The sequence below is a fragment of the Sminthopsis crassicaudata genome, chromosome 3 (genome assembly GCF_048593235.1).
Source record: "Sminthopsis crassicaudata isolate SCR6 chromosome 3, ASM4859323v1, whole genome shotgun sequence".
NCBI classification, from domain to species: domain Eukaryota; kingdom Metazoa; phylum Chordata; class Mammalia; order Dasyuromorphia; family Dasyuridae; genus Sminthopsis; species Sminthopsis crassicaudata.
Genome location: NC_133619.1, coordinates 619,011,050 through 619,155,228, shown reverse-complemented (window position 1 = coordinate 619,155,228; position 144,179 = coordinate 619,011,050). Strand labels below are relative to the sequence as shown.

The following is a 144,179-nucleotide window of genomic DNA, read 5'->3' as shown; positions in this document are numbered from 1 at the left end:
TTTTCAGATGATGAAATTGAAACTATTTCTAGTCCTATGAAAAGGTGCTCCAAATCATTATTGATCAGAGAAATGCCAATTAAGACAACTCTGAGGTACCACTACACACCTATCAGATTAGCTAAGATGACAGGAAAAGATAATGACAAATGTTGGAGGGGATGCAGGAAAACTAGGACACTGATACATTGTTGGTGGAGTTGTGAGTGATTCCAACCATTTTGGAGAGCAATTTGGAACTATGCTCAAAAAGTTATCAAACTGTCCATACCCTTTGATCCAGCAGTGCTACTACTGGGCTTATATCCCAAAGAGATTTTAAAGAAGGGAAAGGGACCTGCAAAATGTTTGTGGCAGTCCTCTTTGTAGTGGCCAGAAACTGGAAACTGAGTGGATGCCCATCAATTGGAGAATGGCTGAGTAAATTATGGCATATGAATGTTATTCTGTAAGAAATAACCAACAGGATGAATACAGAAAGGTCAGGAGAGACTTACGTGAACTGCTGCTGAGTGAAATGAGCAGGACCAGGAGATCATTATATACTTCAATAACAATGCTATATGATGATCAATTCTGATGAACGTGGCTCTCTTTGGCAATGACAGGATCCAATTCAGTTCCAATTGAGCAGTGATGAACAGAACCAGCTACATCTAGCGAAAGAACTCTGGAAAATGAGTGTGGACTGCTTGCATTTTTGTTTTTCTTTCCAGGTTATTTTTACCTTCCTAAATCTAAAATCCTTACTTAAAACTTAAATCTAAATCTTACCTTGTGCAACAAGAAAACTGTATAGATATGTACACATATATTGTATTTAAGATTTTATTGTATTTAAGATTTTAGCATGTTTAACATATAGGAGATTGCCTGCCATTTAGGGGAGGGGATAGAGGGAAGGAAGGGAAAAATTGGAACAGAAGTGTTTGCAAGGGTCAGTGCTGAAAAATTACCCATGCATATGTTCTGTCAATAAAAAGCTATAATAAAAATGTTAAATTAAAAATAAAATAAAAAAGAGAGATTTATATTATTATTAGTAATAACTATAACATTTCTGTAGAAGTATAATTTTTACAGAGTGTTTTACATATGTCATGCCATGTGAACTTCACAATGGTCTTGTGAGGCAGGTACTACAAGTTTTGCTGCTATTTTATAGATAAACAAACTGAGCCTCAGAAAAGTTAAGGTATTTTCCTATGGTTACACAGCTGTTCAGAGGCAGAGCCAGAGATGTGGAATTTCTCTCTTCCTTTAAGAATTAGTTCAGGTACTTTCTACATCCTGATCTCTTCAGCTTCTAGAGCCCTCTCTCTCAAACTGTCTTGCCTCAGTTTTCTCATCTGTAAAACAGTCACCTATCTCACGGGTTATTGTGAGGACCAGATTGAAATAATAATTATAAAGTGCTTAGCATAGTGCTGGCACATAACAAACACAATAAATGCTTGTTTCCTTTCCTTCCCCCTTGTGGTCTCTTCCATTAGAATACAAACTTCTTATAAGCAGGGATTTATTTTTGTTGAATTTATACGCCCAGTTCCTAATGTTGTGTTTGAAATTATTAAATGTTTAATAAGTGCTTGTTGATTGACTGGATGATGGCTCTCATGATCACAGGCCTCAATGCAGCTGCAGATATCTGTCTGCACATTTGTCCTGATGTCCTGTTCCCTAAAGGGCTTAAAAGAAAGAGTCCAGAATCAGAGGACTTGGGCTCCTGAGAGTTTGTCTCAATGTTTACCAACTGTTGAAACAGTGGCAAACACTCAAACTCTCTGAGCTTCAGTTTCATCTACAAAATGGGATAATATTGTTTACACGATTACAGGATTGGAGTGTTACTGTTATTGCAGAGGGCAACACTATCCTCCCAATCCTCAGGCTCCCAATATGGGAGTTCCTGGACTCCTCACTCTGAGCCTTCATATCCAAGCTGTGGCCAAGACCTGTCTATTTCACTTCCCAGTATGTCTTGTCCATTTCACCTCTGCAACATTTCTAACCAATTTCACTTTACATCATCTCTTGTCTATTTCACCTCCCATCATCTCTTGTCCTGTTTCACTTCAGCAGCATCTTTTGTCTATTTCACCTCTGACATCTCTCCAATATGCCTTCCTCCTTTCCTCTGATACCATCATACTCTCTTTTGCCTCCACCCTGGTGCAGACCCTTATCTCCTCATGCCCTGATTATTACAATAGTCTGCTGTAGGGGGGTTCTGCCATCTCTCCCCCATTCCAATCCATCCTCCATTCAACTGCCAAAGTGACTTTCCTAAAGAATAGGTATAATTATATCACCTTCTCACTCCATTTCCAAACTCCAGTGGTTCCCTATTACCTCCAGGATCAAATCCACAACGCTTTGTCTGTCATTCAAAGACCTTCATACATGGCCCCTCCTCTCTTTCCAAAATATTCACATCTTACTCTCAACAGGTATTCTTTTTTTTTTTTAATTATAGCTTTTTATTTACCAGATATACGCATGGGTAATTTTTCAGCATTGACAATTGCAAAACCTTCTGTTCCAACTTTTCCCCTCCTCCCCCCCCCAGATGGCAGGTTGACCAATACATGTTTAAATATGTTAAAGTATAAATTAAATACAATATATGTATATATGTACAAACAGTTGTTTTGCTTTTCAAAAAGAATCTGACTTTGAAACAGTTACAATTAGCCTGTGAAGGAAATCCAAAATGAAGGCAGACAAAAATAGAGGGATTGGGAATTTTATGTAGTGGTTCACACTCATTTCCCAGAGTTCTTTCGCTGGGTGTAGCTGTCAACAGATATTCTTAAATCCAGTAACAATGGCCTCTTGATGGATCCACAAACAAGACACTTCTCTCAGCTCCTCAGTTTCTCTGACTTTTCCCCCAGACCATTTTTCTTCTTCACCCAGACTGCTGACCTCTCCGGCTTCCTTTAAGTCCTTTAAGACTCAGAGAGTCTGCTCAATATTAGGGGACTTCCTCTGCTTCTCTAGGCACTATGAGTGTACCAGTGCATCACATGGTTAGCCATCTCTCAGGAAGACTCATCTTCCTGAGTTCAAATCTGTGGGATCCTGAGTAAGTCACTTAATCTTGCTTGCTAGAGCTTCCTCATGTGTAAAATGAGCTGGACAAAGAAATGGCAAACTGCTCCATTATCTTTTCCAACAAAATTACAAATGGGGTCATAAAGATGGGACATGATTGAAAAATGACTGATTGAACATTTATGATGTGCCTGACACTATGCTAAGCTCTAGAGATTCAAGACAGTCCTGGCCTTCAAGGAGTTCACAATTTAATGGGAGAGACTATTTAAACAGCAATATAGAAACAAGTTATATACAGGAAAAATTGGAAATAATAGAGGGAAGGCACTAGAATTAAAAAGGATAGGGAAAGGCTTCTTTTGGAATAGTGGCACTGAATTCAAATAGAAACCAGGCTACTAAGCCATATATATGAATCTCTGAAGGTCACATGTTGACTTAGAAAATCACATATTAACATTATCTATGCTTTGTTGTATTTTTATTTATTAAATATTTTCTAGTTATGTTTTAATCTGGTTTGGACTGCACTTGGGAGTTGGACCATATCTCTGTTTGATACCTCTGCCGAAGAAGGTAGGATCTTAGCTGGTTCTTGAAGAAAGCCAGGGAAGCCAGGAGTCAGAAATGAGGAGGGAGGACATTCCAGTCATCCAGAGAAAATATCCAGAGGGGAAGATATAGTGGGTCTTATGTGAAGTTGGTATCATTTAAGACAATTATTAAAGAGTTCATGTTGGAGGTGTAAGGTGTAAGAAGACTGGAAAGGGGGTGGGCCAGTTTATGAAAAGCTTTGAATGCTAATTAGAGGCTTTTATATTTGATTTTAAAGTCATATGGAACCATTGGTGTTTGTTATGTGGACGGAAGATATGGTCACACCTGTGCTTTAGGAAGATCCCTTTGACATCTCACAGATGTCGCAGAGATCTTTTTTCTCTCTTTCTTTCTTTCCTTCCTTCCTTCCCCTCCTCTACTTTCCCCCTCTCTTCTTCTCTCCTTCTTTCTTTCTTTCTTTCTTTCTTTCTTTCTTTCTTTCTTTCTTTCTTTCTTTCTTTCTTTCTTTCTTTCTTTCTTTCTTTCTTTCTTTCTTTCTTTCTTTCTTTCTTTCTTTCTTTCTTTCTTTCTTTCTTTCTTTCTTTCTTTCTTTCTTTCTTTCTTTCTTTCTTTCTTTCTTTCTTTCTTTCTTTCTTTCTTTCTTTCTTTCTTTCTTTCTTTCTTTCTTTCTTTCTTTCTTTCTTTCTTTCTTTCTTTCTTTCTTTCTTTCTTTCTTTCTTTCTTTCTTTCTTTCTTTCTTTCTTTCTTTCTTTCTTTCTTTCTTTCTTTCTTCCTTTCTTTCTTCTCCCTCCCTCCTTGTCTCTCTCTCTCTCTCTCTCTCTCTCTCTCTCTCTCTCTCTCTCTCTCTCTCTCTCTCTCTCTCTCTCTCCCTTTTCTTTCTCTCCTTTCAGTGAGGCAAAGGGGGTTAAGTGACTTTCCAATGATCACATAGCTAGTAAGTGTCAAGTGTCTGATTCAGATTTGAACTTAGATCCTCTTGACTCCAGGGCTGGTACTCCATTCATTGCACCACCTACATGCCCCTAGAGCTTTTTTTCAAAAAAAGTTTTAGTCCAGAGGTTTTATCAGCTTTGGGTCATGGACCCCTTTGTCCAGTCAGTCTGGAGATGTTTATGGAACTCTTCTCAGAAGAATGTTAAACCTGGGTTAAGAACTCCTGGTTTCATTCTTACTTTCCATTTTACATATGAGAAAATGGATCATTAGAGAGATAATTTGCACTAAGTCACACAGATCATTAATTGAGCTCAGAACCGGTCTTTACTATAGTGGAAGAGAGAAGAGAGTGGAGATAGGGGTGAGAGTGCTGAAAACAAGTGGCTTTTAGTTCTCTGCCTTCACTACCCAATATAATTCTGGCATATTAGAGAGGATATGCAAGTACTTTTTCAGATACAGCCTTTGCAAGTTAGTTTATCCTAGATCCCTTTGTTTATTCTGGGCCTCAGAGAGAAAGAGAGAGTAACAGAATGGCCTGGTCCAGCTCCAGGAATAAGGAGCTTCTAACGTGTGCCCCCATCATGAGCTTCGAGAATGGCTGCTTGCAGACTTCTCTCCTCACCAGTAGAAAGGGAGATAAGATCAGTGGGGCCTCTCCCCACAGTAGTTTGAACTGAGTCAGCCTGGCCAAGGGGCGCTTTGAAAATGTGGCAGGTTGTCAAATAAGCTGGGTATCACTTTCAGCTGGCCGCTTTTAGTGGGAAAGATAGCTCAGAGCCTGGTGAGCTGGCCCCACAGGTCTCTGCTGAGCTGGCAGCTGTGGCAGGTCTCAAGAGGCTGGGCCTGGGACAGGGACAGACTTCTTCCAATACCCTTACACGCTCCCATTTTCTCCGGCTGTCCCTGACCTGTGCAGGAGATAACCAAAAATGGAACAAACCACGAAGTCCCTAAAGACCCAGAAAGGAATCAGAGGCTAACATGAGGCCCTGGGGAAAGGAAAAAATGACACGTTCCCCCTCTCTTTTGATGTTGCCTACGGGCCTTGTGACAAAAAATTAATTCCTTTGTCTTGTGCGGGGTGTTTTGGGGATATTTGGGTAACCAGATACTGGGGAAGTACCTAAATTTCCCAAAATCGAGTCAGGACCTACAGTCCCTCATAATATTTCTTCAGTGAGACTAGTTATTTTGTCCTATTTATAAGCAGACCCTAGACCTCTCCTCTCTTGCTTTGTATCAACAACTCTTCTTTTAGAGCCTTCCAATGGATTTGTAAATATTAATAGAGAAAGTACTGTGCAGATCAATACTGATCCTTCCATTCTTCCATCTATCCACTTATTGTCCATCCATCCATCTAGCCATTCATCTGTCCATCCATTCAACCATCCATCCACTCACAAGTAAATTAAACATCTATCATGTTCTTGGAATTGAGTTAAAATCTGAAGGTACAAAGAAAGATAAAAATTGTTCTCATCCTCAAGGGGTTTATACCAATGTGTGAGACAAAACCTGTGTATCTAGAAACAAAACAGATACCAGCTAATGTGACAGAAAACGTATTAGTAAAGGGTTCTTATCTTGGGATCTTTGAACTTAAAATTGTTTGATATAGTTGGTTTCTGTCATAACCTTATGTATTTTTTGTCAGTAAAAACAGCTTTTTAAGAAGGGCTCTCTAGCTTCACCAGACCATAGAGGGGATCCATGGCACACAAAAATGGTGAATGACCCCTGAAACTAAGAGATTATTGGCAAAGGTGATGCTTTAGCTGGGTTTTAAGGGAAAACTTGGATTTCAGTTCAAAAGGCAGAGAGATGAGATGAAGTGTCAGGTGTATGGAATTCTTGACTATCTGGACTGCATCTGGAACAAGCAAAAGCAGTGAAACAATATCTACAATGACTATAACAAAGCAAAGAGAAAGAAACAGCACAAAACAAAAACCAAATGTTGAGAAATGATCATGACCAAGCTTGATCCAAGAGAAGAAGTATGAGAAGGCATCCCACCCCAGGATGATCACCTTATTTCTAAAAGCTGGCCTAAGATCTACTAAGATTAACTTTTTTGGTAGTCAAATCACAATGTTTATATATATTAAACTATTTTCCCAGATCTTTTGCCTACAAAGGTCTGTCTAACCATGTTTTCTCTTTTCTGTACTTTTGAAGTGGACTTTTGGAACTTAAGTATAAGATTATATACTTTCCCTATTAAAGATTCAATCTAATGCTCTAAACTGTCAAGATCTTTCAGGATCCTGTTATGATTCTTACAAGGTACTAAGACAGTGGAATTGATAGAGACAATAGTTATCTTGGTTCAGTATGATTGATCTGACCCTACAAGGAGATGTTATGGGCCAGAACTTGAAACAAGGTACGCAGTGGAATTGAGTGGTTAAATTTAGTTTAGCATTGATTTAATCCTACAACAAATAATGGCTTCCTAGTGATTTAATGATTGGAGTATACTCAGTGCACAGCATGTAAGCAAGAAGCTCTCAGGGCCAGACCCACAAGCCCACTCTAGGAGGCGGAGTCAGATTCATTCCAACTTCCACCTTTGTGCTGGCTGGAGGCTTTGAATTCAGAGGGAGCTAGAGGCAGAAGCTGGCAGAGGCAGAAGCTGGCAGAGACAAAGGACTAGCGGCAAGAGCTCTTGGAACCAAAGAGAGAGATGGATCTCTAAGAAAGCTAACTGGGCTATTTTGAAGGAGACAATAAAGGATCTGAACTTTTAGCTCTTGGCTGCATTTGGGGTGATTATTGAACTGAACTGAAATGAAGGCTGCTCCCAGAAGCCCCCCCCCCCAAAACCTGCTCTCAGAGAAGATTATGTTTTAGAGAAGGACATTATAGGATCCAACAGTCAGGTCACAATGCCGCTAGAGAGAGTATAAGCCAGTGGATATCATTTCTGCCTAAGAGCTAAATTTTTAGAGATTACAGAAAGGATCAGTCTGTCCCACTGGTCATCCTACCAAAAACTTTCTCAGTGGATGGTTATGGAGTGAAGTAGAATCACTACTGTTGCTGTTGCTCAGTCCTTTCATTTCTGACTCTTTGTGACCCATTGGGTCACAAATTTTCTTGGCAAATGTGCTAGAGTAGTTTGCCATTTTCTTTTCTAACTCATCTTACAGATGAAGAAGCTGAGGTAAATAAGATTAAGTGACTTGCCCAGGGTCACCCAGCTAGGAAATATCCAAATCTGTATTTGAACTTTCTAACTCTAGGCCTGGTACTCTCTTTATTACTGTATCACCTAGCTGTCCCTGAGTCACCACTAGGGAAGTACAAGAAAATCCCAGCATTCATCTTAGGTACTCAAAGAAATTTACTGAGAGATGGATCAGACCACACTCCAAGATGATAGAGAAGGTAGCTGAAACGTAACTGATTCTGCTGTTCCTCCTTGGCTTCTAATGACATTTAAAAAACTCTACAACAATGTTCTGACCCTGGAAGACAGGCTTCATACATAACCCAGGACATCTGGTTTTGGGAGTCCCTCCAAATTGCATATTAACCATAAAGAAACCAGGGTTTGAGGCTTCTTGTGCTACTGAGAGCCTTGGGCCCGATTTGTTTCTACAGTTGCATGCCTTGCAAAATGATTCATTCTAGTCTGGATGATACTTGGTGTTTCTATTTCACTGTAACAGTACGGGTGAGCTTGTACCGGGGTGGGGGTGAGGGGAGGATGATGCAAACAGCTGTGAGATAGCTAAACCTTCACTGCAGAAAATCCCTAAGACATTCATGGGAGATTTTATACTAAGGGTTTTTCTCTGTGAAGGAAGAAACACTGGTTCTTGAACTTCTATGTTCCCCTCTCTATTCACATCCAGATGTGGCGAGTGCCTGAATAAGGATATCATGGGATTTGGTTCTAGTAAGGTGACTGACACTCCCTTAGGAAAGTTTTTATTGGCCTGAGAACAAGGAAACTCATTCAGAAGGAAAGGACTAAAAATAGAGCTCTCAAATGATTTAAAGATTGGTCTAAAATATACAATATAAATATAATATAAAATATATAATATAATATAATATAATCCAGATGGATCCCTAATCTGACCCAAAGAAGGGACCTTTGATTATTATAAATCAAAAGCATTCTGCCTTCTTCTCAAGAAAAGGCAAAAGGAATTTTGGTTTTGCTGGCTGTGCTCTCCCACAGAGTCTGTCTCCCCAAATCTCTCTTGCCTATAGATCTTGTTACTGCACTTCCATTCTCTCATTACCCCATCCCATTGCTAACACACCTTTGGCTCCTGACCCCCCCTTAGATGTCTTTTTTTTCCTTTGGTAAGAATGACTTATTCCAAATCCACTGGGGGGAGAGAGGGCCAAATCAGCCTCCATGAATTCAGACTCCATGAATTAAAGTTGTTTATAAGGGATATGGAAAAGCTAATAAATTCAAACCCACTGTAGAGGTGCCTGCTATTTGCAAGGACACTCAGGAATCAGGAAGGGAAATGGGGAATGCTTTTACTATAGAAAGAAAGTGGGATTTGAAGCAGAAGGCTGAATAGTCTCAAAGAACATAATGGTGAGAGGCAAATGGGGAAGGGATTTTTTGAACCTGACCACCTAGCCCATCCTTCTGTTTTTGCATACACCCCACACCTGAACCCCACAACATCATTGTGGTAGGAGAAGAATATAATGATTGCTCAGATGATACTTGAAACTGGTTGATACTCTACCTCTGTCCTGAACATCCATCACACAAATGTGAAAATTCAGGGCACTTTGGATATAATTGGGCTAAGTAGGAAGCCCTCAAATGTTCCCAAATTATGTCCTCAATCTATTATTATAAGACCCCTGTCCTTGGAACGTTTTTTAATCTTAGTCTCTCATCTCTCTGGGTAGAGATTTACTATGAAATCTTAAGGCCACTATTAAGTCTTCCTCAAATGGATCCCTAAGTTTGAAAATTCCTGATTTATACTTCTTCTCTCTTGGAACACTCCTCAGAGTTAGCCCAGAAAACCAAGGGATCATAATTCATGCTTTCTCGCGGGATTCCTGACAATCTGTGGGGTGAAAGTTCCTCTGAGGTGGGACTTTAAAGGAGGTCATGCCCTTTTCAGCTGAATGTCTTCTGGTGGCAGATTTGTACTCAGCTTTCTTTAATATTCTGGTGTACCCCAATTCCCAATATCTGTTTGTCATCTGATGGAATCAGCAGAAAACCCAAATTGCCCCAAAATTATATAAAGAGCCCTATCTATTTTCTCAGATCCTTAAAGTTGACTTAGGTTCTGTTATTTTGCCTGCTGAATCCACTTTTATCCAAGCTGTAGGTGATTTATTGCTTTTCCCCTCTCACAAAGTTCCATTCAGTCTAATAGTCTCTCCAAGTCTTAAAGTAATCTGCAGAAAGAGGCTTCTAAAGACAAATCAACATTGGTGCCAGGTGGAGTGCCTAGGCTTTCTATTAAGTCACAAGTCCCAGCAGATATCTACAAAAAGATCGTAGTCCTACCAAACCTTGGCCTTCCAAAAACCAAGCACCAGTTACTTGCCACTTGAGAAGCTGCAGGCTCTCTCAGACAGCAAACACCCCTTTTATAGGGAGATCACTAAACCCTCAGTTGAGCTGATTAATTTTCTCTGACCAGAGACTGGCATAGAACAAGATAGCTCTCCTTGTAACTGACAATGCTACTTTCTATGTATCTGTCTTGCCATTTATTTGTGTTCCGTGTCTTGGAATTTGTTTTAAGGGGTAAAAAAGTAGAGGGAAGATTAATTCCACAGATAATCTGGGATATGATTGGGGGAAAAAAGACTAGAGAAATTAAGCAAGTTGAAAGTATGAGAAGTGTTGGATTTCAACATAAAAAGGAAACAAGAAAGATGAAGCTTTGAAAGATTTTTAATCAAAGTCCACTGGATGTTGTTTTTCCAGTTGTGTTGGACTCTTCCTAACCCCTTTTGGTTTTTTCTTGGAAAAGGATAATGGAGTGGTTTATAATTTTTCTTCTCCAGCTCATTTTACAGATGAAAAAACTGAAAGAAGCAGGAATAAGTGACTTTCTCAGGGTCACACTCAATTCTTCCTGACTCCAGGCCTGGAGCTCTATCTACTGCACCTCTTAGGAAGAAAGGTAGTTTAAGCAAGGAGAAAATGAGAAAAAGTTGGAGTCTCTTTGTATTGACACAATTTAAATGGAAGGTTGGAAAGTAAAGGGTTTTGGAGTTTTGGAAAGAGGTTTGAGGGAGGTTTTGATCTCTTTGAAATAAGAAGGGTGTGAGAAACTTCATGTGGTTATTCTTTATGATTAAAAATCCAGATTTGATTTGGCCAAAATCTGTTTTGAAACTAAATCATAGTGTGATATCATTTATAGTGAGATGTGTTCTTCTGTGGCGTATTTGTGGCAAATCAGAACTTAATAAAAAAAACATATTTGCTATTTTAAGGCAGTAATGCTGGAAAAATGCATGTATCAGGGAGACCCAGTTAAAAATCTGGTCTCACTAAAGAAATCAAAGCTATCAATAGTCATAAAAAAAGTGCTCTAAATCACTATTGATTAGAAAAATGCAAATTAAAACAGTTCTAAAGTACCACCTCCCATCTATCAGATTGGCTACCATGACAGAAAAGGAAAATGATAGATGTTGGAGAAGATGTGGGGAAATTGAGACATTAATGCATTATTGGTGGAATTGTGAACTAATCCAACCATTTTGGAGAGCATTTTGGAAATGCCCAAAGGGCATAGCCTTTGATCCAGTAATAGGTCTGTATCCCAAAGAGATTTTTTAAAAAAGAGAAATGGACCTTTTTGGTTTTTCCTCCATAACACAATACAATAAAAAAGATGATTGCATATGAAATTGAAAATCTATTATACACAATTTTCTATTCCTTTTAAATATTCCTTTCAAATAAAAATAAATACAAACATTACATAAAATAATAAAATTACATTGTAAATTTCTTTTTTCCCTTTTGTTCTTTCCTATTGGACAAAATATTTAGACAAAAATGTTTTTAGCAGCTTTTTATGGAGGCTAAGAATTAGAAATTGAGGGGATGCCTATGAATTGGGGAATGGCAGAACAAATATATGATAGTAATGGAATATTATTGTGCTATAAGAAATAATGACCAGGATAATTAAAAAAAAAAAACAGACTTAAATGAACAGATGAAAGTGAAATGAGCAGAACCAAGAGAACACTGTAAATAGTTAAGGCAATATTATACAATGAAAAACTGAATGATTCAAGACAATCCCAAAGGACTTATGATGAAAAATGCTATCTTGCCTCTAAAGGAAGACTTGATGTTATCTAAATACAGACAAGCATACTATTTTCTTTAAAAAATAATAATCTTGCTGGGCTTAGAAAATATATATTCTGTATAGAGATGAAATAAATCAGAGGTAGAGGTAAAAGGTCAAGAGACCCTCAATGCAATTGCCTCTCAGTCTTATTGTATCATTATCATCCTCCCATCTGACACAATCTATTCTGCTGGACAGAATTAGATCCCAGCAATCATTAGTAGGTGGCTCCCAAGACAAATGGCTCCCAAACTTGGGACAGGAGTCACAAGAAACAGGAAATAAGGCAAACAGCAGCCCTCGAGAGCTGTTTCTGACAGGATCCTTCACACAAGTAGCCCTTTGGTAACCCTTCTTGGGGAAGGAGAACAAAGAAGACCTGGTAAGACATTTTTAAGTTAGGGTAATTAAAATGGGCCAAAGTTGCATCAAAGGACCGAGCCAGGAGACTTATAAAATATGCTTCATAAAATTGATAGACGAACAAGAGGCTGTTAAGTTTCCTTTAATTTGTCCACTTTTATCTAAGGAAAAGGTATATGCCTTATCCAGTAATACAAATTATGAGTATAAAGAAATGTGGTCTTCACTGTCACCAGAGGCTTTTATGTGTCAACAGCAGGAAGAATTAATGTCACCACTAAAAAGGGAATCATGAAAGCTAGAAAGAAGGGTGACATGTGTTATGATTTAGGAACTATCACCTGTCTGATCATAGAAAGAGCTGATCCCAATAATCCAGGACAAGAGAAGAACATATGAATTTTTTGATGTGTGCATCCTTAAAAAATTAAAAACATCCTGCTCTGACTACAGTCTTATTTCTCCATTTGCCAGAATGACATTAGAGCAAATTGCATATGAGATACTCACTCCTAATGATTGGAAAAGATTGGCAATGGCTTGTTTGGAGCTGGGGAATTATATGATGTGGTCCATGGAATGCAACGATAAATGCAAAGATCAATTGAGAATTAATATTAGAAACCTACAAGGATAACAATGTACCACTCTAATGCGGAGCAGATAAGATATCTTATCAACGGATTTAGGTTTATCAGCAGATAGCTTCTTGTGCTTAAAGGCTTGGATAAAATTCCAGGAAGGAAAGATCAAGGAGTTTCATTCACCAAAATCACACAAGAATTATTTTCTGATTTTTTTCCCATGCCTTAATGAAGCCCTAGATAATAAAAGCACTCCTGAAACAGCTGGCTCGAGAAAATTATAAAAAAAGCCTTACCTGGTTTAAAAAAGGATGCCTCTGTAGAGGATACTTTAAGGCTTAGTGCTGCCCAAGAGATAAGAATAACAAGCCTCAAACTTTGTGTTCATAAGGAAGCTTTTATCTTATAGCAAACTTTATAAGAAGTCATGACAGCCAATGACTATAGCAATCTAGTATTTGACAAACCTAAAGGCCCCAGCTTTTGGGATAAGAATTCACTATTTGACAAAAACTGCTGGGAAAATTGGAAACTAGTATGGCAGAAAGTAGGCATAGACCTACACTTAACACCGTATACCAAGATAAGGGTGAAATGGGTTCATGATCTAGACATAAAGAATGAAATTACAAATAAATTAGAAGAACATAGGATAGTTTGCCTCTCAGATTTGTGGAAGAGGAAGGAATTTATGACCAAAGAAGAACTAGAGATCATTATTGATCACAAAATAGATAATTTTGAATATATTAAGTTTAAAAGTTGTACAAACAAAACTAATGCAGATAAGATTAGAAGGGAAGCAATAAACTGGGAAAACATTTTTACATCCAAAGGATCTGATAAAGGCCTTATTCTATTTTAAAATATATAGAGAATTGACTCAAATTTATGATAGTTAAAGTCATTCTCCAATTGATAAATGATCAAAGAATATGAACAGACAATTTTCAGATGAATAAATTGAAACTATAGTCACATGAAAAGATTCTCCAAATCACTATTGATCAGAGAAATGCAAATTAAGACAACTCTGAGATACCACTACACACCTCTCAGATTGGCTAAGATGACAGGAAAAGATAATGACAGATGTTGGAGGGGATGTGGGAAAACTGGGACACTGATACATTGTTGGTGGAGTTGTGAACAAATCCAATCATTCTGAAGAGCAATTTGGAACTATGCCCAAAGGGCTATGAAACTCTGCATGCCCTTTGCAGCAGTGTTACTACTGGGCTTGTATCCCAAAAAGATCTTACAGAAGAGAAAGGGACCTGTATGTGCCAAAGTGTTTGTGGCAGTCCTCTTTGTAGTGGCAAAAGACTGGCAAGAGGCTGGAAACTTAATGGATGCCCATCAATTGAAGAATGGCTGAATAAGTTATGGTATATGAATGCTATGGAATACTATTGTTCTGTAAGAAACGACCAGCAGGATAATTTCAGAGATGCCTGGAGAGATTTACAGGAACTGATGCTGAGTGAAATGAGCAGAACCAAGAGATCATTATATTCGGCAACAACAAAACTATTTGACAGTCAATTCTGATGTGCTTCTCTTCAACAACGAGAGGATTCAAACCAGTTCCACTTGTGCAGTGATGAAGAGAGCCATCTACACACAGAAAGCCATGGGAATAGAATGTGGAACACAACATCACATTCTCACTCACTCTGTTGCTATTTTCTTGCATTTTATTTTCTTTCTCAGTTTTTCTTTTCTTCCTTCTTGATCTGATTTTTCTTGTGCAGCAAGATAACTGTATAAATATTATACATTTATTGGATTTAACATGTATTTCAACATATTTAACATGTATTGGACTACCTGCCAACAAGGGAAGAGGATGGGGGGGAAGGAGGGGAAAATTTGGAACAAAAGATTTTGCAAGGGTCAATGTTGGAAAAATTACCTATGCATAAGCTTTGTAAATAAAAAAAATTAACTAATTAAAAAAAGAAGTCACGACAGCAAAAATTGCATAGTTGGAAAGTAGCCCCAGAAAAAGTACAAAAATACCTTCTTTTTTTCAGTTCTTAGTTTTTCAGATTATAACAGATATTATAAGACCACAAAAATTGCAGAGCAGAAAAAATAGATTAAAAACTTTAAATGATTTTCAAAAGCTTATGGGTAGCATACGATGACTTTGCCCAAAACTAGGATTGTTTAATGCACAACTGGCTCCTTTATATGATATTTTGAGAAGAGATTCAGTTTTAAACTCTCCATGTCGACTTAGTCAGTTATGAAAACACCACAAATAGTTGAACAAAGCATCAAAAGACTCAAACAAGTCTCATTGACCCAGATAAAGGGTTAAGTATTACTATGTTGGATACTCCTGAATATCCTACTTTGATATTACATCAAAAAAAAGCTACTGTAGAATGAATGGATGACACCTCCAATTCAGTTTAGCTCTTCATTAACTACACATGTTACTATGATAGACAGATTATTATTCAAGGCTGTCAAAAGGATAATTATTTAGACTGGATGTTCTGTAATTTATATATATATATATCCCTTTATCTCCAGGACTCCTAAATGATTTCTTTCAATCATCACTAGGATGGCAATTATTATTACAATTTCCCTCATTTACATGGCTCTCCTTTACCTAATGCAAAATTGTTTTCTACATGAGCTTGGGTGATATCCAGGATAATTACTGACTATTCTACAGGGTCTTAATGTTTTTACTGATGCTACTAAACATAATAAAGCAGGTTGTTTTGCCCTTCTCTCAATCAAATATATGTGTGTGATACTCCTTTTGAGTATATACAACAGAATGAATTATTTGTTATTTTCCAGGCCTTAAAGATTTGGCCTATGGACATTAATTGACTTTCTGACAGTGCTTATGCTATTTTTTGCTTTAAAGCATTTAGAGACAGCACATATTAAATTTCTTTTTTCCCCCGAGGCAATTGGGGTTAAGTGACTTGCCCAGGGTCACACAGCCAGGAAGTGTTATGTGTCTGATATCAGATTTGAACTCAGGTCCTTCTAAATTCAGGGCTGGTACTATATCCACTGTACCACATATTAAATTTCAATCAACTCTTATATTACAATGATTTGTTGAAGTTCAGACACAATTAAGAGCACTACATGGCAAGATATTTTCTTATCACATACCATCTTTGAGACCCAGAAGTATGTGTGTGTATCAGTGGACATATACTTATGCTAACACAAGCAAATCTGAGGGAATTCAGGCTGTCATAAATCATCTGGGCTTTCCAGTAATGTTAAACCCGATAATGTTTCCACTTATACTTCAACCCCATTCAAAGCTTTTTGCATGGAGATGCATAGTTCACATGTTACTGCCATTCCTTACAATCCACAAGGTCAAGGAATTATGAATCGCCATCATAGAGAAATTAAAACGCTTCACAGAAACAAAAAAAGAGTAACACAGGATGGGACTCACCATCTCAACAGCTGTCTTGTGTTATTTTTACCATTCATTTTCTGACATTTGATGACAGTGGCTTAAACCTGGCAGACAAGTTTTATTCTCTCCTTTCAGGGTTTCCTTAGGCACTATTTCCATTATCCCCTGCCACAAAATCTATTAGGATGATATGGTGAGACCCTCGCGCCAATACACGCCATGGACAGACACACAGCATGACTAACACACATACTAACTCAGGGAAGAAAGTTTGTTTTTATTTCAACAGGTGATGGAGAAGAAAAATGGATTCCAACCAGACACATCCACATTGTCGGGGAGAAAGCAAACATCCCACCAGATTCAACAGCTATCACAATGTCTCACCCTTAAGTTCTGTTGGGACTCTGATAATGCTGTTTATGTTCCTTAACATGTTCCTGTAACAGCCACTGTACAATATTGGATTGTGAACTGTGACTTGGGAGGATGAACTTACTGATTTAACTACAAATAATACCATGCTGTTAAGTGGGAAAATAAATCCTATGGAAAACTTAGATACTATAGCTTTTTTTTTTTTTAATTAAAGCTTTTTATTTACAAAGCATATGCGTGGGTAATTTTTCCAACATTGACTCTTGCATAATCTTTTGTTGCAAATTTTCCTCTCCTTCCTCTTCCCCCCTCCCCTAGCTATCTGGTAGTCCAATACAGATATTACAGTTTTTAACTTTACAGGCAAGGCTAATCATGTTCCTATATGCTTTGGTAATAATGTAATTGACATCTGGTGTCTTAAGTTAGTATCACATGAAGAATATTGCGAAAAAAATATTATCTGTCATGCAACAATTGAATTCTTTAAGCACTATAATTTCTGTTATGTTACACTTTGGACCAACTCTTATTGTGCTTGTGTTACTATTTCTCTGCTTATATGGGTTATTGAGAATGTCCCTTCCGCTTGTCAGTCAAATTAGCACCCAACTTCATTTAGGCTCTCTAAAACAAAAATGGGGATTTATCAAGGACTACACTAAGTGTGGAAACCCAGAGAGCCTGTAAAAAGGTCAGAGATGACTGCACCAATGGGGCGGGTTGGTCTCCAAAGCTCCCCTACCACAGTTGTGAATCCCAGCCCCACAACAGTGAATCATAGCACATTAGAGAGACTAAAGGAATGTTTTATTATTAACATCTTTATCTTACTCTCTGAAGTAGAGCCAACAGGCCCAAAGAAAGACCGACATAACCCAAAGGATCAGAAATATTAGTCTGAAGCTCATAAAACACATTTACTGACGCAGATGTTGCTTGAGAAAGCAACATTTCTTTAAACAATAATAATCTTGCTGTACTTAGAAAATATATATTCTGTATAGAGATGAAATAAATCAGATAGAGGTAAGAAGTCAAGAGACCTTCACTGCAATTGCCTCTCAGTCTCCTTGTATCATTATCGTCCTTTCAGATGACGCGATCTATTCTGCTGGTCAGAATTAGATCCCAGCAGTCACTAGCAGGTGGCTCCTGTGACACATATAATTGGTGAAAAATAGGTTATTATTTTTAAAAATCTGGTCTTCAAAACTTGTTAACTATGTGACCATAAGGAAGTTACTTTACCTCTGTTTATCTCAGTTTCCTAATCTGTAAAGGAGACCAATAAAATATAGCATCCACCTGCCATGATGAGGTTATTTTTTTTAATATGGCTTTTTATTTACCAGATATATGCATGAGTAATTTTACACCTTGACATTGCCAAGCCTTTTGTTCCAATTTTTTCCTTCCTTCCCCCCACCCATTTCCCCAGATGGCAGGTTGACCAGTACATGTTAAATATGTTAAAGTATAAATTAAATACAATATATGTACAAAAAGAATCAGACTTTGAAATAGTGTACAATTAGCCTGTGAAGGAAATAAAAAATACAGACAGACAAAAATAGAGGGATTGGGAATTCTATGTGTGGTTCATTAGTCGTCTCCCAGAGTACTGTCACTGGGTGTAGCTGGTTCAATTCATTATTGCTCTATTGGAACTGATTTGGTTCATCTCATTGTTGAAAATGGCCACGTCCATAAAAATTGATCATCATATGGTATTGTTGTTGAAGTATATAATGATCTCCTGGTCCTGCTCATTTCACTCAGCATCAGTTCATGTAAGTCTCTTCAGGCCTTTTTGAGATCATCCTGTTGGTCATTTCTTACAGAACAATAATATTCTGTAACATTTATCTACCACAGTTTATTCAGCCAATCTCCAATTGATGGGCATCCACTCAGTTTCCAGTTTCTGACCACTACAAAAAGGGCTGCCACAAACATTCTTGCACACGTGGGTCCCTTTCCTTTCTTAAAAAATCTCTTTGGGATATAAACCCAGTAGTAACACTGCTGGATCAAAGGGTCTGCACAGTTTGATAACTTTTTGAGCATAGTTCCAAATTGCTCTCCAGAATGGCTGGATGTATTCACAATTCCACCAACAATGTATCAGTGACCCTGTTTTCCCACATCTCCTCCACCATTGCATATTATCTTTCCCTGTCATTCTAGCCAATCTGACAAGTGTGTAGTGGTAGAGTTGTCTTCACGATCATGTTATTGTAAAGTACCTGACACATGACAAATTGGTCTTGAATGTAATCAATATAAAATGACAAAAGGGATAAAATGATTGAATTTCTACTTAGGATAATTGGAAGATGCATTCTACTGGTACTAAGTTTTGTTTCATATTTTAAATACACGGTGTTACATATGTTGGTATTGTGTTTCTAAAAATTTTCTTACATTGTGAAATTTGGGAAAACATTGTATCAGAAACACTATTGGAAAAGTAACTTCTCTTTTCATCTGGATGCTGTTAGAATGTGAATTGAGCTGTTAAAAGTGTGGTAAAAATGTTTAAAAACTTAAAAAATTTAATAAAATATATTTTTCTTTAAAGTGGATAATAATAATAACTTATTGTTAAGGGGAAAAAAGTACTACAGACCCCTTAAGTTAGCCTTTTCTGGGAGGTTTTTTGGGACTTTCTGTTTGGGCATGGTCATACAAGCTTATCAATCCTGCAGAAAGCATGTGATGAAATTCTCAAGTACTGAAATTTGAGAAACTAGGACCTCTCCAGCCAAAGTGGGGAAATTTATAAGTAAAGAGTGAGTTTAATCTGATAAATTGACTATCACTTATGAAAATTATGAAATTGGACCAGCTAATAAGTAATCTGTATTGAAATTATATCTTTGAGCCAATTCAGCAACAATAGACAGATTCAAAGATTTCAGTCTTGCCTTAGGGGTGAATAGGCAATATAGATTGGAGGCTTCCAGTAGTCAGAATTTCCTTGTGGTTTTGAGTCAATTATTCATTGTATGGGTATAAACTTCAGAATGTGGTTATTATTAATTTATAAGTAAAGAATAAATAGAATGTCATTTAAATTCTCATTTTAAACTGTTGCTGCAATTTGAAGAAAGTAATAACTTCGTCCTGAGCTGTAATTAGTGAAATTTTGTTATTTGAGGTAAAATCTCTTGAGAGAATAATTTGTTATCATTCTTGGTTTTAATTTAAAGTACGATTTTGTCTGAATTGTCACAAGGCCAATAGTCCACCATTCAAGGGGAATGCCATATGCTGCCCAAAAGGAGGGCAGTAGGAGAGAACTCTTACTGATGGAAGTTTGTATCTGGTAAAAGTTGAGAGGACAATCTTGGCATTGACTAAAGTAGGAGTCTCTTGACTTAGTTTCCCCATTGGGGATTTTTTTTCCTTTGAACAGTTGAACCTGGCTTTTGATATCCTGTGGGGAAACAATGTGGAACTTTGCTTTATGATTGTTATGTCTTTTGTTTTGAATTAAATAAAGCTAAAGGAGTTTTTCCCCTTGTTATAGCTTATGTCAGGTTAATCTGTTACATTAAAAGACTAGTCTTGATATTGTCTTAACCACGTCCCTCCTTTTCCTTTCATACCAATTCTCTATAATCAAGAGAGGTGAGTAGTGGAAGTTTTCATTGCTGCAATACTGAATCAATGAATAGATTAACACTAAACCTCTGAGTTGTTATAATAGGTATAAATATGAAAGACCTTGCTGTTGTTATTCTATATTTAAGGTCAATTCAATATTCTAAGCAACTAAATAAATGAGATTTTTGGATGCCACTTGCACATATATATTCATATATAAAATTAGGTCTTTGAACCTGACTAAAAATAATACGGAATAATAGCCTCAGAAAGGGAGAATAAGTCTCAAATGTAAAGATTTTCTATTTAAATGGAGAAGTAAATCTTGAGAGAGCAAAGAATCAGAATTTTCCCCCCTAAGAGCTAGAATCTTATACATATGAATAAATGTGTGTGTGTGTATCTGTGTGTGTGTGTGTGTGTGTGTGTGTGTGTGTGTGTGTGTGTGTGTGTTGTATTTGCTTCCAAATATTTCTAATGGAATATGCAGGCCTTGAGTATGTTTTAGTAATCAACTCTCAAAAATTATATTAAGAATCTTACGTAAAATTATGTTGCTAATTATAAAGAAAGTGAAAATTTTTTCACATTTTTAAGTTTCAGTCTGATCATTTTAAGAGAGGGCTCATTTTCCAAGTTAGATTTTTAAAAAAAGATTCTTAATTCAGTCTGGCTGTGTCTATTTCAAGTACCTTAGGTAAAGGTATAAATAGCAAGTGCTATGTAAAAACTGAAAGTCTTTGAAGTTTCAAATGAATTATGTGTTCCTAATTTGATGTTCTTATGTAGCCAGTTGTTTCAGAAGCATAACTGGTTTTCACCACATGAGTTAATTATTAGAATATCAAAATTAGGATGTATTACTGGCAGATTCTAACAGAATTACCAAGGAATCTCTATAAGTGACTTGGAACTAGAGAAACAGATCTACTAAAGAAGCCTTTCGGTGCTGCTCTGAAAATGAGACCTTTTCTAGAATGTCCAAGGAAGAGTGTTTCCAGGGACCAGAAAACTGCCTGGGAAATCTAGGACTCAAAATGAAATGTGCTGATTAAATAGACCAGAACACTGCCTGGGACATCTAGAACTCAAGATAAAAAGTGCTGATTAAATAGACATTGGGAGTTGGTTACCAGATTACAAGGAGACTTGATGTTATTTAATGTAATGATCTTTATAGTTATTCTTTCCATATCACAATTTTCCCCACTGAGCTTTTGCTATATGATAATTTGGCATAAGAAATTAAGTGGGAATTTTTGGGGACTTGAGTGGAAAGGACACATAAAGGCTAGCAAATGACACATAAAAAGTTTAGAAACTCAGAACTGCATAAAACATATGTAGTATTGTATAATATAATCTGTGACCAAATAATTCAAAATTTACAATTTGGATTTTACCTCATTAAAAAAAAGAATTCAGGCTTTGCTGGTATGAGGGGCCCCCCAAAATTTTATGCAAACTTTCTGGACTGCAGATGGCTATACCCCTAATCCCTGTGGTTTGGAAGGGATTACTGTATTGTATTACTCTTTTTGTTTCATGGTATTTATGTTTTCTGGGTTTTCTTGGTTATCTTGATAACCATGTAAATCTCTCTGCTCAAACTAGTCCATGGTAAGTGGATTGATTTGCAATCTAACTTATTTTTCTATTTAAATATTCTATTTAACAAGGTTTGTCTCTTTAGGGAATATATGACTCTGCTTGTACTCTTTGTGCTTCTCATCTATTACTTTGATTCTTTAGACTATCATTCCATCCAGAAATCCTTAATAGATAAAAGTTTAAATAAGTGATCCTGAGGGTTGAGGACCCCAGAATCAAAGAGGAAAATGTTACATTAAAAATAATAATTCCATTTTACCTTTGTTCACCATGTTGTGAAGTTTAGTTTCAATTCATTTGAGTCATCTAATTTTGGTGATTTCCCAAGACTACCTCCCACCTCCTCAACATCACCCTACTACAAGACTGCCCCTCTCCCTCTCACCTGAGTGTCTCCTAATCACCTTTTCCAATAAGAAACCAGGTTAGTTTAACCCTTAAATCCTGTTTATCATTCTCTCTATATTGTATATTAATTGTATAGAAATCAAGATTCAAGGCATCTTGTGCTACTGAGAATCTTGGGCCCAACTTGTTTCTGCAACTACATGCCTTGCAAAACAAATCTCTTGTCTGGATGATATTCAGATTCTTTATTTCATTGTTAATAAGCAGCTGTGTGGAAGATTGATTGGAGAAGGGGAGTAACTTAATGAAGGCAGAGAGAGTGATCTTTTCTGTTACCAGTGACTCCTGCTTTCTGTACATTTTCAAAAAATCTTCAATTTGACATATACCAACAAACATGAACACTTCCATATCCAAAGAGAAATAGAAAGAGGGGATTATGTGAAGCCTTGAATCTCTATGATGTTCACTTTGTATTTTTAAAAAGTGAATAATAAATTTGATATATTAATTTCAAAGCGGTGTTGCTTATCTGTAGCTCCCTCTGAGCTCCTTTCTGTTTTCTGCTATTCCTTTTATTTAAAATAATGTATCATTAATTTTCTTATCTCCTCTTCTTCCTCCTCTTCCTCTTCTTTCTCCTCCTCCTCCTCTTCCCCCTCCCTCTCCTTGTCTTTCTTTCTGTCTATCACGTGACATAAATTATATTTTCACCTTCCTTCCTGATTCTAATAGGACAAGGTCACCTTACTTTCTGATTCTAATAGGTCTAGGAAATTTTCATTTACAGTCTCTGGGTTTTCATGTAGTTTAGTGGTTCTTAAGTTATCTCTTTTTGACTCACTCTCCAGGTTAGTTGTAATTGATAGTACACCCCTAATGTGTTCTTCTATTTTTCTGGTCTTTTCATTTTGTTCTATTGTTTCTTTTTATTTCATGGAGTTATTGGGTTCTATTTGTTCCATTCTCATTTTCAGGTTATTTAGGTAAGATTTTCACCTACTGTTTTAAGTCATTTATTTCCCTTTCAGTTCTTTCTGCCTTACAGCCATGCTATTTTTTCCTCTGAAATTCTATTTGCAGTTGTTGTGGAGTTATTCTCTTCTTTTCAGTATAGTCTTTGAAATCTCATGACTCCTCTTAATATATCATCATAGCGGTTTCAATTTAGTCATATTTCAAGTATTAAATCTTAATTTGCGATTTTTTTTGTCTGGGCTAGGTTCTGTCCCTTTGGGCACTCTTGGGTGAGATGGTCAGGTCACCTTTGGTTCCCTCCTCTCTCATTTTTGTGACTTTGCCTCTCAGATCAAATACAAACTCTTTTGTTTAGCATTTATAGCCTTTCATGATCTGGTTCCAAATCACTTTTCTGGGCTCATTATGCATCAATTTCTAAGTGTTCTAATATTTTCTTGTTCCTTACACATAAGACTCCATCTCATATTTCTGTGTCTTTGTACTGGCTGACCCTAAGTCTGGGATGGACTCTGTCCTCATTTCCACCTTGTATAATCCCATTTCCTTAAAAATTCAGCTCATGTGTCACTTTTTTCTTTCTACTTCTTTTAAAAATTGTGTCTCCTTATCTTACCAGAGCTGGAATGCAATGGTTATTTATGGCTCGATTCCCATACTGACTGATGCGGAAGTTTTGGCCTATGGTTCTTTCCATTGCCTGTTAGGTCCTCAAAATCTTGAAATCAAGGTGTTTCATGGTATACACCCATCTAGAATAACTTGGAATCATTGAAGCATCTGTTCCATTTCTGATCTAGGCCTATTTACTGCTTTTTAGGCAACCTGGTATCTTTCCTCCATTCCTGGGGTGGGGTGTCACCAATGATACTGAATTTAGCTTAGACATCTATAGACTATAGTTTCCCTACAGCACTCAGAATAACTGAACTCAAACTATCTACCAGCTTTGGTCTCCTCAGCCACAGGGACTACAGGTATGTACCATCATCCCTGGTTTCAGATGCCACCTTCTTTTTTTATTAAATATTTTTGTTTTCAAAACATATGCATGGATAATTTTTTAACATTTATACTTGCAAAACCTTGTGATCCAATTCCCCCCTTCCTCCCACCCTTTCCCCTAGATGGCAAATAATTCAACATATGTTAAACATGGTAAAAATATATGTTAAATCCAATATATGCGTACATATTTATACAATTATCTTGCTGCACAAGAAAAATCAGATCAAAAAGGAAAAAAAATTGAGAAAGAAAATGAAATGCAAGTGAACAACAACAAAAAGAGTGAAAATGCTATGTTGTGATCCACATTCAGTTCCCATTGTCCTCACTCTGGGTGTAGATGGCTGTCTTCATCACAAGATCATTGAAACTGGCCTGGATCATCTCATTGTTGAAGAGAGCTCCATGCATCAAAATTTATCATCCTATAACCTTGTTGTTGCCATGTACAATGATCTCCTGGTTCTGCTCATTTCATGTAGCATCAGTTCATGTAAGCCTCTCCAGAACTTTCTAAAATCATCCTGCTGCTTGTTTCTTGTAGAGCAACATTATTCCATAACATTCATATACCATAACTTATTCAGCCATTCTCCAATTGATGGACATCCACTAAGTTTCCAGTTTCTTGCCACTACAAAGAGGGCTGTCACAAACATTTTTGCACATGTGGGTCCCTTTCCCTCCTTTAAGATATCTTTGGGATATAAGCTCAGTAGAAACATTGCCGGATTAGTTTTAGAGCCCATTGAGCATAGTTCCAAATTGCTCTCCAGAATGGTTGGATCAGTTCACAACTCTGCCAGCAATGTATTAGTGTCCCAGTTTTCCCATATCCCCTCCAACATTCGTCATTATCTTTTTTTGTCATCTTAGCCATTCTGAGAGGTGTCTCTGATCAATAGTGATTTAGAGCACCTTACTTAATATATGACTAGAAATGGTTTCAATTTCTTCATCTGAACATTGTCTGTTCATATGTTTTGACCATTTATCAATTGGAGAATGGCTTGAATTCTTATAAATTTGAATTAATTCTCTATATATTTTAGAAATGAGGCCTTTATCAGAACCTTTGAATGTAAAACTATCTTCCCAATTTATTATAATCTTGTCTGCATTAGTTTTGTTTGTACAAAAGCTTTTAAACTTAATATAATCAAAATTATCTATTTTGTGTTTAATAATGAGCTCTTCTTTGGCCACAAATTCCTTCCTCCTCCAGAGATCTGTGAGGTAAACTATCCTTTGTTCTTCTAATTTTCTTATAATATCATTCTTTATGTCTAAATCATGAACCCATTTCGATCTTATCTTGGTAAATATATGGTGTTAGGTGTGTGTCAATGCCTAGTTTCTACCACACTAGGTTCTAATTTTCCCAGCAGTTTTTGTCAAATAGTGAATTCTTATCCCAAAAGCTGAGGCCTTTGGATTTGTCAACACTAGTCATTGACAATTTTGTCTTATGAACCTAAGCTATTCCACTCATCCACTACTCTTATTTCTTAGACAGTACCAAATGGTTTTGATGACTATTGCTCTATAATATAGTTTTAGGTCTGGCACAGCTAGGCCACCTTCATTTGCATTTTTCATTAATTCCCTTGAAACTCTTGACCTTTTGTTCTTCCAAATAAATTTTGTCATTATTTTTCTAGGTCTGTAAAACAATATCTTGAGAGTTTGATTGGTATGGCACAGATGCCACCTTCTACATGAAGCCTTTTTAATCCCCCAACTGTCAATATCCTGCCCTCAAAAAGTTAACCTTATTATTATTTTAGACTTAAGGAAGATAGGTGATATTATGATGCTAATTTTACAGATGAGGAAACTAAGGCAAACTGAGATTAAATGACATACCCAGAGTCATACAGCTAGTATTTATCTGAGGCTGGATTTCAACTTGTCTTCTTAATTCTAAGACTAGAACTCTATTCACTGTGTTATCTAGCTTCTTCTGCCTTGTCACCTAATTTATGCTTAATAAATGTTTATTCATTCATTCTGTAGATAGTTATAAATGTATGTGATTCTGAAGTAGAATGTAAACTTCCTGAGGGCAAGGATTATGTAATTTTCTCCTCTGTGGCCATAACACCTAGCACATAGTAACTACTTAATAAATGCTTGTTGATTGTTAATTGATCATAATATGACTCACTACCCTGCTTTTCACATTTCTCATTTCCTTGATAACATCTTCAAAGTCACCTCTTGCTCACAGGTCTTCTTGGGTAAAAATACTAGTCTGGGTAACTTCTGTCATGTTTCTCTTCCTTATTGCCTTTTGGGTTCTCAAAATCTTGAGATTAGTATGTTCCATGTTGTGCTGCCATTCAAAGTCACCTGGAAAATATTAGTCTCAAAAAGATAGCTTTGGGAGTAGGGTTGTAGTCATGTGATTTCCCCAATGCATGTCACTCTCATCTCTTCTTCCTATTCAATTCTGCACTCTACTTGACATCACACTTTGGTACCCATCCCTGATAAAATGGTATCTCCTTGAGACTGTGGGAAGTCAAAGATTCAGATCACATTTTTGAAGTTTAACAGCTATGTGACCTCTATGGGACATTATCTGTAAATTGAAGGGATTAATTTTTCCCCTCATCCGGAGTTTTGTCTTCAGTTCTGGGTACCATGGTAAACTAGAGTAGGGCAACCAAGATGGTAGCGGGTTTCAAGTCATCATATAATGCACTGCTGAAGGAACTGGACCTATTTGGCCTGGAGAAAAAAAAGACTCAGTAAGTACATGATAGTAGTTTTAAAGTATTTGAAGGGCTGTTCTAGGAAGGAGGAACTAGATTTGGCCCCATGGAGCAAAGGTGAAAATTGTAGAGAGGCCAGTAGAGAAGACTTGATGGAAGGAAAAAATTTCCAAGTAAAATGAGGGACTTCCTAAGGTTAATGGGTTCTCTCTCCTTGGAGATCTTTAAACAGGGGTTAGACAACTGCTGGTCAGGCATATTAGAGTGGGGATCCCTTTCATGTATGGATTGGACTGGATATTTGATGAAGTCCCTTTCAATTCTCTAATTCTGTAGTTCCTGTGATTCTGGGGTACCACTAATCTAGAATCATTATCTTAAGATAAGGAATATTTTGCTTTCAGGGGTTGTTATTTCCTTAGCACAATATTTGGAACATAGTGTACATTTAAAAATTGAATTGAACTGATGCGTTAACTTAATGGACTGCCTATTCTATTGCATGTCATGATGTGGGGAGTATGAATTGTCCATCCGCTTGATTTTTTGCTATATAGAAGGTTATTCACTTTTTTTGAGATTATTAAAATATGAGAAGATATTTAGGCATCCCTTGACAAGCCAGTCTTATTTCTTCAACTAGAGGATAAGCTCCTTCCCTCCTAACTTCTTATTTCCCATGAAATCTCATCTCTGGGTCCATATTTTCCTACTCTACTCAATATCAGTTGCTCCCAGAAAGCTCTGATTCCCCTTCTCCTGAGACGAGATGAGTGATCTCCATAAGTATCCCATTTTAAGATAGCCATTTCCATAGCATTGTTTTTGTGTGTAGTTCCCCCCTTCCCCGAAATGATCTGTGGATTCACTCAATTGGCACTTTGTTTTTTGTATTCAATTCTTTCAGTTTTCTTGTATTATCTTGAATTATTGAGTTCAGTTTTTTTTTAACTAATCATATTTTTCTGAGACGCTTATAATCTTTAAGTTGTGTCTATGAGTTCTATCCTTTAAAACAATTGTCTTGCTTGTATAAATATTATTTCCTTTTAACAGTCTTGCATTCTGCTTCTCTTCTTTCCATAATGCTTTACTTCTGTGGATTTGAATATCCAATTCCTATTTTGTTCTTTGGTGAGGTTTGGCACTCAATTTTTCCCATTCTGCCAAATTTTCTATTTCTGATGAACAGGCCATAAATTCAGCTTTCACAATTCTCATTTCTTCCTTAAATTATTTGGGAGTATTCTATCATAGTCCCATGCTCTCATGGGAATCCACAGAGTCCTCTGCCCCATCAGATGTTAACTTATTTTTCTTTGTCCTGAAATATGATGTCTGGATTTATTTAGATAATATAGAGGCCATATTCATTTCTCTCATTAATATTTTTTTTCCTATATGTAGCTGCATGTGCTCAAGGTCTTTAATTGAATTTCTTTCCTTAGTTTTCTTGGCAATTTAAATCTTTTTTTCTTATATTCATTATAGCTCACTTTCTGACTCCTTCTCCTTTGAAGGTGGTTTCTCCAGGGACTGGGACAGCAAAGCTGTCTCAGCTTTCTTTCATATTGGGGAATTCATAGTTCACTGGCTTCTAAGTCACCTTTAGGGGAGTAGAATTGATCACATCTGGAGACCAGTCTCCCCTTTTTTTCGATCCTTGTGGAGCCACATATATAAGCAACTTGCTCTAGATCCATTTTCTTCAATTTTTTGGATGATCATTGATTGCTATGTTGCCATTCCAGTCAAAGCAGATTTCTGGCTTTGACTTCCCAGAGAGAAAAGGAGCAGAGCTGAGTTTTGTTTCAAGCTTGTGGGTCAACTTGTGCTTCCTTGCCAGAGTATGGTGACCAGTGGGGGAACAAGAGCTAGATAAGCCTACTAGGAATTAGGTTTTGTCTTCTGAGAGTTCATTGAGTTGTCAGTTTATTCAGTTTCTTGGTTTCTTAGACTATGGAAATCATTGAAATTGCTTTCTCTTTTGCACATAACTCCTATCTTGGAGAGGCTGAAGGGGGTTATGAGGTAATGAGGATTACAGAAAGTATCTATTTCATCTCTTTGGCTTACTTAAGGTTAAGCTCCTTAAGGGAAGAATTTCCTTATATTCTTCTGCTTTGCATAGGACTAAACACTATCAAGTAGTATGTGAATTCTATGTATCAAAATAAATAAATACATATAATTTATTGACTTATGCAATAAATTTTATAATTTTTACACTCAGTAAAACTTTTAATATCAAATACATTCTCATGTTGCTTTAATTACTTGTTTTACTGGATTTTGAATTGAGTTCACCAAAGATTGACATGAATTCTTTATCTCTTTTTCATGAAATCACACATCCCACTGAATGTTATATTATTTTTGATGAGCATTTTGCCAAGTCTAGCTTTGGTTATATCATGTTCCCAAATCATTGATTCATTAGATTGATTTCTTAAACTTTTGCCATATGTGTGATATGGTATAAAGTGGCAGTATTCCATATACATTTGAAAATTTTTATAATTCCAGAACAACTCTACTTCTCTATATATTAACATATTGATCAAAGTTGATTATTCCTTCACTGGGGAAAAGACTTCTGAGCTCACTGGAAGTCAAAAAAAATTTTCCAAAACATTTTTAGTGTTTTATAGTGCAATAAAAATGCCCAGATTTTATGGACTTGCTTGAAAATTGCTTTTGTGTAGCCTTAAATGAAAACAGGAATTTTATCAGTAAATTTTTTTTCACTTTTCGATATTCTAGTTTGTGTATTATTTTTGCTCATAAAATTATTTTTCATAGCAATTGTTAGTATCTATGTTTTTTCCTTTTATTTATTTGCTGTTCTCTTTACTCTTTCAATTCTGAGTAGTCTAGACTGCATTAGGGTTCTTAACCTGGAGTCCATGAATTTGTTTTGTTAATATTTTGATACTATATATAATTGGTTTCTTTTGTAATACCATGTATTTATTTTATTTTCTTTTTCCATTTCACTAAATGGATTTTTGTGAAACAATTGGGGTTATGTGTCTGAGGTCATATTTGAACTCAAGTCCTCCTCTCAAAGGCTAGTGCTTCATCCCACTGCACAATCTAGCTGTTCCCTACCAAATGTATTTATTTTTTATTTTTTGCTTTTTTGCTGAGGCAATTGGGGTTAAGTGACTTGCCCAGGTCACACAGCTAGGAAGTATTTTTTTTTATTTTTTATTTTATTTTATATATATATATATTTTTTATAATATTATCCCTTGTATTCATTTTTCCAAATTAACCCCCCTCCCTCTATTCCCTCCCCCCGACGACAGGCAATACCATACATTTTACATGTGTTACAATATAGTCTAAGTACAATACATGTGTGTGAATATCATTTTCTTGTTGCACAATAAACATTAGAATCCAAAGGTACATGCAACCTGGGCAGACAGATATTAGTGCTAACAATTTACATTCCCCTCCCAGTGTTTCTTCTCTGGGTGTATCTACCTCTGTCCATCATTGATCAACTGGAAGTGAGTTGGATCTTCTTTATGTTGAAGATTTCCACTTCCATCAGAATACATCCTCATACAGTATTGTTGTTGAAGTATACAGTGATCTTCTGGTTCTGCTCATTTCACTCAGCATCAGTTGATTTAAGTCTCTCCAACCCTCTCTGTATTCCTCCTGCTGGTCATTTCTTACCGAGCAATAATATTCCATAACCTTCATATACCACAATTTACCCAACCATTCTCCAACTGATGGACATCCATTCATCTTCCAGTTTCTACAGCTAGGAAGTATTAAGTGTCTGAGGCCAGATTTTAACTCAGGTCCTTGTCTCTAGAGCTAGCGCTCTATCCACTGCATTATCTAGCTGTTCCCTACCAAATGCATTTTTTAAGGAGTTTTTTTTTTCAGTTAATTTCTATTTCCTTTTCCAAACTCTCCTGCAAAGCTCTCATTTCCTTTTCCTATTTTTCTTCTCTTTTAAGATCCTTTTTGAATTTTCCCAAGAAACTCTTTTGAGTTGGAAATCAGTTCATATTCCCCTTTGAGGCTTCATCTGGAGGGGTTTTAGTTCTGTCTTCCCTGTCTCCATAATAGTTATCTATGGTCAGAGCTCTTTTTGCTTTTTTTACTCACTTTTAAAGGTTGAATCCTTCTCCTAAGGCACAAGGGAGATTGTCCTGAGCTTCCTGTTCAGGATGACAAGGGCTTCAAGCTGCCCTGGGGCGGTGGTGCTGTGGCTTCCCTTCTATGCTATGCGGGCATGGACAAGTTCTGCCAGTTATATTGGAATTCAGGGGCTCACTATTTGCCTTCTGTAGTTGAGTTGGAGGTCTCACAGCTAGTCTGCTGACCCACTGGTCTTCTGAACCAGAACAGAGTAGCCAACACTGATGTATTTTGGCTAAGAACCTCCCACTAGATTCCCTGACTAGGGCCTTCCTGTACCACATCTGCGCTGGACTGCTCCCTCCCTGCTAGACTGAGGCAGACCTTTCCTGAAGTCTTTCCAAATATTTGTGGGTTTTGTCACTCTTAAATCTGCTCAGATGCTTGATCTAGTATTGATTCTGAGGGAAGCCAGAAGGAACGAACTCAGGCAAAGTTCTATCTACTCTCTGCTACCTTGGCTCCACCTCCCAATTTTATTTTATATATTTAAAAACGTTATTCTGAGAAGCGACCATAGCCTTCACCAAAGGGCCAAAGGGCTATTACATAGAAAAAAGCCCCTACTTTAGAGGAATCAATAACTACTCCTTTTGGTTTCAGCTTCCTCAGAAGACATTTGCTTCTTTTACATCATTTTTGGCTGTTGACATTAGTTTTTCTGTTCTTGGAAATGCTTTTCCTTTTTAATCATATTTTCCTTTATATTTTAGTGGGACTGATCCCATTACATTTTGGTTTTGAACATTTCTCCAAATGTTTGACTTCTACATAACCCCAGTTCCTGTAAGAAGTGGCCATCACCAGTCATCTTGATGTTATCTTGCCACTGGATTATGATGATTTAGGAAGAAGAGAGAGAGGTTGATGACTTTGCACAGCCCTGTTTCACTTAAATCCAATTCACCTGCAAGTCAAAACAGCAGCCTCCTTATTTCATTGGTCCTCTTTGAGAAAGAAGGATGAACAACAATCTGTGAATCTGTGAGTTGTGAGTAATAATAGCTCCCCCACTGCTTCAGGGACCCAAAAGGTCAGTTCCAGCTAGACAATACTACTATTTCCTTTTCTTCCCCTCTCTTTTTTAAAAATTAATTTTATAATTATAACTTTTTTTTGACAGTACATATGCATGGGTAATTTTTTACAACATTATCCCTTGCACTCTCACTTATGTTCCGAATTTTCTCCTCCTTCCCTCCACCCTCTCCCCTAGATGGCAGATAGTCCCATACATGTTAAATATGTTATAGTATATACTAGATACAATATGTGTGTGCAGAACCAATTTTTTTTGTTGCACAGGAAGAATTGGATTCATAAAGTAAAAATAACCTGGGAAGAAAAACAAAAGTGCAAACAGTTTACACTCATTTCCCAGTGTTCCTTCTCTGGGTATAGCCGATTCTGTCCATCATCGATCAATTGGGACTGAATCAGATCTTCTCTTTGTTGAAGATTTCCATTTCCATCCTCATACATCCTCATACAGTATCATTGTTGCTGTGTATAATGATTTCCTAGTTCTGCTTATTCCACTTAGCATCAGTTCATGTAAGTCTCTCCAAGCCTCTCTGTATTCATCTTCCCCTCTCTTTCTTTCCTCCCGTCTCCTCTTTTCCCTCTGTCCATGTAGGGAGTCATACTTTTACATGTGGGCTCTCTGTCCAAAGTAATATAAATGTTGATCACTTAGATTTCAAAAGAAATCTTGGGGTTTGGGGGATATTATTTCTTCACTATTTATTCTATCATTGTCCTCCCTCTCCCTCCAAAAAAAAAAAAAAAACTGGGATAATTAGCTCTTTTGTCTCATATAGTTTTAATTTGTGATTTCTTGAAATATAGCCCTAGTAAACCAGACTTTGATAAAGCCCATTGCGATTCAAATAGAGCTACCTCACTATTCCTTTCCACTTAAATCACTCTGACTCTTACTGGTGGCTGATAAAAGGTCCTAGACCATGCCTCCCTTGCTCACTCCTTTTGATGGCTCAGAGTGAGTGTAAATAGCAATTGTTTCTGTTTTGGCCAGACTTGGAGTATCTTCCCCTCCCAGACTAATTCTTTTGCAAAGGCAAACTAGGTCATTTTTTTGCCTCAATTCTTACCTAGCCATTATTTATTGAATGGGTGTTGAGACAATTTGGGACCTGGGAAAGAGCTTAGCTTGCAAAGGCCAGGATCTCCTACTGCATCTGGGGTCACTGTCAATCTCTTGCCCTATTGTAGAGGGCCAGAATTCTGGAGTATACAATACAAGGTTTTAAATCAGAGGAGTTGATGAGACAATGATTCTCTAGTTTACATATACGTCGTACTTACCATGATGATATAATGGTTCTCTAGTTCACACAATCAATATGCTGTAATGATGTTAACTGTACTTAGGTACATAAGGTCTGAGAAGGACTAGAAATGGGACATTCTATCCTTGACCATCCTCGTGGTGGCTGCCCTGCCTCCTTCACTTCTCCACTAAGACCAAGGACTCGGCTGATCTGGAGGTCCTCCAGAGAGTTAGTTCACACATTACACCCACTGGACTCTGATGACTCTGGAGGAAAAAGTGAGGCTGATGGCTTTGCGCACTGTCTCATTTAAATCTAATTCATTTGCAAGTCAAGATATCACTCTCCTGATGTCTTTAGTCTTCTTTGCAAATGGAGGCTGAACAACCACAGCAACAACTACAATACTACTAACCTTTATTGAAGTGCTCTCTTTTAGAGCTACATTTCCTTGAAGTAATATCTATTCTTAAAAACCAGGGAAGGAAAACAACAAAAGTGAGCAATGAAATACATGTGCTTGGCACAGAAATAGCTTAAGATGGAAAAATCATTCAATCTAGTTTTACCCAAGTTGGTCAACAGAAGTACACCTGTGTGACCTCTCTGGCACAAAATGAAACCATCTCAAGATTCTTGCTGATCCTAAGTAATTAACACCCAACGGCAAGTAGATGCTGTTTGATTGATTGGTTATTAAATAATTTGTCACTTTCAGCCCCAGACCTCCAAATGACTAAGTACCATCACCACCTTCACCACCATCACCATCTTTACCATCATCATTATCACCTTTGCTACTACTATCATCACCATTCCCACCCTCACCACTAGCATTACTATCATGATCACCACTACCACCTTCACCACTACTATAACAACCAGCACTATCACTATGTCACTATTACCACCACCACGATCACCTTCACCAGTGCTATAACCACCATTACCACCACCACCATCACCTTCACTACACTATAACAACCATCATTACCACTATCATCATTATCACTGTCATTATTATCATCACCACCACCATCATCTCTACCTTCCACCACCACTAATACTATATTACAAGCTATATTCATATAGTACTTTTATTGAATACATGAATTTGGAGTTGGAAGGGACCAGTTTCCTTCTAACACATCTAACACAGTTCCCTTATTTTGGAGATTGAGGTACAAGGGAATTAGGAGCCTCATCCAAGCTCATAAATCTAATAAGTTTTTTTTGTTTGTTTGGTTTTTTTGTTTTTTTGTTTTTTTGCTGAGGCAATTGGGGTTAAGTGACTTACCTAGGGTCACAAAGCTAAGAAGTGTTAAGTTTTTGAACTCAGGTCCTCCTGACTTCAGGGCTGGTGCTCTATCCACTGCGTCATCTAGCTGCCTCAATCTAATAAGTTTTAGAGACAGATTTAGAAAAAAGTCCTCTGATGCCAGAGTCATTTTAACAAATACGAGGTATTATCTGAGCTCAACAACAACTATGTTAAGTAGATAGCTATTTTTTTCCATTTTATAAATGAAGAAACTGAGGCTCACAGAAGTTAAATAATTTTCCTCTGGCCATACAACTTGGAGATATTCACTAAATCCAGATTTTTTCTTGTTATCCACTTGACTACACTATGTTGACCCTCCAGACTTTGAGTTATAGGCTCATGGGGTTAGAAGCAGAAGGGACTTTACAAACCATTTAGTCACTTATCATTTTGTAAATGAAAAGACTGAGGTCCAGAGAAATTAAATGATTTGTGTAAGATAACACAGTAAATGGCAGAGCGAAGATTTACATATGGTTCTCTGCATCCACACATAATTGTTTCCACTGCAAATTTTTTTTCTAAGGAGCCAGGAGAGCCAAATTCAAATCCATACTCTATCACTCATTATATGAATATAAGAGTTGTTTCGCATATCTGAGCCTCAGTTTCTTCATCTGTAATACATACATACATATATATATATGTATATAGGATCATAATACCAATAATAACCTACCTTTTAAGACTGGCATGGGGAATGTCACTATAAGTGCTAGTAATAATCCTTGTACACCACTTTAATGTTGTTGATGGAAAGCTCTTATATTACTTGTGTGTGACTGATTTTCTATGTCTTAGCCATTTTCATGTATCTTGGGAGCAGAGACAGCAAATATTTTGCTTCTTTGTTCAGATCCTGCCTGGTCAATCATCTGGGTTCCACTGAGCTCTCCCAACCCTCTTTGTCTTCCCAACTGATGCTTGGACTTATTTCCTTTGTGGATTGATCATTCTTCTTTCCCCCCCAATAGTATTTTACTTTTCTAAATACATGTAAAGATAATTTTCAACATCAATTTTTATAAAACTTTGTGTTCTAAAGTTTTCTCCCTCGATGCAAATTAAGACAACTCTGAGATACCACCACATACCTGTCAGATTGGCTAAGATGACAGGAACAAATAATGATGAATGTTGGAGGGGATGTGGGAAAACTGGGACACTGATGCATTGTTGGTGGAGTTGTGAAAGAATCCAACCATTCTGGAGAGCAATCTGGAATTATGCCCAAAAAGTTATCAAACTGTGCATACCCTTTGATCCAGCATTGTTGCTATTGGGCTTATATCCCAAAGAAATACTGAGGAGGGGAAAGGGACCTGTATGTGCCAAAATGTTTGTGGCAGCTCTTTTCATAGTGGCTAGAAACTGGAAAATGAATGGATGTCCATCAATTGGAGAATGGTTGGGTAAATTATGGTATATGAAGGTTATGGAATATTATTGCTCTGTAAGAAATGACCAGCAGGAGGAATACAGAGAGGGTTGGAGAGACTTACGTGAACTGATGCTGAGTGAAATGAATAGAACCAGAAGATCGCTGTACACTTCAATGTTGTATGAAGATGTATTCTGATGGAAGTGGATATCTTCAACATAAAGAAGATCCAACTCACTTCCAGTTGATCAATGATGGACAGAAACAACTACACCTGGAGAAGGAACACTGGGAAGTGAATGTAAATTGCTAGCACTACTGTCTATCTATGCAGGTTACTTATACCTTCGGAATCTAATACTTAACGTGCAACAAGAAAATGGGATTTACCCACATATATTGTATCTAGGTTATACTGTAACACATGTAAAATGTATGAGATTGCCTGTCATCTAGGGGAGGGAGGGGAAAATCTGGAAAAATGAATACAAGGGATAATGTTATTTTTTAAATTACTCATGCATATATACTGTCAAAAAATTTAAAAAATAATAAAAAAATAAAAAAAAATTAAGTTTTCTCCCTCTCTCCTTTACCTCCCTGCTCCCCAAGAAAACAAGCAATTTGATATAGATTAAATATGTGCAACTCTTTTAAACATATTTCCACATTCACCCTGCTGCACAGGAAAATAAAAGACTGAGAAAGAAAACAAACAAAAAGGTGAAAATGCTTGATCCACAGTTAGTCTCCATAATTCTCTCTCAGAATGCAGATGGCATTTCCATCCCTTTCCATCCTACTGGAATTGCCTTGAATCCCTTCATTGTTGAAAAGAGCCACATCCATCACAGTTGGTCATCACGTAATTTTCTTGTTACTGTGTACAATGTTCTCTTGGTTCTGCTCACTTCACTCAGCATCAGTTTATTTAAGCCTTTTCAGGCGCTTCTGAAATCATTCTACTGATTATTTTTTATAGAACAATATTACATAACCTTCATTTATCATAACTTATTCAGCCATTCCCCAACTGATGGGCATCCACTCAGTCTCCAGTTCCTTGCCACTACAAAAAGGGCTGCCACAAACATTTTTGCACACGTGGGTCTTTCCTTCCTTTTAATGATCTTCCTGAGATACAGACCCAGAAGTGAGCTGGTCACTCTCTAACATTTACTCAGATCTCTGATCCCAGAAAAACCTGTGGCTGCCTCAGAGTTCACTTCAGAAAAAGCAGCTTTGGCTGTTGTGACTCTAGATCAGTGCTCCTCAAACTTTTTAAATAGGGGGCCAGTTCACTGTCCCTCAGACTGTTGGAGGGCTGAACTATAATAAAAAACAAAAGCTCACACTCTGTCTCTGCCCCTCAGCCCGTTTGCCATAACCCGGCTGGTTACATAAACGTCCTCAGCGGGCTGGCCCGTGGGCTGTAGTTTGAGAACCCCTGCTCTAGATTGCCAAATGTGCCAGGCACTGTGCTAAGGACTGAGGCTACAAAGGAAGGGAAGAACAGTCCCAGCTATTGTAGAATTGGAAAACCTGAGTTTGCATTTGGGCTTTGAACTTAATATGCCAAAGGATCATAGATTTCAGGCTAACCATGGACCTCATAGGTCAACTAGTCCACTTTCTTTCATTCTTGGCGGCAAGACGGCTTGCCCAAGCTAACAATGGGGAATGGCATGGACAGGATTTGAATCCAGATCAGTTAAACTGGTCCTGGTATCCTCACTATAAAATGAGGGACTTTGACTAGGTTATCTCTAAGGTCTTTCCCAGAAATAAAGCTTGGAGAAACTGGGAATTGATGATCCCTGAGTTAGAAGAGGTGTGCTTGGGCACTTCCCAGCAGACAGACTATTATCATAACGTGATTATTCATTATAGCAGGGCACGTCGTTTCCAGCTCTAACCCCACGATTCTGTGATCCTCTTAATCAGACTGAAAGCAGCCCCGAGGCTCACGTCGCTCCGAATTGAACTCAATTACATAAAATATAGAGGCTCTTGCTTGCCGGCTTGCTTCTCTCCAAGTCTCCCCGTTCCTGGAAACCCGACCAAGCCTTATCCTTCCCCAATCTCTTGTGGTCCCAAAGGTGCGAAGGACGGGGGAAGAGGGTGGCGGTTGGGGGAGAGCGGAGGGGAGGGCCAGTCTGCGCCCCGCCGAGGGGAGGGCGCTTTCGAAGTTACTGCACAGCCCGGCGCTGGGCCCCACGCAGTGCCGGGAAACCTAGGTTCAGTTTGCACGTCTGGGGCTGTGCACGTCCCTGCGGGCGGTTGCCTGGCCCTGAGCTGGGTTCGGGGACTAGGCTGCGGCTCGGCTGGCCGGCAGGCAGAGAGTAGCGTGCAGGAGCCGCGAGCGGACGCCCCCCGAGGGGCGGAGCGGAGCCACCGCGCGCACTGCACCTGGACGTGGGCTGCGCCTATGCGCCGCTCCGCTTGCCCGTTACCTTCTATCGGCTCCGGGGGCCCGGGGCGCGCGGCTGGAAGGGCTCCCCGCGAGCTCGCTCCGGGACGCGCGAAGCTTCCAGGGAGTCCAGGGGGGGCCAGCTCGGCAGTCCCGACTTCTCTCTTTTCTCCTCCTCCTCCTCCTCCTCCTCCTCCTCCTCCTCTTCCTCCTCTTCCTCCTCCTCCTCCTTCTCCGTGGCGCTCCAGCCTGGCACTCCATGGCCACCGCGCGCGCTGCGCTGGGGCTGCTGCTCCTCGGAGCGGTCGGGGCCCTCCCGCAGGTAAGTCCGGCGCTGGGGACTCTGGGACACACGGGACGGAACGGGTTGGACTGAGCTGCTTGGGCCACGCTTTTTTCGCGGCCCTCCATCCCCACCCCCGGCTCCAGGGCGCTCCTTGGAGGGAGACAACGTGGTGTGGTGGAAGGTGTGCTTCCTGGGGGGCGGGAGACCAGGATTCCAATCCCCGAACGTGTGCGTAAAGTTGGGCATCTCACAGCACGTCCGTTTTCTCCTGCCCTGTGAGTGAATAGAAACTGGAGAACTGGAGAACACGAGACAGCCTGACTTTTCACCCCGGGCTCCCAAGGTTACTTATTGGACTCTGCTCAGTGGCCACAGAACTTTGGACTCCAGTTCTACGGCTCCCTCCTCAGTTTCCTGATCCATAAAATGGGATTAAAATTAAAGCTGCCCTTTTCACAGGGCTGCTGAGAAGAGTGGGGTTAGTGAAAAGAGATTCAGAACCCGAGTTCGAATTCTGATTCTGTTTTAACTCTAACTTTGACCAGATCATTGCATCTCTGTGAGCTTGGCCAGCTCTGAATTCTCAGACAAGTCCCTTAAACTCTCTCTAAGCCTCAGTTTCCTGATCTGAAAAATGGGGAAGGGATGATTGAACCAAATAACCTTCCAGCTCCGAATCTGTGATCTTTTGGCCGTGGTTACCCTTTTCTATAAAAGAGGGATAATATTACTTGGCACTGCCTCCCTAATAAGTTGTAAAGACACGTGGCAAATCTTAAGGAATTATTTGTGGCTAAAAGCACTGGATTTAGTGGACCTGAGTTCAAATCTCTCCCCTGTGTATTAGCCATGTGACCATAGGTAAGCTACTTAGTATTTCTTGGCTTCTGTTTCCTTTCTAGAATTTTGATAATACTTAGTAAAGTATTCTCCCTTCAAAGTACAAAATACCCAGAATCTTCCAAGCCAGAAGCTTGACTCCTGTTCCTATTCCTCACCCCTATCTCTCTGCACCGAGAGAGAGCCTTGAGAGAGACATGTGGCCGAAAGATTGTCTTGTTCCTGAATCAGATGCACAAGAACCTGATGTCATCCGTATATGCGCAAACACGTGTGTGACTGGGAGCTGAGAACTTAGCGCTCCAGCTTCATGAATTAGGATCAAAGGATTTTACAAATCATCCCATTTTACAGATGAGGAAACTGAGACCTAGACAGATTTAGTGACTTATTCAAAGTGGCATAGACAGTATTTGAACCCAAGCCCCAAATTGAAAGCTTTGGCTAATGTATTAGCCAGGATTAGAAGAGTGATCTCCAAGGGCATTCTTTCCGATCAGATCTGTCCTTAAGATTGTTTTCAGTGAAACTTATGTTTTCAACCAGAAGCTCAGTTGAGGGCATTTCATCTCTGTCCTCTCCCTTTCCTTTCACTTGCTTCATTTCTTAATTTCCTAGGATAATCCTAGATCTCAAAGTAGAAGCTCCAGAGAATTTTGGGGTGGTTCTTGAGTAGAGAAGTAGGTGAGATGGAAGAGCAAGGTGAAAAAGATATAGATGTATATTTTAAGATAAACTCTAAGGATGACCATGAATGAACCCAGCAGATGAAACCACGTGGTGCTGAGTTCTTCTAGAGCTGGGACCCTTTGCCTTCCTGTAAGTAATCACTTAGCCCATCCCATTACCCTTTATGGCTTTTCACAGTACCCCATGTCCCCCCTTCTCCACCACCTAGTTCTGAACTAGAGTATGAGCAAGCCATAAGCATACAGAATTGGAGTTTGCTGAACTGTGACCTCATGTTATGACCCAGATAGAGAAACACAGCTCTGTGTTTATCCATAGCCAAGAACAGCAGGTTGATTTTTAGCAACTGTCTATATAAAGCATGGGGGGGGGGGAAATGATGGGGGGAAATTAATGATCTCTTCTCTCAAGAAATTTACAATCTTCTAGAGGTGGATCAAAATTGATGACCAAAAAAAAAAAAAAAAAAAAAAAAGCTATTGTAATCTTGGATTACGTTGAGAAAGGTGTAGCTTCCAGGAATTGGGCCACATGGATCCCACCAAGGTCATTTTCTTGAATGTTATATTCAGTTCTGACACAGTTTAGGAGGGACCTTGATAAATTGGGGAGTGTCCAAAAAAAGGCAATCCAGATAAAGCAAAGGGCATCCAGTCCACAACCTGTGGGGATTGGTTAAAAGAACTGGGGAGTGTTAGACTGAAGAAGAAAGAACTCCAGAAGGCTACAGCATTTGTTTCATGTGCTTGCAAGACTGACTGATTATGTGGAAGAAAAGTTGAACTTATTTTGTTTGAACCTATTAGGCAGATCTAGTGGGGTAATAGATGAAGTTACTAAGCCCAGATTTGGGCTTCACATCAGGAAGAGCTTAAAGTGGAATGGGCTATTTTGAGATGAGAGTGTGGGGTCCTCCACTCTGATATTTGAACCAAAGCTAGAGGACTTGTATCTGAGTGTGCTAAAGAGGGGGTTCTTTTTTGGGTATGGCTTGTATTTGAAGGCCTTCGCTCTGAAATTCTATGATTCTGGAATTTCCCCTGAGGTACCCAGATCAACACACTAGGCTTTAAGATTTAGAACTAGAAGGAGACTCATCCCTTTACTCCTCAGATGAGGAGACTGAAGTCCAGGAGTAAACATAGATATTTTAATATGTGGCTTTCTAAGTCAATATTGAAATATTGAGCAACTTCACATGGGTAATGAGTGGCAGAAAGAGGATTAGATTCTAGGTCCATTCTACTGTTCTGTCTTCTTTACAATATGACCCAGATAATAGCCCTGTCTTCTCTAGAAGGATTCCAGGTCAAAGAAAAGACCCAGAGAAAGAGTGGAAGGGGGAGAAAGAGGTTGCACTTTCACCTGAGGAAGGTCAGGAAGGGTTTCATGGGGCCTTAATCACCTCTGGCCTGGAGTATTATAGATGGTAAGGAGGGGGCGCTCTGAGGTTCTTCAGAATTTCTGGTCCCATGATGAGGAAAAGCACTAAATTTCTTCTGTTCCTGAGATTCTGTGATCTTTTGTCTTCCTTTCCCATCACCTGAATTTTCATCGCTGTGAATTTTCAAATCAGGCTTTCCCCTCATATTCCCTATGTGATGTTGGCCAATTCACTTAACCCGTCTGGATTTTCTCATCTGCAGTTCGTTGGCCTCTTGGGTCCCTTCCAGTTTAGCGTCTAGGATCTTATGATTTGGTTTGAGTCACCCTTCATCTGAGAGGCTTCTGCTCTCAGCCAACTTGTTGTAAGAGAAATGGAACACGGACAGTGTGGTAACAGTTGAAAGAACACTAGTTTTAGACTTTGAGCACTTGGATTCAAATCCTGGCTCCACCATTTACTACCAGAATGACCTGGGGCAAGTACATTATCCACTGGACCTGTTTTCCCATCTGTAAAATGAAGACGTTGGAAGAGGTGGTCTCTTAAATCCCTTACAATTCTAGATTGAAGATCCTCCTATGACTAGATAGTCTATAAAGAGTCTTTCAAGATCTAAATCTGTGAGCCCATGAGTTTCAAGCACTAGGGTTTTTGAGGGCAGAACGGAAACCTGGGACTAAGAGATCCCAAGGTACATTGAATGAATGATGAATAAAGTTACTCAGCTTGCACTGTCTTAAGATGTTAGGTTCTTACTACTGCTAAGTTGGTACTTAACAATTCTCTAGCTCAGAGTTCACACCTTTAGTTCAAACCTTTAAGGGAGTCTACACCTTGGAAGGAATACTTTAAAGGAGCTTGCTTATTGGTCATTAAGAAGTTCCCACAAGCCCCTAGAAGTACCCACAAGCCCATTCTCTGGGAGGATATAAGGAGCCACCAAGGCTGCCTCCCGGGAGATTGAGTTTGGAAGTCAGTCTGGAAGGAGACAGTCTAGATTGGGAGAACAAGACTTCCAGGGAGAACTTCAGAGAAGCTCGAGGAAATTCAGAGCCAGGATTCAAGAAGAAGAGGATTCGAGATTCTACCTTCACTCTGGCTAGAGGCTCCAGAAGCCTCCCAAGAAACCTGCCCACAGAGGAAAAGGTTATACAGAAAAGAAATCTCCTCCCAGAGAAGGATTACAACTGAGAGACAACAGGACATTACAATTTGGCGCCCACAACGTGGGGCAAAGACTTTTGCTTATCCTGACTAGGACTTATTCTGAGCCCTTCAGAGGAGCTAGCCTGGACTTTGACAGATTCCTGATTTTAAGATTCTAATAGGGGGAAATAATACATATGAGGAAGGTCAACAGGTGTCAAGGCCCATAGGGGCCTTTAGATTTCATTAGGCCAGGAGTGATTGGGGGGAGAAAAATCAGGTGGCTCAGAGATAACAGGGATAGGAATAGCAGATATTCATATCTTCCCTTAAAGCTTGGAAAGTACTTTCTGTATATTATTTGAGCCTCATAACCTACCCTGTGAGTTAAGTGCTATCCTTGTCTTACAGGTAGATCTACTGAAGCTCATAGCTACTTAGTGCCAGAGACTGAATTTGAATTCAGAGCTTCCTGATTCCCAGATCTGGTGCTCAAAGGTGTCAAACTCGAAATGCCAGCCACTAAACTGTATCTAAGGATGCCCGTAGGCTACATATTATTGTATTTTTGGTTAAATATTTTCCAATTACATTTGAATCTGGTCAGTCCAAACTTAGAAGTGTTGTGAGCTATATGTGGCCCATTAATGAGGTGTTTTTCACCTCTAAGCTAGACATACAGCTTTCTAAGTTATATTAAGTTGTAGAGAGATGGATTTGAGCCCAATATCAATCAATTAATCAATCAGTCAGTCAAGAATTAATCATGTGCCTTCTAAATCCTAGGTTTTGTCTCAGGCCTGAGACTATAAATTCTCAGATAATGAGTTGCCTTGGAGGCAGTAGGTTTTCCTCCATTGGAGGAGTCTTTGAAGGAGATGATGTATCTGGAACAAGTTTGATGAAATGCTCTCTGAGATCTCTTCCAGCTCTAAATATCCCTGTTCTGACAAACAAACTCTACACTGATTTCTGACCACGTCCGAGTGTGCCATCTGAGTCCAGCAGGTAGGGCTGTCTTCCTTTCATTGCCTGCTGACAGGGCGAGAGGAGGGAGAAAAGGGAAGGAAGTAGGGACCTGTTTGGATGGGCCCTCAAGTGACAGCCTTTTGTTGCCTGTCATATACTTTACCTTTATATTATTTACTTTATTTTGATGATAGTTATTTTACAGTCTTCTTGGGTACAGACACATATATTCTCATCTCCTCTTTCCTTTTCCCCACTTTGTCTTTGAATGTCAAGGCATTGAAGTGGTTTGAACAAGTATTGAGTTGAGTTTGAGGGAGTTGAGTTGAGTTGAGGTTATTCAGGTCAAACCACAGATGGCCTGATTTGTGTGGACTGCAGAGAGTGGGAGACAAGATGGCGGAAAGGTCATTTTCTTAGACTGGTCAGAGAAGGAGCCAGATCTGCTGGCTCTTTTTACCTCCTCCTCTAGGATCCTGAGTTGGGACTGCATAGGCTTGGTGCCTGTGGGAGGGGATAACTGTTCTTTCTTAGTAATAAATGATGATTTAATTTCCTAGCACTGTCCCAGAAATGGTGTGACAACATTGTCTTAGGGGATACCAAACCCTGTCAAAATTCCCCCTAGCTTGGGCAGGCCCTCCCAGAGAGAAGGTGGGGACCTCACTCTACTAGGTTAATGTCTCATATCATTACTAGACCTTAAGTTACTTGAGAGCGGGAACCATCTGTCTTGTTTTCCTTGAATTTAGTAATCGTCTAGTGTTGTGCATACATTGGTACTTAATAAATGTTTGTGGTTCCATTTATTGACAAGAGGGGAAACTAGGGAACAGAAAGGCAGTGTGGTGTAGTAGAAAGCATCCTGTGTTTGGAATCAAGAAGACCTGGTCTTAAATCTTGCTCTGTCCCTTACTAGTTGTAGACTAGTACAGATATGCAAATCCTATGATCTCTCTGGGTATTGAGTTCCCTCAATTGTTAAATGAGGAGGTTGGACTAAATGGCCTTGAAAGTCCCTTCTAGCCAGGGGTGTGCTTTAACAACCAGCTTCCCCCTCTCAAAATGTATGTAGGACAATCTTTTAAGTTGAATCTGAATGATTAATATCTTCTAAATTCATCACTTTCTTAAGCGTAGACAATCAGCTGAACAACAAATCAAGCTCTGGTTTGTAGTATTTGTTGATTTCTCTTCCTCTATTTCTTTTTTTTTCTTTTTTCTTTTTTTTTGTTTTTGTTTTTGTTTTTGTTTTTGTTTTTGTTGGTCATTTATTGACTTGCCCTAGTGTCTGAGCCCAGATTTGAACTTGGTCCTCCTAACTCCAGGACTTTGCTGATTTCTGAGACATAACTACTCACACTGAAAATTCAGCAATCAATTCTTCAATTAGCTCTTCAATATGATCTGACTCCATGATAATATGACAATCATATGATAATATGATTCAATATTATGTGATAATAATCAAATAACTCTTCAATATGTGCTAATTCTAGTAGTCTTGGCTTCTAGCCCTGTATCCCATAATCTAAAAATCTCCCCAAAGTGACAGCCAGTTGTAGGTGAAATTGAGGATGGGACCCTGATCTTTTTTCCCCCCAACATGGTTCTATGGTCCATCCCCTTCCTATATCTGAGAGAGTGAGATTTTTCTTGTATACAAGGAAAGGAATATTGGATTTGGGGTCACAAAAGCTGAGGTCCTGTTCCTGCTTTGCCGAGCAATTCCCTGCCCCTCTTTGGGCAAACAGAGACCAGCTAGCTCAACCCATGCTTGCCTGAATTCCTTGACAAATGGTATCCAGCCCCTGCTTGAGGATCTGCCATTTGCTGGGACTCCATCACCTCCCAAGTTGGCTCTTTCTCCTTTTAGAACAGGGAGGAACAGTTTCCTTAGCTGTCAGCAAATCAAATCAAGTTGCTGAACTCAGAGATCTCTCAGACTTAGCGCACATATTTGGACAGTCTTGGTAGTGGCTGGCACCCTTTGGAGGGATGATCTGCAGCTTATTTGCCCTGCATTTGGTCTCAAAAGCACTCATTGAAAAATAATACGAGGAAAACCCTTTACAAAAGTCCATTTCCTTAAATAGGGGATGGATGTCAGAGAAATTCACCACCTTCGTTCCTTGGCTAGAAGAAAGGCAGATGGCAGGGGTTGTTTGCAGGATGGCTTTAGGATTCACCAATGAGAAGAAAGATGGTGCAGCAATTTGAGAGCTGGAGTCCAGAATCACTTGGGTCTGATTCCCGTTGGCTGGGTGATCCAAGGCCAATCACCCTCTTGGAGGTCCAGGAACAAACTAAATTGTGGATCTACTTTAATAGAGGGAGTTTCCTTATTGAGAATTGTCTACAATAATGAAACCAAAGGTCCATTCCCATCCCCAAGCATCTCCCTGTGCTGATTGACAGTCCCTGAATCCATGAATTGGGTAAACTGGCCAATCCAAAAGATTGATCTTTTGGAGACTATCTGCAGGAAGCTGAGCTTAGTCCCCCCCCCCCCCAACCTCCCTTCTTAAATAAGAGGGGGTATGTATGGGAAGTTGTCCAGGAAAAAATTGCTGGTCCAGCATTTTCTCAGCCATGGGAAGATGGCCACAGGGAATGATGACTGAGTCACAGCACAGAGGTTAAGGGAGCTGGGGGAATTTTCAACTTATTAAACCCCTGAAATTCAATTCTGTAAATTAAGTAGAAGAACCTGATCTGGTTGCAATTTCTAAGTGTCTAGAGACACATTCTTGAACTCCTTTGTGTCTCCCACCCACACTAGAGATCTGTATTTGCTAGTGGGTTGACTGCCCCAGGGAGTAATATGATGCTTTCTGTCTGTTTCTCTCTCTCTCTCTCTCTCTCTCTCTCTTCTGTCTCTCTGTCTCTCTGTCTGTCTCTCTGTCTCTCTCTCTCTGTCTCTCTCTGTCTCTGTCTCTATCTCTGTCTCTCTCTCTCTCTGTCTCTGTCTCTCTCTTCTCTCTCTCTCTCTTTCTCTCTCTCTCTCTCTCTCTCACACACACACACACACACACACACACACACACTATACAAGTAGACACACATTTGAATGCAGACATATACACACAAGAGTTCAGAAACCACTTTAGCAAGTATAATCAACAGCTATCAGTCAACAAGCATTTATTAAGCACCTACTAGGTGCCAGGCATTATGCTAGGCATTGGGGATACAAAAACAAAATGAAGGAAGTTTACATTCCATTAAGGAAAAACAAGAAGTATGGCTATGGAAACCCAAAATCTATCCAAAATAATTTCAACATTATTATTTTTATTATTATTATATTATTCAATATACAAGAAAATAATAACAAACCAATTTAAAGAGGGAAAATATTAACAAATAGGGAAATTAAGGAAAAATCATGTAGAAGAAAGACCTTTTTGCCATTCTTTGAAGGAAGCTAGGGATTCCAAGAGGCAAAGCTGAGGAAGAAGAACATTTTGTGCAGTTTTGCAAAGGATGGGATGCTGTGGGCAAAAAGGATAGCTAGCAGATCCAACTTAACTGGAAAAGAGAGAGCATGAAAACAAAATAAGGCTAGAGATGTAGATGGGAGTGCCGATATTAAATTATGCCTGGGATTCCTAAAAGCTAGGAGGGTAACTCTAGGGATACTTCCAATCCCCCTAAATAAAAGTCAAATCTTTTGGGGGTAAGAGAAGTGTTCTTTCTTAAGGCTTTGAGGATTGCCCAGGGGAACTGTCCAAGCTCAGGCTCCTGAAAATAGCCTGCCAATGAAGGAAGCCCAAGAGCCTCAGAATTCTGGGATCTCACTCCATGAATACATCCACATGCTTCAACAATTCACAACTCAGCAAGTTTTGTTTTTTCTGGGGTTAAGTGACTTGCCTAGGGTCACGCAGCCAGGAAGTATTAAATGCCAGATTTTAACTCAGATCCTCCTGATTTCAGGGGCCGTGCTCTATCCACTGTACTAACTAGCTGCCCCTCTCAGCAAGTTTTATTAAGCACCCCCTATGAATATTTGTGCTGATAATCACATTCTTATGGTGATATCATATGGCATAAATTATAGAATATTCTGAAAAATTAAAGTGAGGAATCATCTTCAGAGCAATTGAGGGGAATGGTAGACAAGTGAGCCTGAACCACAGCAAATTACCTAGGAAGGATTGTGCAGAAGTGGATATAAAGATAGCTTCAAAGGTGTGGATGATCAGATAAAGAGGGGGTGGGACAGGAGAGCAAGAGCTAATCATTGGCCCGCCAGGACCAGTTCCATTGGTATCCAAATAATTTCAATAGCTCTCAAAGCAAGTCAGGTGACCAGAGGAAGTGTTGTATGGTGGGTAGAGCACTGGACTTGGCTTCAGGAAGTCCCTGGGCCCATTTCAGATTCTTTCTAGCAATACGACTCTGAGAAAATCGTTTAACCCTTCTGAGTCTCAGTATTCTGCAAATGAGAAGGTTGGACTCAATAACTTCTAAGATTTCTTCTAGCCCTAATAGATATTTGTTGAAATGGAAAGTTAATCCCGAGAATCACAGAGATAGAGGCTGTCGTGCTCATATCCACTCATGCAGCAGCCATTTATTAGCTGCTTAGTTTAAAAGGCTGTGCTAGATACCATAACTACAAAGGTAAAAAATCAACAAAGTGATTGCCCTCAGAGAGCTTATAGTCTACTACTGGGAGGAGCATGGAATCTATGACATGTCCGTACTGTCTCCGTACTGGTTTCTTAAATAAGTAAGTATAATACAGATGGAACCAAAGGAGAAATCCAAACAAAGAAAAAATTGGTGCCGTAAATAAGAAGGCTGGAGTGAAGGAGATTTGGGTTCAAATGCTGCCCCTGACATTTACTAGCGAGCAGACCTTGGAAGAGTCATTTAACTCTACCTCAGTTTCCTCATTTGTAAAACTGGGAGAAGGTCCCTTTGGGCTCCTGATCAATGATGTTAGGTATGGACAAGAGGCAAGTCAGATTAGGAGGTATGGATGAATTGTGATCTGGGCCATTGGAAGGAGGGTATTAGTATCCACATCTTTAGGTCCATTGAATTATAAGGCCAGTCATAGTGTTGATCACTGGAATTTCAAAGCTAGAAATGTTACTGTTCTGCTTACAAGGAGTTTCCATTCAATGATGGCGTGGGGGGGGGAGTGAAGGAGGAATATACAGTTGGGATACAAGGCAGCTTTCAGTTGAGGTTTAAAAGATTTGATTCTATGGCAGAGGCTTTAAAGAAATCAATGAGTAGAAATTTAAGTGTCTACTGTATCGCAGTCCCTGGGTTCGATTCTGGGCACCCAGAGCTTAAAATGAGAATAATCCCTACCCTCTAGCCTACATAAATGAGGATGGACAAAATGCTGGAAAGGAACTAGATCTATGATTTCATTGATATTGAAAACTCCCAGATGAGGGAACTCCCTTCACCAATGCAGGTTGGCAGTTTTTTTTTTTTTTTTTGATAATGTATAGTGTTGGAACACTGCCTAATGCAATGACTTTAAGTGATTCTTGTCCAATATGTGTCAGAGACAGGACTTGAACTCAGAGCTTCTTGACTTTGACACTGATTTTTAATCCACTATGACTTACTGCTTCTCATACAGAATAAATTCAAGGGGATTTTGAAGGAGAAGCATTAAGTGCTGGGAGATTGAGAAATGATTCAGGGATTCTAGAACCATGGGATGTAAAGAGGAAGACAGGTCGGAGGGAGGGCAGGCCGAATGGGGGCTTTTTTTCAGGATTTAGCTTCTCTGAGAGCTTTCCTTTCCCTCCTTATGGCTGGAGGTTCAGCTTCTTCTCAATAAGTAGGTGTGTGTGTGTGTGTGTGTGTGTGTGTGTTGAATTGAATTATTGAAGGAGCTATTCCTCCCCTCTCCACATCAGAGATCTGAGTGGACAGACAGAGCTGTCCCAGCTGGGGAAGGAAGTGGGTGAACTGTGGCCTGGGGAATCTTGCCTGGTGGAAACTGGGGTTGGGTTAGCCGCAGAATTCTAGAGGCTGGAAAAGGGGAAGGAGCAATGGGACAAGGGATTCAGAAGGATGTGAATCCTGAGCCTGCTACTAATTTGCTGTGTGGCCTTGGACAAGTAACTTTCCTTCTCTGGGCCAGTTTTCTCTTCTGTAAATCAGGAAGGTTTGACCAGATGATCTAATCTCAGTTCTAAATCTACCAACCTATGGAGATCCTCTTTCACTCTGAATTCGGGGTCATCAGGTCCTCCTCCAAGGGTCTTTTACTAATCTAAAATTGTAGGGCTGAAAGTTGGCAGATGAGCGCCCTCTAGTGGGCTGCAGTGTGTTTGCTGGTTTTCCCTTAAGCATCCTTAGCTGTGGGATATGGATGCATTCATATAGTATCAGGTAACTAATTGTACATGCCTGCTTCCTTCCCACCTTCCCTCTCTCCCTCCCTTCCTCCCTTCCCTTCCTCCCTTCCTGTTTCCTCCCATTCTCTTTCCTCCCTCTTACCTTCCTTCCTCCTTCCCTTCCTTCCTCTCTTTTTTCCCCTCCTTCCCTTCTTTTCCCTTCCTTTCCCTTCCCTTCCCTTCCCTTCCTTCTTCCCTTCCCTTCTTCCCTTCCCTTCCTTCTTCCCTTCCCTTCCTTCTTCCCTTCCTTCTTCTCTTCCTTCTTCTCTTCCCTTCCTTCTTCCCTCCCTCCTTCCCTCCTTCCTTTCTTCCCTCCTTCCTTCCTTCCTTCCTTCCTTCCTTCCTTCCTTCCTTCCTTCCTTCCTTCCTTCCTTTCTTCCCTCCTTCCCTCCTTCCTTCCTTCCTTCCTTCCTTCCTTCCTTCCTTCCTTCCTTCCTTCCTTCCTTCCTTCCTTCCTTCCTTCCTTCCTTCCTTCCTTCCTTCCTTCCCTCCTCTTTCTTGATTTCTTTCTTGATTTCTTTCTTGATTTCTTTCTTGATTTCTTTCTTTCCTTCTTTCTTTCCTTCTTTCTTTCTTTCTTTCTTTCTTTCTTTCTTTCTTTCTTTCTTTCTTTCTTTCTTTCTTTCTTTCTTTCTTTCTTTCCTTCTTTCTTTCTTTCTTTCCTTCTTTCTTTCTTTCTTTCCTTCTTTCTTTCTTTCCTTCTTTCTTTCTTTCTTTCTTTCTTTCTTTCTTTCTTTCTTTCTTTCTTTCTTTCTTTCTTTCTTTCTTTCTTTCTTTCTTTCTTTCTTTCTTTCTTTCTTTCTTTCTTTCTTTCTTCTTTCTTTCTTTCTTTCCTTCTTTCTTTCCTTCTTTCTTTCTTTCTTTCTTTCTTTCTTTCCTTCTTTCTTTCTTTCTTTCTTTCTTTCTTTCTTTCTTTCTTTCTTTCTTTTCTTTCTTTCTTTCTTTCTTTCTTTCTTTCTTTCTTTCTTTCTTTCTTTCTTTCTTTCTTTCTTTCTTTCTTTCTTTCTTTCTTTCTTTCTTTCTTTCTTTCTTTCTTTCTTTCTTTCTTTCTTTCTTTCTTTCCTTTCTTTCTTCTTCTCTCTCCTTTCTCTCTCTCTTTTATTTACTACCAGTCTCTCCTGTACCTCTGACAATACCTTGACAATGCCATTCTATACATCACATTTTAGGAAAGACACTGAGAAGCAGGAGAGTACCCTTATACCCTTAACCTTTCCATGCCCAAGACAGCTTTCAGGGTCATGCCATATGAGAATCATTTGAAGAATGTTTAGCTTGAGGGAGAGATGAGAACTATGACTTAGAAGAAAAATTAACTTTGTTCTGCTTGGTCATGGAAGGCAGAGCTAAAAGCAATGAGTAGAAGTTTCCCAGAGGTAATTTGAAGCCTGATGTCAGGAAAAGCTTCCTAACCATCTCTAAATAGAATGGATTGTCTAGAGATGTGGTGAATTTACCCCAGGAATGTGGATTTTGAGTTGTAAGGGACTTCAGAGACAGTGTGCCAACATAGAAAGAGCATTGACTTGCTTCCCTCACAGACTAGTTAGCTATGTGACTCTGAACACATCAAACTACTTCCTGAAATATCTGTAAAATGAAGGGGCATGGTCAGGGTAGAATCACAAATTGAGAAGTGGAAGTGACCTTGGATAGTATTCATTTCACCCCTTTTCTTTTACATGCAGAAACAGAGACTTAGAGAGGTTATACCCAGTGCTACAGAGTTCCTGTCTGAGGCAGGATCCAAACCCAGACTCTTTGACCCCAAATCTAGTGCAATCCCTTCCCCCAACCTCAAATGGCAGTATCTTGTACATGGTAGGCAATATATATGTGTTTATGTATATATGTGTATTGAATTGAATTGTTGGAAAAGATATCCATCCCTTTTCCTAGAAGGAGAAGCAGATAGAGTAGGGAGGGGAAGCTAGCAGTGTGCAGAACCTGGCCTTTGGAGGGATGGGACTTGATGAGAAATTTGGGGGGAGTAGTTATCTACAGTTTGTGAGATAGCCCACTGGGTTAGTCCTTTTGCTGTCCTTCTTCTTGGGAGATTTTGCTGAGTGAGATAAGACTAATGTAGATGTAAGCAGATAGTCTAGGTGGGGAAACCCAGGGCTGGATGTTCTAGGGAGGGTGAATTTTCCCCATATTCATTTCAGGCTTCATATATCAAGGCAGCGGGGCTGCCTGGGGCTGAGGTCATGTTCATTGGTCCTCTCTTCAAACTGGCCTGAGTTCTCAAGAGTGTAGACTCTTTGTTAAATTTTGTATTGGGGTGGAAAGTCCCAATGGAGAGTGGGTAAAGTCCAGGGTACATGGGGTCTTTTTTTGTGATGTGTTAGTTTAAGACAGTTTCCCCATGTATACACTAGCTGAAAAGTAAACCAGAACCCATTTGGACAGTGATTGTGGCTGCTCCAAGGAGATGAAGCATCAGCCTTGAGCTCCAGGTTTTCTGCCTTTCAGATACCTTAGACCAGTGGTCCTCAAACTTTTTAATAGGGGGCCAGTTCACTGTCCCTCAGACTGTTGGAGGACCGGACTATAGTAAAAACAAAAACTCACACTCTGTCTCCTTCCCTCAGCCCATTTGCCATAACCCAGCGGGCCACATAAACATCCTCAGAGGGCCACATCTGGCCCGCCGGCCAAGGTTTGAGAACCCCTGCCTTAGACTCATTTCTTATCCTCAGCAGGGGAGATGTTTCTTCCTCAGTTGGATGAGTTGTACTTATGGAAGATGGCCAGTCTCCTCCTCAACACATTCTGCGCCATCCCCTGAACTCCACTCCCTCATCATGGGGCCAAGTAGATTGAATCCTGGACTGGGAGTCTGGAAGACCTACATGCAGATTCTGCCCCAGACATTCACCAGTTCTGTGACTCCGGGCAATTCAGTTAACCTCTGTGAATTTCCATGTGTAGAATGAAGGCAATCACAGGATTGTAGTGAACTCTTACTTGCCAAACCCAATGGCCTTTTCCCAGTCCCCATCCTTTTTGACCTCTCTGCAGCCTTTACCACTGTTGGCCACTTTTCCTCCCAGATGCTTTCTTCTCTCTGAGTTTTTACAGTCTGCTTCCTCCTAGTTCATCTCCTACTCAACTGACCTTTCAGTCTCCATTCCTGGCTAAACATCCTGTTGGGTAACTGTGGGTGTTCCCCAAAGTTTTGCCCTATTCACTTCTCCTTTTATTCTTTTTCTGTATCTGTCTGTCTCCTCTCTATTTCTCTCTCTCCTTCTTTCTGTCTTTGTCTGACTCCCTCTCTCTATCTCTCCATCACTGTCTATCCTTTTCCCGTCTCTCTGTCTTTGTCTCTCCCTCTCTTTGTCTCTGTATCTTTCTGTCTGTTTCCCTCTCCCTCTCTCCCTTTCTGTAGCCTAACTTCCCTGGATTTAATTATCATCTCTATGGAATAGCTTGCCAGATTTATAGATTTAGTCCAGTCTCTTTCCATCTTCTGTTTCATATTACTAATTGTCTCCTGGATTTTTCAAAGTCCCTGGAGAAATCTCAAACCTGACATGGCAAAAACTATATCCGTCATCTGCCTCCCCAAACCCTCCCTTCCTCTACACTTCCCAATTTCTATTGAAGGCAATGTTAGTCTTCCAATCATCTTGGTTCATAAACTTGACATTATTTCATGCCATATCATACTCTAAGGAAGAGGCAGCTTGGTGGCTCAATGGCTAGAGCATTGGGTCTGGATTTAGGAAGACCTGAGTGGTCTCAGGCATTTTCTAACTTTGTGATCTCAGACAAGTCACAAATGATGGTTGCTTCCATTTCCTCATCTGTCAAATTAGAATAATAATGATAACTACTACTGAAGATTATTGTGAGGATAAACTGAAATAACACATATAACACCTTAAAATGTTATGGAATTGCTGGTTATTAGGTAGATTTCAGAAAAACCTGGAAAGACTTACATGAATTGATGGCAAGTGAAATGAGCAGAACCAGGAGAATATTGTACACAGTAACAGCAACATTGTTTAATTGATTTAGCTCTGTTTCCACTATGTGTAAATATGTTTAACATGATTGCAGATGTATAACCTATAATTTGATATAGGTTTTATATATATATATAAAAATATATAAATATATATATATATATATATATATATATATATATATATATATATATATATCAAATTTGATATGTATCAAATTACTGCTAAACATTTTGGGGAGAGAGAAAAATTTGAAACTCAAAATCGTATAAAAATGAATGTTGAAAATAGTCTTTACAAGTAATTGGAAAAAATAAAATACTATTTTAAAAAAGGAAATGCTGTCTATTGCTATTATTAGATATTTCTCTGTGTGTATGTAAACACCTGTTTCCCTATTTGAATGTAAACTAGTAGAGAGCATTTCCTTCTTTGTCTAAATCCCCAGACTTTAGCTCAGTATCTGATGCATAATAGGTACTTAATAACTGCTTGAAGATTAATTGAATCCCCATTTCTTTTAAAGTAATAACTCCAAAGAAATGTGTTAAATGCCCTTGATTGTAGATATGGTACAAGAATGCATCCCATTTGTCTTGTTTGTTATAAATTACAAAGAGAATTTTATAATTTCTAGAGGCTGTTGTGCTTTATTGTTTGTCCTTCATTCTTGAAGAGAGCTGGGGAGGAGATGTCATGACATGCAAGTGAATTGGAATTCAGTGAGGGAAGGCTGGGCAGGGTCACCTGCCTCACTTTCCCCCAAACAGCCATCTGGGTCCAGTGGCTAGATATAGATCAGGATGACTGGAGATGGCCTTGGATGAAGCGGGAGACCTCGGCCTTCGTGAACTCAAGTCTCAGTTTGACTCTTTCCAAAGTGTTTTCATAGCTAAGAATGAGAAACAATGAATATGATGTGGTAGAGAGGACTTTGGACTTGTCAAGGAGAGATATGGTCTATAATGTTTCTTATCTGTGTATCCTGATGAAATCATTTCAACTCTTTCTCAAGACAGTTTTTCTGTCTGTAAAATGAGGACAATAGTTCCCCCAGGATAGGTGGAGGGCTCAAATAATCTACATCAAACTCTTTCAAGCGCAAAATGTTTGGATAATATCAGCGATTACTGCTATTTAATCTTTACAACTGTGCTATGAAATTGAGATATTGTTGTCTCCGTTTTACAGGTCAGGTCATTTGAAGGGAGCTCATAGACCACCCTTGGCCCAAAGCTCATTTGCGTTAGATTATCCTGATTGGTGGAGATTGATTATCAAGGCTTCTTCCTCACCCTACTGAGGTGTGGGCTAGAGTGGGATGTCCCATGGCAAATTGCGGTGGGGAGAGAAATGATTCACAAGAGACCCTGAAAATAGTGGTAACAATAATAATAATCAGAGTATTGAGCTCTGACAAGTAATTAAATTCATCTAATCCAGAAACATCTGATTTTTTTTTGTATGTGTCACAGACTTTTTGGGCAATCATGACCTGAGGATCTTCTCAAAATAATGTTCTCAAATACATAAAATAAAATATATAGGATTACAGGGAAAACAAAAAAAAGAATGATGCAATTTTTTTTTCCTTATCCTAGTTCATGAAATCTGAAATCTATCTTTTGATGCCCAGGAGATCCATGGATTATAGAATAGGAAGCCCTGATTTAACTTAATTCCTTCATTTTAAAGAAGGTAAAGTTGAGGCCCATAGAGATTAGTGACTTCAAGGGATCTAGGTATCTCAGAAGATAGACTGGACTTGGAGTTTGGAAGGCTTAAGTGCAAATATGAACCCAGGAACTTCTGGGTGACCTTAATGGCTGTCCGCCTCAGTTTCCTCATCTGCAAAACAGGGATTGGAGAAGGAAATGGCAAACTACTCCAGCTTATTTAGCAAGAAATCCTCAGATAGGTCTATAAGAGTGGGACACAACTGTTAGGACTGAATAACAACAAAATAGGGATTATAACAACACCTACCTTCCAGGGTTGTTATACATGTCACATGAAATGATATTTGTAAAGTTCTTTGCAGTTATATAAACATTATATATATATATATATATATATATATATATATATATATATATATATATATATATATATATATATATATAAAACATTAGCTAGTTATTAGTTATTACAGCAAGGCTGATGTTTAATTACAAATCTCCTTTGTTTTCCACTAAATTAATTATGAGTTAGGGGAATGTCAGGGAATATCTGTGATTTCACTGGTATGAGAAACTATTGATGTGGAAACATCCCCTATCAGGGCTTACCTGTAGCTCACTGTAACTTAAAGCCTTAGAAAGGGGACTAGAACAGTAATGGGTGAAGTGGCTTATCCAGTCACATAGCCCTAGTCAAAGACAGAACTTATATCCAGGTTTTTCCTGGTTGCAAGGTTAGTCCTCTGTTTACTACTAAGTCACACACACTCTCCCTACTTTCCTAAAGTCTGTTAAAAATCTAATGCTTCTGTAGTACAAAAAGGTTTTTCTCACAAAGGAGATAGGATTCAGAGGAATTTTTACAGAAAAAGGACACTTTTCTACAAAAAAAAGAAACTGAGGCATGCCATAGTCATAAAGAGTGTAGAAGGATGAATCAGATTAAAATATAATCAGGAAATATTTAACAAAATGAATACAAATACAAAGCAACAAAGCTTAATTTGTGGTTTTCTAAGTCAATGAGTACTTGTAGGGATCCATTTCTATTTTAGTAGGACATCATGGCCAGGAAAATGATTTTAAACTATTAAGGCAAGGTTTTCTATGTGTAGTCTATGGACCCCTCTGAGTCCCCGAGGTTCTTTCAGGGAGTCTGGAAAATAAAAGCTATTTTTATAATAATGTTGTTAAATCATTTTTCCAGTTGTGTCCAACTCTTCATAACCCCATTTGGGGTTTTCTTGGCAGAAGTACTGGAGTGGTTGGCCACTTTTTCCAGCTCACTTTACAGATTAGGAAAATGAGGCAAATGGAATTAAGTGATTTACCCAGAGTCACACAGCTAGTTATCTGAGGTCAGATTTGAACTCATGAAGGTAAGCCTATCCACTTTGCTACCTAACTAAGGTATTATTTGCTGGTCACCTGATTCTAGCCTTTCCTAACTACCTGTGTGTGTGAGTTTTATCTTGACTTTACATGGACAAACTTTAAAAGTATTTCTTTATTAATTCATTTTTCCTATAACCCCTACACTCCAGTTCTTTCTCTTTGAGTTTATTTTCCAGTCTCACTAGATATATCTTTTCATACATAGTTGTTTGCATGGTGTCTCCCTCATCTGACTATGGGTACTTTAAGGGCAAGGAATGGGCCTTTGTATTAATCTTGAATAAGACATTTTATTTTATTTATTTGTTTTTAATACATATTGCTTTATGAATCATGTTGGGAGAGAAAAATCAGAGCAAAAGGGAAAATCATGGGAGAAATAAATAAAACAGAAAAAAGAAGTGAACATAGCGTGTCTTGAGTTATATTCAGTCTTCATAGTTCTTTTTCTGGATGCAGATGGCATTTTCTGTCCAAAGTCTATTGAAATTGCTTTAAATCACTGAACCACTGAGAAGAATCAAGTCTTTCATAGTTGATCATCACACATTCTTGCTGTTATTGTGTACAATGTATTCCAGGTTCTGCTCGTTTCATTCAGCATCAGTTCATATAAATCTTTCCAGGCCTTTCTGAATTCAGCTTGTTCATCATTTTTTAAAGAACAATAATATTCCATTACTTTCATGTATCACAACTTGTTCAGCCATTCCCCAATTGATGGGCATCCACTCATATTGTTTTCCAGTTTTCCCAGCAATTTTTGCCAAATAGTAAGTTCTTATTCCAGAAGCTGGAGTTTGGGGATTTATCAAATATTAGATTACTATAAGCTCTCAATTATTGTGTTGTGTATATCAAATTTATTCCACTGATCCACCACTCTATTTTTGAGCCAGTACTAAATGATTTTGATGACTACTGCTTTATAATTTACTTTTAGGTTTGGTACTGCTAGGCCATATTCTCTCTCTCTCTCTCTCTCTCTCTCTCTCTCTCTCTCTCTCTCTCTCTCTCTCTCTCTCTCTCTCTTTTTTTTTTTCCTGAGGCTGGAGTTAAGTGACTTGCCCAGGGTTACACAGTTAGGAATTGTTAAGTGTTTTGTTTTTTTTTTCATTAATTCCCTTGATATTCTTGACCTTTTGTTCTTCCAGATGAATTTTGTTATTATTTTTTCTAATCTATATAATCTAATTTTTTTCTAATTCTATAAAATATTTTTGGCAGTTTGATTGATATGGTTCTGAACAAGTAGACCAATTTAAGCAAAAAAAAAAATCATTTTTATTATATTACTTTGGTCTATCCATGAACAATTGATATTTTTCCAATTGTTTAAATCTGACTTTATTTGTATAAGAAGTGTTTTGTAATTGTGTTCATAAATTCTTGCATTGTCTTCGCAGGTAAACACAGAACTATTTTATTTTGTCTACAGTTATTTTAAATGGGATTACTCTTTCTATCTATTGCTGATGGGCTTTGTCGGATAAGACATTTTATACTAATGACCTCAATGTCCTTCTGAAAGAGGAGGGGCTAGAATCAGGTGACCTCTTAGGTTCTTTCTGGTTCCAAATTGTGTGATACTTGGAATGAAGGTTTGAGTTAGTTTGGTGTCCATTAACAATGTGAAGTTAGAGAAGGATTTTTTTGTGGATAGAATCAGTGGTTGGTTTGGTCATCCTTTGTTCTCAAAGAGGACTAAAATAATATCACTGTGTTAGAATTGAGTTACAATGTGTCTAACTGTGGCTGATCAGAATGCTGAGCCACAAGTCAGACACAAATAGTCCTTATGAGCATTTGAGGTGCTTCTCTAACTTTGCACATCTCAGGTTTCTTCTGAGCTACTTCAATCCTGCTTTGCTCATAGAGCACAGCACTCATTGACATTATTAGCACAATGCCTGCCACAAAGTAAATACTTAATACATGCACTTTGATTTAATTTGATTTGGCAGCGCTCAACCTCCATTGGCTTTCCCTCCCTAACTCTCTCTCTCTCCCTGTGTCTTTTCCCCCAGAAACAAGAATTGTATGCACCCAACTTCTGTCACAATGAGTCTAATGGGCGATGCTGCTACCACTGTCCCCCAGGTAAGGAAGACCACATAGGTGGGAACAGCCAGGAAGATGCATTCCTTGGGGAGTCCTGGTTCCCCTAGACCCTGAGTGTTTATGAGATGCAAGATGCAGAGAAGATCTTACCAGGTGGGCGGGGGCATCCTGATCTCCAGAAGAAAGCTTTAGAATGTCCTTACTCAAAATGTTTTCCCCAATTTTGGGGCATCTCTAACCATTGGGTAGATTTTTGGAGCTGGTACGCTTTCCAAACAACATGGGGGAAGGAGAGAAACTTGAAACTGAGCACTGCTTCAAGAGGGGAGTGATGCTGAGGATCTTAACAGGCTGGAATCACTTCCACAGATGGCGGAGAGATCACACAACTGCATGAGTTAGGATAAGCTGCTAAGAATGCTGAGCAGTCTAGATTATTTCATGTAGAAGTAATGATACAAATAAATCTGGATGATTGGTTGTCAAGGGACATAGATTGATGAAGAAAACTACAAGTTGATATTACATATGTTGCATTATATTTTTATTTCTTTTGTTAAACATATCCCCATTGTGGCTTCGTGGTGTTTTCTGGGATGAGGTAGTGATAGAGTAGTGATCATTTAGACCAGGGGTTCTCAAACTACAGCCCTTGGGCCAGATGCAGCTGCTGAGGACGTTTATGTGGCTCGAAGGGTTATGGCAAATGGGCTGAGGGGTGGAGACAGAGTGTGAGTTTTTGTTTTTACTATAGTCTTTTACTATAGCCCTCCAACAGTCTGAGGGACAGTGAGCTGGCCCCTATTTAAAAAGTTTGAGGACCACTGATTTAGACTTATGCTTTAGGAGGATCATTTTTTTTCCCATTTGAATTGTCTTTTTTTTAAATTTTATTTAGAATTTTTTCCCACAGTATATATGCATGAGTAATTTTTTTTATAACATTATCCCTTGTATTCATTTTTCCAAATTATCCCCCCCTCCCTCCACTCCCTCCTCCTGATGACAGGCAATCCCACACATTTTACATGTGTTACAGTATAACCTAGATACAATATATGTGTGTAAATACCATTTTCTTGTTGCACATTAAGTATTAGATTCCGAAGGTAGAAGTAACCTGGGTAGATAGACAGTAGTGCTAACAATTTACATTCACTTCCCAGTGTTCCTTCTCTGGGTGTAGTAATTTCTGTCCATCATTGATCAGCTGGAAGTGAGTTGGATCTTCTTTATGTTGAAGATATCCACTTCCATCAGAACACATCCTCATACAGCACTGAGGTGTACAGTGATCTTCTGGTTCTATTCATTTCACTCAGCATCAGTTAATGTAAGTCTCTCCAAGCCTCTCTGTATTCCTAGGAGGATCATTTTGACAGCAGTGGGAGAGATAGATTGGAGACACCACAAGCAAGGGGTCGTTACAAGGCCAGGTGAGAGGTACCTGGATAATACCAGATCAAGGTCAGATTAGAGTTTGAATGCTGGATTTGCTATCCTACTCCCGTGGCCGTAGATATGACATTTTGTCCCTAATGACTTCAGTGTCTTTATCTGAAAGAGAAGATTTAGAACCAAGTGATGTCTTAGGTTCCTTCTTATTACAAATCATGTAATACTTGTGATGAAAGCATGAGTTGTTTTGGTGTCCAATAAAACTAGAAAATTAGGGAAGCTTTTTTTTGGTAGGTGGAACTGACAAGACTTGGCAACTCTTAGAATCACAGAATCTCAGTGTTGGAAGGCATTTTGTGAGGGTTTTGGTCTGGTCTATCCAGAAAAGAATGTCCACTACTACAATCAAGGGTATAATAATAAATCATTAACAACTAGCCCTCTGAAAAAGCGTCCTATTCTTGCAAGAATTTTCAAGGTCTAAATAAATGGTTAACAAATAGCCCTCTGAAAATACAAGATACTGTTGCAAGAATTTTCAAGGTTTAAGTAAATATTTAATAACCAGCTCTCTAAAAATGTCTCAAACTGTTACAAGAGTTGTCAAACTCTAAACAAATGTTTAATAGTCAGCTCTCTGAAAGCACATGACATTGTTGCAAGAATTTTCAAGGTCCTTGCTAGCTGCTACATGAATAAACTAGCAGAGGATATACAGAGACAGGTAAATTGCAATATATTTATCCACTCAAATGTTTGACCCATACCATCAGTAGGTGATCAACACATCTTCACATCTTCACAGATGGCATTTGTACATGGATATACAAAGGTATATCTCCATATCTATGTCTATAGCTTTTCTCCTTCTAAGCTTTGTGATACCAAGAGAGTACAAAGCTCTTTTGGGGAAGATAAGATGGGGAACTTAGGAAAAAGATACAGAAAAGGAACTTTTTTTTTTTTTTTTTTAAAGAGGATGATTGAATCATTACAAAGGAAAAAAATGTATTCTTTAGCACAACCATTTATACTGGACCAAAGGAAACAGTATCTTCTTTATTGGTTAATTAGTTAATCCACATTTGTTTAGCTCCTACAGCTTTATAAGATAGGGTAAAAAGGAAATGGGTTCCTGAAACTTCACAATTTATGAATTTTATTTTGTAACTGTAAATTTATGGAAAACGGAGCCATTTGATATATGTCATGCAGGGTGTAAATATCTACATTTATAGTTAAATAAAATATATTTATATATAGCATAAGGGCAACTAAGTGACTCAGGAGATAAAGCACTGGGACTGGAGTCAGAAAGACTCATCTTCCTAAGTTCAAATGTGGCTTAAACACTAACTGTGTGATGCTGGTAAATTACTTTAGCCTGTTTGCTTCAGTTTCCTTACTTATAAAATAAGCTGGAGAAGGAAATGGCAAATTACTTCAGTATCTCTACCACAAAAAAAAACAAAAACAAACCCAAATGGAACCACATAGAACTAAACATAACTGAAAAATGACTAAACTGAATAACATAATAATTACATATTATTTATATTTAAAAATATATAGTTATCAATATATTTACAGATACATAAAGTATACTATAATTTACATTTTAATAACAACAAATATAGGATGAAATAGAGTTGATTACATTTTTTTAAAAATCCATTTTTGATGATACACTTTTAAGTTTATTACTAACATTTTTTTAATCTAGGCAATCAACAGAGCAATAAATTAAATCCTAATCTGTAGTGTTTACCAATTTCCAAGATGTAAATGTTCACACCTAAAATTTACCAATTGGCTCTCACAAGCTGGAATGAACTAGTTCCACCACAGCACTGATTATGACAAAACTGACAAGTGGTCATTCAGATTCTGCTCAAAAATCAGTGACAGGGAACTCACTACCTTTGGAGGCAGTACTTTGACATAGCTCTAATGATTAGGAACTTTTCCCTGACACCAAACTTAATTGCTTTCTCTCCTTTCCTCTATCTGAAGCCAAGAAGAAGAAGTTTAATCCCTATGGGAGAGCCCTTCAAATACTTGAAGCCAGCTCTCATGTTTTGGACTTTCTCTTCTTCCTGTCCCCACTAAACATTTCCATTTTCTTCATTTGGATAGGTCACTTAGGAGGAGAGGCAGGTTTGCTTGATGCGACAAGGAGAGGTAATGAGTTCTGTACTTCTATAAAAGAAGCTGGGAATGCAATGGATAGAATATTGAATCTGGAGTTAGAAAGACCTGAATTCAAACATGACCTTGGGCAGATGATAATAATAATCCCTATCTCTTAGGGATGTTGTGTATTTCCTAGATATGTGACCTTAAGCAATTTATTTAAAAGCTGTCTGCCTCAGTTTCCTCATTTGTAAAATGGGAATGATAATAACCCCTAGCTCTTAGGTTGTTGTGCACTTCTTAGCTATGTGATTTTGGGTAATTCATTTAAAAGCTGTCTGCTTCAGTTTCCTCATCTATAAAATGGGAATAATTACAATCCTTAGTTCTTATACTTGTTGTGTACTTCCTAGCTATGTGACCTTCAGTAATTCATTTAAAAGCTGTCTGCCTCAGTTTCCTCATTTGTAAAATAGGAATAATAGTAATACTTACCTCCTAGGACTGTTGTGAGATAAAAAGTGTGAGTACTCTAAAGTGTGTTAAAGTATTTGTAAAGTGCTTTGTGAATCCTAAAGAGCTATGTAATTGCTGTCAGTTCTCAGGTTCCACACTCCTGTCCTCCTACCTAGTACTGTGGACACAGCAACCATTCAGTGACAGGCAATGCAGCAGAGTAGAAAGAATACCTATGAAAGACCTTGGGTTCAAATCCCCGCTCTAATTCTTGCTAACTATTTAAGTCTGGGCATATCACTTCCCCTTTTTGGGGCTAAGCTGCAGCTTCCTCTGCAAAATGGGGAACTTGGACTTGATCAATGTCTTAATAGTCAAAATCCCATCATAACATCAATGCTGATTTACTGAATGTACATTGGTGGCGAAATGGCCCATTTTCCAGATGGTAAGGCAGCGGGCATAAAGTATATCGTAACTGCTCACCCTGTATTTTAGTAGACAAGCATTTTTTGGATGCTTTAGATACTTAGGGTTGTCATCTGGGGAGTACAGAAAAAAGCCCCTCCAACCAACCCTCAGCTGCTCTCTGCCCCATAAGGACAGACAGTGTGATCCTAGAGACAAGGCAGATCATATCAGCACACAAGTCAGTATTTCAAAAGATCTCTGGTTTTGTGTCATGGGCTTTCCCTCCAGTGACGCAGATTACAGGTCAGCAGAGTACACTGTGTCTTAGTCAATGGTCTTCCTAAATTGCCAAGGTCTCAGACTTGTGCTTGCTCCTGGCCACTCCAGTTTAAGAATGACTGAGAAACTGGAGAACGTCTGAAGGAGGGTTTGTAAGATGGCGCAAGGCCTTGAGTTCATGCCATTTAAGAGACAGCTAAAAAAGAAACCTTTCTTGGTTTAGCCTGGAGAAGAAAAGACTGGGCAGTGGAATAGGGCAGAGGGACATGTCTATTATCCTGAAGTCTTTAAAAGGCTGGGAGAGGAGGTTAAATTTCTCTTTGGCCTCAGAGGGCTGAACTTGGGCAGTGAAAGGAAGAGACCCATTTAGGCCAGATGTCAGGAAAATAAGTCACTCACCATGTAGGTTCCCCCCCAGTAGAAAGGATGTCTGGAGGGATGACGGGTTCTGTCTCACCTCCTCTAGATGTGGGTTCCAAGTGGAGGTGGAATAACCACATTAAACAATGGTGTAAATTCTGAAGGTGGTGTTGTGTCTGGGACGCTTACCGGAGAGAGTCTATGAGCATTAAGTGTGTGCTGTGTGCCAGGCATTGTGCTAAGCTCGGGAGATTCAAAGAAAAGCAAAAGATAATTTTTGATTTCAAGGAGGCCAGAGAGGAGAAAACAGGCAAACTTCTCTGAAACTCGGTTTCCTTATTTGCGAAATGCAGGATAATAATAGCACTTACCTCCTAGAATTGTTATGAGGACAATATGAGAGGATATAGGTAAAGCTCTTTGCAAATCTTAGCTAGAGATCCTAATTATCATTGTTTAATAAAATAATAATATTATTAATATCATTAAATATTAATTTTTTGGGGGGGGAGGCAATTAGGGTTAAGTGACTTGTCACATAGCCAGGAAGTGTTAAGTGTCTGAGGCCAGATTTGAACTCAGGACCTCCTGACTTCAGGGCTGGTGCTCTTATCTACTGGGTCACTTAGCCCAATATCATTAATTATTAATAATAATAGCTCACTCTAACTCCTGCCTTCTTTGCCATGGCTATGGAAAGAGTGTGTAGTCAGCTCTCCAGGGGCTCTCCTCCATCATTCCAGAACTTCCCTGACCAAAACACTCCTCCCTTCCAGCCTATCCCACCTATTATATATGCCATTCCCCCACTAAAGTTTAAGCTTCTTGGGGATAGGAACTGGGTTTATTTATTTGGTCTTTGTGTCCTCAGCACTTAGCACAGTGCTGGAACACAGGAGAATTTAATGTTTTGGGTTTTGCCACTCATTCAAGATGAAGATATATAATGGATGTTCAAGTCCTCCTATAAATTCCCTGGAGAGTTTCTGGTACAGTTGGAAAGATCACTAGACTAGAATAAAGGACCGAGTTCAAAGTTTACCTCTGCCACTCCCTACCTGGGAGACCTTAGGCAAGTCACTTAAACACCCTGAGCCTCAGGTTCTCGCCTGTAAAGTTAAGGGAGTTTGACCCGATGGCCTCTTAGCCCCTCCAGCTCCAAATTTATTAGCTTATTGTAGCAAATATACTCTGAGATAACCATTGGAGAAACAAGCTGACTCTGGGTGCTCCATTATCTCCACAACAGTCTGCCTGTCAGGAAGATTTGCTAACCTTCCCTGGGCAGTGAAGTTTCATCCTCTAAAGCGATTGGTTTGCTTATGCTTGCCCTTGAGGCAGTTCTTGGATGATGATGATGAAGATGATGATGATGACTAATATTTATATAGTGCTATATAACATTTATATATATATTAATTATGTAATTTAACATTTATAATGTGCTAAGCACTTTACAATTATTGAATCATTTATCCTCAGTACCACCCTGGGAGGTTGGTGCTATTCATATCCATGTTTTACAGATGAAGAAACTGAGGCAAGCAGGTTAGGTGATTTGTTAGTAAGTGATTGAGGCCAGATTTGAACTTACTCTTCCTGACTGCACCATCACCTAATTGCACTCTTGTTACTCTCTTCCATCACTCAAACTCTTGCCTGACCTGGATGCCCTCTCTTCCATGCTCTCAGCTACCTCTGACTCCCTAAGACAACTTCACCCCGAGGCTGAAACTCTATGAACAATGATAACCTATCCAGACTCACTACTCAACGATCAACATTATGTATCAACGATCAACATTATGTATCTCAGGATTCCGAACCCCCAGATGCTATTATCAAAACCCTTCCGGGGATTCCACTATTTCCTTATTCCTTTTCCTCTTAAACCCAAGCCCTCCAATGCCCTCCCTCTAATGCTCCCTGCGCCATAGAGAACACACTTGCTTTCCTCTTACATCTTTTCCATTCTTATTCCATCCATTTTCTTGCCTTCACCAAGACCTGGTTCCCTTCTGATGACAGTCTCCCTTGTGACACTATCATTCATACTCCCAATTCACTGATAGTTGGGGAGTTGGAGTACTGCTTGTACCCCATTGCCACTGTCAGGCTCACCCCCTTCCCCCACATTTCTAGTGAACGCTCTTTCTTTGAGTTTCATTTAACCCACATTTAACACCCAATTAGGATTCTTCTGGACCATTCTTTTGTCTATTGGGCTTCTGGGGCATTCTCTTTTCTTCTTCAGTTAATTCACTGCCAAGCTCATAGTCTTTCTTTCCTCTCCAACTTCCTGCCCTCATGCTAAGGGCTTAAACATATATATATATATATATATATATATATATATATATATATATATGTATATATATCTCCCACCCTATTATATATGCCCATTTCCCCACTAAAGTTGTGAGATATATATCTCAGATATCTTAATTTCAGCTTACTCATTTCCCATGGACTTCTTCCTTCACTCACCCCAAGCACCTCACACGGAGATGACCATACCCTTCATTTTGTCATCATTCACATATGCGCCACTTCTGCATTCATGAAACTCTGAAAATTGCTCTGTCTGATAACAATCAGTTATCATTCTCTCTATCTCTTTTCCATTTAATCTCAGGCCTGTTCTTTGACTTCACCATGACAATCCTTCCCTTCACTTCTCATTCCCCCCCCCCCCCCACTGTTATCCCTGCCCTAGTGCATCCTTCTCTTTTCTCCATCTTGATCCCTGGTGAACCAAGCTTCGGTCCTGGATTACTTTCACTATTGGCTGCCTTTGTTTTGACACATATGCTGCTAAAAGAAGCTACAGAAAAAAAATGAAATCTTCCTGATTGAATCCACTAAACAAATTTTTACATAATTCAAATGGCCCTCACTTCAACAAGGTAGTACTTTCTATCTCCTTAACTAACTATCCCATTCACTATGGCAGCTCTTCCTAATCTTCTTATCCCTCTTCAAATCGCCTATGGCTCCCTCTCCATCCACACTCTCTCAGCTGAGAATCTTGCCTAGCTTCTTCTTCCCCCTCATCTCACATGAAGGAGTGGTTCTTCCCCTTGCCAAAGATTACTGTCCACCTTTTTTTTTTTTTTTTTTTTCTCCAGTAGAATCTTGCCTCTGTCATCTCCTCTCTCAGTTCAATTTCTTCCTGTCTACTGGTTACTTCCCTACTACCTATAAACATGCCTATGTCTTCCCTGTCCTCAAAAAAAGAAAGCTGGTGCAGTGATAGAGGGCTGGCCCTGAAGTCAGGAGGACCTGAGTTCAAATTCGACTTCTGACACTTAATACTTCCTAGTTGTGTGACCCTGGGTAAGTCACTTACCCCCAAAACTCAGCCAAAAAACAAACAAAAAAAAACACACAAAAAAACCCCTTCACTTGATTGATTCATATTTCTCTTCATTTTTATGGTTCATTTCTTTGAGAAGACCATCTATATTTGGTGCTTCTACTTCCTTTCCTCTCATTCTCTTCCTCATTCTCTATAGCCTGCCATCTTCAGTTGTCCTGATCTATATCTCACCACTGGATCCAGATGGCTCTTGGAGGAGAGAGCAAGGCTGATGACTTTGCATGGCTCTCCCTCACTTAAGTCCAATTTACTTACTCCTTCCTGATTTCAAGGTCCCTATTTGAGAATGAAAGATAAACAATAGTCTGGCTTTTAAGCATGTCACTCAACTGAAACTGCTCTCTCCGAAGTTGTTGGGCAGTTAGGTGGCAAAGTGGATAGAGTCAGGAGGATCTGAGTTCAAAATCAGCCTGAGACATTTAATACTTACTAGCTGTGTGATCCCGGTCAAATCACTTAAACCCAATTGCCTCACCTATATATACATACATATATTTATATATATGTATATATATATGTGTGTGTGTATATGTATGTATGTATATATATGTATATATGTATGTATATATGTATATATGTATAAATAATCAAAGTTACAAGTCTCTTAGTTGGTAAGTCCATGGCCTTTATTCCATCCTCATCCTTCATGAGGTCTTTGCAGCCTTAGATACTGTCAATTACCCTCTTTTCCTTGACTCTGTCTTCTCTCGTAAGTTTTTATGACAGTCCTGTCTCCTGGTTCTCCTCCCATCTATTTTACTGCTCCTCAGGGTTTTGGGCTGGTTCTTTATCCAGGTCATCTCTGCTAAATGTGGATATGTTCTGGTTCCTCCTCTCTTCTCCCTCTTTGCAATTTCACTTGGTGATTTCATCATTTTCCATGGAGTCAATGATCTTTTCTATCTGATAATTCTCAACTCTACTTACACAGCTCTAATTCTTCTACTAACCTCCAGTATTGGATATATGGGGTATTCCGGAAGGACTTAGCACCTCTGGTATGAGGACTTGCCAACCTCTTTTCAGGGCTGCTCGTCTACCTTTGGCGTCCACCTGTGACCAACTTTCATCTGTGGCTCTAAGCCGTAGCATGTATAATGGTCATACTCTGATAAACCTACCAGATGGGCTAAACCAGATCAAGCCTCAACCCGTTGATGAGGTAGGGGGATATCTACTCCAAGCATTTGAAGATTTTCCCTGGTGTAATAGATGCATGAGAACAATTTGTTCCAGTAGCCACGAAAGTGATTGAAGCAAGCAGTACGGACCACTTAGAGTTTGGTAGAAATAAAAAATATCAACGACATCAGCTGCATCCCAGACCATTATGGGAGAGAAGGTGAAGTTGACAACTCTGTACAACTTTATCTCACTTAAAGCTAATTTACCCATAAGTCAATCCCATGCCATGATCTTCTAAGAAAATGAAGGACAGGGGGCAGCTAGATGGCGCAGTGGATAGAGCACCAGCCCTGAATTCAGGAGGACCCAAGTTCAAATTTGGTCTCAGACACTTAACACTTCCTAGCTGTGTGACCCTGGGCAAGTCACTTAACCCCAGCCTCAGGAAAAAAAAAATGAAGGACAAACAATTGGCCTCCAATCTTTGATCTCCTGTAAGATGTCTTGAACCAGACATCTTAAATTCAGTGTGTCCAAAACCGAACTCATTTTCTTTCCCCCCAAATCCTTCCCTCTTCCTAACTTCCCTATTTCTGTGGAAGGTACCAGCATTTCCCTAGTAACTAAACTTGCAACCTTAGTGTCATTCTCACCTCCTCACTCTCTCACCCTCTGGTATCCAAACAGTTGCCAAGTCCTGTTGATTTTACCTTCATAAAATCTCTCCCATAATCCTTCTCTCTTTTGCCACTGCCTGTTACAGGCCCCTATCACCTCATGCCTGGACTATAGCAGTAATCAGCTGGATGCTCTTCCTGTCTCATTCTAGGCTATCCTACACTAATATGTCAAATTGATGGACAGCCTGCAGATAGGTTTTCATTATTTACTATTTCCTAACGTGCCAGTTTGACCATGCTATTCTCTTATTTAATATGTTCCAAAGACTCTCTTTTGCCTCTGGATCAAATAAGAAATCCTCTATTTAGCTTGTAAAGCCATCTGATTGCTTCCTTCCTCTCCAGTCTTTCTTAGCCATCCATATTCCCACAAACAAACTCTTCAATCCTCTTGCTTACATATGATGCTCTATTTCCTGACATTTTTGGAGCCAGGACCTCTCTCCCTATTCATCTCTACCTTTGGTTTCCCTGGTTTCCTTAGCTAAAAAGACCTCCTGCAAGAGGTCTTTCCCAATATTGTGTAATGCTGGCTCCTTTCTCTGTTGATTATCTCCAAATTTTCTTGGATTATAGCTTGTTTGTACATAGTTGCTTGCTTGTCATCTTCCAAATTTGACTTTGAGAGTAGGGTCTGTTGTTTATATCGCTAGCACTTAACACTGTGCCAAGCACATAGCACGTGCTTAATCAATGTTTGACTGACTGGCTGCATCTCCTCCTCAGGGATATGCTATCTTCTCAAGTCCCTGCCAGTTGTGTCCTCCATTGTTAGGGGACATTGTTAGGTTATAAAGGAATATTTACTTCAAAAATGTAGCAAGAACAGAAGTATAAATGTTTCTCTCAAATATTTCAGAGGACACTTTTTCCCCTCAGTCTCTAGGAAGAGCAGACTCACTCATAAGCATGCTTTCCAGGTTAAACATTTAGAATCCATCCACCAATACTTATATCAATCAAACAGTAAGCATATATTAAACACTTACCACATACGAGTTATTTTTTGGATGCTAAGGATATAAATGTTAAACAATACTGGTCTTCAGGAACTTATCTTCAATATAGAAAAACACCATATAGGTTTTATATATCTATATCTATCTACCTAGATAGATAGATATAGATGGATAAATATAGATGCACACATATAGATATAGACAAACTTGTATATATGTATATACATATGCACGTATATAAATAGGAAGTAAATACATGTGTAGTTGTGGATGTGGTGTGCCCCTCTCCCAGTCTACTTCTCACTGTTGATCTCTGGGTTGATTTGCTCATTGAACCTTTACTCATGCTGACAGGTCTGGTGTTTCCAGAAAGGGGCAATGACTTTGTATTTATGACTCAAGATTCTCTTTTGAATACTAGAGGTAACCCTGATGTGTATGTGAGGCGGGGACAGTTCTATTATTATTTTAGCTTCTGAGCCCCTGTTGATGTACTTCCCATCTCTACAAAATCAGTCACCAATGACATCATTAATTATTTTAATTGATTTTCTTTAATTTTTAAAAAAAACTTCTAAACTAAACAAATACCAAATAAGATGAACACTTATTATTAATTATTAAACATTTAGTATTTACTTAATGGTAAGGCAAAAGTAGGAATAACAATATTTACTCAATAGAAAACAAAAGTAAGACTAATCAAACATAACAGTTACTAAATAGAACCTGGGTCATATTCTCTTACTAAAGCATGACATATGGAGAGAGAAACTTTTAGAAACTTTGAACAGTGGCAATGAGTAGAGAAACCTATGTACCTGGGGCAACAGACCTCTGGACCTCCAGGCCTTGATGTTATTGTTCCCTTCAGGAGCAATCTATATCATACAAAACTGCTTCTTTTCTGATTGTCATTGCTCTTCCACTTGACAAAGCTACTCTTCTTGCTTTCAAGCTAATGAATCAATGATAAACTCTTTTTGCTTCTAGCCTCTCTTAACAGGGTGCTGAGAAAAGTGTTACACTTTCATTGAAAAGTCAAAAGTTCTTCTTAAGGTAAAGAGGTGTCCCCCAACTTTCCCATCTGCAAATAGTTAGGATTGCATTTTGCCCAATCAGCTCTAAGAGTCTTCTCTCAACCAAAGCAAGCCTATCTTTCCCCTCTGTTTCTTTTTCTCTAATCAGAGAGAGTAAAAGGCAACACCAGAACCTTTCAGAAATTTTCCTCTTTCATTTGTAGATGGTAGCTGAAGAGCATAGGAGTAGGATTTGGCTCTCAATCAACAGTTTCCAGTCTTTTCCCATCTGATCAGCCAAGCAGTGGTCCTCCTCTAATCAGTAAATTCCCAGAAAAGCCACTAAAAACTCAGCTGTCTATGCTGAAGTCTCCTATATCTACTGTCCTTAATTTTTTATATCTCCTCTTTTACTCTGTTGATTTTCTTGGTTCTTCTGTTTATCTCATCCCTTGGGTTTCTTGACTCTTATACCTCCAATTAGAACCTTCTGGTGGTTAGTGATTTATCCATAACTCCTTGGTCTTCTTCAAGACTCATCTCAAATTCTACCTTAAGAGGCCATTTCTGGTTCCTTTAATGTTTGCTTCTTCCCTGTGGACTATTTACAATTTTCCCTGTCTATATCAAGTAGTATGTAATTATTTGCATATCATCTCCTTCATTAGTGTGGGCTCCTTCAGATCACTTTGTATTTTATATGTTCTTTGTATTCCCAAAACTAGAAGGATACTCAAAAAGAATTTAATAAATGTCAACTGCTGCTGCTAATGGTTATAACTATAAAGTAAAACTCAAGAAATCCATCTTTACATCAAAAATTAGCCCAACAGCCCTTATAAAATCTCCTCGTTGTTTCCAAATAGTTATTTGATTGAATTTATACTTTCATCAAGGCACAAACTCTAAACATCTAAAAACTGTCCCATGCCAATGAGTTAATGGACCACAATACTTGGCAGCTATGGTTACTCTTGTCAGTGCCCAGGGTTAAGACAGGACCTTGTCATCTGAGGCATAATTCCTTATCTGGTCCTCAGAACTACCTCACTGCCTCTAGAATCTGGCAGTGCTCATGTAGGAAGTGAGGATGTTTGGAATTTCTTTCCCTTCTTCTGTTTTGAATTCCTATGGCATTTTTAAATAAATGCTTGTTGAAAGATTTTCACAAATTGATGCTAAGCCAAACAAGCAGAACCAGGAAAACATTGTACACAATAACAGCAAGGATGTGAGATGATCTACTATGAAAGGTTTGGTGCTTTTCAGTAGTTCAGTGATCCAAAACAATCTCAATAAGCTTTGGGACAGAAAATACCATCTGCAACCAGAGAAAGAACTAAGGAGACTGAATGTAAATCTACACATGCTAGGTTCACTTCTTTTTTCTATTTTTTCCCCCTCTCCCATGGTTTTCCCCTTTTGTTTTGATTTTTCTCTCTCAACATGATTCATAAAGCAATGTGTATTAAAAATAAACAAATAAATTCAGAAAAAATGCTTGTTGACTACCTTTAAAACCCAGTTTAAGGGGCAGCTAGGTGGTACAGTGGATAGAGCACCAGCCCTGAAGTCAGGAGGACCTGAGTTCAAATCTGGTCTCAGACACTTAACACTTCTTAACTGTGTAACAGCTAAGTAACAACTAGGCAAGTCACTTAACCCCAATTGCCTCAGCAAAACAAAACAAAACAAACAACAAAAAAAATCTCAGTTCAAGTAACACTTTCCCTGATTCTCCACAAATCAGTTATTTTATTTTTTTGTATGCCTACCACTGGTACACAATGCCTGACATATAGTAGGAGCTTAATAAATGTTTGTAAATGGACTGATTTTTTTCTTAGACTTCTCATTACACATTATTTTGCACCTCAGGGCAACTAGATGACTCAGTGGATAGAATGCTAGGCCTGAAGTAAGGAGGCTCTGAGTTCAAATCCAGCTTCAGACACTCACTTACTATGTGATTCTAGGCAAGTCACTTTATCTCTGCCTCAAAGCACTGGAAAAGAAAATGGCAAACCATTCCAGTATCTTTGCCAAGAAAACCTCATGGATAGTTTTTGGTCTATGGGTCACAAAGAATCGGACACAAATGGACGGCAACAGCACCTTTATTATGTGATTCAATTATTTGTCTTGGTACCTTTTTTGTCTACTAGGTATAAGTTCTATAAAAGCAGGGATTAAATTTTAGCTGATTTTTAGTCTTCCTCAGGATAATGGATGCTCTGCTTGCACTAAATGCTTATAAATGTTTGTCGAATTGAATCAGATTGTTTCAATGTGGCTGTATACAACTGTAAGTGCTTTGCATAATATCTTATATTATTCTGATATCAATATTGTCCTATGAGGTGGGTTGGGGGGGATTTACCAAGAAAGACTCAGATTCACCAATCCTAAACTCCTACTATGTGCATACTACAAGGGAGATAGAAGAATTAGAGATCTGAGAGCTATTCCACATTCTTGTAAGGTCTTGAAATGATGGAGGGGAAGGCATGGAATTGATAAAGCTAAAGACAGATCCCAGACATCATTCATTCTCTTGATGGATATCTATTGCTAGTTTTAACTTGCTAGTTAGAGAAGCAGCAGAGCCTCTCAGGAAGACTGAATTTGTGTCCTGCCTTTAATACATCCTGGCTGCATGATTCTGGTAATCCTCTGAGGCTAACTTGCAGAAGGGCAAAAGAAAACAAATATTTATTAAAGGCCTACTAGGAGCAGGCATTGTGTTGAGTGCTTTACAAATATTATCTCAGTTGATCTTCACACAACCCTATACCGTATGTATTATTATTATCCTCATTTTACAGTTGAGGAAACTGAGGCACACAAATTACATGACTTGCCCAGGATTAGATAGCTAAGAAGTGAATGAGGCTACATTTGAATTCAGATCTTCCTGACTGTAGACTCAGTGCTCATCTAGCAGCCTCTAACAAATGAATGAATGAAAAATAAGTCAATTAACAATCATTATTCAATTCTTTTTTGTTTTAATCTCTGTATCTCCAGTGGTGATACAGTGCTTTGTTTCCCTACCCTAGTGTCTGGCATAATGGATGCTTAATATTAAATGCCTGTTGACTGATGGATTAATAGAAGAGATTTCCTTACTGGAAATTTCTTATACAAATAAAATCATAGTTCTGGTAAGGAAACAAAGTCAGTCTGTCTAAATTTTAAGACCCTTTACCTATATTAAGACCCTTGAACCTATTAAGTATTTACAACATCCAGGACACTAAAGTAAGTGCTGGAGGTGACACTAGGTCTGTGATTTCATTGACATGAAACTGGGAAGTCTTAACTATGTTAGTTTTCATCTTCTCTGCAATTTATAGACCCAGAGAGTTGCTTTGGTGCCTTGAGTGTTTAGGTGAATTGCCCAGAGTTACACAGCCAGGACATGTCAGAACCCAGGATTTCCTGGGACTGTGGCCAGCTCTTTAGCCATTATACAACTCTGAACTAAGGACAAAGACAAAATACAAAGCAATATATCACATCCCTTAAGTCTATCCTCCTATAGCTGGATTTCTGGCTTTTTGTCTCCAACCAAATCGTGCTATTTCCTGCAAAGGCATCTCTATCTTCCTGCCTTTAAACCTTGGAATATAGATGATTTCTTTCCCTGAAATGCCCTCCCCACCAAAAAAAAAAAAAAATTGCTCTTGTTGAGATATTCCATAGATTTCAAGTCTCAGCACAGATTGCCGTTTCTTCTGAGATACCCTCCCTGATTGCCAGGCCAGAAGCAATCTCTTCCTCCTCTGATCTCCTGTGATATTTCATTTTCCAATTCCCAGCATGCTACACTCCTCCCACCCCCATCCTCCAAAACTTCTGCTAATAGCTGATTCCAAAGCAGGAGAGGATTTTGAACTCCACTTTGGGGTTTCTAGATTATCTCTTAACCATACACAGCACCAGGAAGAATTGACTTCCTTTCGATCCCCTGGCCTTTCCATCACTGATCTGGTGGGAAACCATGGGGATTGGTGAATTCTGATTACAGACTCAGGTGCAGTGGTTAGGGAGCAGAAGTCCAAGGCAGCAGGGTGCTGTGAATGGGGTTTCCCTCCCGCTCCCCCAGCTGTATGACTCATGGGGGGAACACTCCTCCCTCCCTCCCCCCTTGAGGACAGTCACTACAGCTCGTCCTGGAAGCCAGCCAGATGCATGGGGAAGAGAGGAGCAGTGGGCGGGGCATTTTGCTGGTGCTTTACCCAGTGGGGTTGCTTCCGGACAGAATAAAGAAAAAAAAAAACCCCAAACCCAACACACACACATATACAAAAAACCCCTACTCACTCTGGGAAGGAAATTTGTGACATTTGGTGCCTGACTTAAACACTTGGCCTTCAGAGGCAGAATTTGCATGAAGCTTATTGGGATGGCGGCTTTGAGAGAAATAGGGAAGGGGGAGAGACCCTTCCTCTCTTCTCTCCTCCAAGGCCAGGTCAAGGTAGAAGGAGAAAAGAAAGGTTGGAAATTTGGGGTCCCCTTCCCTATTCCTGAACTCCATTCCCAAGAAAAATGGGACAAGGATCATGGGATTTTAAATTGGAAGAGACCTTAGAACTCATCTAATCTACAGACTTTTCACTTTTTTGTTCATTTTGTTATTGATGCATAAAAATAAAACACAGAGGGGTAGTTGGGCACATGGGCTCCAGGTAGCAACAACCCAGGAACATAAACTAAGCATATATGGGAGGAATTTTCTTGCAGGCCCCTTAATGGAGCACAGAACACGAATCTTCTATCAATGGCTCCTGTGTGCAATGCAAGGCTCTCTCTGCTTCACAATTCTATTTTTCTTTTCACAATAGGAATCTTCTACTACAGTTTAGTTTAACATCCTGATCATCCTGCTCACGTGGCGTGTTTATTAATGCTTTTTAGGCCAATGTGGGTATCTGTCTCTAGGGAGGAAGAGGCCATCATCTTGGTGGTAGTTAGACTTTCAACCTCTGACAAGATAGCATTTTTAAGTCTTGACTGAGTCTGTTTCTGGAGGCAGCTACTCTTAGGAGATAAGAAATCACCTTAGTTTAGAAGTCATAATAATTTTCCTTTTTTATTACTGCTTCCTGATCACAAAGAGAAGTCGTTTGGAAAAGTTTGTAGAGAATTGGCCTGAGTGGCAGGAAGAACTGGGTTCAATTCCTGTTTTTGACACGAATAAGCTGATTGAAGTAGGGAGGAAGATTTACATATTGCCAAGAGGACAGAGACAATTGAGATTCTTCTTCTGGCTTCTTATTTAAGAAATGTTAAAATTTTCACATTCTATGGGACACATTTTGGTCAGGTGAAGTTAATATTAACAGAAGACAGGCTTTTAGTTAACCAGAAGTTGCAAGAGGAATGAACTGAGCCCAGAATAATAAAAATTAAAAGAAAATAATATTAAGGCATGTTAATTTTTAGTATGGTAAATTCCCCTAGACATAACCCAGGTAAACATTGGTTCTTTAGGGAGTTATCAGTAACCTTTTAGTGTAAGGGAATCCCGAGACCAGAACGTTTGACAATATTCTGAAAAGGACAAAATATTATATTTCTTTGAAATCAATACATTTCAGAGCTGATATGGATCTGAGAACTCACTGAACCCAAGCAGTGTCTGAACAACTTTCTTTCACAGTTGCAAAATGCATTTCTTGGATAGAATACCAGCCCTGAAGCTGACAGGAGGACCTGAGTTCAAATCTGACCTTAGACACTTACTTCCTAGCTATGTGACCCTGACCAAGTCAATTAACCCCAATTGTCTCAGCAAAAGAGAAAAAATTAATAATAATAATAATGATAATAATAACAATAACATTTCTTTTCCCTTTGTTTAAAGACCTCCAAGAAGTAGGAAATTTGTTCTTTCTAAGACTGATCAAGGTAGCCTCAAATTGTTAGGAAGGATGTTCTGACATCAAAATGAAACCTGTCATTTTGCACCTTTCCCACTTTTGTTTCTACTTATGTCCTTCCTCTGGAGCCAAGAGGAATAAGTTTAATGTCCCTTCCATTTAACAGTCCTTCAGTTATTAACTATTGTGTTCCCCCTAAATCTTTTTTTCTTGACTGTTTAATCACTGATCCTCAGCTGATTTCAAGTGTTATTATTCAGGTGCCATTATTACATCCTCCTCAGCTGATTTCAAGTGTTATTATTCAGGTGCCATTATTACATCCTCTCCATATATGCTCCAGTTTGTTAGAATATTTTAAAAAATGGAACATCTAGTAGTCTGTATAGGGTCTGATGAGGATAGAGTCCAGCAGGACCAGCATTCTGGTGTTATAGAATACTGTTTTCTAAATTCATCCTAGGGCAGCTTTAGTTGTCTGGCTGACATCTCACACTATTGTTTCATGGTCAAGTATACAGTCTATTAAACCCCCCCAGGTGTTAAAGGTGATTGTTTTGAGCCCATTTACATTTATTCTTATTATATTTTATCTTGTTAGATTTTATCTATTTTTCTAATTCAATAATCAGCAAAATATGGCCTATGGACCAAATTCAGCCGACCTGAAGGATCAAATTTGGTTTGCTGCCTGTATTTGTATAGCTTAGAAGGCTCTCTCTCTCTCTCTCTCTCTGTCTCTCTCTCTCTGTCTCTCTCTCTCTGTCTCTCTCTCTCTCTGTCTCTCTGTCTCTCTCTGTCTCTCTCTCTCTCTCTCTCTCTGTCTCTGTCTCTGTCTCTCTCTCTCTCTCTCTCTCTCTATATATATATATATATACATATATATATATATTAGAAAAACAGGCAGCAGACTGAATTTGGCCCTTTTAATCCCTATTCTAGTTTATTGAGATCTTTATAAATCCTGACTACTGTCAGACATGCTATCTGTCCCTCCCAGCTTTAGTTCATCTGTATACTTGCTATGCACTGATTCAACCAAGGCACTGATAAAATTGCTGGTCAACACAGATCACTGGGTCATTCTTCTGGAGACCTCCCTCCAAGTCAGCATCAATCTATTCGTCACTATTTTCTGAGGCCTGTCATTCACTCAGTTCCAAATCTACCTGCTTCTACTCAAGTCAACTGGCATTTGATAAGCTGTTACTATGTGCCAGGCATTATGCTAAGAGCTAAAATATAAATACAATATTGGTTGTATCTTGTTTCTCCCATTGAATTGTAAGTTCCTTGAGAGCCTTTCTGCTGTCTTTAAAAATATATATATATATATATATATATTCCCCAGTTTTTAGCACAGTTTTGTGGCACATAGTAGGCTCTTAATAAGTGTTTATTGATTATTGAAAGACAGTTCTTGCCTTTAAGAAACTCACATTCTAGTGGAGAATAACACATATAAAGAGGGAAAGGGGGACTTATATTGGGGCATGGTAGAGAAAATTCCAGAGAGTTATAAATGTAACTTGGAGAGGAATGAAAATATTGGCCTGAGGCCTTAAAATGGAGGTTCTGGGAGGAACCAGGTGATCAAAGGCAGGGGTCATAGGCATTCAAGGCAATTCCAATGTGAGAAGCCCAGTTGTAGTGAGCTTCCAGGGCACAAAAGCTTTCCTCCAATAATATAACACTATTATTAACTATAAAATTCTCACAAAACTCCCCACTGGATGCAACACCTCTTCAGGTTGGCTGCTCAGCCTGTTTATCTGGACCACATTTCCCTGAATAATGCCATGAAATAATATTTTAATACCAATAACACTTTATCCCAATAATACCATGAAAACCTTTGTGAAATACTTTGTTAAAATATAGGTGAGTTATGTGTATATTATTTCCACAATCTACCAGCCTGGTAACTACCAAAGTAGATGACACTTGGTTAGCATGATCTGTTGTGATGATACCCAACCGGCACTTTTTAAGTTGTTTTTCCATTTCTTTATTTAGTGTTTTCAAATTTTGCCAGGAATTGAAATCAAACACACTGGCCTATGTTCAAAAAACATTTATTTTATTTTTAAAACATATATCTTAATCTTTAGTTTATTTTTTCTTTTTATTATTAAAGCTTTTTATTTTCAAAACATATGCATAGATAATTTTCAATATTCACTCCTGCAAAACTCTGTGTTCCAAATTTTCTCCCTCCATTTCCCTACCTTCTCCCCTAGGCAGCAAGCAATCCAATATATGTTTGACAAATACTTAACTATAATGTGTAGCTTGTAATCTTTCCTCATTTTTTTTTAATTGGGGCACTTCCCCTTTTCTGGTTCTGTACCATCTTTCTCATTCTCTGTGATCCTGCTTTCTAAGAATCTATTAAGTAGAATTTTATTGTTGAATACCTATCTTTTTTTCATTTATGTTTAAGCTCAGATTTTCAGTTTAGTTCATCTTGGACTATATCTTGCACTCCCTTGGTCTTCAGAACACATTATTCCATCCTTTGCTGAAGAATAATTTTGTATTATTCAAATTTCCTTCCCTTTGTATTTGAAAATCTTTCAAAAGAAAAGAAAAGAAAAGAAAATCTTTCTTTGGTTACTTGCAGAACTTCTTATTTTTTAAAAGGAATTTTTAAATTTAGCCATTGTGTGTTTGGGGTTCTTCCACTTTGTATTTTGGTTTCGATGTTCGTTGGTAGTCAAATAGAAAAATGGTTTGGAAAGGGAAAAGACCTGAGGCAATCAGGCACCAGTCTAAGCATGAGTTATGGAAGATCTAAACCAGTATTGTGGCAATATCAGAGGAGAGAAATGGGGAATGTTTGAGAAATATTGCAGAGATAAAAATTGGCAATAGATTAGATATGGAGAGTGAAAGATAATGATGAGTCTAGGCTGTGAGTCTGAGGAAGTGGGAGGATGGTGTTGGTCTTTTCATGAATAGGCAGGAGGTGGGAAGGGTTTTGGCAGAAAGATAATGAATTTCATCCCGGACATACTGGATTTAAGAAGTCCCTTTGAGATATCTGAAAGGCAATGGAGATATGAGATTGGAGGTTAACGGAGAGAGTAGGGGAAGATAGGAGAATCATCTGCAGACAAGGTGATTACATTCATGGAAACTGAAGAAGTCACCAAGTGAGGTAGTATAGAAGAAGAGAAAAGAATCTGTGGTTAAAGGGTATGATCTGGAGGAAGATCCAGGAAAGGAGACAGAGAAGTGTCAGAGAGGTAGGAGGAGAACCAAGAGGAAGTGGTGGCCTGAAGACCTGAGATGGCCTCTGAAATCTCTTCTAATTCTAAATCATTTTTCCTTTTTTATAGATAAGGAAATGTGAGATTTTGGGAGATCAAGTGACTTGTTTAGAGTCCCATGATCAGGGACAGACTCATGCTTGGGGACCTTCGAGCTTTTTTCTTCAAATCCACCCCTGCTCTGCCGATCCGCAAACACTTAGAACAACTCTGTTTTCCCTTCTAGATCAGGTGCCTCGAAAGTCATGTCCCCAAGGGCCTCAAGACTGCAGAAAGAAGTGTGATCCAGACCATTACTTGGAAGATAAGCGGAAATCCCGCTGCCTGGCCTGTGTTAGCTGCTCAGAAGGTACTACTGGCCTTACAACTAGCCATGTGTTTGTTCCTTCTTCACCTATGAAGGGATTGTGAGTGTGTGTGTGTATGTAAGTGTATGTATGTGTGTATGAATGTGTGATTGTGTGAATATAAATGTGCATAAGTCTTATGTTTGCGAGTGTATGTATGTGTATGAGTGTATTTGTGAATATGTGTATGAGTGTGCATATATATGGAAGAGAATACAGATGACCAGGAGAGAGAGAGGGAGAGAGAGAGAGAGAGAGCCTTGCTCATTGGGAGCTAGCTGGTCAGGTCCTCTGAGCCAGCCTTTATACTCTCATCATTATAGTCCACAGAGAGTCAAGTCTTTTTTTCGTGTTTTATTGATATATGTTTTTTTAGATCACTGACTTTTCAATATCCCATCATGCCTGTAGAGCCCTTTCATCACAAAGAAACACAGTTTAGCAAATCAGAGTCACAAAGCAGCTGCCACTGACAGCATATGCAGCCTTCTGCATCCATAGTCCCTCTTCCCCCCCTTCCCCACCCCTGTACTGAGAACTGACAAGCATGTTTCATCACTAATGATTTGGAACTAATGTTAGACATTGTGTAGAATCTGAAGGGAGATATATGCTTTTCATGTATACTATTATAGAAAAAACCAGGGGATGGATAGAATAGAGTTCAAGGCTTGGAGCCAAGAATATCTGTCCTTAGATCCAGCCCCATTTATTAGTTGTGTGACCCCGGTTCTGTCCCTTAACCTCTGTTTTCCTGTTTTGTCAATGGCAAAATAGAATAATTGTACCTATCTCTCAGGGTTGTTGTAAAGAGCAAATGAGATAAAGTTCTTGGCACAGTGCCTGGCACATAGTAGGTATTATAGAAATGCTTATTCCCTTCCCCTCCCATCTGTAGTTTCTGTCTGTATATTGTTCTCCCAGTTCTATTTTCTTCATTATATAGCAATTAGGCATCCAGACAGGTTTCTCCTAAAGTTCTCCTCTGACAGTTCATCACAGCATGGACATGATCCTGGGATCACAAAGTCCATGTCACCAGAAAAAAAAGGCACGTGACCTGGCATATAAGTGTTGTTGAGTCATATCGGACACTTCATGATCCCATCAAGGGTTTTCTTGGTAGAGATGCTGCAGTGATTTGCTATTTCCTTCTCCAGCTCATTTTACAGATGAAGAAACTGAGGTAAACAGGGGGAAGTGACTTGACCAGGGTCATATAGCTAGTGACTATCTGAGCCTGGATATGAACTCATGATGAGTCTTCCTGACTCCAAGTCCAGCATGCTATCTTAGACGAGGACAAGCTAGCTGCTTGTGTCTTATTTACATAGTAGGGATAGAATAAATATTTGTTGAATGAATAATGAATCTGGATAAAGAGCCTTTGAGTGGGGATCCAATAGAATTATAGAATTTCAGGAATGGATCTCAGATTCCACCTCCCTGAAGGAAAAAAATCTCTTTTCTATATTCCCAATAAGTGATTGACCAGACAAAGCCTTCTAGCTTAGGGTAGACCAATGTACTACCTAAAGAAGAAATTCATGTTCCTTTAGCATAATTTTAATTGTGAGGATTTTTTCCCCCTTATTCCTAAAACCTAAAAGCATTCCTAAATGTTTATCATTGACCAACATGTATGGCTGAAAACATGGTGGTCAGAAAAAGTGATACAAGGACACTCTCAACGTCTCTCTTTAGAATTGGTTGTATGGGGCCGCTAGGTGGCGCAGTGGAGAGAGCACCAGCCTTGAATTCAGGAGGACCCGAGTTCAAATCTGGTCTCAGACACTTAACACTTCCTGGCTTTGTGACCCTGGGCAAGTCACTTACCCCAATTGCCTCAGGAAAAAAAAATCATCTAGAATTGATTATATGGCACAGGACTGCCCAGGTTGGCAGTCCTCATCAGAGAAGGTCCTGTGCTCTCTGAACAAAGCAGATTTTGAATTAGGTCAGAAGAAACACAAGATAGGAAAAATTAGAGGAGCACCCCACATGTTCATAGGGACTATTTGTGTCCAACCTGTGGCAGAGCATCCTGAGTTTATACTGGTCTGATCAGCCACAGTCGGACACACTGTAACTCAACTCTAACGTAGTGATGTCTTTATCCATGTAGTCCAACCCCCTGACTCTTCAAGAATAAAGGACGACATCCAACCAACAAATGTCATTGCCACTCTTATACACTCTTCTTGGTTTTCCTCTCTGAGACCAAACCAAATATGTCTAATCTCTCTTCCAATGGACAACCCTTAAACATTAAATAATAAGAAATAGCATTTAAAGAAGGCTTTAGGGTTGGCCAAGCACTTTACATATGTTATCTCATTCAAAACCTTTGAATAAAGCAATCTGTTCCCCACCATCACCCATGACTTATCTCTACCAAACTGAACACCCCCAGCCCTTTGCCACTCTCCCTGCTTCTCTCTGGACAGTCTCCAGTAGATACACGGCCTTCCTAAAATGAGATGCCCTAAGCTGTTAAGGAGATGAAGGAACCAATAGAACTGAACACTGTGCTCTAGGTGTGGTCTGCCCACGTGAGCAGAGCATTTTCACTTCCCTAGGAGTAGATACTCTTCCTCTCAGAATAAATCCAAAGAGTACTTCCTCTTTTTCAACCTTCATTATCATTCTTCTGACTTATTCTGTGATCCTAGCTGTATAATGGACAGCACAGCTGTGTTAGAAATGAATGTATTTTTGAAGTGAGTGGAGGAAAACTTTATTATGTTTCCTGTAAGAAGTGAGCACCATGTCCCTTTGAGGGAGCATAAACACAATTTACAGCAGTTATATTCCATAACTTTGCCTTGACTCGTCATTCCCTCCCCAGAATTTTCACTGGAGGAGACCCTTTCAAAATCTAATATTTCATGACACTCCTGGATATGTTTCTCCCTCCCCTCGCCACATCATCATATGTTCAAAAATGGTGGCTGTCTCCTCCTTAAGGGAGGAGAAGGTAACATGCATGAGGCTTATTATGTCTTCTCAATGAAAACTTTTGCTTGGTTGGGTCATAAACCACATCATTTGCACTCAACCGGCCCTGGCAGTTACTTCTGTTGACTTAAGACATCCTGTAATTCTCTTCAGTCAGGATGTACTGACCCTAAAATTGATGTCGCATTGTTTTTAACCATGGCAATGGAGAGGGAGGCTGTGAGACTCTGAAACTTTTCTTTTCTTTTTTTTTTTTTTCCTGAGGCTGGGGTTAAGTGACTTGCCCAGGGTCACACAGCTAGGAAGTGTTAAGTGTCTGAGATCACATTTGAACTCGGGTCCTTCTGAATTCAAGGCTGGTGCTCTATCCACTGCGCCCCCTAGCTGCCCCAACTCTGAAACTTTTCAACTGTGAAAAAAGAACCTTACAATTTTACTTCTCACACCCGTCAATGGAGGACCAACCCAGATAAACCGGGGTGGGAGGTTGTTATTTTTTGGGGGGTGGGCAATGATAACTTATGGAGAGAAGTGGCTACTAAAAACATGGAGAAGCTGTGATTTGTGAGTCAGGGTAAGCAGAAGTAGCACCTATGTTGATGAAATCATGGATCTTTGGAAATATTGAGGAAGCGTTTGTTAGATTGGTATATTTCAGAGCACATTCAGTCTATTCATCTATCCATTCGTCCATCCATTCATTTTATGATTCATTCATTTCACAAACATACCTATGGCCTACCATATTCGACCCTCTATCAGGAGGGTACAGAAATGAATAAGACATGTTCCTACCCTTAAAGAGCTTATAATTAGTAGAGGAAATCATACTTGAAAGACCAATCATTACAGTGCAAAGCAAAATAGAATGAGGGTTTTTTTTGTTTGTTTTTTGTTTTTTAGGAAATACAGAGTACTCTAATATCCGACAAAGGAGAGGTCCATCCAGCCTTGCTCAGGATGGAGAGCATAAATTTAAATTTGGAGGGACCTTTGAGGCCATGTAGCCCAACCCCCTGACTTTACACATGAAAAAACTGAAAGATCAGAGTAGTATCTTCTTGGTATCACACAAGTACTGTCAGAATCAGGAGTTGGAACAAGACCTTCCTAACTCCAAGTCTAGCTTTCCACTATACCATATAACTTATAGGGAAAGTTTTTCCCACTTCTCAAACTTTCCTCCAATGCAATCCAGTTCAATAAGCATCGATTCAGTGCCTGCTAGGTACAAGACAGTGCTAAGAGCTAGATATGCAAAGATAAAATAAAAAAAAAAACTGTTCCTATTCACATGGAGCTTATATTTCACTGAAATTGCCCCTCTGAAAAATACAGGCTGCCCTCAGGCCTGAGATTTCTCCACTCTTATGGTCTCTTTGTATCTATTCTCAAATTCTGTTGCTTCCCTCTGCTCTTCCTTTAAGCTCTATTGGATTGTACTTGAATGGTTTCTCCTTTCCAGGTGACCTTGTGGAAAAGAATCCGTGTACCTGGAACTCCCCTCGGGTCTGTAAATGCCAGGATGGTATGTTCTGTGCCACAGCAGTCAGGTTCACCTGTGCCCGCTGTGTGAAACACTCCCTGTGCCCACCAGAAGCCAGAGTCAAACACCAAGGTAGGGAATTTCCATCTCCCCGTCTTCTAACCTGCAGCCTTCCTCCTTTTCCCTACCAAGATTCCCCCCCCAGTGCCTTTGAAGTGAATGACCTCTAGCTCATAAGTCTACTTGAACAGTCATTTGTCACCCTTTTGTACAATTGAGTTGGATGATGGATAGAATAAACACTTCTTCAAAATGAGGTAAGAAGGATGTGTCTAGGCAGTCACTTGGGAGTTTCACTCTTTTGTAAATTGGTTGGATGATGGATAGAATAAATACTCAAAAAACAGAGTAAAAAGGGTGAGGCTCTCTCTCTTTTTTTTTTTTTTTTCTTTAAGAATGTTGGGTTGTTAATTATTCTTTCTGCTGAGAATCACAGATGTAGAGCTGAGTCTCAAGGATCATCTAATTCAACTTTTGCAAATGAGGAAGCCCAGAGAATTAAAGAATTTGCCCAAGATCACACAATTTAAAATGTGACACAACAAATATTTGAACTCAACTCTTTTTTTGGAGGGGAGAGGAAGGAAGTAGGTTCCATAATTGTGAGTTCATCTATATAGAAAACACTTATGGAGGAAACATTCTTCATCAATGTAGATTGGTGACTTGCCCAGAGTCACACAGGCAGGGCTTGAATTCATTTCTTCCTGATTTCTCTAACCATTACACTATACTGCTTTTTCAATCAACCAATCCATCCATCCAAGCAAGCATTTATTACCAATGTATTACCTCTCTTGTTAGAATGTAGATTCTTGAATGCAAACACAGTTTCACTTTTGTCTCTGTCCCCAGCACTTAGCACTATCCTTACCCTCAAGGGTCTAATCGAAGAGACTATATATCTATATCTAGATAAATATATAGATATAGATAGTACATCTAGAGATATAATTATAATGTATCACACTATAAACATTATATAATATATATATGGTATATTATACATATGTAGCTTTTAAAGATTTACAGAGTGTTATAATTTTGTCTCACTTGATCCTCACCACTTTGTGGGAAAGATTCTGTTATCATTATATGAGAACTGAGGGCAGGTAATCGACTTGCCCAGAGGATCATAGCTAGCATCTAAGACAGAATCTGAATTTGCCTTTCTGACTCCCAGGCCAGTGTTCTGGTCCTCTACTACCCAGGTACCTCAGAGTCAATATCTATAAGAGATGTACAAAGTAGATAGAAGAGTGAGACTTAGCAGCTAGGGACAGGGAGGGTCTCTTGAAGTGGGCAGCACTTAGAGCTGAGGCTTAACGCAACCAGGCATTCCAAGAAACAGAGGCATTGAGGACAGGAAGTGTAAAGTCATGGAGATGGAAAATGGAGTATTGTGTTGGAGCAACAATATATTGTTGGGTATAACTCAACCGTAGAGTGCATGTAAAGGAATAATGGAAGAGATTGGAAAAGTAGGGACTAGATTCAGAAAAGTTTTAAACACCAGAACAGGGAGTTTTATATCTAATTATATCTAGGGATAATACAGAGCCACTGAAATTTATTGTGTGGAGAGGGAGATAGGGTCAGACTTAATATGTTAAGAAAATCACTTAAACTTTGACGATGGTTAGGGAAGGGAGCGGAGGGTTTTTAAGCAGGTACACCAAGAGGCATTGCAGCAGTCTAGATAAAAGGAGATGAAAGCCTCAACCAGGGTCATGGCTGTCTAAGAGAAATGATTAGATTTGACAGCTGATTGGATATTGGGAGGAGAGAGAGAGAGGGAGTGACAGACAGAGATGGTGACAGAGAAAGAGACAAAGTAAGAGAAAGAGACAGAGACAGAGAAGAATAAGAGAGACAAAAAAGAAATAGAGAGAGAGACATTGAGAGTGATACTGGAGTCATGATACTGCGTTAGTGGGAGAATGATGGTGCTCTCAATAGTACTTGGGAAATGTGGAAGAGGAAAAGGTTTGGGAGGAAAGATGATGGATTGTTTTGGACGTGTTGACTGTTCTGGCACATAAAGTTTGGAATGGATCCTAGGCAAGTTTGGATATCGGACCAGAACTCAGGAGACTTGTCTCTTGTATTTAGATTTCAATTACCTCATAATGTAAAAATGACAGACTTGGATAATGTGACTTTCGGTAGCCTTTTAGACTTCTAAGCTCCATGTCTATGAATATGAAAATATAAACTAGCTATTCACATGAGACATTGGGGAGAGAGTACTAATAAGTAGGGGAATCAGAGAAGACTGCCTGGAGGAGGTGGTAGCTGAGTTGAGTTTTGAAGGAAGTGCTCCCCCCAATCCTTTAGATTTCAGGTAGATTACTATATTGTTGCTATATATAACATATTAGTAGAAGAGGGGAATGAAGTATAATGGCGGAACACACTTTAGGATGTGTTCTAAAGGTTCTGGGAATGCAAGTTTCTTGAGGACAGGAACTGTTTTCATTTTTGTCTCTTTTTCTTAGTGCCCATCACATACAAATGCTTAAATGTCCATTGAATGAAAAATGGGCCAAAAAATGTTCCAGAAGCTGGGAGATACATGGGAAATGTTAAGACTATCCTCTTAACTGACTGGAAATAAACAAGAAAAAGACAACTTGATCAAGGGGTTCTGTACCAGACTTGGGGGTATGAGGTTCTAGTTTTTTTTTCTCATTTGCTGAGTCTTTGATAGAATCCTTCCATTCTTAGGGACAAGGTGGAGAGATGTCCCTTAGACAATAGCACAGAACTGCATGAGTGATGATGTCACATTGGAAGAAGTCTCTAGAGCACTGTCCCAAAGAGCTGCACGAGCCTCTGCTGTTTAACATTTTCCTTTATGTTAAGCACAGAAGGGTAGAGAGAGCATGGGTCTAAGGGTTAGAAAACATGGGTCCAAGCCCCATCTTTGACCTCTCCTACCTCTGTGATTTTGGACAAATTGCCTAACCACTTAGTGCCCCGGGTAACTCTAAGATGAGAAGTCCCAAATATATTGGCAATATTCATCGGTCAAAAGTTTCTCTTACTGATGGGATCACAAATCTAGGTTTCCTCTGCCTCCACCCAAGATAACTTAGATATAAAGGTATAGACCAGTGGTCCTCAAACTTTTTAAATAGGGGGCCAGTTCTCTGTCCCTCAGACTGTGGGAGGGCCGGAATATAGTAAAAACAAAAGCTCACACTCTGTCTCCGCCCCTCAGCCCATTTGCCATAACCCGGCGGGCGCATAAACGTCTTCAATGGGCCACATGTGGCCTGCGGGACGTAGTTTAAGAATCCTTGGTCTAGATAGTATGCTTATCAGATTTACAGATGACACAGATATGGGAAAGACAGTGAACACTAACACTGGATGACAGATCCAAAATTCATCTTGATAGGTTAGAACTTCAGACCCAACTAATAAAATAAAATTTAGTAGGCACAAATGCAAAGTCCAATTATGTGATATGGGTCCAAAAAATTAATTCCTAAATATAAGTTCAACTGAGGCTTACCTAGGCAACTTCTGGTATTAAATGCATCTGGAGTTTTCTTTGGTTGTGAGCTCGTTTTACTGAGTGATATGATAGTTGAGAACGTTTTGTTGCCTTTAGAGAATCATATAAGGGACTTTATAGTCCTTCTGTTCTTTTCTGTGGTCAGATATCAGGAACATTATGTTCAATGGGGGACATCATGTTTTAAGAAGGACTTTAATAAGCTCTGATAAGAACTGGTCGAAAGAATTAGGAATATTAAGCCTGGAAAAGACTCAGAGAAGGATGTTTATGTGAGATAGAGAATGGGAGATGGGGCAAGAAAAGAGAAAGAGTAGTTTTCTTCATGTTCATAAAAGGCTAAGATGTAAAGGAAAGATTAGATTTGTTCTGCTCAGCCCGCAAGGGGCAGATCAAGAGTTACAAAAAGGTGTATTTAGGCTAGATATGAGGAAAAATTCCCTGATAGTGGGAGTTGTCCCAAAGTTTAATGACTTTAGGAGGTAGTAGGTTTCTGTTCCTTGGAAGTCTTCAAACAAAGGCTGAAAGACCCCTCATAGAGGATTTTTATAAAAACATTATTGATCGGGTGAGATTATACAGCCTCAGTCACTTTCAGAATTTGAAGTTCTGAGACTCTGTTTGGTGCTTGGTGATCATTAGCCTTACTTGGACTTTCCCTGTCTGAGGAAAGAAAATGGACAGGTCTTTCATGGGTGATAGTATCATCAGGTCAGTACACTGAATTTCTGTGGGACTTCTTCTTTCTTTACACCCCCCCCCACCTATAATATCTGGAAAGCCCTTTAGAATTTCCCCTACAGAAGGAACTACCACATGAGCTTTATCTGGCATCTGAAAAATGGATTGATAAACCAGAAAGAAGCAAGGTGATAAAGGGATGGAGGTGTCTTGTTCCAACTCTAAACTCTTTGGGGACAGAACTTATTTATCATCCTCTTCATTTCTTTCCTAAAAAACAATGGAGTACAACAGATGAAATCACAAGACTCTTAGAATGGGAAGGAGTTAGAATGTGCATAATGTTCATTCCCATTGGTTCTAGAGTCAGGAAATCTGACTTTTTATTGCTTGAAGGATCTTGAGGAAGTCAACCTCCCTGAGCTTCAATTTCCTCAACTATAAAATGGAGTGGTGGACTAGATGGCCCCTAAGCTCCCTTTTAGCTCAAGATCAATGATCCCATGTTCCTGTGACTCATTCTACATATGGGGAAACTGAGTCTCAAGCAGCCAAAATGATTTATCTTAGGTTACACAGAATAATAATAGCCTTTAGGTAGCATATTAAGGTTGGCCAAATGTCTCAATTAGCTCACATTGTCTCACCTAGAAAGGAGGGCGTACAGGCATTATGTTTTGCAAGTGAGATAAATGAGATTCAGAAAGTTACCCTCTCTAACTGTCCATTAGTGACATAGACACTCAGTTCATAAATGCTAGCCTACTAGGTCTCTCACTTTTTTACCACGTATCATGCTACCTCTCCTCCAAATTGTAGCAACCCGGAGACCATCTTCTCCGGCCTGGGCCTAGCCAAAGACATCCTCTCCAGCATCCCTAAGTGGTGGCCACCTGAAGACCTTTAGGGAAGGGGAATACCTGATCCTTTGAAGCAGGCTGTTGCATTTGTTTATTTTTAAAATGTGTACCCCTATTTTTTATATCACCCTTAATTCTAAATATAGCCTTTTCTCTTTTTCTGCCCAATGAGCCATTCATTGTAACAAAGGATAAAAAAAAAGAGGAGGGAAAAAAGCAGTTTAGTAAAATCACTGACTGAATCTGATGGTATAGATAATATTCCACTCCTAGTTCTCCACCAGAGATAGCTGATGACACAGTAGGTAGACCAGGGCTTCTTAAACTTTTTCTACACATGACTCCTTTTTGTCCAGAAATTTTTTTAATTATGGCTTTTTATTTACCAGATATGTGCATGGGTAATCTTCCGTCATTGACAATTGCAAAACCTTTTGTTCCAATTTTCCTCCTCCTTCCCCCTCCCCCCTCCCCTAGATGGCAGGTTGACCAATACATTTTAAATACAATATATGTATACATGTGCATACAGTTATTTTGCTGCACAAGAAAAATTGGATTTAGACATAAGGTAAAAATAACTTGAGAAAGGAATCAAAAATGCAAGCTGTCCAAGAAATTTGTATGGAATCCCAGGTCTATAGGTATATAAAATATGTATACAAAACAAACATTTACTGATAATAAACCACAATTTTGAGAGCCCCCTATTTAGTTATGGGATGCCATGTGAGGTTGTGACCCACAGTTTAAGAAGCTAGAGTACTAGCCCTGGCATCAGGAAGACCAGAGTTCAAACACCTCAGTCACTTCTGAGCTAGGTGACTGGACAAATCAGTTTATTTCTGTTTACCTCAGTTTCCTCAACTGTAAAATGGGGATAACAACAGTGACTACTTTGTAGGATTGTTGTGAGGATAAAATGAGAAAATGTTTTTAAAAAGCATTTAGCACACAATCTGGCATATGGTAGGCACTTAATACATGCTTATTTCCTTCCTTCTTTCCTGTAGTTGTAAAGTGCTTCCTTATCACAGTACCTGGAATATAGTAGATACCTAATAAGTGCTTGTTTACTTCCTTCTCCCTCTTCTTCTTTTCTTCTTCCTTCCTTCCTTCCTTCCTTCCTTCCTTCCTTCCTTCCTTCCTTCCTTCCTTCCTTCCTTCCTTCCTTCCTTCCTTATCCTTCCATTCTTCCTTCCATCCTTCCATCTTTCCTCCTTCCTTCCTTCTTTTCTCTCTCCCCTTCCTTCTTTTCTCCCTCCCCCTCCTTCTTTCTTTCCTTCCCTCCTTTCCTTCCTTCTTTCCTTCTTTTCTTCCTTCCTTCTTTTCTTCTTTCCTTCTTTCCTTTTTTCCTTCCTTCCTTACCTCTATTTCTGCACAGAATGGAGAAAGGTGGATTTATTCTCTCAACACTTCTTCAGGACCAAACTTTTTGGTTCTTATATTTGTATGATGTTTCCTTTCAGTTTTCTCATTCTTTCCATTAATATGGTTGTAGCCGGATTTTTCTCTTGATCCTGCTTTCTTTATTCTATATCATTTGTAGAATGTTTCTCATGCTTCTCTAAATGAAGGCATTTATTAAGCACTGAGCATATACCAGTTATTGGACTACATGGTAGGAATCCAGAAACCAAAACAAATTTGCTTCCTGCCTTCAAGAAAGACAACACCTATAAATGAGTGGTGGGAAAGAAAGGATGATTTGACTTGAATTCCCAGGAGAATGAATGCAATAATTGGGCAGTCCTGTGAATTCTTCATATTCATTATATCTTATGGGCAATAATGTTCTATTATATTTACGTTCATTTCCCCACTAATGGACAGCCAATGTTATTGGGAAGTTTTTGCATGGCTTCTCCCTATTGATCCAAATTCTGACTGGCAGAGCCAAGCAGCATTCTAATCCCTTTTGCATGATGGTCCCTGAACATTCTTGAAGAAAACTGTCTTCATATCTCCATGCTTAGAATCCCTAGCCCCTTCAGCTCATCTGTAATTGGTACCGAGTTAGTTTTTTTTTTAAATTAAAGCTTTTTTATTTTCAAAACATATGTTCAGATAATTTTTCAACATTGACCGAGGAAAAACCTTGTGTTCCAAATTTTCCCTTCCTTCCCCCTACCACATCCCTTAGATGGAAAGCAATCCAATGCATGTAATACATGTTAAAACATATATTAAATCCAATATATATAAACATATTTATACAATTATCTTGCTGCATAAGAAAAAATAGATCAAAAAGGAAAGAAAACGAGTAAGAAAACAAAATGCAAACAAACAAACAAAAAAAGTGAAAATGTTATGTTGAGATCCACATTCAGTTCTCTCTCTGGTACTTAGGAGAACCAGAATAAGAACTCAGATATCCCATTCCCTGAGTTGAGTGCTTTCTGTTGAACCATAGGACCCCTTAAGCAGGATGATGATAATGATAAAATGCTTTAAGGTTCATGAATCACTTTAGGAAGAAAACAAGCTTTTAGTAAACACATTCTGTGTGCCATCCATTGTAATAAGCTCTGGAATATAAATAGCAATAAAAAGAAAAATGGTTTCTGCCTTTTAGGAGCTTGCTTCCTAATGGGGAGGACAACACAACAAGTGAACTGAGCATCCCCACGGGGTAGGGGGTGTAGTTTTGAAGTCCACAGAAAATCATCAACAGAACCTGAATTCAAGGGGGGGAATAAAGGCTAACCTTCCTAGACCCCTTTACAAAATGCAAGCTCAGCAAGAACTGGCCAATTTGTTTTTTTTTTTTTTGTTGTTGTTTTGTTTTGTCTTTTTCCTGTATTATTTATTTATTTACATATTATATGTTGCCATCTTTTTTTTAATTTTAATTTTATTTTATAATTATAACATTTTTTTGACAGTACATATGCATGGGTAATTTTTTTACAACATTATCCATTGCACTTACTTCTATTCAGATTTTTTCCCTTCCTCCCCCAACCCCCTCCCTGAGATGGCAGGCAGTCTTATACATGTTAAATATATTACAGTATATTCTAGATACAATATATTTGTGTAGAACCGAATTTTTTGTTGCACAGGAAGAATTGGATTCAGAAGGTAAAAATAACAGTTTACATTCATTTCCCAGTGTTCCTTTTCTGGATGTAGCTGGTTCTGTCCATCATTAATCAATTGGAATTGGATTAGCTCTTCTCTATGTTGAAGAAATCCACTTCCATCAGCATACATCCTCGTACAGTATCATTGTTGAAGTGTATAATGATCTTCTGGTTCTGCTCGTTTCACTCAGCATCAGTTGATGTAAGTCTCTCCAGGCCTTTCTGTATTCCTCCTGCATCATTTCCTATAGAACAATAATATTCCATAACATTCATATACCATAGTTTACCCAACCATTCTCCAATTGATGGACATCCATTCATCTTCCAGCTTCTAGCCACTATGAAAAGGGCTGCCACAAACATTTTGGCACATACAGGTCCCTTTCCCTTCTTTAGTAGTTCCTTGGGATATAAGCCCAGTAGTAGTATGGCTGGGTCAAAGGGTATGCACATTTTGATAACTTTTTGGGCATAATTCCAGATTGCTCTCCAGAATGGTTGGATTCTTTCACAACTCCGCCAACAATGCATCAGTGTCCCAGTTTTCCCACAGCCCCTCCAACATTCATTGTTATTTGTTCCTGTCATCTTAGCCAATCTGACAGGTGTGTAATGATACCTCAGAGTTGTCTTAATTTGCATTTCTCTGATCAATAGTGATTTGGAACACTCTTTCATATGAGTGGAAATAGTTTTAATTTCATCATCTGAAAATTGTCTGTTCATATCCTTTGACCATTTATCAATTGGAGAATGGCTTGATTTCTTATAAATTAAAGTCAATTCTCTGTATATTTTGGAGATGAGGCCTTTATCAGAACCTTTAACTGTAAAAATTTTTTCCCAATTTGTTACTTCCCTTCTAATCTTATTTGCATTAGTTTTGTTTGTGCAGAAACTTTTTAATTTGGTGTAATCAAAATGTTCTATTTTGTGATCAATAATGGTCTCTAGTTCTCCCTTGGACACAAACTCTTTCCTCCTCCACAAGTCTGAGAGGTAAACCATCCCATGTTCCTCCAATTTATTTATGATTTCGTTCTTTATGCCTAAATCTTGGACCCATTTTGATCTAATCTTAGTATGTGGTGTTAAATGTGGGTCCATGCCTAGTTTCTGCCATACTAATTTCCAGTTTTCCCAGCAGTTTTTGTCAAATAATGAATTCTTATCCCAAAATTTGGGATCTTTGGGTTTGTCAAAGATTAGATTGCTATTTTTATTCACTATTTTGCCCTGTGAACCTAACCTATGCCACTGATCAACTAGTCTATTTCTTAGCCAATACCAAATGGTTTTGGTGACTGTTGCTTTATAATATAGCTTTAAATCAGGTACACTTAGACCACCTTCCTCTGACTTTTTTTTCATTAGTTCCCTTGCAATTCTCGACCTTTTATTCTTCCATATGAATTTTGTTGTTATTTTTTCTAGGTCATTAAAATAGTTTCTTGGGAGTCTGATTGGTATAGCACTAAATAAATAGATTAGTTTGGGGAGTATTGTCATCTTTATTATATTCGCTCGGCCTATCCAAGAACACTGAATGTCTTTCCAATTATTTAAATCTGACTTTATTTTTGTGGCAAGTGTTTTGTAATTTTGCTCATATAATTCCTGACTCTCCTTTGGTAGCTATATTCCCAAATATTTTATACTATCGACTGTTATTTTGAATGGAATTGCTCTTTGTATCTCTTGTTGTTGGATTGTGTTGGTAATGTATAAAAATCCTGAGGATTTATGTGGATTTATTTTGTATCCTGCGACTTTGCTAAAATTCTGAATTATTTCTAATAGCTTTTTAGCAGAGTCTTTGGGGTTCTCTAAGTATACCATCATGTCATCTGCGAAAAGTGACAATTTGATTTCCTCATTTCCTACTCAAATTCCTTGAATCTCTTTCTCGGCTCTTATTGCCGAGGCTGGTGTTTCTAGTACTATATTGAATAATAATGGTGATAGTGGGCAACCTTGTTTCACTCCTGATCTTACAGGGAAAGGTTCTAGTTTATCACCATTACATATGATGTTTACTGAAGGTTTTAAATATATGCTCCTTTAATCCAATTCCAATTGATTAATGATGGACAGAACCAGCTACATCCAGAAAAGGAACACTGGGAAATGAATGTAAACTGTTATTTTTACCTTCTGAATCCAATTCTTCCTGTGCAACAAAAAATTCGATTCTACACACATATATTGTATCTAGAATATACTGTAATATATTTAACATATATAAGACTGCTTGCCATCTGGGGGAGGGGGTTGGGGGAGGAAGGGAAAAAATCTGAATAGAAGTAAGTGCAAGGGATAATGTTGTAAAAAATTACCCTTGCATATGTACTGTCAAAAAAATGTTATAATTATAAAATAAAATAAAAATTAAAAATAAATAAATAAATAAATAAATATATGCTCCTTATTATTTTAAGGAATAGTCCATTTATTCCTATACTCTCAAGCGTTTTTAGTAGGAATGGATGTTGGATTTTATCAAATGCCTTTTCTGTATCTATTGAGATGATCATATGGTTTTTATTAATTTGATTATTAATATGGTCAATTATACTAATAGTTTTCCTAATATTAAACCAGCCCTGCATTCCTGGTATAAATCCCACTTGGTCATAGTGTATTATCCTGGGGATGATTTTCTGAAGTCTATTTGCTAATATCTTATTTAAGATTTTAGCATCAATATTCATTAAGGAAATTGGTCTATAGTTTTCTTTCTCAGTTTTCGATCTACCTGGTTTAGGTATCAGTACCATGTCTGTGTCATAGAAGGAATTTGGTAGGACTCCTTCAATCCCTATTTTTTCAAATAGTTTACATAGCATTGGAGTTAGTTGTTCTTTAAATGTTTGGTAGAATTCACCTGTAAATCCATCTGGTCCTGGGGACTTTTTCTTAGGAAGTTGGTTAATAGCTTGGTCTATTTCTTTTTCTGAGATGGGACTATTTAGACTACTTACTTCTTCCTCTGTTAATCTGGGTAAGCTATATTTTTGAAGGTATTCTTTCATTTCATTTAAGTTATCGAATTTATCGGCATAAAGTTGAGCAAAGTAGCTCCTAACAATTGTTCTAATTTCCTCTTCATTAGTGATGAGTTCACCCTTTTCATTTTCAAGACTATCAATTTGCTTTTTCTCTTTCCTTTTTTTAATCAGGTTTACTAAGGGTTTGTCTATTTTGTTGGTTTTTTCATAAAACCAACTCTTAGTTTTATTAATTAATTCAATAGTTTTTTTACTTTCAATTTTATTAATCTCACCTTTTATTTTTTGAATTTCAAGTTTTGTGTTTGTCTGGGGGTTTTTAACTTGTTCCTTTTCTAGCAATTTTAGTTGTAAACCCAATTCGTTGGCCCTCTCTTTCTCTATTTTATGCAAGTAGGCCTGTAGAGATATAAAACTTCCCCTTATTACTGCCTTGGCTGTATCCCACACATTTTGGTATGATGTCTCATTATTGTCATTTTCTTGGGTGAAGTTATTAATTATGTCTATGATTTGCTGTTTTACCCAATCATTCTTTAGTATAAGATTATTTAGTTTCCAATTATTTTTTTGGTCTATTTTCCCCTGGCTTTTTATTAAATGTTATTTTGATTGCATTATGGTCTGAAAAGGATGCATTTACTATTTCTGCCTTACTGCATTTGATTTTGAGGTTTTTATGCCCTAGTATATGATCAATTTTTGTATAGGTTCCATGAACTGCTGAGAAGAAAGTATATTCCTTTCTGTCTCCATTTAGCTTTCGCCAAAGATCTATCATATCAAACTTTTCTAGTATTCTATTTACCTCTTTGACTTCTTTCTTATTTATTTTGTGGTTTGATTTATCTAATTCTGAGAGTGCAAGGTTGAGATCTCCCGCTATTATAGTTTTGCTAACTAATTCCTCTTGCAGCTCTCTTAATTTCTCTTTTAAGAATTTAGATGCTGCACCACTTGGTGCATATATGTTTAATATTGATACTGCTTCATTATTGATGCTGCCCTTTAGCAGGATATAATGCCCTTCCTTATCTCTTTTAATTAGATCAATTTTTGTTTTTGCTTGATCTGAGATGAGGATGGCTACTCCTGCTTTTTTGGTTTTGCCTGAGGCATAATAGATTCTGCTCCACCCTTTTACTTTTAGTTTGAATATCTCACCCTGTTTCAGGTGTGTTTCCTGTAAACAACATATAGTAGGATTCTGACTTTTAATCCAGTCTGCTAACTGCTTCCTCTTTATGAGGCAGTTTGCCCCATTCACATTTATGGTTAGAAGGACTAATTCTATATTGCTTGCCATCCTATTAACCCCTGCTTATGCTTTTCCCCTTTCCTTCCCTTTTACCCTCCTATCCAGTATTAAACTGGTGAACACCACTTGCTTTTCACAGCCCTCCCTTTTTAGGATCCCTCCCCCACCTTAAAGATCCTCCCCTTATTTTACCCCTTTTCCTCGAAATTACTGTATTCCCTTCCCCTTAGCTTACTCCTTCCCTTTCACTTTTCAATGAAGTGGAAGAAGTTTCACCATAAATCGAATATGTCTATTGATACACGCTATGTTCATCTCCCTCCTTTCTTTCTTTCAGATATAATAGGTTACCTTTGCCTCTTCATGAGATGTAGTACCACCACTTTACAGTTATTTACGATATAATCTTCTTTCCACCTCTAGTTTCTAAGACAAGTTGTACATATGTTCTTTACATATTTTTTTGACAGAAGTATAGTTCTCAAGATTTCTTTTTACCTTTTTAGAAATCTCTTGAGTTCTGTATTTGAAGATCAAACCTTTTATGTAGGTCTGGTTTTTTCATCAAAAATAGATGGAATTCATTTATTTCATTAAATGTCCATCTTCTTCCCTGGAAAACGATGCTCATTCTTGCTGGGTAAGTTATTCTTGGCTGCATACCAAGTTCCTTAGCCTTTCGGAATATCATGTTCCAGGCCCTGCGAAGAACTGGCCAATTTGAAAAGGCAGAGCAGACCTTACTGAGGGGTACTCCAGGGTCAGCACCCTATAGCATGTTCAAGGATGAGGAGGTCCAAGTGCTGAAGGAAACTCTAAGGTGACAAATGGTATGATATTCAAATCCAGGAAACAGGCTAGGAAGGATTCAAGTTTTACATGTATGCTCTCATTTGATCCTCACAGCAATTTTGTGAACTATAGGTGTCAAACTAAATTCATCATTAATACTAAATTCAACATTAATACATTAATAAAAATTATCTGCAGGCCCATTGATTAGGCTGGGAGTCACAGAGACAATTACCTGCAGATTTTATTTATGCGTAGAGTGCAGGCTCATCTGCATGAAAAAACAGAGAGCCAAAGCATCAACTTTAGCAACCTTATGTAGAATGGGAATAAGCTTGAAGATCCCTTCTGCCTCTCCATCTATAAGCCTGTGACCAACAAAGAGCGTTCTGGATCATGGATCTAATTCTATGATTTGATAAGATGCAACATTACAGGATTCTCATTGAAAAGAAAGTATTATGCAGTCTGAGGTGCAAGGTCATTATTGATCCCTTGATGGTCTAACTGACCAGTTTTGTTCTCTATAAGATGAGGAGATCAGACTAGATGATCCATAAGGTTTTTTTTCTAAATGAGAACTTCAATCAGTCCCTCCCAGATTAAATTCATTGTGCTTGTCTGGTGGGTTGTACTGTCCTGGGTGGCCACAAGGTGGCACCGAAACCTATTCACTGCTCTTCAGTTCCCTCAAGAACTCTTAAGATCATAAAATTGGAATTATGGGGGTTATAATTTTATATAATTATATTAGTGTATATTAAGTCCTTATCACACTGTCTGGAACTTAGGAGGTGCTTAATTAATGTTTGTTGATTGACTGACTTAATGATAACTTAAATACAGAAGTAAAATCAGTCAACAAACCTTTATTAATTGTTTGTTATGTGCCAGGTATTACGCTAAGTGTTGAGGGGGCCAGAACAAAGTGTGTGGGGGGGGAGCCAGTGCCTTCCTTCAAGCTGCCATTTATTAGGGACATCTCCCCCTTTCTCTGGGCACTCTCTGGCCTCTTCCAGTTCTGAGATTCTGTGATTTTCTGGAGGACTAGAAAAGAAAGTGGATTCATCTGGCCCTCACTGTTAAGTAGTTTAAGTAGTTTATAGTCCTCTATCTGTCTGTTCTCTATCTGTTCAGAGGGTAATCTCTCTGGATAAAATAATATTTATCTTGGAGCATCTCTTTTTGAGTTCCCCATATCCAAAGAAAAGCTCCACTTCATCTTTCTATAAATACTGGGCCTGCTCATGCTAATGCTAATTCGGGGAGTTGTTATCTCCACAGGCACCTTGGAGAAGGACACCGTCTGTGAACCCTGCCCTCCTGGGACCTTTTCCAACTACAGCTCCAGTGCCAAAGATTGTCTGCCTAATCCTAGGTAACCCTGGGGCTCCATGGGTAGGCAAGCTGGGGAGGAGCTCTCCGAGGGCATGAGGATAGACCAGATGACCTCTGGGGGATCCCTTCCCACTTGAAGAGCTGGCATCCTAAGACTGAATGAGAAAGAAGGCAGAATAGAATCAGATGCAAAGCTGGGTGGTCCAGAGGCGACCCGTGGGCGTCAGGGAAGAGTGAGATGGAGGCTGGAATACAGGTCTACAACAGGGAAAGCTTCCTGGAGGAGGCGGGTCTTGGAAGACTGAGTGGGGTGGGTGGATTCTTTTTCTGTCATCCCAAAGTCAGTTCCAGATGCTTCCAAGTATACCAGGAACTGGGGGCTGGTACCTTCTCCTAGAGACTGGAATACTGTCCTTCTGCCAGGACAGCGAGTGAGGAAATGGCCAATCCTTGGCATTATCATTTGGCATACAGAGTGTACTCAGGAGTACCAGACTTCATCATCAGCTTACGCGCTCTCTTCCCCTGCCAGGATCACAAACATTACAGAGCCTTCCAACACCACAGCTGATTGGAGTCTAACCCATGACACTGAGACGGTCTCACCATCTCTCACTGGAAGACCCAATCCAGGTAATTCCTTGTTTCTGATGGAGTAGGGGAAGGCCACTGGAGACTTCTTTACCCCAAAGGCAAAAAGGGTCTGCCCCCAAGAACAACAAGGTGGGCATGGGGGAGAGAGCATTTCTTATTTACTAACATTTCCCAGGGAAACCTGAAGTCAAGAGGTAATGTGTTACAATGGAGAGAGTATTAGGTCCAGAGTAAGAGAATCTGAGCTTAAAATTCTCTCTCTCTCTCTCTTTTTCTCTTGTTCTTACTCTCCTTCCTTCCTTCCTTATTTCCTTCCTTCTTTCTTCTTTCCTTCCTTCCTTCTTCCTTCCTTTCATCTTTCCTTTCATCTTTTCTTTCATCTTTCCTTCCTTTTTCCCTTCCTTTCTCCCTCCTTCCCTTCCTTTCTTCTTTCTTTTTTCCTTCATTCCCTCCTTTTTTGTTTTCCTCCCTCTGTCCTCCCTTCCTTCTTCCTTCCTTGTTTCCTTCCTTCCTTCCTAGGGGTCCTCAGACCTTTGTGTCAGTACATTTCTAACCCTGTCCTTCCTTTTCTCCCTTCCTTCCTTTCTTCTTTTTTTCTTTTAAAAGCATTTCTCTGTATTTCTCTGTATCATATGTTTTTCTTGTCACTTTGATTTCTCAGTCCACTTCTGATTCTTCTCTACCTGGAGAACAATCCCTTGTGACAAATAAAAAAGAGAGAGGTAAATAAAACAGATTAGCAAACATAATGGACCCACTAATCAATGTTCCATACATATCGATCATTCCCCTCCTCTGAAGAGAAAGAGGGGAGGTCCAGCTCTGTCTTTTCATGGGACTTGTGAATGAGGACAGTATGGTATAGTGGAAAAGATTTAGTCTTAGAATCCAATCTTTCACTGAATTGTAGTTCTAGCTGAACTTGAGAGTCATTTTACTTTTCTCAGTCTCAGTTTCTTTTCCTATAAAATGTCTATTTCCTTGCCTATAAAATGAGAAAGTTGATGTAGATCAGAGCTTCTTAACTTGGGGGTCTGTAGAATACCTAAAGGGTCTATGGGTAGATTTCAGGGAATTTGTGAAATTGGATAGTAAAAATATTAAATCTTTATTTCAACATGATTGGTTTCCTTGAATAATTTTGTGAATTTTATTTTATTCATCTAAAAACATTATTCTGAGAAGGGATCCATAGACTTTACCTGAGATGCCATGACAATAACACAAAGGTGAAGGAAGCCTGATTAGATAATCTCCATGGATTTCTGGCTCCAAAATCTATGGTCCTCCAGGGAGCCTAGCACAGAAAAAGAAGCATGGGCCTGGCACTGTTGGTAGATCCATGAATGAATACAACCACCCTGGAAAGCAATCTGGAATTATAGTAACTAAACACTGTATTCCATTTGATCCAATGTCCATGTTTAAGCCTATGTTCAAAAAATTATCAGAGAAAGGCATTGAGATTCTGTCTGTACAGAAATATTTATAGCAGCTCTTTTTTGCAGTGATTAAAACAAACAAACAACTGGAAATTGAGAAGCTGCCCATCAACTGAGTTTTGGATGAATAAATTGTAGTATATAAGTATGATAAAGTACTCTTGTATTATTATTATTATTTTTTTTTTTTTGAGGCTGGGGTTAAGTGACTTGCCCAGGGTCACACAGCTAGGAAGTGTTAAGTGTCTGAGACCAGATTTGAACTCGGGTCCTCCTGAATTCAAGGCTGGTGCTCTATCTACTGCACCGCCTAGCTGCCCCAAGTACTCTTGTATTATAAGAAATATCATTTTTTTCTTTTTTTATTTACAAAACATATGCATAGGTAATTTTTCAACATTGACCCTTGCAAAACTTTCTGTCCCAAATTTTTCCCTCTTTTCTCCACTCCTCTCCCCAGATGGCAGGTAGTCCAATACATGTTAAATATGTTAAAATATATGTTAAGTCCAATGTATGTATACATAGTTATATAGTTAGTTATCTTGCTGCACAAGAAAAATTGGATCAAGGAAAAAACTGAGAAAGAAAACAAAATGCAAGCCAACAACAACAGAGAGAGTGAGAATGCTGTGTTGTGATCCACACTTACTTCCCACACTCCTCTCTCTGGATGTAGATGGCTCACTTCATCATTGAACAATTGGAATTAGTTTCAATCATTTCATTGTTGAAGATGGCCATGTCCATCAGAATTGATCATCATATAATCTTGTTGTTGTCATGTACAATGATCTCCTGGTCCTGCTCATTTCACTCAGCATCAGTATCATGTCAGTCTCTCTGGGTCTCTCTGGAAAATATATAATTTGAAATATAACTTGTAAGAACTAGTGCAGAATGAAACAAGCAGAGAACAATGTATACTATGTATAAATGTTATAAAAATGAACAATTTTGAAAGAAGCAAAACCAAGCGAACAATTTGTACAGTAGCAACAGCATTTAAAAGACCAAAAACTCTAAAGCTATAAGAACTATGATTAATGCTTCAAGCATCCATGGATCCAGAGGGTGGATATTGAAAAGTTCTCTCTGCCTTCTGATAGAGAAGTGAAAGATTCACAGTGCAGAACAAGATGTATATTTTTTCAACATAGAAACTGGGGAAAGTATTTTATTAACTATATGTATTTGCTGCAAGGAGTTTGTTTTCTCTTTTTCTTCTAGTGGGGTTGAGATTGGAAGGGAGAAAAAAAATCCTGTTCGTTAAAAAATACTAAAAATGGAAAGACTGAGGAATTATAGATGTAGAATGTTATATGCATTTTCAAATGAGGTCAGTGTATTGCTAGTTTAGGTCTCAAAAGGCAAAGGTAATTTTGAAAAGTTTGTAATATAAGAATAAAACACATCAGTATAACAAAAGAGAAAAAGGAGAGAAAAGGAGGGAGGAGAGAAGAGAGAAAGAAAAAGAGATGTGGGGAAGGAGGTGGAGAAGGAAGGGAAAGAAAGCGAGAAAGAGACAGGAAGAGAAGGGACAAAAGGGACAGAGAGAATGGGGGAAAGGGAGAGGAGGGAAAGAGAGAGAGAGAGAGAGAGAAAGAGAGAGACAGAGACAGAAAGACAGAGAGACACAAAGGGAAAGAAGAGGAGAGAAGAGACAAAGAGGGGAAAGACAGAGAAAGAGAGAGGAAAAACAAAGAGAAGAAAGAGTGAGAGAGAAGAGGGAAAGAGAGGAGAGAAAGAAAAGAGGGGCAGAGACAGAGAGAGAAGAAATAGTGACAGAAAGGAGAGAGGGTGAAGAGAGAAAGAGAGAGAGACAGAGAGAGAGACAGAGAGAAGGGAGAAGAGACAAAAAGAAGAAAAGAGACACAGAGAGGAGAGGAAAGACAGACAGAAAAAGAGAAGAAACAGAAGAGAGAATAAGAAAAGAGAGAGACAGAAAGAGACAAGAAGAGAAAGAATAGGAGAGGAGACACACAGAGAAAAGAAAAGACAGAGAAAGAGAGAGGGGAAACAAAGAGAAGAAAGAGAGAGAGAAGAGGAAAAGAGAGAGACTGAGAGAAGAAAAAGACAGAGAAAGAGGGAAAGAAAAACAGAAAGAGATCAAAAAGAGAAAGAAAAGAGAGACAGAGAGAGAGAAGAGAGAAATACGACAGAGGGGAGAGGAAGTGAAGAGAGACACAGAGAAAAGAGACAAAAAGAGAGAAGGGATGAGAAGAGCCACAGAGAGGAGAGGAAAGACAGAGAAAGAAGAAACAGAAGAGAGAATGAGAGAGAAGAAAGAGAGAGAGAGAGAGGAGAGAAAGAATGAGAGAAAAGGAAAAGAGACAGAAAGAGAGAAAGGAGATGCAGAGACAGAGAGGAGAGTGACAGACAGAGAAAAAGAGACAGAAACAAAGAGACATAGAGGAAAGAGAAGCAACAGAGACAAAAAAGAGGAGAGAGAGAAATAGAAGAGAGAAACAAAAAGAGAGAAGAAATAGAGTGAGAGAGACAGAGACAGAAACAGAGAGACAGAATCAGACAGAGACAGACAGAAAGACAAAGTGCAAGAGAGAGAGCTAGGTGATCCCCCAGAATCCCCGGGACTCTGGCTGTTTGGTGGGGTTGGGTTGACAAGGTCCCCCCCCCAATTGGTTGTATCAGGGAATTTCTTCCCCAGTCTTTATGGGGATTGGAGTGGAGCTCTTGTGTTGCAGGGTCCAAGCCTCTTTTCTGGGTGATGACTATCTTTGCTGTGATGTTTGGTTTGGTTGTGTTCCTGGTCTGCCAGCAGAAGGCCTGCAGGAAGGGGATTCTGCAAAGTGAGTGCATGTTCTGCCCCTGGAGCCTTTGTTGGTGGGGAGTGGGGAGGAGGGACTGCTTGGTGTCCAATGGGGTTCCCAGCTCAGGACACTGGGTTTCTATAACATGGTGATGTAGAATGATCACTGGACTTAGAGGCTAGTGTAAGACCACTGCTGCCATGGGCTCCTCCTTTGTTGGATACCTGCCCCATGGACAAGGCACTTTACCCCTCCAAGACCTCAGTTTCCTCATCTGTAAGATAGTGATGACAAGAGTATGTTCTCTGACCCAGGGCTTAAAATCCCACCTCTGACACTTCCTACACAGCTCTATGACCTTGCCTGCTGAACTGCCTTGGAACTCACGTGGGAAATGCAGAGCTCAGACAAGGTGGCCTTTGAGGCTTCTCCAGCTCTCCATCTGGAACCTTGTTATTAATTCCTGTTCACTGGCCACCTCCTTCCTGGGCTTGTGAGGAAGTCACTTTGTAGCCCTTAAAGTACTTGTAAAAATAGGCATTATTATTATTGTTGTTTTTGTTATTGTTATTCCTTATTTTGCTCTTGCTCCTAAGAGTCTAGAAAGTCTAAGAACTGGCCCTTGCAGGTTTTCCATCTTCTCTTTCAGAGCTTCATCTCTATTCTGGCCAAAGCTTCCAACCCAAGGTCAAATCTTTGGGTAAGTACAAGGAGGAGGTGTGTGTGGTCAGGTGGAGAAAGAGAGCATTGGCTGAGCAGGAGGAGCTTGACCTTGAGCATGATCTTCCCTCTTTCTGGAACTCAACTCTGCTTACTATAAAATAAAAATCTGATAAAAGGGGGATGGAGCAGGAAAGAAAGAGGAAACGATTGACTGGTTGCAGTTTATGCACTCCTGTGATCCTGCCTTGTCTACCTCCAGCATCCTTGAGAGTTGTTCTTCTAAGGGATAATTTTTTAAATCCATCTCAGTATTTATTTTTTCTTCTTTTTATACTTATCACCATCACAGATAACTCTTAGATTCATTCTTTTTCTTTCATTCGTTCATTTGCTCAACACATTTTTATTAATTCAATTCAATTAAACTTGATAAGCATTTATGAAAGTCCTACTATGTGCCAAGCTGTTCTAGGTTCTGGGAACAAAGAGACAAAAACATCATTCCCCTCAGTGATATTCTGTTCAATTTGATGGGACCCAGACAAGGAAACTTTTCTTTGGAGAAAGAAAGTTAGTCACTAGAGGAATTAGAAAAAACCTGAAAGAACCTTTGAGGTGCTTGGGGAAAAAAAAAAAAGAAATTTCCTCTTTGAAGAAATCATAAGACTTAAAGAAAAGGAGGGGCTGGGCAAAGGCTTTGAGGTGGGAACTTTGGAAATTTAAGGGATGTGCTTCAGGAACATCAAGATTGACCCAGATGTTGATTCAGGTTATAGTTTATCCAGGCCAGAGCTCCCTGGGGTCTATTAGCTCACCCCGAGTCCAGACCAAATGCACAGCCAAAGGCCGAAGGCCCCTGATCTGCTGGCTGTGTGGGGCAATTGAAGAAGCTAATGAAGACTTGGATTGTGTTAAGACGCCTTCCTCTGAGACTTGTGTCTCAGGCACATATGATGGTCCCAATGCCCCCTGTCCTGATCAGATCACAGATGGAATAGTGTGCTCAGTTCTGGGTACCATGTTTTAAGATGGGCACTGATAAACTGGAGATCATCCCAGAGGAGGAAATGGCCCTTGAATCCATGCCATCTAAGGATCAGTAGAAGTTGCTGAGTGTTTTTGACTTGGAGAAAACTTAGAGGTGGATGCCCATTTTCAAGTGGTTGAAGGGCTGCCTCTTAGAAAAGGATGGATTAAATTAGGCAACTAGATAACACAGAGTTCTGGACTTTGTATCAGGACAGATCTAAGGTCAAAACTGCATTAAGCATACTGGGAGCATGACCCTGCACAACTCATTTAATCTCTTGCCTTGATTCCTCAGCTATAAAATGGGGAAATAATAGCATTACATCATAGAGATGTTATAAGGATCAAATGGGTTAACACAGGTGAAATTCCATTTAAGTTCTTGCTATTGTTATTATTTTCATTTTTTGGCCCAAAGGAGAGACCAAGGAACCATGAGTAAAAGTTGCCAATTTGGGCTGGAGGACAAGACCAGCTTCTTATCAATTAGAGCTATTCAAAGTGACTAGAAGATGTAGAGAGGGGGTAGATTTCCTCTTCTTAGGGACCTACTGGCAGAGGCTGAAACAGGTTAGGGCCTCTGAGGTCCCCAATACTTTCAGGGCAGGGGGGTTCATTACTTAACCAGTCAGAGCTTCTGGGATCTGGGCTGTTTTGGAACATATTACCCTTCTCTGGGATTTTGACAGGGATCAAAATATATCAAATTTCCCATTCGTATACTTTGAATCTGACATTACCCAGTTTCATAACTAGATACTTCTGTTTGTTCAAAAAGGGAAGTTTTGTTTTTTTGATGAACTCTAGTTTTTTTTTTTGTTGTTGTTGTTTTTGGTTTTTGTTTTTCCTCTATGAACTGGAAAGCTGAGACTCTTCTTGAAACAATTTCTTTTTTTCTTCAATCCTTCTTGAAATTAAAAGTTTTGCTGCAGTTTTATTTTCTCTCTCATTTGCAATGTTTGTTGCAGAATAACCTTTTTTTTAAAATGAAGTTGAACATGTAATATCACTAAATAATTGGACATTGTATATGAGATGTTCCTGATTTATCTCTTGTTGGGCTTGTCCAAGTCCTTGTAGATCCACAAAAGGAGAAAATAAGCAGAGTATTACAACTTATAAATGTTTATATTGTGTAGTGTAGTTATAATTGTGTTTATATTGTATTGTGTGTAGTACTAACTCTGGGCTCAGAGGGTCCGGGTTCCAAACTTGCCTCTGATACTTGCTCCCCATGTAAATAGTTGGTATATAAAGTCACCAATTCATGGGGGTTCAGTTTCCTCATGTCACAGAGTCCTAGTTTCAACAGTGAAAGGGATTTTAGGGGTTGTTACTTAGTAAGCATTTATTTAGTATCTACTATCAATCAATCAACACTTATTAAGCATCTATTATGTGCCAGGCATTGTATTAAGTGATGGGGATTCAAAGAAAGGTAAAAGCAGTCCCTGTTCTCCCCTGGCAGTTTAAATAGGAGAAAACACACAAACAACTCTTTGCAAACTAGATATAGGATGAATTCACTTCAGAAGAAAAGCAATAGCATTTGTATTTATTAGCAAAAAGATTGGAAAAGGTCTCTTGCAGAGCATGTAAGCTGAATCTTAAAGAAAATCAGGAAATCCAGGAAGCAGAGATGAGGAGAAAAGGGTATGGAGAATAGCTGGTGAAATGCATCGAATCAAATAATGGAAGAACAGCAAGGAAGTCACTGTCCCCAGATAGGGAGTACACAGTAGGGAGTAATGTATTAGAAGACTGGAAAGATAAAAGGGGGTAGGTTTGGAAAGGTTTTAAAAATGAAACAGAATTTTTAATTTGATGCTGGAAGTGATAGGGAGCCACAGGAGTTTATTGATTAGAGGAGTAGCATGGTCAGAACTGTCTTTTAGGAAAACCACTTTGACGGCTGAGTGAAGGATAGACAGGAGTGGGGGAAGACTTGAGGCAGGGAGAACAGCCAGCAGGTTGGTGGTACTGACAGAAGAGAGGGAAGTTATAGAAGAGAGATGTTGCCAAATTTGAATTTATAGGACTTGGTAATGCACTGCATATAAGGTGAGAAAGTTGGACAATGTCACTTCTTTTGTGAACCTGGGTAATGGGAGGATGATTCGCCTTTAACAGTAATAGAGAAGGTAGGAAGAATGAAGCATTTTTTTGGAGCGGAAGATAATGAGTTCAGTTTTTAACATGTTGAGTTTAGATGTCTACAGGGCATTTGGAAACTGGAAAGACTGGAGATTGGGAAAGAGGTTAGGGTTAATGGGAGGATGATAGCGCCTTCAACAGTAATAGAATATTAGAATACTAGAAATCCCTTTGAATCTGAGAGAAGTGCTTACCTGACACCACAAGAGTACCTAACTGATAATTGTGTAACACCTTAAACGTGTTACCCATTGTGTTGTCATGGAGATAAAAGGAGATGCCATTTTAAACTGTAAAGAACTTTTATTTAAAAAAAAAAAGCAAAGTAAAAGAACTTAGCAAACCTTAAAACACTTTGTAAATGCTATTGTTAATTATTATTATTCCACATTTGACTTATATGTCAGCCCTGTGAAGTCAGTACTAGATTCTTCACATGACTTAAAGGCAGGATAGGCTAGACCGACTAGTCCAAACTTCACATTTTGCGGATGGGGAAACTGAGTCTCAGAGCTACCCAAGGTCACATAGGTAGTGTCACAAGTGAAACATGAAGTCATTCTCCCTGATTACAAGTCCAATATTTTGCCAATTGTGCCAGGCTGCTTCTCGGAGTCAGTTAGCTGAGGGAATTGAATTAAAACTGTATGAGGTGGGTACTATTACTATCCCATTTTACAGATGAGCAAATTGAGGCAGAAAATGTTAAGTGACTTGCCCAGAATCACACTATTAGTAAGATTTAAACTCGAGGCTTTCAAACTCCAGTTCTTACACTCTTATCTACTCACCACTTCAAATGAGATCCTGGGCACACATCATTTCAGAAACCTTTAAAATGCTTTATAAAAGTCAGGGATGATGCTCAGAAGTTGTATCTACCCTTAAAGTATGAAGATTTCCCATCATTCATATATAGAGCAAGGCCTGGGTTTAAATCCTGCCTAAAATCTTTACGGTATGACTTCAGGTAGCTCACCAAACTTCTGCCTTGATTTCCTCATCTGAAATAACAAGGATGGTGATATCTCTAGTAGTCAACTTACAGGGTTATTATAAGGCCCAAATGAGATGATACCAGTAAAGTGACTTCTATCCTTTCCGTGTCTGTCAGGAAGCAGGATGGGATGGGGAATGGGTAGAGAAATGGCCTGAAAGGTAGTAAGACTTCTGACACATCCTGACTGTGTGATCCTAGGCACATCCCTTAATGTCTCAGAGCTGCAGGAAACTTAAAGACCACAGGTTAGAAGAAGAGGAGCCAGCCTGTGTGGTTGGAAGAGGAAGTGTTCTTACTCTGAAGTTCCCTCCATCAATGACATCACACATCCCTTTCTCTGGATTGCCAGTAAATGATGATGGTGATGGTGGCGATGCAGAAGTATATGTCACAGACTTTTTTTTGAAGGTGAATCCCCACCAGATTTCCAACAAAAGTAGCAGCGTGGAAATAGCAAATGAGTGGATGAAGAAAACATTTATTAAATGATTACTGTATGCACAGCACTGTGTTAAGCATTGAGGATACAACTAGAAAAAGTGAGAGTTCTTTCTCTCGAGGAGGAGACAATCTAATTGGAAGGTTTTGGTTGCAAGTCCTTGAGGTACCGTGGCAATAAAACAGATGCTGATGCATCTACTTTAAGTGTCATTTCCACTGGATAAATCATATCAGTTTCTTATTTTGAGTCATCTGGCAGTGTCAAAGACCATGGCGGCAAGAACTTTCTTTTCTAGGTCTTTAGTAGGATCGATGTGTGAAGTCCTACTGGAACTAGTTAGAAAACGCATTTGTTTCCTGCATTTTTAATTCTAAAGTCCTAGTTCACATTATAATCATGATGATGTAAGGTAATGTTTTAATTACGTTTTCAGAAAGCGTATAGCTAACTATTTGGAGGAGAGATGCATTAGGGGATATTAAGGTAATATGAAGGAAGGGCTTGGCTAGGTACGTCAATAATCTTAGAGATTAAGACCAGTTAGGAATCTTTCTAGGTCTCTGCTGCTATCAGCAAAGACAAATTCTTGTGTTCATAGAGGCTGCTTACTTTTTTTTCTAATTAAATTTTTTTTCTTAGTCAGTAAGCACCCATTTTTTTTCTCTCTCCCATTTCCCCTGACCACTTTCCTCCATAATATCAATTGGAGGTCTTACTGATGATATCAAGAAGTTGGGCAGGAATTGTATTCAGAAGTCATGGGTTCAAATCCTACCTTTGATGTTTACAGTCTCTGTGACTTTGGACAAATGTCTTTATTTCCACATGTCATTTTCCTCATCTGTAAAGGAAGGGGTTGGGGATGGGGACTTCTAAGGTCTCATCCAGTTCTCTCTCTAAGTTCCTATGTTCCTTTTGGAACTCAGTGTCCTCTGTAAAATACAATCTGATGAGTGAATCAACTATGCTCCATCAGGATCTCTCACTGATGATGTTGTTTTGTTTGTGTTCTAGGTTACAGCCCCAGGAAAAACTGCCAAGTAAGTCAGCCCTTCCCTGGGCAAAAATCCCCTAAATCTTTCCCTTCCTAAAACAGCTTCTACCAGATGCCCTCTGCAGTCTGATGAGGGTTGAAATAGCTTACCCCAAATCTCTGGTCTTCTAGAGTGAGCAAGCCTATGTTTGGGCGGCTGCACTGGGAGCTGTCCAGCCTTTGACCCACCCAACCATTGGGCCTGGCTGGTAACCCTTTGTCTTGGCCCCTGAGGAAGGAGAGGCTGAGTCTGGGAAGGCTTTCTCCTGCAGAGCTGGAACTGATGCCAGGAACCCAAGCCACAATTGCTGGCTTATCCTTCTGGGGTTTTCCAGAACAGAGTGGCAGCCAGCTACCTATAGACAATTATTTTTTCAGCACATGGCTGAAACTTTTCTGGGGTGGGATGTAGGCAAAGTCCAGAGGGCAGGGATAAAGACACCATTTCCTTGCTTCATTTTTTAGCTGGTAAAAAGAAGCAATAAAATGCTTATGAGCACCTACTATGTGCCACGTGTTATACCACTAAAATTTCACAACCATCCTGGGAAGTAGGTGCTACTATTATCCCCCATTTTACATTTAGAATAGGGAATGTTAGGGCCCTTAGAACACAGGACATCAGAGCTTGGTCCCGACCCTTTCAGATACTGACTACTTGTATGACCCTGGGCAAGTCACTTAACCTTTCCCATCTTCAGTTTCCCCATCTGTAAAATGAGGGGAATTGGACCCAATGGCCTCTTAAATCCCTTTCTATCTCTAGAACTAGAACTTTTTAACTATTGGCTAGGCAAGTCAATTAACCTTTCTCTGCCTCAGTTTATTCAGCTGAAGATGTGAATATTAATAGCACCTGCCACTGTGGATTGCTGTGAATCTCAAATCAAGTTAAAAAACTATATATGTAATATATATATTAATATTACATATACTATATGTTCATGTAATATGTATATGACTAGCTCCTCCTCCAGATCACACTGACCACTGGACATCTTCAGACATAATGGTTAATAATCACGTGTGTTTTATTGAATTGCTTGCCATCTAGGGGAGGGGGTGGGGGGAAGGAGGGAAAAATCTGAAACATAAGATTATTCAAGGATCAGTGTTGAAAATTATCCATGAATATTTTTTGAAAATAAAAAGCTTTAAAAATAAAAAAAATTAGTCACATAGGTTTGTAATATGTATACATATACACATATATGTGCGTGTGTATGCAAAAATACTATGGACAGATAAGTGATTCAATGGTTGGAACTCTGATTCTGGAATCAGGAAAACCTGAATTCAAATCCAGCCTCAGATAACTTCCTAGCTGTGTGACTCTGGGCAAGTCATTTTGCCCAATTTGCCTCTGTTTCCTCATTTGTAAAATGAGTTGGAGAAGGAAATGGCAAATCACTCCAATGTCTTTGCTAAGAAAACCTCAAGTGGGGGTCACAGTCACATACAACTGAAAAAAATGACTGAACAAGAATCTATGTGTACATGTACATGTATGGATATATAATATATGCATAGGTGCACACTATATGTATAACATATATGTGCATATACATACACATATATGGATATGTACATCTACGCATATTATATATACAGATACACGTGTGTGTGTGTATATTATCAAGCCAGAAGCTTGACTTATATAGAGGTAGGTATAGCCCCCCCACACCATCCTCCTCAGATCAAAGTTCTCAGCATCAGGAGTGAGTTTCTTATTGGCATTCGTAGCCCCAGTTTGGAGGTCATATTGAGTTCCCCCATTCTTCAAGTTCATGTCCTCTCTGTCAGCAGCCCAGGAATCTTCCAAAGAAAGCCAATGTCTCTGAAAAGCAAGGGTTAATGAGTAGTCGCCCGGCCCCGGAGACAGCGAAGTCTATGATCTCCTTCTGCAAGGAATCTGTTGGCGCGGATCTGAATGCTGCTGAGAATCTTGGCCCTGGCGATATTTCTGAACCCAGACCGATCCTGGAGCACACCAATAACCAGATCGGTGAGTCACTGAGGGTCTGGTATGTGAAGTGTCTGGTTGGGAGGAGCTGAGACCTTGACACTGGAAATTTCATAAGTGACTGAAAGGGCTGGTTGGGTACAAAGATTGTTCACCCTTCTAGGCTTGGTGGCAGGTTATCTGGGTTCAGACCCAGCTCCAAAATTTACTTCTGTGCTAGGCACAGGGTTTGAACCCAGGCCCTCTGACATCATAGCCAACTGATGTCTTCCTCTGACTTTTCTTCTAGTTTTTAATCTAGGAGCTTGCAAATTTATCAGCCAAGTGACCTTGAACAAATCACTTAAATCTCAAGCTCCTTATTAGCAAAATGAGGGCAAACTCACTTGCACTGCTTGCTTCCCAGAGCTGGGATGAGAAAAGCTCTTAGCAAAGCCTAAAGAGTTATAGAAATGTTAATAATTTGTAATTCCCAGCCCCCCACCTTTTAAAAAACACCAAGTAAATGTAAAAGCATTGAGAGAGAATAGCTGATTTGTGTTTTCTCACTGTAGTTGGAGTGGGGGAAGGGAGAGCAGAGATACCCCAAGGAAGTACTCAGATGAGGCTTATGGAGCAAGTATTCAGACAGTGGTTGCTAAATGCATAAATCTTTGAAGAATATGGAAATAATCACTGTGGACATGGGCAGATGCAAAGGAACAGCGCATAGAATGGAATACTGAGACATGATGGAATGTCACAAAGGAAGCACTCAGAGTGAATTGGGGTTAATCTTAGAAGGTGTCTTGGACTGTGTTAAGATCAGCAATAGATCTTGGAGGCAGAAGATATGAGAATGAGAGAAAGAAGGGAAGAAGGAAGGAAGGAAGGAAGGAAGGAAGGAAGGAAGGAAGGAAGGAAGGAAGGAAGGAAGGAAGGAAGGAAGGAAGGAAGGAAGGAAGGAAGGAAGGAAAGAGAAATAGAGAAGGAAAGAAACAAGGAAGGAAGGGAAGGAAGGATTAGGAAGAAAGGAAGGAAGAAAAAAAGTAAGTAAATCTTGTTGGGAAGGAAGGAAGAAGGAAAGAAGGGAAATAAGGAAGGAAGAAAGAAAGAGGAATAAGGAAAGAAGGAAGGAGAGAGAGAAAGGAATGAATAAATGAAGAGAGGAAAAAATAAGAAAAGAGAAAGAATGGAAGGAGGAAGGGAAAGAGGAAGGAAGAAGGAAGGATAAGGAGGAAAGGAAAGAAGGAGAGAAGGAAGTTAAATTTTCTTAGCAAAAGAAGGGAAGAAGGAAAGAAGGGAAGGAAGAAAGAAAGGAAAGAATAGAGGAATAAAGAAAGAATAAAGGAAGGAAGGAGGGAGGAAAGGAAAAAGAAAGGAGGAAGGAAGTAAATCTTGTTGGGAAGGGAAGGAAGAAAGAAAGGAGAGAATAAGGGGAGAGAGAAAGAGAGAGAGAGAGAGAGAGAGAGAGAGAGAGAGAGAGAGAGAGAGAGAGAGAGAGAGAGAGAGAGAGAGAGAGGGAGGGAGGGAGAGAGGGAGGGAGGGAGAGGAGAAGGAATGAAGGAAGAGAGGAGAGGAAAAAAAAGGAAAGAAAAAAGTAAGGAAAAAGAGGGTGGGAGGAAGTACTAAGGAAGGATAAGGGGGAAAGAAAGGAAGGAGAGAAGGAAGTGTTGTTGGCAAGGGAAGGAAGGAAGGGAAGAAAGAAAGAAGGGAAGGAAGGAAGGAAGGGAGGAAGGAAGCATTTAATTGAACTCCTGCTTTGTGCCAGGAACTGTGCTAACAATAGAGGAATCGTTACACTGGAGGAGAATGCTGAAGACTGGAAACAGAGGAAAAAAATTTGTAAAAAAAAAATTTTTTTTTAGCTTCACACAGATTTGTAGTTAGAAAGGGGAGAAGTGTGTTAATAGACAAATGTCCTGACATTATTGTGAAAAATAGTTTTGACATCTGAAGTCCCTTCCAGCTCTTAAGTCTTTGATCCTGTGATTCCAGGTCACTTCCCCTTTCTGGCCTTCAGTTTGTTCATCTGTAAAATGAGAGGATGGGACTAGATGAAGTCCTTTCTAGCTCTGAATCTGGGGTCCCATGATGCCCTCATCCCAGAGTTCTGAGTGTTCATTATTATGTTCTCAGGGACTCTGGTCGATCTTCAGACCGTACTCTGAGAACTGCTGATTTAATCCAATTCCTCATTTTACAGATGAGGAAACTGAGGCCCAAAGCTGATTAAATTGACCCAGGAAATCAGTAACAAACTGAGATTAAAATCCAGGACCTCTCCTTGCAAATCCAGTCCTTTTTCCCCCTTTAGACTCCATTGTGACTGGCACGTAGGCAAGGATATGTTCTGGCTAGTGGCTGGTATTCAGGGGGCACAGGCAGTGCTTAAAAGAACAGGGTGAATGCCCATTTCTTGGCCTGGCTCTTTGGCCAGGTGCCTCTAGCCTGGTATTCCATGGAAGGAGGAGCCTGTGGCCTGGGGATTGCCCATAGTAGATGGAGTCAGAGAAAGGCTTAAGTCTATCCTGAAAATGTCACTCCAGTATTATCTGCAGTCAAGGGGTCAAGCAAAACTATGCAAGTTCACCTAATCCTGGGTCCCAGAATGGGAGCTGAAGCTTTTTGGAAGCCAAGTCAAGAATGGCCCTTTACTTTCAGCAAATCCAGAACCAGAGAGACAACTTCCACTCAGGACCTTGGTTTCAGAACAATATTGGGTCACAAATCTAGAGCAGCAAGGAACCTCAGAAACTGTCTAATCCATCCCCCCAATTTTATAGATGAGGAAACTGAGACCCAGAAGGTTAAGCTTTGAAATCTAAGATCATGGTTCTAGAGGTGGAACTAGCACTCTACTTTTACAGATGAGAAAATGTCAGCCTAGTGGTTAAGTGATATGCCTAAGACTAAATGTCTGTAATGAGATTTAGACCCAGAACCTCTGATTCCAGAACTGGACTTCATCTTAGAGAGCCAGGATGGCTGTTTACCAATAAAAAACAAAAAATAAATGAGATCTTTGAGAACATCTGAATGGTAGCCCTGGTGTTTCCCAGGGAAAGCTATTTCCTCTTTGAGCCTGGGCCTCTCCCCAGATTGTCCCAGGCCTTGGGGAGCTTTCCCCACCCACCCCACATCCGTGCCCAGTGGCCCAGCCACATGCGAAATCAAGGTCCCCCATGGAGAATAACTTCCCTAAATTCAGCCGGCAGGGGGACGGGAAGTCTAAGCAGTCTCTAAAACGAGCTGTTCCTAAGACCAGGGGAAGAGAGAGATGGGGAAAAGTGTGCAACCTCTGTAGTGGGGCTCAGGCCTCCTTAACTTGGTACTTGCTCAATTTTTAATGGGCTTGTACAGCCTGCCTCTAACCTACGTAACCCTGGTCAAGTCACGTCACTGATTCCAGGCAACTTTTAAGACGCAGAGAATGGGGATTTTTCTTATCCCCAAATTTCCTCTGCCAGTAAAATCTCAGGTCTAGAATCTATCATTAGATAAATATGATAGATGAGATAAGATAATAATGATAGATAAGAATTTATCATTATTTTTATAAAATGAAACAAGGAAGCTAAGTGGTAGAGTGAATAAAACATTGGCCCTGTAGTCTGGAGGACCTACCTGAGAGCAAATCTAGACTTGAATACTTACTAGCTTTGTGATCCTGGCCAAGTCATTTAACCCTGATTATCCCCAAAAAATAAAATGAAGGAGAGGCAGCATATGGCAGAAGAGTTTCTTCATCTGGAAAATGGGGTTAATAATTACAGGACCTGTCTGAGATCCCAGAGAGGGGCCTTTGCAGCCCTTGAAATGCTATAGAAAATTTTCCCTTGATCATTACGGTGTTTGTCTAAAATCCAGCTTCACCTCATCCTCTTGCCTTGCAGAGAACATTTATATTATGAAAGCTGATACCGTGATTGTTGGGTCTGTTGCCAGAGTGTCCGAGGGCAGGAATCCCTCCACAACCTTGGAAATTGAGGAAAAGACCCTGGAGACAGACCAGTCTACCCATTATCCAGAACAGGAGACAGAGCTGTCCCCTGGGGGCCACATTGAAGTCATGTTCTCCGTGGAGGAGGAAGGGAAGGAATACCACTGGCCAACGGCTGTTTCTGCCAAGTGAGGGCCAGAGGAAGGAGGCCAGGCATCTCTGGGAGCGAGCTTGGGAAGCTGGGATAACAAGCAGGGGCTGAGCTGGGGGCCCTTCTCTGCAGGCCATGGGGCTCAGGACACATGCCTGAGCTGACCTTCCTGAATAGTTTAATGGATTACACTGGAATGTTCTGGAGGCTGTTCTGGCTTTGGCCAGATGCCCACCCTATGTGGCCAACTTCCACTTTAAAGAAAGTGATTTAGGGACAAGGGGCATTGAAAGGTTCCATTTGCTGGGAGAGAGAGAAGGATTTACTCTTCCCTGTCATCTCTCCATTGCTTCCAGGCCCAGGCCACCCAAGCACACTTGGCCGTCTTCATCGAGGGGCCTGGAATCCATTCTGTCTGGAGTGGCAGAGACCAAGTGGCTAGCTTTGGCCCTAGGCCACTGCTTACTTTTCCCCTGCACCCGGTACCCTGCAGTCCCCTTTCTGAAATGTTTCCTAGGACCTGATTGGCACATGCAAACATATCACTGGGAGAATGTGGTGTCTCAGAAGTGGGCTCTAAGCCAGTCCCCTGTGGTTATTCTGCTTGACTCGAAAAGGAAAGTCCAATGGGATTTGTGTTTAGATCTTTCTCTTCAGATCTTGTGAGCGCTGAGCAAAGAGCAGCAGATTTTAGGTTCAAAGGTGGGTAGCCCCCAGCTATGCTGACCATTCCCACTGATGGTATCCCACTGACCCATCAGTCCAGTGACATGTGGGTAGGTACTAGGTGCCCATCTTCTTTACCATCTTGTTTCCTGACTGCTGCTTCCTCAGCCTCCCTGATATCATCCGACAAGGACACCTCGACAAGGACATGAGATTTTCTAGCAGGCGGGATTCATCTGTCATCTGGAGTAGAGACCTTCCAAACCCTGAGCCTCCCATCTTATTTCCCCTCTGACTTAAATTGAAGAGTGTGAAGGAGAACTTTGGACTAAAGGAGATCCAGTTTCAAATCACACCTGATACTTAATAGCTCTGAGATCTGGGCAAGTCACTTAAATTATTTGCCTCCGTTTTCTCATTTGTAAGATGAGAGATGGTAACTCCTAACTTCCTACCCTGAGAAGAGGAAGGGTGGAGGGAAGCAGAGTAGGAAAGAGAAAACAGGAAAACTACAAAAGATACAGAGCTAAGCCTGCCTTGGTCCTTTTTTATGGAGCTTCGTCTTCTCTTTGAGAAGGCTGATTGCTATGCCTAGAATGATAGATAAGTAACTTTCACTAAGAACTGCTGAGGGTAAAAAAAAAAAAAAAAATGATCTGGACTGCTCTTGAGAGTCAGTAGCTCAGTAAACCCTGGGTGTGGTGGGAAAGTTTGGATCTTTGTATTGCAACTTTAGCATTTAATTTGTGTTTGTTTGAACCTCTGTACACAGGGAGACAAGGATAGCAAACAACCCAACACTTGTGTTGGTATAGCTCTCTGTCTTCAAATTCAGTGGATTGAGTAAATGCTGCTTGGACTAAATAAGGGTGTGAACATTAGTTAAGAGAAAATGTGTTGGCATTTCCCCAAGTCTGTTTGAATTTCTCTGTATTTGCCTTTCACCTTTAGGACACAAGCCTGATCAATGCAGGTGGGATGACATCTCTTAGGTTTTTGTATGTTACAAAAAGAGCATTGAATATGTCATTTCATACATGTAAGGCTGGAAAGAACCTTAAAAGTCATCCAATCCAACATTAAGTTGGGTTTCCGCCTCATCTCTAATGATTACTACACTTGTGACTAGATAAAGCCATTTTGCCGACCATGGTTTCCTCATCTAAAATGAAAGGATTGGATTACATCTGAGGTGTCAAACTAGGTCAGCCACTGTAAGCCATTAGCAAAACTCCCTAGTGTGACCCAAATCAAATTAAAAGACATTTGGGAAACATTTTAAAAAATACACAGAAATACAATACAATACAGATAATGTTAATTTGTGGTCTTCTAACTCCGTATGCATTGGCAAGGATTTATTTCTATTTGAAATGGACACCACTGCTTTCCTGGATTTCATCATCTCTAGAAGCTCATCATTCTACAAGATAAAATCAATTTATAAACTCATACCACCTCCGAACTTTTCCTACCACCTGTAGGACTTTGTTGTGTGTGTCCCTGCTCTGTGTAACCTTCCCCCCCAACCATACCCCATTCTTATGCGTTACAGCTCCTGTTAGATTGTGAGCTCTTTGAGGACAGTAATTTTTTAAAATAAGTTTTCATTGATATTTTCTAATTCTTGAATTAACATAGTATCCCACATATTCCTCCTCCTCCCCTTTCCAGAGAGCCAACTCATATGAGAAACTATTTTAGAGGGGGAAAAAAGAAACCCAACAAACTGATACATTGAAAAACTTTGAAAACATGTGCAATGTGTAACACATGTGGGCCTCCAACCTCCACAAACAAGTAGATTGGAAGATGTCTTTCTATATGTCTTTATTTGAATTCCACTTTTAATAACTTTGTTGCATTTACTTTTTATTTTTTGATATGTCACCATTCTTTCCATCTACATTGTTGTAATTGCTATGTATATTATTTTCTTAGCTCTGTTTGCTTCACTCTGAATTAATTCAAGTTAAGTTTTACAGCACAATCATATTCTGTTACATTCATGAACCATAATTTGTTTAGCCATATCCCAATAGGAATCTAGTTTGTTTCCAATTCTTAGTTATCAGAAAAAATTATTGCTTTATACATTTTGAAGTATATGGAAACATTTTTTTTTTTTTTTTTTTTTTTTTACCAATAGCTTCTTTAGGATATAAGCCCAATAATGGAGTCTCTGGCTCAAAAGGTAGTAACTTTATTTGCATTATTCCCAGTTACTTTCCAAAATGGTTATACCATTTCACAACTCCACCAACAATATTTTTATTGAATCTATCTTTCCACAACACCTCCAACATTTACTATTGCTATTTTTGTCATTTTTGTCAATATACAGAGTATGAGATGAAATTTCAGGGTTGTTTTGATTTGTGATTGTTTTATTACTAATGATTTGGAACATTTCTTCATGTGGTGGTGAATACTTTGCAGGTTGGTCTTTGGGGAACTGCTTATTCATATCCTTTGATCATTTAGCTACTGGAGAATGACTTATTTTTATACATTTATGACATATGTATGTGTATTTATGTGTGTATATTGATGCATACATATGTGCATATACCCCCCCAATAATAAATCCTTATCAGAGAAATTTGATAAGATTTTCTTTCACCATCTACAACCATTCAAACTTCCCTTCATTATCCTAGATATATAAATGGGCAGTAATTGTCATAAGCCTTTATTTTTTATCATTATTATAGCTTTTTATTTACAAGATATATGCATGGGTAATTTTACAACATTGACAATTGCCAAACCTTTTGTTCCAATTTTTCCTCTCCTTACCCCCACCCACTTCCCCAGATGGCAGGTTGACCAATACATGTTACATATGTTAAAGTATAAATTAAATACAATATATGTATACATGTCCAAACAGTTATTTTGCTGTACAAAAAGAATCGGAATTTGAAATAGTGTATAATTAACCTGTGAAGGAAATAAAAAATGCAAGGCCTTCATTTTTTTAAGGTTATACATGCACGTTCATTTTTTTACATATCTCCATATGAGTCATGTTAGGGGAGAAAAATCAGTACAAAAGGGAAAAACCTCAAGAAAAAAATGCAGAAGAAAGAAAGGTGAAAATTATATACTTTGATCTTCATCCAGTCTCCAATAGTTTTCTCTCTGGATGCAGATAGCAGTTTCCATCCAAAATTTATTGGAATTATCTTGGATAATTGAATTGCTGAGAAGAGCCAAATCTATCATAGATGATCATCATATGATCTTTCTCTTACTATATGCAATGTCCTCCTAGTTCTGTTTGCCTCACTCAGCATCAGTTCATGTAAATCTTTCCAGGATTTTCTAAAATCAGTCTGCTTATTATTTCTTATAGAACAGCAATATTCCATTACTTTCATGTATCATAACTTATTCAGTCATTCCCCAATCAATGAGCATCCATTCATTTTCTAGTTCTTTGCCATCCACAAAAAGATCTGCCACAAACATTTTTGTACATATGGGTCCTTTTTTTCTTTTCTATGATTTCTTTGGAAAACAGACCCAGTAATGGCACTGCTGGATCGAAGGGTAAGCCCGGCTTAGTAGCCCTCTGGGCATAGTTCGAAGTGGTTAATCTTTCTTTATATCCTCATCATTTAACATACTAGTCGCTTAGGTTAACTTGACTGCCTCTAAGTTGGAAGCCTCATCAAACATCTACGTAAACCCATACATGAAGAGGATGCCCATTCTAAAATACTGAGTTGGGGTCTAGTTTCAAGGTCTGGTTCTTTCATTCCTGAGCTCTTTAACATGTTAATTAACCTCTCAGCCTTCTGTGCAAAATAAAATAATTGGACTAGACTCTGTGGGAATTCTTAACCCGAGGCCTGTAATTTTTTTTACATTTAAGATAATAATTCTGAGAAGTGGTCCATCAGTCTCACCATGTTGTCTACTCAAATGAAATATGAGATGTGGAAATTTAGAGCCATCTCCACTCCAAGTATTCACATGGACTATTTGTGTCCTACCTGTGGTAGAGCATTCCAAGCTCTTGGTAGTCTGATCAGCCACAGACTCAACCATGACTCCAACATAGCAATGCCATTTTGGTCCTCTTTGAATGAAAAACAACAACCAATGAGTAAAAGATATTGAGAAGTTTAAGAAATCTTGGGTTCAGGGATCCTGAAGCTCTCCTTTGATAGTCCATGAAACTAAAATTCAAAACTCTAAGCTTTCCCTTCAACAAATAATTAGCCTTGAGAATAACTACAGAAATAAATTATGATGCTCATTTATTCCCAATTAGTATTGTTGGGAGTTTACATTCGTCATTGGTAAGTCTGAGGTGTTTGAGTCTACCCCTGCTAGATCTCAGTCTGGTAAAAAAAAAAAAAAAAAAACAGGCCTGTTTACTCATCAGACCACATTTTTTAGAGGAACTTGGGGTCTGGATCACGAGTATTATTTTGAAATCACCCACAATGTTTTGCCCAAGTTGGAAATTCAGAGAGAAAGATACTCTGGGAGACATGGTTACATGAAAGCTAAGAACCCAATCTCAGACTGGGGTAAACTTGAAATACCATTTTCCTTCTACTGAGGCTTGAGTTTTGTTTTGTTTTGTTTTGTTTTGTTTTTGGGTTTTGTTTTGTTTTGTTTTTTGTCTCCAAACCTATAAATAAGCCTTTATTAAGCACTTGCTATGTGCAGGCATTGGGCTAATTGCGGGAATATAATAAATAAAAAAGGAAAGAAATCTAGCTTTCATGAAGCTCTGGCTATTGTCATTTTTGGTCATTTTTGCCAATTTGCAGAGTATGCGATGACTCTTCAGAGATGTTTCAATTTGTATTCTTTTTATTTTTAGTGATTGGAGCATTTTTTCATATGATTGTAAATACTTTGCAATTTATTCTTTTGACAATGGCTTATTCATATCCTTTGACTATTTAGCTATTGGAAAATGGAGTCAGATAGTCTGGGTTTGAATCTAGATTCTTCTTAGCTGGAAAAGCCTCTCCCTGCCTCACATTCTAGAACTTTAAAACTAGGGGATTAAACCATGTAGTCTCTCAAGTCTCTTGCAGCTATCTCTAGGGTTCTGTCCTTAGAATGAATTCAGACATGGAATCTCAGAGTAAGAAGCTACATTGCAACCCACACAGGCCAGCCCATAGTTGTACAAGAATAATTCCTCTTAAAAAAGATCTAAACCAACCAGTAAGCATCCAGCTTTTGGTGTGGTGACTTCTACTGATGGTGAACTCACTAGGGACACTCCCATTTCTCTTTAAGACCTTTCTCATTGTTAGGAAGTTTTTCCTTGACCTTAAATCCATCTCTCTGTCTCTTCTACTCTAATTCTGCTCTCTGGAGTCAAGCAGAATGAGGCTAATCTCATGCCAATCAACTCATCCCATCATCATTAGCAAAATGGCTATCATTTGTCAGGCACTATGCTAATAGGTTTTTTACAAATATTTGACCTTTGTAACAACCATGGGAGGTAGGTACTATTATTATCTTCACTTTACAGTTGAGGAAACTGAGGCAGATTTAGGTTAAGTGACTTCCTTAGGGTGACACAGAAGTAAGTGTCGAAAACTGAATTTGAACTAAGGTCTTTTTGAGTGCAGACCTAAGGTGCTCTTTGTCCACTGCCCTGCCAACTGCCATATATATACATATATATATATATATATATATATATATAATGTTTGTGTATTTGTATGTGTATGTATATATATGGGAAGGCCCTTAGAACATAGAATATCAGAACTGGAAGGAGCCTTAGAACAGAATGTCAGACCTGAGAGGGTCCCTTAAAGAGAAAAAGAGTGTGTATGTGTGTGCGTATACATATATATATATATATATATATATATATATATATATGTACATATACACATCATACACATACATACATATACATATATATCTGTATGTGTTTATATATATATTCTGCTGGTTACCACCTCTATGCTGGTTATTACCTCCAGTGATGTGCCCAAGGCCATACAAGTGGCAACCTGCAGAAGCAGAACCTGAACTTGAGTCCTCTGCTGTAGCATCAGTTCTTCATCCCTGGTAAGGCCATTAAACAGTATCTTCTAAGTGGCTGAGACTCATTCTGATGTTTAGAGCATTTTTAGTAGTTCTAATTCTGCTTGATGACTTCACTCCTTGTTCTCCCTCTCAGCCCACCCAATTCTGAAAGCTTTTGGGAAGCGAAAAGTATCTCTTCCTCACAAAAAGGTCAAACCCTCCCATAGATGTAGAGATAGGTAATTACCCAGGTATTTTAGTATCTAGATATCAGTTTCCAAGCATTTCTTCACAGGCCCACAGAATATTGGAACTGTGAAGGGCTAGAGAATACAGGATATTAGAGCTGGAACAGCCCTAGAACATGGAATGTCAGAGCTGAGGGGATCCTTAGAATAAATAGACAATGCCATTGTTCGAATTCCATTTTTTGTCCTCCTGACCACTCCCTGGGTTCCATTCCATCAAAGTAGAACATTCAAGTGCCACCCCGCCCTGCTTTCATTGTATGTGGGAATGTTTGTTCCATATAGCCTCCCTTCTACAAGGAAGTTCAAAACCCTGTCAGAGTAAGAGCAGGAGTAATGGCCCAAACCCAATTTCCAGCAGTTGGAAGTTTGAATATCAACCAGTTTTCAGTTCTCTAGAAGTCTTTCTTTCCATTTCCAGTAGCATGAGTCATTAGCTTCTTGCTTCCTTTCCCGAATGCCTGATCTTTCTAGATCTAGATAAAAACCCAATAAAAACTCATCAGACTTTACTTTTAGGGTTTAGGGTGAAGGGATGCCCCATCTCCTCCAGAACCTCTGTAGAGTGTACCCGATTCAACAGTAGTTCCTGTTTCTATCTTCTTCTCTGACTGCACTTGATCTTGCAAGTATGTCTCCTTAATAGAGCTGGTTTGCTTTACTATCTTGTGTGCTCTCTAGACCTTGGTATTCTGAACCTTTCTAAATAGCACTAAGACAATAACAAATTTTCTTTCATTTCAGATCTTTTACTTTCTTATCCCTCCCTTCTTTGGGAACCCACTGAGACCCAGATTCACCCTTTCCTACCTTTAACTCACTGGCCATAATAGGGAAATTGGAAGATTCCTTTCTCTCCCATATACTTCCAAGCTTACCCTCTACCATCATCACTCAATAACCTCTACTCTTTTTTCTTTTCTTTTTTTAAAAATTATTTTCAAAATATATGCCTAGATAGTTTTAAACATCAATCCTTGCAAAATGTTTTGTTCCAAATTTTTTCTCCCTCCCTTCCCCCACCCCTCCCTTAGACCGCAAATAATCCAATATATGTTAAATATGTGCAATTCTTCTATACATATTTTCATAATTATGCTGTACAAGAAAAATCAGATCAAAAAGGAAAAAAAATGAGAAAGAAAACAAAATGCAAACAAACAATAACAACAACAAAAAAATGAAAATGCTTATGTTGTGATCCATACTCAGTTCCTATAGTCTTCTCTCTGGGTACAGAGGCTCTCTCCATCACAATTAGAACTGACCTGAATCATCTCACTGTTGAAAAGAGCCTTGTCCATCAGAATTGATCACTGTATAATTGCTGTGTAAATTGTTCTCTTAATGACCCCTACTCTTTTGAGGTTTATTCAATTTACATCACCCTCAAGATTCTAATAGCTGTTATCTAAGACAAATTTTTTTCTTCCCCATTAAGTTCAATGTTTGGCTCACAGTCTTTCTCTTACCACCAAGCTCTCCTTCTAGGGGGCTTCAGCATACTTATTGATGCTCCCTCACTGTTCTCTTTGACAGTGGCAAGTTGGGATAAGATTATTATAAGAGCATTCTGGTTGGTCTTTAGATATCAAAATTCTCCACACTCTAGTCTGTTCTCTGCTTAGCAAACAAGTTGGTCTTTGATATCTTCATGGTATAAAGTGATATAATTATATCATACCTCATCCCTATACACACTCAATAAACTTCAATGGCTCCCTGTTGCTTCTATATCAAACTTTTGAAGATCTTCATAACCTGACTCCATCCTATCCTTTCAATTTTCTTATATCTTACTCCCTTCTAAGTACACTGTGATTTGAGATGGGGGAAGACATCTTCTGATGTGAGAGCTGCTGATCCCATTATGGGGCTGCTTTCCACCTTTGATGTCCACCTGATCTGCCTAACTCTCACCTATGGTTCCAAGAAGCTGTAGCATGCACAGTGACCATTAACTGTTTCAGCAGATGGACTAAACCAGGTTGAGGATAATCGAAAGATCTCAAATCCTATGGTAAGTTAGGGGGTATCTACCTCAAGCATGTGAAGACTTCCCCTGGTAGAATGGGCAGATGAGAACAATTTCTTCCAAAGGCCATGAAGGCGGGTGAAGCAAGTGTTGTGACATCAAAGGTCAACTACTGCATTTTGAGTCATCTCCAATCATCTTAACTCTATCCTGCCACTGCATCATGCTCACTGTGGAAGAGAGAGTGAGCTTGATGACTTTGTGCGACTCTGCTACCCTAGAATCTCATTTACACATGAATTGAAAGACCACCATAGCATTTTATTTAGCATTTTGCCAAATGTGGCAATGGGTGAGTGATGAGGCAGTAGGTGCAGATATGCTGGAAGTTGTAGTCACAGCCCTACAAACAAGTGGCTCAGACCATAGGGTCATCTTCTAATTGGGAGCAACAGTGGGAATTAGTAGCCCCCTGGGTGTCTGAGCAGCCTTTTAAAGATTGTTTAAGCATGATTTAAGAATGATTTAAGGATTGCCCTGCTCACCTCCAGATGTGAGGCTAGAAAAGGTGCCCTAAAAATTATCTGTTTACCCAACCCTGGTCTGATTACAGCAGGCAGGTTTCCTATCCTGCAGCCAAAACACTAAAAACGTAAAAAAAATTTCTGAAAAGTTTATTCTATTCATCATTGGTACATGGAATGCACATGTCCTTATAGATTACACAAAATCCAGTAGACCTGAAAGACAAATAGCTCCTGTTGCAAGAAAAGTCAATAAGTATTGCATCCAAATAGTAGCCATTAGTTAAACGAGGTTGGCAATAAACACCAGCTTACAAAAGTTGGAACTGGATACACATTTTTCTGGAGTGGCTACAGTAAAGGAAGTGCTGTAAAACTGGTACAGATTGTGCAATCAAAACCAATCTAATAAATAATCTTGTATGCCTTTGAGAGGAGTGAACAGGCTCATAACAATGCAATTGCCATTAGCAGTAAAATACCATGCCGTCATCATCAGTGCCTATATTCCCATCATAACAAACCCTGATGAGATCAAAGAAAAATTTTATGAAGGTCTGGAGGCCCTTATCATCAACATACCAAAAGAAAACAAGATTATAATTCTGGGTGACTTTAATGCTAGAGTAGCTTACACTTCCAGATACAGCAGGGAGTCCTTTCCTCCTTGGGAGGACTGGAATTGGAAAAAGCAGCAGCAATGGTCATTCATTCACTATTGAAGACTTCTGCATCTCTTGACATTCTCATCACCAATACCATCTTCCATTTGTCTAAATTCAATAAAGCTTCATGGATGCACCCTCACAGCAAACATTGACATTTTATAGACTGTGTGATTGTGAGGAGAAGAGACAGACAGGATGTGAGAATTACAAAGGCAATGTAGAGACAGACTGCTGGATTGATCATAGATTCATTCTCTCCAATTCTCTTATTATTCAATAAAAGTAACAGCCCCAAGGCAAAAAAACAAAAAACAAAAAAAAAACTATCAGAAGAATTAATGGCCACAGATTAGAGTGCCTCTTTGAGAGAAAAATAGTTTTTTGCTAACTTGGAAGGTAAGCTGACAAAACACACAGACGGCAACAGTGGAACAGAAAAAGAATGAGAAGCTTTCAGAGATTTGATGTATAGCACTGCTCTCGTTCATCTGGGTCAGAACATCCACAATTTGATGAAAATGATGGGGAAATTCAGAAGCTGCTAAATAAAAAACGAGAAGTGGGATAGTTCATCCATGTCTAAGAAGGCAGCATCTAATTCTATCAAAAGTAAACTATTAGTGAAGTTGAGAGAGATGAAGCACTTTGGGCTCAATAAGAAGGTAGATGAAATTCAGTTTTATGCTGATAACAACAATCCAAAGCATTTTTGTGATGCAATGAAGGCTATTTGTGGGCCAAAGATCTATGGTGCATCTCAACTACTCAATGCTAATGGAGCCACATTGATTGGTGATAAGGATATGATCCTAAAGAAATGGACTGAACACTTCCATAGTCTTCTCAACAGACCATCACCAACCAATGCTGGAGCCACTGATAATTTACCTCAGGTTGAAATAAATTCCACCCTAACTGAAGTTCCAACTGAGGAAGAGATTTTTAATGCCATTAGAATATTTTTCTGTGGCAAAGGACCTTGTACTGATTCTATTTCACCTGATAATTTATAAGGTGGGGGGGGGTCTGTCACTCATGTAAAAGCTGACTGGATTTTCCAGATTCTATGGCAAGAGGAGATTATGCCCTGGGAGTTCAAGGATGCCTCCATTGTCCATCTCTATAAAGGTAAGGGGAATAGATTGTCCTGTAACAATCACAGTGGATTCTCTCTTAGTCATTTCTGGTTAGCTTTCCCAATCACCAATGGAGTGAAACAAAGATGAATGCTTGCTTCCATGCTTTTTAACATGTTGTTTTCAGCCATGTTGTCAAATGCTTTCAGTGAGGACCAACATGTTTGCATGGTATCAAAGTCACCTATTACCCTGATAGTAAATTCTCCAACTTGAAAGGGCAATAAGCTGAAACTAAAGTGGAGGTAGTGTTTGGTACATGATTTTAAAACTTTTTCAATAGTATTTTATTTTTCCAAATACATGTAAAGATAGCTTTCAGCATCCATTTTTGTAAGACTTTGTGTTCTAAATTTTTCCCCCTTCCTCCCTTACCTGCCCCCTTGTGAAGACCAAGTTAGCACCCTGGATACCTTAGAATCAGCTGGAATCAGGACAAGCAAAAGTTCTTGGTCTTTAGGGTAGAAGTGAATTGGATGGATACAGGATCTCCACAACCTCTCCTCTCCTCCTCTACCATCAAAGTGACCCTGGCTTCTCTTACTCCACCTCCTAATCCCCCCTACAATTCTCCAAAAGATCAAGCCAGCATAGAATAGTGGGAAGGGCCATTTTCAAGTATAAGCTAATAGAGTATTGTCCAATGGATAATTAGCCTTAAGGGGTTGGTTGTCTGACCCCAGTGCATCAACTCGGAGTTTCAGCCCTCTACATCTCCCTCTTTCTTTTGTTTTAGAACACAGGTGGTCAGGAAAGGAGATGAAACCACCCAAAAGGAGGTGATCATGCCTCCCCTGATTTTTCAGGAAGGAAGGTGAAAGCACTAAAAAGGAAATGATCACACCCTCCTTGACTTCTCAGAAAGGGAGATGAAAAGCATCAAAGGGAAGTGGGGAGTCAAGCTAGATATTGCTAATGGATTTCTGGGCTGAAGGGTCTTATTAGAAACAGGTATGCACAAACCCATCAGCATGGGAGGTATTACACAAGTACACAGCAATAACCCACAGGATATTAGTGATTACTCTCCTCACAGCCAATGCAGGCTCAATGTGGTATAACAAACATGAACTGTACATATAAGTAGTGATATAACAAACAATATAAATCAAGGTGATGTTATAAAAGATTTCCATAAGTCCTAGAAAGAGGGTATGTAAACAACTGTCACACATACACCTCCTTCAGCAGCCAAGAGATAGTCCAAAACCAATCTATTGTCCATTGCTTCACGTGTCAGGGAATCCGATGATCCCCACAAGTTTTTGAAGTCCTGCAATAGTCTTTTATATGTAAAGGAATCCAATGATTCCTGCAGACTTTGAAGTCCTGCAACAGTCTCATCATTTCTCAGAAAAATCCAATGATTCCTGAGGATTTTCAAGTTCTACAACAGTCTTATCATGTCTCAGAGAATCCAATGATTCCTGAGGGTTTTCAAGTCCTACAACACTGTTGTCTTATCATATCTCAGGGATTCCAGTGATTACTGAGGGTTTTGAAGTCCAACAATTTTTGATGTCCATGAGTCAAGTGCCATAACTGCCATGCTCTTTCAGTGGTGGGCACAGTCAGCAATGAAACCACTTGATGTTTCTTGGGTCTTCTTTGTTTAAAGGGACTGCTCTGTCTCTCTCTGATGGACAAGGCGAATATGGCTCATTGGCACCCATCTGATTCCTTCTCCATCTGTGGAGATACAAGCAAACCCTCTCCCCCAAGTAGTTAACCTATCTGGTCCCTTCCATTCACTACTTTCTGGGTCTATCCACATCATCTGGTGATTATCTAAAGATAGTAGAGCTGCTCATACTGGACACTGTCCTTCCACTGGGTTATCTTCTGGAGCCAGTGCATCTTTGTCAAAAATCAAGAAGTTAATAATAGAAAGAGCTAGATTTAGAAGTTCTCTAGGATTACCTGTGGCTCCCCCTTTCTTTTGTTTTTGAAGGAGCATCTTAATGTCTCTGTTTCTTCTCTCTACTATATTGTCTGTCCTTGAGGATTAAAGGGTATGCCAGTGGTGTGTAAAATCTTATATTGTACACAAAAGTGTGCAAAATGTTTAGATGTATATGCAGGCCCATTGTCTGTTTTTATTGCTTGTGGCACACCCATAATTGCAAATGCTTGTATAAGGAATTCAGTGACCACTCGGGCTGTCTCTTTTGCTGCTGTTATTACAAAAGTGAATCCTGAAAAAGTGTCTACCACAACATGGATAAAAGACAGATGACCAAAAGATTTATAATGGGTCACATCCATTGGCCAAATTTCATTAGGTCTCAAACCACGAGGGTTCTTCTCTGGAGGAAGCGTGAAAAGGAAGGCAAGCTGGGCAGGCTTCTATTATACTCTTAGCTTCCTCTCTTGTTATTCCAAATTGTAAATGAAAAGTTCGAGCAGCCTGATGATATTTAAAATGAAATTCTTGGGCTTCCTGAAATAAAGGAATATTGGCCAACATGGTTAGAAGGCTATCTACCTTTGAATTACCATCAAAAATAGGACCTGGAAGTCTACTATGAGAGTGGACATACAAGATACAAATCTTACTGGATGCTTTCTCACTTGCTCTTGTTCCTTAAAGAGCTAGTATATATTAGAGGCTACAAATTTTATTTGGGCTGTGGCAATTCTTTGTACCACACTAATGAATAGGCTGAATCAGATATTATATTTATATCTCCTGGATAATAAGTAAGAGTTAGAATGATTGCATATAATTCATTCTGCTGAGTAGACTGAAAAGGAGTTCTGACTATTCTCTTTATAGTTAAGTCACAAGAGTATACAGCACAAATATTATGTTTTGATTCATCTGTAAAGATAGTTGGTCCTTTAAGAGGAAATTTAGAAACCTTTTCTTCAATAATCCATTACCAATTATGTAATAGTCTGGTTATCTTTAATGGGGACCCATGTGTAAAATTTGGAGCTGTGGCCAATAAAATTTGCCACTCTGGGATAGTTTCACAGCATACATTAAGTTGTGCATTAGTATAAAAGGTGTATATCTTGTCAGGTCTTATACCAGATAATTGTACTGATCGCTTAATGGCCTTTAATAAAATTCTAGCCACAAGCACTGAGTAAGGAGTAAGGCTTTGTTCTGATTGTGCTGGGAGGTTCACTCACTCAATCACAGTCTCCTTGATGAAGGACTGCTGTGGGTACCTCTTGTGTAGCAAAAACTGATATTTCCAAGGGTTTTTGAGTGACTCTTTCAACCACATTGGATAAAGCCAGTTCAACTTCTCTCAAAGCCTCTTGAGCTTCTTTTGTAAGCTACATGGTGAGTTTAAAGCACTGTCTCCCCTTAAAATGTCATATAATGGTTGCAATTGATAGGTAGTCAAGCCTAACACTAAATGCATCCATTGGATATCTCCTATCAATTTCTGAAAGCCATTTAAAGTGTTTAGCTTCTCTGTTCTTAAGGAAAGTTTTTGTACTGTAAGCACATTAGGGTATACTTCATATCCTAAATATTGAAAAAGAGCATGTCTTTGAATATTTTCTGGAGCTATGTGAAATTTGTAGTTCCTTAGTGTTTCTATGGTCTTTTGTAGACATGCTTCTAACATTTGTTCCTCAGGTACACATCCCAATATATCATCCATGTAATGTAATAACATTACTCTTGGAAATGGTTTTCTTACTGGAGTAAGAGTAGCAGCAACATACATTTGGCACATAGGGCTGTTTTTCATTCCCTGTGGCAAAACTGTCCATTTATACCATTCATATCTTTTATAAGGCTCAGCTAAGTTAATGCTGGGCACTGAAAAGGCAAATCTTTTCATATCTTCATTATCTAGAGGGATAGAATAGAAACAGTCCTTAATGTCTATAACTCAAAGAGGCCATCTTCTAGGCAATTGAGTAGGAGATGGAAGTCCAGCTTGAAGAGTTCCCATAGTTTCCATGTGTTCATTTACCTTTCTTTAATCAGTCAACATCCTCCATTTTCCAGATTTCTTTCTTACAACAAATACTGGGGAATTCCAAGGACTTAGAGAAGATTGTAAGTGTCCTTGGTCAAGTTGCTCCTGTACTATGTCTAATAAGGCCTGAATTTTATTACTACCTAAGGGCCACTGTTCTATCCACACTGGTGTATCAGTTTTTCCATTGAATGGGAACAGGTAAAAGTATTGGCAGGCCTTCAACAGCAGCCCTGCCTAAAAAACCGAAGTACTCATTTGTAACACTAATTGTAAAATGTCTCTTCCCCACAGATTGATGGGGATTTTTCAACTATAAAAGGATTAAAAACTCCTGTTTCACCTTCAAATACCCATCTCAAAGGGGTAGCACTAACTTCAGCTGCTATTGATCCTCCTACACCAGACACGTAGGTCTTTGGCCAGTGACTAGGCCAGTTGGCACCTCTAATGACTGTGCGATCTGCACCAGTGTCTACCAGTCCTTCTAATGGTATGCCATTTATATAGATGGTGAGTAGAGGCAGTCAGCTGTCACAGCTGCTGTCTAATACATTCCTGGATTTTGTTTCTTGGAGTCAGAATCTGGGTGACTATCACCAGATTGCTTATTAGGAGTCTGTATCAGTAAACCTGATGCTACTACTTCTCCTGGTTAAATAAGTCACACATTTTCTACCTGTATTAGTGACTGGGATATTATCTACACATTCCTCAGTTTCCCACATCAGTGTATGGATGGACACTGTTTTGGAAGCACTCTCAGGAGATGAAATGGTCAAGCCTACTGTGCCTGGAGGCAAGGGATCCATAGGCTGGAGAGGAACAGATCTCACCTCTCCAGGGGCTATCTCAGTAGTCCCAGCTGCATACAACTCTATTCTCCCCAATTGTAATCTCTTTCTCCCATCAGGTTGCTTCCTGGCAGATTGATTGTGAAATCCCTTTCTCCCATCAGATTGCTTCCTGGCTAATTGGTCATGTCTGGGTACTGTACTTCTAGGCACTCTCTGGATGTAGCATCAGCTGCCATCATGCTCCAAGTATTTTTTGCCTTGGGCCCTGGGGCAAAAGAGAAAGAACATGAGAAGAAAAACAAAAAAAAAAAGGTGAAAACATTAGTACTGGATTTTTTGTTTGCTGATGATTATACACTCAATGCAGCTTCTGAAACTGAGGTGCAGCAAAGTATGGATTGATTCTCTGCTGCTTATGCTAATTTTTGTCTAACAATTAACACCAAGACAACACAGGTACTCCATCAGCCATCATCATCCACATGTGAATACCACATCATGCATATGTGAAACTATCAGTTATGGGGAAATGGAGTTTTGAATGCCATTGGCAATGTACTTTCCAGGGATATTCACAGTGATAATGAAGTTACCACATATGTCAGTATTATCCAAAGAAAAGTGCAAGTGAGGAGAGTGACTACCAAAGTGAAGATCTACAGAGTCACCGTGCTGACCTGATTGTTGTATGCCTGTGAAACCAGGACAGGATACGAATGCCATGCCACAAAACTGAATCGTTTCCATTTAAATTGTCTTAGGAAGATCACCTGGCAGGAGAAGATACCAAATACTGATGTCCTTTCTCAAACTAAACTGCCAAGCATTCAAACTCAACTACAGAGAGCTGGCCACACTACTCGAATGCCAAATATACACTCATCAAAAAGACTGTTTTATAGAGAATTCCCACAGGGCAAGTACTTATGTGGTACTCAGAAAAAGTGATACAAAGACTCTCTTAAGAACCTTAGAAATTATTGTACAACATAGGAGACACTGGCATAGAACGGCCTAGTATGGTAGAGAAGGTGATGTGCTCCATGAACAAAGCAGAATTGAATTAGCTCAGAAGCTCAGAAGAAATTCAAGATGGGCAAAGTTAGAGCATCCAACCCAATTCTTTATAGAGTCCAACCTATGGCAAAGCATTCCGAGCTCATATTGGTCTGATCAGCCACAGTTGGACACACTGTAATGTGACTCTAACAGTGATGTCATTTGGTCCTCTTCGAGAATGAAGGCAACACCAATTGACAATCCTTAAATAAGACCATTTTCTAATTCCTTTCATTTTCAATGACTATCCTCCAAGCTTAGAATGCTTTCCTGCTCTTCTCCACCTTCTGGCTTCTCTGTTAAAAATCCCACCTTCTGTTAGAAACACTTTCTCCTGGGCAGGAGACCTCTTCTGTTACAGAAAAGGTAGAAATTTATATACAAATCATGAATGAGAAGGGAGGAAGAAGATGGAGTACAGTACACTCATTTTCAGGGTTTGATTGATTTCCCAAGACAAACGCACGAATGGACAACAATTCTTGGATTGTCTCATATCTTGAGGGTTGTAAACACTCCTTCCCTAAGTTACAAAACCAGAGTTCTATGATGAAAACTGTTGGCTATTTTGCTTCACTTCTGATACACAGATACAGTATGACACAAGAATGTAGCCATTGTCGGATTGATGATTTCAAGCCTCTTTGTGAGTTTCTGACTCCCAAGCCAGAAAAGGCAACTCTGAGAGATCTAAATTATTAGTATAATCATCATAGATACAATCTTGATAATTATGAAAATCATAATCATAATTTTCCCACAATAGATTGACAGATTTATGTTTGTTTATCTTTTTCTCTTATTTGGGAAATGAGAGGCAGGGCCCAGTCCCAAGACCTCAATCAAAAGACAGGTGGGGCATGATGGCAGCTGAGTTTGTCCCCAGAGAGTCTTTAGAAGTTCAGGACTCTGATGTGATCAACCGCTGAAAAGCAATCACATGGTAGAAAGGGATTACGTGATCAGTCAGCCAAAAAGTAATCAGATAGCAGAAAGGGATTACAGCTGGGAAGAATACAGGCTTTTTAAACCAACAAGGCAGTGTCCAGTGCAAACAGCTCCAATGAGCCAGATGATAAGGAGAGATTTAGAAAGTGGTAAATAGAAGGGACTAGGTAGGTTAACTACCTGGGAGAGAGGGTTTGCCTGTATTTCTACAGATGGAGAAGGAAACAGATGGGTGACAATGAGCACCTGGAGAGAGACAGAAAAAGGGAAAAACCTTGAAACAAAGGAGAAGACCTAAGAACAAAATCTGACACTAAAAGAGCATGGCTGATAATGAGATTGTTGCAGGACTTGAAAAACCAGCAGGAATCACTGGATTCCTTGAGATGAAAAATTGTTGATAAAGACTTTTGCAGGACTTGAAAACCATCAGGAATCATTGGATTCTCTAACAGAAGATGAGATTATTTCAGGACTTCAAAACTTGCAGGAATTATTGGATTCCTGGCACATGAAGTAATGGACAATAGATTCCTTTTGGACTATTTCTAGGACTTATGGACATGTGTAATTCCTCATGGTGATTCATGTTATTTGTTACCTCACTATGAGCCTGTGTTATATTATTATGTGCTTATGTAATTTATGTAATTATGTGTAATACCTCCCATATTGATGGATTTATGTATACCTGTTTTAAGAGTGAGCCCCTAGAGAAACCTGCTAATCTGATTTGATTTCCCATTTCCTTTGGTGTTTTCATCTCCCTTCCTGAGATGTCAGGGAAGGCATGATTACTTTCTTTTTTGGGGTTCTCTCCCCCTTGAGAAGTCAGGGAGGTCATGAGCACCTATGTTCTAAATCAAAAGAAAGCAGGAGATGTTAGAATTCTTACAAGGTGCTAAGTCAGTGGAATTAATAGAGACAATGGTTGTTTAGCAGCTTGCTTAACAATTCTCTAGATGTACTTAGTACTTATTAGAATTCCACAAGATTCACACCTTTAAGAGAGCATATATAAGGAGGAGCTCCCACAAGCCCACTGGAACACAAACCCACTCTCAGAGGCAGAGGCAGATTCATTCCATATTCTACCTTTCTGCTGGCTGGAGATTTGAAAAGAGCTAGAGGCTGAAGGGGGCAGAGGCAAAGGACTAGCAGCAGGAACCAAGGTGAGAGATAGGCCTCTAAGAAAACTAACTGGGCCCAAGGAAGGAGACAAGACTTAAAAGGAAACAATAAAGGATTTGGACTTTAACTCCTGGCTGCATTTGAGGTGATTATTACACTGAACTGAAACAAAGGCTGCCTCCAGAACCCCCCGCCAAGAAACCTGCTCCCAGAGAACATTACATTTTAGAAAAGAGAATATTATAGTGATGGGAACATAAAAAGGGCCATACACATATCAATGTAGCTCTAGAGCCATTTGACTTGAGTCACTGTAATTTTTTAACGAGTTTCTTTGGTTGTAAATTATTAGTATCTCATTAGAATATAACTCCCTCAGGACCTTGAATCCAGACAGCAATCCATAAATTAGACAAATCTGATTCCAGATATTGATCAAAATTATAGAATCTCAAAGCTGAAAAGACCTCAGAGACCATTTAATCCAATCTTTTCTTGAACAAGAATCTGCTATTCAACATATTCTATTCTACTGGTAGAAAAATCAGGTTCAGGGGCACCTAGATGCCACAGTAAATAGAGTCCCAGCTCTGGAGTCAGGAGGATCTGTGTTCAAATCCAATCTCAGACACTTACTTCACCCTAGACAAGTCATTTAACCCCAATTGCCTCACAAGAAGATAAATAAAGAAAAATATTAAAAAGAAAAATCAGGTTTAAAGAAAGGAAGATACTTATTCAGAATGGAGAAACAGACACTCCTCAGAGACAGCATCAAAAGCATTGTGGTTTTGAGCAGACAGAGCATTGGGCTTTAAGTCAAGAATTCTAAAAAAATAAATAAATAAAATAAAAAGAGAGAAAAGAGTAGAGATGTCACTTTCACCTTTCTGGTTACAGCTTTCCCAACTGTCAAATGGCCTTCCTTGTACTCTCTGTCTCACAATGTTATTGGCATAAAAATTACATAAACTGTTATATTAATCAATTAACAATCATATATTCAACACTTATTGTGTACCAGGCACTTATGCTAAGGTCTTAAAGTCACTGAGTTTAAAGTCAAGAAGCTCAGTTTGAATTAAGGAGGGAGAAAGAGGAAGAGATATTACTTTCACCTTTCTGGACCTCAGCTTTTCCATCTGTCAAATGGTGGTAGTCATTCTTGTATTTCTGTCTCACAGAGTTATTGGAATAAAAAACTGCATAAGCTGCTATATTAATCAATTAACAAGCATTTATTCAACACTTACTGTGTACCAGGCAAATTATACTAAGAATGCAAAGAAAGGTAGAAGCATAGCCCCAATTCCAAAGAGTTGATATTCCATGAAGGAATTCTCATAAGGGAAGACAAAATTATATAAAATATGAATATAAGGCTATTTTTTGAGAATTAACCAATAAACCTTTTTAAGTGCCTACTATGTATCAAGTACTATCTAAGTGCTAAAGATACAAATAGATAAGATAGTCCCAGCACTATCTTAGAAGATGATATCTTAATTGGGGAGACAAACACAGTAGAAGGTTTTAGCCACAAGTCAGATAGAAAATCAGTGGTCCTTAAGATGCAACATCAAAGCAGATGGCAATGTATTGTCTTTGATGTCATTTCCACTGATAAAATCACATGTTTCTGAGGTTGAATCATATCACAAGGCCAAAGATTTTGGCGAAAAGAACTTTCTTTGCTAGATCTTCAGTAGCTGTGGCTGCGGCACCCACAATTGCAGCAGTAATTACGAGGCTACATCTTTACAGAGGTTGCTTACTGGAACTCTGACTGTTGGGGCTGGGCAGGAAGCAGGACCTGTTGTCTGAAGTGTATTGCCCTCAGATGACATTTAGTCAACAGTTGGTGTTGAAGATTTGAGGTTCTCCTTGTGATTTCTTTCCTTAGTGATAGCTCTGGACAAGGGTGGACTGATGGTCTGGAGGGCATTGCTTCTCCCAAAGTTCTTGTATTCAGAATCCTGGGCTGTCTCCATCAAGGGTCTAAGAGGAGATGATGGTGCTGATTGGACTTTACTGGTACAACCACTCTCCTTTCTCCCCCTCAGGGTATCTTGCTCCTTGGATGCTCTAGCTGGTGGGAATGATTGGCTCCTTCTCCATAGGAATTGCCTCCTCTGAAGATTACTTTGGGGGCAGTGCTAAAAGCAGTACATTATATAAATTAAAGCCTATCAGAGTTTAGTTAACATGTAGCTTCAAATTGTATTTTTCAGAATGAGAAATACTTTAAAGAGAATCTTTATTAAAATATCAAATGAGTAACAATACTCTATAGACTACTTACTAATACTTTATATGAAAAGTTTTCTATTATGTCTCTAGTTGACTATTAAATGGCTAAAATTTTTAATTAATACACAGTGGACTTGGACTGAACAGTTTTGAAGAAAACAAAGATAGTTAAGAGGTAGAGGTGAGGACAGAATTATTATTTATCATTTCAGACCTGCCAACTTTTACTAATCAGTATAAACTTTCTAAAAAAAAAATATCAAGGACTATTCTAGTACATTTGGTTAACTCAAGTGCTAGAACAATAGCACTGGAATTATCCAAGTTTTGAGTCCAAAGTGGGATGAGGAATGATGATTTAATCAATTATAGGAGAAGAGGGGAAGTAGGAGGAAAGAGAGTTAATGATTGCTGGCTTCCAGGAGCCAGAGGTTTGTATTGTTCTTATAAAGGTTACACAGTTAAGAGAAAGTTCATGTTTAACAAGGTAATGAACTAGACTGAGGTCAAATGCCACTCACCAGTTGGTTGTAGGAGGAAGTTGAGCAATTTTCTTTTTCCTGAAAAATCATAGTTTGTAGGCTTAGCGATTTAGTTCATCCTTTCACCATCCTTTCACTAAGGAGGATGCTGAGAGTAGAGTGCATTCTGACAATTTCTCTCTGGAGAGGGGAAAAAGCCCTGTCTCTGGAATTACAAATCCTGGGATCTGCTTCTGACACTCCCTCTGTGACACTAGAAAAGTCACTCTAGCAACTTGTAAAGTCTTAAAAACTGAGCAACCAAGGAGGGAGCACCACTTCAGAAAAATGAGGCAGGGCCAGGTTTCTCACCTTTTGAGATGGGCCAAAGTGTGATTTTTTTTTTTTTTGCTTGATTAGACTTATTTGTTATTTGGTTTTGTGGGGGGGGGGGGGGAATTGGGGTTAAGTGACTTGCCCAGGGTCACACAGCTAGGAAGTGTTAAGCGTCTGAGGCTGGATTTGAGCTCAGGTCCTCCTGACTTCAGGCTGGCATTCTATCCACCACACTATCTAACTGCCCCATTGTTAATTTTTTTAAAAAGCTTTTCTTCAGTAGTGATTGGGGGCGGAGGTGAGGGAGGCTTGTGGAAGGAAGTGGTTGAAGAGTGATAGAGATGCAAAAAAAAAAAGAAAAAAGAAAAAAAAGATGGTCAATGAAATTATATTTTATACACACATACATACAAGAAACAAAAACAAAAGACAAACATTTCATATATATGTATATATGTACATATATATATATATATATATATATATATATATGTGTGTGTGTGTGTGTGTGTGTGTGTTTACACACACATTTACAAAAGAGAACAGAAAGGAACACAAAGAGACCAATGTTGACACTAATGGGTTGTTTAATATATGCTTTTTTTTAAAAAAGTGTACATAATAAAGATACTCTGCTCTTTATATGGAAATAAACACAGTTTTATGTTTATCAAGTCCATAATATTTTAAAAGTTAAGTTTAAAAATTAAAAATCTAGAAGTGCCCCTAGTCCTCAGTTTCCTCATCTGTCAGTTAACAGGATTGAACTAGCAAAGCCGATCTTTTGGCTTTCAGCTCCAGGTGATAATTGAGGAGGATATGAAAACTTTCTTCTGATATTTAGAAGGCTATCCTGAAGAAGAGGGATTCGAACATGAAATAATGACTAAGAGAAGCAATTTATTGCATTTATTAAGGACTTAATATGTGCAGAACCAGGGCTTGATGATATGAAGATGATTTCTCGCCCTCACATTCCAATATAATATTATATTTATTATAATTGGAAAAAATTCCTAACAATTCGAGCTGTCCAGATGAGGGCTAGACTACTTCAAGAGAGGCTGACTTTCCCATCATTGGAGTTGGGTGGCTACTCGTCAGATATAGTATAGAGGGGGTGGGCTAGGCCAGATGATCACTTTGGTTCTTTCCCCAGCTCTGAAATTCCAAAATGCTTGGACTTTGACAGTAGGGACCATCTTATCCTCCCAGCAGAAGAGATAGTTAGTCTCTTTGTTTGCAAATAGCAAAACTGAGGTCTAGAATGGTGAGAAAGCACTTCTCCAAGAGTATCCATCTGGAGAGTATCATCAGAACTAGTTCTCAAATCATCCCAGAGCTGGCCATCGATCCATTTAATCCAGACTATCAAGGAAGAATATTAACTTGTTACTGTTCTGAATTGGAAAGGACTTCAGACACATTGATGCAATGGAAAGGGCATAGATCTGCTATTTGAATCCTGCTTCATTTACATATTGGCTATGTGACCTTGAGCATCAGTTTCCCCATCTGTAAAATGGGATGGATTTGTTACCTCTAGGACCCCTTCCAGCTCTAATCCTATGGTCCTGAAAAAGAAACCCCTCTATAAGATATTTCATATTAACAAGAAAAAGAGGAGGCAGAATTTCTATGGCCTTGTGGGGGCAGCTTCCTGTGGCAGAGGAGGTTTCTCCACCTTGTGAAGGATTGTGGTCAGGAAATAGCAGCGAGCATCAGGCAAGCCACACGAAGGCTGTGGGCAGGATAGGGCCATTGCCCTGTTTTTCTGTGAAAATGATCACATCTGTTGCTCAGGAAATACCCATAGCTTCAGTGAGTCCATAGGAGCCTGCCCTGTGAGTATTTTTGAGCTAAGGAAAGGAAGAGGGATGGCTGCTGGCTTCTTGGCAACTCTGGCTACATCTTCTGGCAAGGGGCTGCATTATTAGCTTGCTTCATTCCTTTGATAAGTGTTTACCATGTAATACCATGGTGGGCATCAAGGGGTTCAGAGACAAAAATGAATCGGTCCCTACTCTCATGTAGCTTCCTTCTACTGGGGTGATTGGGAGGAGGGGAGCAGGAATTGGGAGGAACATCCTGAGCATTGTTTCACTTTTATCCTTATAATTTCCAAAGTATCTGCCAATAATTTATTGCTATTTTCTGTTTCTTACAACATCAAAGCATCCCCTGTATCCCTCTCTTGTCATTCCTGGAGAGTTATACTTCATAGACATTTAGTAAGTGCTTGCTAATTGATTGCTGCATTGATTTGTGACAGAGGTTTTCTAAATCTCTCTGGTGCATTGGATAGAGCACCAGCCCTGAAGTCGGGAGGACCTGAGTTCAAATGTGACCTCAAATACTTAACACTTCCTGGCTGTGTGACCTTTCCTATGAATATTTCTAAGGATGAGGAACTGATTACCTTTCAAGAGCAACCGTTACATTTGGGAGTACTTGTAATTGCTGAGAAGGACTTTGCTGAAATTCAGCCTAAACCTACCTCTTTGCTACTGTTGCTTCTGGTTCTGCTTTCTGATGATGAGTAGAATGAATCTATTCCTTTTTCCACATGGCAGATTTGTGAAGATAGCTATCACATTCCCCCCAAGGTTGATCTCGACTCTACCATTCAATATGTTGGCTATTTTTCCAAGCTTTATGTTATCTGGAAATTTGACAAACCTGCTTACTGTGCTTTTTTTTTTTTTCAAATCACCCATAAAAATGTTTATCATCATAACTCTATGCACACACCTCTTAAGCTCTCCACCAGAGACTTTTAATGTTGATTTTGAACCGTTAGTGACAATTCTTTGGGTCTAGCCATTCAATCAACTCTAAATCCGTCTAAATAGGGGGTAGTCAAGGAGGCCTTAAATTGAAGAAAGTCAATTACAAATTCAATGTAATGGAATATTATTCTTCTATAAGAAATTAGGATTCAAAAAAAGCTTGGAAAGACTTACATGAACAGATGCTAAGTAAAGTGAGCAGAACCGAGAGAACATTGTATACAATTACAGCAAGATTATGTGATCACAACTATGACTTAGCTCTTCTCAGCAAATACAATGATCCAAGACAATTCCAATAGACTTTGGATGGAAAATGCCATCCATATCCAAAGAGAAAAATATGGAGACTGAATAGGGATAAAAAGACTATTTTCACTCTTTAATTTGCTTGCTTTTTTTCTCACAATTTTTCCCCTTTTGTTCCAATTTTTCTTTCAAGACATGACTGACATGGAAATATGTTTAAAATGATTGTACATGTATAATCTATATCAGATTGCTTGCTATCTTGGGGAATGAAGAAGTAAAAGAGAAAGGGAAAAAATTGGAACTTAATATATTACAAAAATGAATCTTGAAAACTATCTTTACATGTAATTGGAAAAATAAAATATTATTGGGGAAAAAAAGAATCGCACCATTTTCAAAAAATACTTTATGCCCTGAGAAAAATGATGAATTTCAAGTAGGGTTAAAGACTCTGAATGAGATCTATTTCATGCATCTGGACTGTACTAAACTATTTGTCCAATGTTACTTAGTAGCAATAATTCATGAGGAATAGTAGTTAGAGAGCTGAACTTAATTCGGGAAGACCTGCATTCAAATCCTTCCTTAGATACTAGTTGTATGACTCTGGGAGAGTAACTTACCTTCTTTGTGCCTCAGTTTCCTCTTCTGTAATATGAGGGGTTTGGGCTTGCTGGCCTTTAAGATTCCCTCTAACTCAAATCTATGATACTATACTGATTAATCCTATGGCATTCACTATCCTAAATAAAATTTATCAATTATACATGTTTAACCTATAGTGGATTATTAGCTGTCTAGGGGAGGGGTTGGAGGGAAGGGAGGGAGAAAAAATTGGAACACAAGGTTTTTCGAGGTGAATGTTGAAAACTGTCTTTGCTTATATTTTGAAAATAAAAAACTATTATTAAAAAAAGAAAGTTTCCTCCAGACCTGCTATATTCTTGAGTATATTACACTTCTACATTTCTTTTTATCATCAAAGTTTTTAAAAGTAGTCTACATTATTTTTCTACTTCCTTCCACCCTATCGCTCTTTACTCTCTTTTATTCTAGCTTCTGACACACCTCTTTACTGATCTCCTAGGAGACAAAATTGATGACTCTCTTCACTGACCTCCCTGTGACTTAAGATAACGTGGACTATCCTTTCAGGGTGATATGGAGGCCAGACATTTGGGTTGGGCCTCTGAGGTATGAATCATGATAGAGCTCTGCTATGAACTCACAGTGTGAACTGGGGTAGGGTACGATCTTTCCATTTCTGCTTCTTGGTTCTGTAGCTGTAAAATAAAAGGTTTCAGTGAGATAGTCTCTGAGGAATTGTCTTCAATTTTTGTCTTTGTATCTCCAAGCTGTTAGATTCCTATCTTACTCATGTTTGTCTTGCCTTTCTCTTCCAATGAATTCAGCCTTCTATATTCCAGATATTTTGCTAAGATATAAAGAAAGGAAAAAGACAGTTTTTGTTCTCAAATAGTTTACAATCTAAAAGGAGAGCCAACAAGCAAACAAATATGTCGAAACAAGCTATATACAGGATATATAAGAAACGATGAAGAGAGAAAAGGTATCAGAATTTTTTAAAAAAGGCTTCTTATAAAAGGACAGAATTTATCTGAGATTCACTGGAAGCCAAGGAAGTCAGGAAGTCACAATCTTGAGTCAACATCACTTATTCTTGTATAGCAGCTCTCAAGAGAATACCAGCAAATGGAGAATGGCTGAACAAATTATGAGATACTAATGTAAGGGGATACAGTTGTATCATAAGAAAT

General features: G+C 39.0%; 1 protein-coding gene across 4 annotated transcripts; it reads left to right on the top strand.

The window, feature by feature from the left end:
- The first annotated feature begins 38,274 nt into the window (after positions 1 to 38,274).
- Positions 38,275 to 119,999, top strand: TNFRSF8 (TNF receptor superfamily member 8). Of its 4 annotated transcripts, none has more exons than XM_074306235.1 (11): positions 38,275 to 38,791; positions 59,237 to 59,309; positions 80,853 to 80,975; positions 85,397 to 85,549; positions 99,976 to 100,069; positions 100,562 to 100,662; positions 104,771 to 104,875; positions 105,486 to 105,536; positions 111,139 to 111,164; positions 112,964 to 113,162; positions 116,996 to 119,999. In XM_074306235.1, exons 1-11 carry the CDS (start codon positions 38,729 to 38,731, stop codon positions 117,232 to 117,234), a joined length of 1,227 nt encoding a protein of 408 aa, XP_074162336.1. In that variant the 5' UTR covers positions 38,275 to 38,728; the 3' UTR covers positions 117,235 to 119,999. The 4 variants fall into 4 exon arrangements, with proteins under 4 accessions (XP_074162336.1, XP_074162335.1, XP_074162339.1 ...); XM_074306234.1 differs by having other exon boundaries at positions 112,961 to 113,162; XM_074306238.1 differs by lacking the exon at positions 105,486 to 105,536.
- Positions 120,000 to 144,179: the final 24,180 nt, after the last annotated feature.

Coding starts and splice junctions, on each gene's coding strand:
- TNFRSF8 (XM_074306234.1), top strand. CDS start 38,729: ATGGCCACCGCGCGCGCTGCGCTGGGGCTGCTGCTCCTCGGAGCGGTC. Junction 100,663..104,770: donor CACTGGAAGACCCAATCCAG/GTAATTCCTTGT, acceptor CTTGTGTTGCAG/GGTCCAAGCCTCTTTTCTGG. Junction 104,876..105,485: donor CAGGAAGGGGATTCTGCAAA/GTGAGTGCATGT, acceptor CTTCTCTTTCAG/AGCTTCATCTCTATTCTGGC.